The sequence below is a fragment of the Trifolium pratense genome, linkage group LG7 (assembly GCF_020283565.1).
Source record: "Trifolium pratense cultivar HEN17-A07 linkage group LG7, ARS_RC_1.1, whole genome shotgun sequence".
Classification (NCBI taxonomy): domain Eukaryota; kingdom Viridiplantae; phylum Streptophyta; class Magnoliopsida; order Fabales; family Fabaceae; genus Trifolium; species Trifolium pratense.
The window spans coordinates 39033151-39165323 of record NC_060065.1 but is presented as its reverse complement, the minus strand read 5'-3'; the positions used below and the strand labels follow the sequence as shown (position 1 = coordinate 39165323).

The window sequence follows — 132173 nt, the reverse complement described above, 5'->3', positions numbered from 1 at the left end:
GCTTCTTACTCCAACATCCGGTACAACATCCAATCCCCTTGGATGACAACTTACTTCAAAATCATCACCTCTCAAGAATCCTAATCACTTCCACTTCTACATATTCAACTTCTTCTAATCGAATAGGTACTTCAACTTCGCTCCACACAAACCATATATCCATACTTCTAGTGTAACACACGATCCTTGATCGTCCCGAATGCTCTTCATCTTACTTAACCAATCTCACTAACGCCCCACGGCGAAACACTTGGCCCGACAACTTCTCTTCTAGTAGTTTCTCACAACTTGTTGCTCCCATTCATTCCACTTCAAACAACGTCACCTATTCCTGAATATTCCGCTTCAAGAACATCTCTACTCATCTCATCTTCTCACGATCGAAACATCTCGGAGGGATATAACCTTCTCCCCCACTTATCTCAAACCCACCTACACTCTTCCACTAGAACTTCTGGTGCTCACACCTAACGGTTCTATCGTCTCTAAACATATTATTCCTAAGAAGAAACTAGTATCGACATCGTTTATACGCATGTCGCATACAGGGGACAAAACTTAACCCACGATACCTAAACACTAACACAAATTCATGCAAGCATTCAAGTGACCTATACTTCCCTCACTTCTCAAAGTTAGGAAATCAAAACAACACAAGAAAAATGAACATTGCATAGCAATAATTCATACTCACATTCAATCAACTCAGAACAAGACGTCAACAAAATAAATTTCTTGTCTGGCTCCCTCGCTTAGCAAAAGCTAGCGAGCTCCCGGCGAGACAAGTCAAAAACATTCACAGGATTTAGCAAGACTTAGCGAGACTCAGCGAGGTTCATTCTTCGCCTAGCGAGCACATCCAAAAATCTGGGTGCTCTGCTACGGTTTTGAACTTACGCTCACTAAACTCTCGTTTTCTCGACTCACTAATCCACAAAATCCAAAACATCAAGCATATAACATCATTATAGACTTGAAAGCACAATTAGAATCATGCATCAACAATCACAACATAGAATTATGAGATCTTCATGTTTTTACTCATAAAACGCATAGCAATTCAAATGCCTAGTAATCATCTAGCACATGTTATAAACAAACATATAACAAACACATATCAGGACACATTAATATCCTACTCTTCTCACCATTTTGAAAATTAATTTTCACTCACCCAAAAGAAAATAACTCTATATTTTCATCAAAATCTTCAAGAAATAATATTAGTTTTTAAAATTATTTCAAATCATTACCACATGCAGTTTTATATCATGCCGGATCGTCACATGCAGTTTTACATCATGCCGGATCATCAACAATTAGCAATAAGCATCAATCCATCAAGTTTAAACTACAAAAAGGTTAAACTCTACGCATATACAACTATTATAAACATAGGAGTATAGCACTCACACCATTACTCAACAAAACAATGGATCTATTAATCCAATTCACACCACTCATAGTTCCTAAATAAACAACATGAATGATTTCACAAAACAAACACAACAATATTGTTAGACAAACACGACTGACACACAACACTCACTTGGTCTGACTGCACAGACCTGCTCTGATCGACACATAACCCACACAGTCCGAAGACAACGGGGCTCTGATACCAATTGTAACACCCAAACCCATTATTTATATATTTCTACCTTAGTAAAATCTTTTTCAAAATACGCAACGGAAAATCACATTTAATTTATTGAATGTCGGTTCGAGTATTACACTCCTCTACCAAAATAATACTAATGTAGTTAATTAGTAAAAATACTTGTTTATACAAATGTTAAATCAACTAATGTATTTATTAGCTATACAAAACAACCTAGATAAGGAGACTCTATATACATATAAAACCCCTTTTCCCGTGTCACAATCAGAGCAGAGCTTCACCGACGACTCGACATCGAATACCACAAAACCTGTAAATCTGGACCCCCAACGGTCCAGCACATAACACATAAAAGAGAGTTAGATAACATACTCAAAATATACAAGTGTAAGTAAATGGTACTTAAACACTTCTTCATAAAAACATGCATAATCATACATTATACATATACATCACCATCATTCATGCATATTCATATATCATGCATATACTTCATTTATCACCTAATCAATCATCCACAAAATACACCAAACATATAGTTTCACGTCGTCTCGGACAATACCAAAACATCAACAAATACATTGTTCAGATTATGGTCATGACGGACCCTGCGTTGTTCATTTTATAGTCATGACGGACTCTGCTCCTCACATACGGATTAACAATCAACATTTACCAAGTATGTGTCAAACATCATTTATTATAAAATGCACACATAATCCCTAATGCAATCTAATGCTTCACATTCATGTTATGTCCTCTAGACACCTCTAATGCATGTGGTACCATCGTCTTTATCAGAGTATTTCACCTCCGATATCCGTCTTTATCAAACAAATATAGTTCGATATCCTTCTTTATTGGACAAGCCAATATCCCTAAATATTCATGATGCATGCACTCAAACTCATGAATATATTCATCAACAATTTTGGCATATATCCCGTCAACAATAACGTGGAACACTATCCAACGTCCGTCTTTATTAAGATAATCAATACCTTAATATCCGTCTTTATTAGAATAACATAATTCTAATATCCTTCTTTATTAAGTTGATTAACACCTTAATATACTTCATTTATACTTCATACATGATTAACAATCGTTATAAGCATCAACAAGCATCAACAATCATGTAAGAATAAGACACTGATTGAAAATACATGCAAAGGAAGATAACAGATGAAAAATTGGTGAAATCTGCAGCATTTCCGCCTGGGGCGGAAATTTTTACGTTTGAGGCGGAAGTTTACGCCTGAGGCGCAAAAATTTACGTTTGAGGCGCAGAAACATCTGAAAGGTTGGCTGCTCACTGCTCTTCCGTTTCAGGCGGAAATTATTGTGCCTGAGGCGGAAAAACATGCGTTTTCTACACAAAAACGCCCAAAAATCCCATTTTTCATGTTATAAATCCCAAAAGAGTTTGTATTCAAGTGCTACAAACATATCTAAACACAAAAGGACGGTTCATTTCACCGATCTACCATTTTTACTACGAAAAAGTAGAGATTTAACACTTTTACTCAAAACTCTCAAGAACACAAAGTTCTTGAGTTTAATCTTTCATAAACTCGTTTTTTAATCATTAAATCCGTTCATTAATCATGTTAAAAGCATGTTAAACATATTAAGAACCTTAGGAACGATTTTCATCAAGAAAATCCGTTCTAAGCTAAAACGAAAATGGGGTGGAGGAAGTTCGGGTGAGGAGAAATCGACATTCTCCCCTTCCTCGAGTCACCCACGAATATGAAATCTACTCTCTTACCTGGATTCGAAGAAAACACGACGAAGATCTCGAATCCCTAGCTCTCCCCTTGCTCTAGCTCCCAAGCTCTCCTCTTCTTCCTCTCTTTCTCACAAGAATATGAGAAAAATGAAATGTTTCTCCCTTCCCCTAGGCCATATGGGCGCCCCTCACACACACAAGGCCCATTGGGCCTCAAGCCCAATTGGCTTGGCCCAATAACACGTTAACTCTCCCTCTACTCGCTTAATAACTAAAGTACTCGATAAATAACTCTAGTTATTAACTTAATTAAAATTCCACGTTAAATAAAATATTTTAACACATAAAAATAATAATATGAAAATTGGGTCGTTACACTTTTTTTAATAAAGACACAAAATACCCTTGAAAATGATTATGTGTCAAAAAATGAAATAGGGGCAAATTGGTGATTTCATATGTATCTTCTTCTAATATATTGTAGATATATTGTAGATGGTTCCAAAAATATAACAAATTAATTCATATGGCTTAGTGATAAATATAATAAGGAGTGTAACTAAAAGGTTAAGGGCAAATTGGTGACTTCATATGTATCTTCTTTTTTCCTTCAAAAAAAAAAGTATCTTCTTTTCATATATTGTAGATGTGTCATTATATTCATTCATCGGTCATAATTATTAATTTTATGCAGATTTCTATATGTTATTTATTTTATTTTTTTTAAGGTAAAGAAACGTTTTAAATTGAGTAAGCAAAACAAAATTAATACTGCATATATTAATTCGCCTATATAGTAGATTGTATCGGATTTATCGATGCCCAGTTAATTGATATGTATCTTCTTTTTTTCCTTCAAAAAAAATATGTATCTTCTTTTCATATATCGTAGATGTGTCATTATATTCATTCATCGGTCATAATTATTAATTTTTTGTGGATTTCTATATGTTATTTATTTTATTTTTTAAGGTAAAGAAACATTTTAAATTGAGTAAGTAAAAGAAAATTAATACCGCATATATTAATTCGCCTATATAGTAGATTGTATAGGATTTATCGATGCCCAGTTAATTGATTTTTGTTTAATAAAAAAATTGAATTTGTATAAAATGAGGTAATTTGAATTTGGGTTACATACAAAAAATTGGAGTTTTAGATAAAAAAAAAATCATGGGAGAAGTAACAAATAAAGTGGAGTTTTATGGTTATAATTGGGTATTTAACTCATATTGGTTCCAAAAATATAACAAATTAATTCATATGGCTTAGTAGTAAATATAATAAGAAGTGTAACTAAAAGGTTAAGGGTTCAAATCCTGTTGAGAAATGTTAGAAATGTTTTAGCATTTTTCTACTAACTTTTTTTAATAAAGACACAAAATACCCTTGAAAATGATTACGTGTCAAAAAATGAAATAGGGGAAAATTGGTGATTTCATATGTATCTTCTTTTAATATATTGTAGATGGTTCCAAAAATATAACAAATTAATTCATATGGCTTAGTGGTAAATATAATAAGGAGTGTAACTAAAAGGTTAAGGGCTCAAATTCTGCTGAGAAATGTCAGAAATTTTTTAGCATTTTTCTACTAACTTTTTTTAATAAAGACACAAAATACCCTTGAAAATGATTATGTGTCAAAAAATGAAATAGGGGCAAATTGGTGATTTCATATGTATCTTCTTTTAATATATTGTAGATTATTATTGGTTAGTAGTAAACTTTGTATTAATATTGTTTATGTTTCGTTTATAAAATAAATTTGTTTGTTTCTTTTTTTGTTTATAAAAATATTGTTATGTTGCTTTTTTTATATAGAGTATTGTTTTTATTTTATTATTATTTTTATATTCCTATTTTTATGTGGTTTTTTATTATTTTTTCTATATTTTTTTTCTTGACTAAACTTTCTATAATTTTTTTATTGTTTTTTTCCTATTTTTATGTATAGATTGTTCTATTTTGTTCTATCTATACTATATTTTTTTTCGTATTTTTAAGCATATCATCTTTCTATATTTATTTATTTTTATATTTTTTTGGTGATATTACAATGAAGGATATAAAACTTGCAACATAACTAAAAATAATAAAGATAAATTAGTAATTTTTGTGGTAATCAATTTTAATATAATAGATTAGTAATAGATGTGTCGCTCATTAAGTCATTATATATGTGTCACTTGTTATTGTTAGATTAACATATAGATGTTTTCTCTTTCGACCCCGTGTTTCTTTTATTCCTCTGAATTTCCAATTTTGCACTTGAAAAAAACTTCGGTTTCTAGAAACCGAATTGTTTTTTGCCTTGAAAAAAAATTTCGGTTTCTAAAAACCAAAATTTACTCTGAATTTTCACTAGAAAAAATTCGGTTTCTGCGAACCGAATTTTTCTACAAGGCAAAATTAAAATATTAGGGGTATAAAAGAATCGCCTGGGTCGAAAGAGAAAACATTTAACATATAATATACGTCACATCACAAGGGTCGAAAGAGAAAACATTTAACATATAATATACGTCACATCACAAAGAGGATCATGTATACACTATTGCTAATATTAGTGTTGTAGCCAATGTTGTACAGAACCACCGGAGTTACCCGTTTACCTCATGTGTAATATATATATATATATATATATATATATATATATATATATATATATATATATATATATATATAGGGGCTGCTAACTTAGACCCAGTTGGGTCTAAGTTAGCAAGGTGCACCTTTTCAGTTTGACAAAAATACCCATTCTTTTTAATTAATTAACCAAATTACCATCAATGGACGCGGATCAAGTGTCGCGCGCGTACCGCAGGACCATGGTTACAAACCGTTGATTTCCATCAGACAGCTAAGATCTGATCTCATCAAGACTGTCTGATCAATCAGACAGCCCAGATCATCCGAATCCATCAGATTCCAGCGCGTGCACCACACTGGATTACACCCTGGAGAGAGAAGAATCTACTTTTTAAAAGCAGGACACGTGTCGCTGTCTGATCGGCTGGGCGTTATTTTTTTCCATTTAATACTTTGAACTCAATTATTTCGTTGTAAATTAATTTATTTTTTTTATACCAAAATTCATAATTTTTTTCTCTCTACAAATAGAGACTTGGTTCGTTTCATTTGGACACAGAAAAAAAAACCCAATTTTTCACTACCTTAATCTCATTTTTCACTACCTTAATCTCATTTTTCACTACCTTACATCAACTCACTGAAACCATTCTACCAGCAAAATGGTTTCAGATTACAACTCTCTGAAACCATTGTACCAGATAAATGGTTTCAGAAGCAAACACAATTAATAAATTACTCACTGAAACCATTCTACCAGTAAAATGGTTTCAGAATACAACTATGTGCAACCATTCTACAAGCTAAATGGTTTCAGAAGCAAATAACTAATAATCAACTTACTGAAACCATTCTACCAGCAAAATGGTTTCAGATTACAACTCTCTGAAACCATTGTACCAGATAAATGGTTTCAGAAGCAAACACAATTAATAAATTACTCATTGAAACCATTCTACCAGTAAAATGGTTTCAGAATACAACTATGTGCAACCATTCTACCAGTAAAATGGTTTCAGAAGCAAACACTAGTTTTTAATTACCGTTTTATCTCATTTAATTAACTAAAAATAGTTTCAGGTCTCCAAAAATTTCATAAAATATACCAAAAGTTCCAGAATATTATCTACTATTTTCCTGGTATAATGGTTTCAGTGAGTTGGTTGAGTGGTGCGTGTTAAATTATAACACACAAGTAACGTATTTAGTAGACAAAAAATGAGATTAAGGTAGTGAAAAATTGCATTTTTTTCTCGGTGTCCAAATCAAACGAACCAAGTCTCTATTTGTAGAAAAAAAAATTATGAATTTTGGTATAAAAAATAAAAAATAAAAAATTAATTTACAACGAAATAATTGAGTTCAAAGTATTAAATGAACAAAAATCACGTCCAGCCAACCATTGTGTGACACGTGTCCTACTTTTAAAAAGCAAATTTTTCTCTCTCCAGGGTGTAATCCAGTGTGGCGCACGCGATGGAATCTGATGGATCAGGATGATCTGGGCTGTCGGATTGATCAGACAGTCTTGATGAGATTAGATCTTGGCTGTCTGATGGAAATCAACGGTCTGTAACCATGGTCCTTCGGTACGTGCGCGACACTGGATCCGCGTCCATTGATGGGTATTTTGGTTAATTAATTAAAAAGAATGGGTATTTTGGTCCAATTGAAAAGGTGCACCTTGCTAACTTAGACCTAACTAGGGTCTAAGTTAGAAAACCCCTATATATATATATATATATATATATATATATATATATATATATATATATATATATATATATATATATATATATATATATATATATATATATGGGTCTAAGTTAGCAAGGTGCACCTTTTCAGTTGGACCAAAATACCCATTCTTTTTAATTAATTAACCAAATTACCATCAATGGACGCGGATCCAGTGTCGCGCGCGTACCGCAGTACCATGGTTACAGGCCGTTGATTTCCATCAGACAGCCAAGATCTGATCTCATCAAGACTGTCTGATCAATCAGACAGTCCAGATCATCCGAATCCATCAGATTCCAGCGCGTGCACCACACTGGATTACAGCCTGGAGAGAGAAGAATCTACTTTTTAAAAGCAGGACACGTGTCGCTGTCTGATTGGCTGAGCGTGATTTTTTTCCATTTAATACTTTGAACTCAATTATTTCGTTGTAAATTAATTTTTTATTTATTTTTTTTATACCAAAATTCATAATTTTTTTTTCTCTACAAATAGAGACTTGGTTCGTTTGATTTGAACACAGAAAAAAAAACCCAATTTTTCACTACCTTAATCTCATTTTTCACTACCTTACATCAACTCACTGAAACCATTCTACCAGCAAAATGGTTTCAGATTACAACTCTCTGAAACCGTTGTACCAGATAAATGGTTTCAGAAGCAAACACAATTAATAAATTACTCACTGAAACCATTCTACCAGTAAAATGGTTTCAGAATACAACTATGTGCAACCATTCTACAAGCTAAATGGTTTCAGAAGCAAATAACTAATAATCAACTTACTGAAACCATTCTACCAGCAAAATGGTTTCAGATTACAACTCTCTGAAACCATTGTACCAAATAAATGGTTTCAGAAGCAAACACAATTAATAAATTACTCATTGAAACCATTCTACCAGTAAAATGGTTTCAGAATACAACTATGTGCAACCATTCTACCAGTAAAATGGTTTCAGAAGCAAACACTAGTTTTTAATTACCGTTTTATCTCATTTAATTAACTAAAAATAGTTTCAGGTCTCCAAAAATTTCATAAAATATACCAAAAGTTCCAGAATATTATCTACTATTTTCCTGGTATAATGGTTTCAGTGAGTTGGTTGAGTGGTGCGTGTTAAATTATAACACACAAGTAACGTATTTAGTAGACAAAAAATGAGATTAAGGTAGTGAAAAATTGCATTTTTTTCTCGGTGTCCAAATCAAACGAACCAAGTCTCTATTTGTAGAAAAAAAAATTATGAATTTTGGTATAAAAAATAAAAAATAAAAAATTAATTTACAACGAAATAATTGAGTTCAAAGTATTAAATGAACAAAAATCACGTCCAGCCAACCATTGTGTGACACGTGTCCTACTTTTAAAAAGCAAATTTTTCTCTCTCCAGGGTGTAATCCAGTGTGGCGCACGCGATGGAATCTGATGGATCAGGATGATCTGGGCTGTCGGATTGATCAGACAGTCTTGATGAGATTAGATCTTGGCTGTCTGATGGAAATCAACGGTCTGTAACCATGGTCCTTCGGTACGTGCGCGACACTGGATCCGCGTCCATTGATGGGTATTTTGGTTAATTAATTAAAAAGAATGGGTATTTTGGTCCAATTGAAAAGGTGCACCTTGCTAACTTAGACCTAACTAGGGTCTAAGTTAGAAAACCCCTATATATATATATATATATATATATATATATATATATATATATATATATATATATATATATATATATATATGGGTCTAAGTTAGCAAGGTGCACCTTTTCAGTTGGACCAAAATACCCATTCTTTTTAATTAATTAACCAAATTACCATCAATGGACGCGGATCCAGTGTCGCGCGCGTACCGCAGTACCATGGTTACAGGCCGTTGATTTCCATCAGACAGCCAAGATCTGATCTCATCAAGACTGTCTGATCAATCAGACAGTCCAGATCATCCGAATCCATCAGATTCCAGCGCGTGCACCACACTGGATTACAGCCTGGAGAGAGAAGAATCTACTTTTTAAAAGCAGGACACGTGTCGCTGTCTGATTGGCTGAGCGTGATTTTTTTCCATTTAATACTTTGAACTCAATTATTTCGTTGTAAATTAATTTTTTATTTATTTTTTTTATACCAAAATTCATAATTTTTTTTTCTCTACAAATAGAGACTTGGTTCGTTTGATTTGAACACAGAAAAAAAAACCCAATTTTTCACTACCTTAATCTCATTTTTCACTACCTTACATCAACTCACTGAAACCATTCTACCAGCAAAATGGTTTCAGATTACAACTCTCTGAAACCATTGTACCAGATAAATGGTTTCAGAAGCAAACACAATTAATAAATTACTCACTGAAACCATTCTACCAGTAAAATGGTTTCAGAATACAACTATGTGCAACCATTCTACAAGCTAAATGGTTTCAGAAGCAAATAACTAATAATCAACTTACTGAAACCATTCTACCAGCAAAATGGTTTCAGATTACAACTCTCTGAAACCATTGTACCAGATAAATGGTTTCAGAAGCAAACACAATTAATAAATTACTCATTGAAACCATTCTACCAGTAAAATGGTTTCAGAATACAACTATGTGCAACCATTCTACCAGTAAAATGGTTTCAGAAGCAAACACTAGTTTTTAATTACCGTTTTATCTCATTTAATTAACTAAAAATAGTTTCAGGTCTCCAAAAATTTCATAAAATATACCAAAAGTTCCAGAATATTATCTACTATTTTCCTGGTATAATGGTTTCAGTGAGTTGGTTGAGTGGTGCGTGTTAAATTATAACACACAAGTAACGTATTTAGTAGACAAAAAATGAGATTAAGGTAGTGAAAAATTGCATTTTTTTCTCGGTGTCCAAATCAAACGAACCAAGTCTCTATTTGTACAAAAAAAAATTATGAATTTTGGTATAAAAAATAAAAAATTAATTTACAACGAAATAATTGAGTTCAAAGTATTAAATGAACAAAAATCACGCCCAGCCAACCATTGTGTGACACGTGTCCTACTTTTAAAAAGCAAATTTTTCTCTCTCCAGGTTGTAATCCAGTGTGGCGCAGGCGCTGGAATCTGATGGATCAGGATGATCTGGGCTGTCTGACTGATCAGACAGTCTTGATGAGATCAGATCTTGGCTGTCTGATGGAAATCAACGGACTGTAACCATGGTCCTGCGGTACGCGCGTGACACTGGATCTGCGTCTACTAATGGGTATTTTGGTTAATTAATTAAAAAGAATGGGTATTTTGGTCCAATTGAAAAGGTGCACCTTGCTAACTTAGACCTAACTAGGGTCTAAGTTAGAAAACCCCATATATATATATATATATATATATATATATATATAATATAATTAGAGCTAAAAATGAAACTCAAACTTTAAACATTCAGTTCGACTCATTTACACTCCTCTATTAGATTGAGTAACGATATTACTCGTATCAATGCTCTCCTTTGTTCCTACTATATATACCTGTTGTTAAAATAAAGATCGAAAAATCATGACAGAACAATTTTATGAAGCTTGTAGAGAGAATTAAGACGAAGCTGGAACAAAAGAGAGGTATAAGAATCACTTTCCTTTAAAATAATTCACAAGAATAGAACTTATTGTTTTATAAGGACACAAGGATCCTTAATGTTCTTAGTCAAAAAATCATATGGCAGGTATTTACATTATCTTCTGAACAAGAAAATTGGTATCGGAGCACATGGCCGGTTTAACATTTGAAGCTTGCAACAGATCCAATTCTCAACAGACAATTTAGCAGCAAAAGTTTCAACAGCCTCTAATTCTTCACTGCATAAATTTAAAAACATTATTATTGGATGCATATCAAATTTAACAACTTAATAAAGCATGTAAATCAATGTCAAAAATGAGTTATTTAAAATCAATATAACCATAGGAAAGTTTCTCTATTTTATGATACTAGTACAATTTCATTGGCATTTACCAAAATTGATTTGGCTCCTCTGAAGCGAGAGACGCAATTTAGAAGATAAAAGTCATGTTTCAGTAGATGACTAAATTAAGCGCTTATCCTCTAAGTGCTTTTTGTAAGCTTATTATTTATATAAAAAAAAGAAAGATAAAATAATGTCGAATAGTTTTCATACAAGTTATAAGTTGTTTTCATAAGCTATCCTTGAGAGATTATAAAAATAAGCTGAAAACACAGCTTATGGATATGTCATAAAATTATAACTCCATGAAATCTAGCCAAATAGTGTTACAAATACTTATGTAGTAGATAAGTTCAAATAAGTCATTCCGGACAAACCCTAAATCTAAAATTAAAACTGTTAATTGGAAAACTCACAATTGGTATTTTAACAATTGTACAGTTTGCCATACATTCGTATGTCTTATTAAACTACTGATTTTCGACCAATGGTCTGAATCCAAGACATGCATATTCCCAAATAAATCGTAAGAAAAAGTAAGTTCAACTGATTAATTGAAATCTGCATCTTTTGTAAAGTTGAACCAAAAAATATTATCAAAGGAATTAAAGAAACAACATTGGCCAAACCCAGATGACATATATAGGATACATGGATTCGGAGTCTCTCATCTAAGAGAATCATACATAAACACAGTAGACACTCTCGACCGTTAATTTTAGATTGGACAGTCAAGATTAAAAACTGTGACGCAGTTAATGTAGCGAATCCATTTCCACAAAAACAGAGCTTAAATTACATCAATATATCTTAATCTATGAAGCACGGACACTCCTTAGATTAGGCGTGTCCTGGTGTCGTACATCGACACACACGGACTTATGATTACATTGAATTATGTCATTTTCTCAAATTATTATCGGTGTCCGTGTCTTGTCCGGTGTCTGTGTCCGTGCTTCATAGATCTTATAATCAACCAGATTGACATGCTCAAATTTCATTGAAGCCGGTGAAACTTGGAATAATCATCATATATAATTCAAAATATAGATAGAAAATCAGGACCTTTAGCAATACAAAGATGTAACATTTCGAAAAGATAGAGAATCAGAAATATCACCTTCCACCGGGGTGGCCGATATATACCACAATACTAATGAGCCCTCCTGGTATTAGAATTCTCTTTGCAGCTTCTAATGCCAGTAATGTTGTTTCTGATCTTGTTATTAGTTCTTTGTCGCCTCCCGGAAGGTAACCTAAGTTGAATGCAACAAGCCTAAAAGTATGCAGCTAATTAAGATAGATCTCAGACTTAGATTTGCATGAAATTGCGTCAATAGTAACGGTGACAATTTTTTTTGAGCCAATAATACATAAATGGAATCAATACCTAGATTACAGCTACCAATCTTCATGACCAACTTGGTTTCAATTGCATGAATCATGTAAAGAGTGAAGCATTTTGTATGAATATTGAAACTGGAAGTTAGTGATTTTGAGTGGTTTTTTGGATTACCACTTAACTTTTCTTGTTTTTATCTACCTTGTTCTTGTGCAAACCTTGTGCCAATGTCGAGGTAAAAGAAAAGAGAAAAAAAAAACCAAGTTGAAATTATAGCTTTTTGTTCCAGAAATCTATTCAACAAAGAATGCCAAAGATATCACTGAGTACAATTAAATCAAGTACGTCTCTTATTTTCAACCATTAATTTCTATACACAAAATAAGAACAAGGAGATGATGCACATGTTACGAGAAAGTGAGTACCTAACAGAGGCATTCCTTTGAACAACTTCCTCCATTTTACTATGGCAAATATTGAAGAGCTTCACATGTTGTTTCTGCATTTAATTTTGAAATTATTGCTGGTGACATAAAAGGTCTTAAATTGTTGACAATTTCACAGCACAATCATTAAAAGGCTCAAGCCTAGTTCTAAAATTCAATACTAAAATAGTATACCCAAAATGATGAAAATATGCATACAGAAAATGATCAAACATATTTTAGAACAGAAAATATATATATTCACAAGTTTTTCAATTTTAGAACAGAAAATAAAATACAAACAAATTGCAAATTTTGTGAAAAACATTTTTCTGAATAAAACAGAACCCAAAATTCTTCACCAAATCAAGGTTGAAACCTTCACTCCTTTATAGGCCTTACCTCATTGGAATTAAGTGATTCCTCTAGTAACAATGAAGTCTTATCTAAAGCATCTTTCTGAATGTCCAATGCATACACATAACCATTATGTGAATCATCAGCAACCAAATTGAGCAATGCTAAGGTGTCAAAACCATTACCACACGTGGCATCAATGACCGTGTCTCCTTTCTGGACAACATGTTTCCACACCCTGCTAGGAACAAAAGCAATAGACCATATCAAGGTTAAAGCCTTATTTAAATGAGGGTTTTGGAGAAAAGAGAAGGGGTAAAATTTCATTTCAAGAATAGAGTGATAGCTAATCATGAAATATAATGTCCTCGTCTCTTATTCCGTTTCATTAACAATATTTCTCTAAAATTAAAAAGAAACATTTAACAGTCAATTCCCCTTCTCGCTATAACCCTTCATTCAAACATACCATAAGTTAAAAAAAGTATAACCTTATTAGAATATGGATTGAGTCTAACTCAACACCAAAATCTAGCTCATGGCGCGTGAGGGTTGTCCCCTATCACTGTCCAACGTGAGACTCTCAACATTGTTCATCTTAATCATGACTTAGGTGACTACAAATGGAGCTAACATAATAGGTTTAGCTTTGTATGCAATCATGAGAAATAAAAACGCAGCTTACAAAAGTTTGAGAATTTAACTACCCCCTTCCATAGAAGAATCAATAACAGCTCAAAATGGAACACTTTCAAAGGGTCAGGTCATGCATAGCAATGTTATATCTCCTAGGTCTATGAATGTAGTTTTTAAGAGGATTGGTTTTGCCATCCAGAAAGGGTTAGCCACACTTTTTGTTGTCCGTTTGTCTTTCATTCATGTGTAATTATCTTGAATATGGGTCCGTTTGGAATAGCTTATTTTTGAGCTTATGCAAAACAACAACTTATGCAAATAAATAAGTTTTTATGTATTATTATAAGTTGGTCAAGGTAGTTTATGAAAAAATATCTTATAAAAATACAATTTTCGTAAGTAGGAAATTGATAAATTAATGTAAAACTTATTTATTTGCATAAGCTAAAAAATATGCTATATATAAAGTTAATAGTAATATCTCTCAAAAAAAAAAAAAATACAGTATAACCAATGTTAGTGCATTTCAATAACCAAAACATTGAACCACTGAGGATCAAGAACATAAAAACACAGAAAATCAAGCAGAAACATTAATAAATAAATAAAAAAAGCATTTTATTAAAATATATATATAACATGATTGAGGAAGCAATTAAGTAAATTGACATACATGTGTGCAACATCCGTTGCCCTTTTCTTTCCAATGAGGAAGCTCACAAAAACATCCTCTAATCCTGAAAAAAATGAACATTAAAAAAGATAAGTTATACAAAATTATTATGCAAAAGGGTAAGTGTGATTGTTACAAAGACACCATTTTGATGAAGGTAACACTATAGGGTAACAAAAGGGTACCTGAAAAAGGAGAAACTTTGGAGAAAGAAGAAGAAGATTGAAGGTTATTATTGGGTATAGAAAAGAACCCATTATTTTGTTTAATGGGTTTGAGAGAGAAGCAACAGTGTGATTGAGAAGGAAGAAGAGACAAGAGTCTGTAAGAAGGAGAATGTGTAAAGGGGTTGTGAGTTGCGAAAGATGAGATACGAAAGCTCGACGATAACATCACTTTTTTGCAAGCTCATGGATTCAAACCTCATATGATAATTTCATAATTTTCAGGGCGTTTAACTTTCACAAAATTGCGATTTTGATCCCTAACTTAAAAAATAGTACAGTAGTTTTAACCTCTAATTTTAACCACTTTTGCAAAACCTCAATTTTAATTAAGTCAACACATATGTGGCAATTCGTTTTGCTGACTAAGATGCCATGTGTATAAGTTTTTTATATTTTAAAATAAAAAGCCACATAATTATAAATGAAATAAAATAATCGGAAATGAAAATGGAAAAGTAAAGCCACTGGTATACTTCCATCCTCGAATGTTGGAACTCAACCAGAGCTTAAAGCCGTATCCTTGTCTTCAAAATCATACCCGAAGCCCAAATGACAAACATGTAAATGTGAATATGAATATCATGAACATATTAAAACTAGGGGACAATGACATAGTGAACATTGGTATACCAGGATTTGAGCTTCAGGTACTTCTCGATCAATTCTTCGTAGGTGTGTTGATGATTCATGAACTGAACCATTTATACGGTTCAGTTCGGTAACTGAAACTATTTTTTTTATAGCAATCAGTTTATTTCTAAAATTAGTTACAGTTCGGTTTAGAACTAGGTTACAACTTTAAATCGGTTTAGTTTCAGATAATTGATTTAAAACTGGTTTTAAACCCTTTTTTTTGTAACTTTTTCCCCCGAAAAAATCGAAAACTTTTTTTTCCGGAAAAAAAAAAATCGGAATTTTCTTTTCCAGAAAATATTTGAAACTTTTTTTCCGCATAAAATATCAAAACTTTTTTTTTTCGAAAAAAGATCGGAAACTTTTTTCCAGAAAAAACTTGGGAATTGTTTTTATCTAAAACCAAAACTTTTTTCCCCAAAAAATCGGGAACTTCTTTCCAAAAAAATATCGAAAACATTTTCCCGAAAAAAGATCGGAAACTTTTTTCCGGAAAAATCAGGAACTTTTTTTCCGAAAAGAAAAATCGAAAATTTTTCCTGAAAAAAGATGGGAAACGTTGTTTCAGAAAAAATATCGAAAAGTTTTCCTGAAAAAAGATCCGAAACTTTTTTCCGAAAAAATTGGGAATTTTTTTTCCGAAAAAAAAAATCCAAAATTTTTCCCGAAAAAATATCCAAAACTTTTTCTTCCGAAAAATATCGGGAAATTTCTTTTGATTAAAATATCGGAACTATCGACAACTTTTATTCCGAAAAAAACTCGGAATTGTTATTTTCTAAATTTGAAACTTTTTTCCGGAAAAAATCGAGAACTTTTTTTTCCGAAAAAAATGAGTAACTTTTTTTCCGGAAAATATTGATGTATTCTATTTTTTTTTTAATAAAAACCAGTTAATAAATTCAAACTGATTCTGAACCAGTTTTATACTGAATTGTAACAGTTTTTTGAAAGTGGTTAAGTTCAAAACTGAATTAAATGGTTTAGTTAAAAATATGGTTTAGTGCAGTTCGAACTACAGTTTGGTTCAATTAACTAAATTTTTCAACGATCATTTCTCTCCCGACCCCGCGCATTTCTTTTCTACCCCCTGAATTTCTGTTTTTACCCTTGGGGGTACTGCGCTTTATACGAACCGAATTTTTTTGTCATGCTAAAAAATTTCAGTTTATATAAACCGAAATATTGTGTTCCAATTTTTTTTTCCAGATTTCCTGCATAAATTCTGCATGAGACCCTCAACTTCCACAATTTATTTGAAATACTAAACGATGTCCGATTTGAGTAAACGATCACTCGTTGGAAAGATTAGGGTGTCAAGAATACAAATATAATTTTTGTTTTGAGGGTTAACTATCCAATTGGTTCAGTTTAACCAAATAATGGGTACTGATACAGAAACAGAGCAGAAACTTTTCTCAAACTTGCAGGTAGATTTTCTCATACTATATTTAATGTCAATCTTGTAGTAAATTTTGTCTTATTTACACTAGATTAAAAATCATTAGCATACGACTTATATTCAGAGAGATATGATAAATTTACCACATATATCTCTATAACATTTTGCAGAAATATTTCTCAAAACTTGTAGGTATCATTTCATATTGCCATTTCCGCATTGCACTTTCACATCATCAATACTAGGAGTTAAAAATTGGCAAGGGGGCCAAAATTGCTTACATTAAAAAAAAGCAAATGTTAAAAAGTGCTCCAAGGAAAGTATTCAAATTTAGAAGTTTTTGTTTGACGCATTTAGAAAGCTTTTATTGGAAATTGTATAGTCAACATAATAAAAATTAAAATTTTGATATTTTTAATGCATAACTTTTATTTTATTTTTCTTTTTAATTCTTTAACTAGTACTCAGAGAAATTAGTTAGCAAGATCCATTAAAAAAAATAGGGAGATTAAAATTACAAATTTAAAAATAAGGGAATCAAAATTGTGAAAACTTGAAAATAAGAGGACTAAAATTACATTTAAGCCATTTTAAAATATATCACTTTCTGTCCCTGTGAGCTTAGCTCAGTTGGCAGAGACATCGCACTATATGTACAGGAGCCCGGGTTCGAACCTGAGACACTTCACTTATTCACCTTTAAGGTTGCTAGGCTTATAAAAAAAAACCTTTAAAGTTTCTAGCCACTAGGCTACTTGACAAAAAAAATCACTTTCTAAATTCAAAATAAGGTATTTTGGTGATTAATTGGAAAATGAGTTGTTTAGATTTTATTAAAAGGATATTGAAAATATTGTAAAAATTTGAATCAAGTTGTATTTTTTATTTTATTTTTTGAAATCAAGTGATTTTCTCCTAATTATATTAGACAAATATATTTAAAAAATAATGAACCTAAATGTGAAAGTTTTCTTAAAGATTTTTTAATAGTGGTTTGTCAAATTGTAATCATTATTATATTGATTAAGTAGTTTAGTGATTAGAATTTTACATTTTTTGATGAATAAGCGAATTGAACCCATATATTACATGCAATGCCTTTGCGAAGATGAATTGGATTATTAATAACGTAGATAGTATTAGTAATAACCATTTTGTTTGTTAAAAAAATAAAAAATAGCCATTTTATATCGTTGCAAGTGAAATTTGAATAACCCATTGAGATGATAAAGTCAAAACTCTTATGCTAACATACAGAAGAAATTGGAAACGATAGTCAAAACTTTAAACAATTTTTTGTTATGTTTAGTCTCTTTGAATTCCCTTATTGTTGTGAGCTGTGAGAACCACCATTTTCAGTTTTTTCCTCTCCACTCTTCAAACACTACAAGAAAAATTGAAGACGGCGACAATCAATTTGAGGCAGTAGGAAGACAACCGTCGCCGCTCATTTCAATAGTGACGTTTATTGCGGCGTCCAATCAACCGCCGTGGGTGTGTGTAAATCTCGGCAGTTCTAGTGGCAAAGTGGCGACAGTTTTATTGTGTACAGTGACGGCTTAGATTAGGAATGAGAAATGAAAATTGACACAACGAAAACTAACAAAATAGAACTGATAAAATTGATCATACGATATAACTTTAGTAACCGAAATTCAAATAAAAACTAAATAAACATAACATGTCAAATTAAAAAAGCATAACCTTATAAAGATTAAGAATAAATTAATTCTTAGCACAATTACTAGGAACAAAAGAAAGTTTTTTCCCTTCAAGATCATACTCCACTTGAAAATCAACTTGTGCCACATTTCCAAGGATGGAAATTCCTTGAATATTTGAAGGTACTACTGCCAAACATACCAAGTTATTCTCATACAACAAAAGCATGTTCTTAGGCTCTAAGGAAAGGTTAGCTCCTGTAAAATGCAACACAATATAAGGAAAACCGACATCCGGATGATATGTAAAACAATAGTGGAACGGAGACGGAGTATCTTCCCTTTCTTCAAGACCAATAACTTCCTTCACCGAAGTAACAAAATCATCGAAAAATGATTGTTCAAGATACGTCAGTGTTGTCCCTGAATCAATGATCATGTTACCGTTGGTTTGACCTGTTTGAATCGTCTTTTGTCCAACACTGATACCTTCAAGATTGAGATAGTAAAAAGTAGGTTCAGAAGGTTTGATTATAAGTGGAGTAGACACAACTCCATCACCCGATATAATTGCTTCGTTACCGAATTTCAATTTACTAGATGAATTTGAAGTAAAAGAAACCAAACAATAAGAAAATTTGTGACCAATAGAATCACCTAGTTGTGAAACTAGTGACAATGGACCAGCTCCTAGACCAACAAGTCCAGCTGTTCTAACACTATTATCAGCTGTAAAAACATTGTAATATCCACATCCAAAAATAGACTTAGGAAATGATATATTATTAACATTATCATTAACACCTTGAACCACACTATTAGAACCAAAACTAATAGAATCAACACCTAATTGACCAATGGTATATGATTTGTCACCATAATGATATGAGTATAAACACTCATTAAATTTTCCACAAAATTGTTGTTTTTTAGGAAGTAATGTACAAGATTGTGTGTCACATGAAACATTTGAGAAAGTGGAAGATTTTGTTCTATCATAAAAAGGTGTATCTTGAGTGAAACAATTGACACAAGGTGCACATTGTACCCAAGTAAGATCACTACCTGTGTCAACAATAACAAGTTTTTCTATAGGTGGTGTACCTATAAAAATTCTCATAAGATAATCACCATTATTTGGTAATATAATTGATTCGGGTGATTCATTTTTTTCATCATTTGATAAAAGAGAAATGGATAATTTATTTAGTATAGAATTTGAGCGCAAATATGCATTTCTTATGAGATCTAAATGGGACAATGAAGGGTTGTAAAAAGGTGACTTAGGTGAATCACGATGTATAAGATCAATGGTAAAGCCATTTTGGATTTTACTTGATTCAATAAATGATGTAGAAGAAAGTGAACATAGTGCTAGAATGAAAAATACTAATGAATCCATGTTTTAGGAAATTCAAGGAAGCAAGTTATCTATTTATGCATGTTTTATTGTCAATTAAATATTACTCTTTCCGTTCTAAAATGAGTGATCCATTTTGATCATTTGCACTATTCACATATCTTATTTTAATCATATTAGTCTTTTTTTTTGGGTACAATTTTAACCATATTATTCTACTAATAATTAATAAATAAAAATAAATATTAGCATATAAGATGTTATTTGATTAATTTGTTTCAATATATAGTTTCAAAATATCAATTTTTTTTATTTATAATTCTATTATATAATTAAATATATTAATGGTCAATGTTATATATTGACACGCATGAATGAGTTAACTTGATCACTCATTGTGGAATCAAATTGGATTTGCTGATGTAAAAGAAGCACATAGTAACACACTATTTTTTATTTGAACCGTCCGATTTGATTTTAACGGCCGAGAATAATTTAACTAGAAAAACCCAATTTTTAATCTAAACCGTCCGATTTAAATTTAACGGATGAGATTACAAACTACATATAACTGTGTGAAAATGCAACTGTAGCAAATCCGGGTCCTTGTGGAATGGAGGGAGTAGATTCATAGTCCCACAAATTTAAGGAAACATAATTGGTAACTACTACGGACATTTCTGAAAGAGTTGGGATTCGAACTCGAAATTTTTTACGTCTCTATATTTATAGTGTGCGAGTCTAACAATGTTTTAAACAAAAACATATTTTAGATCCATATAATATTATTCCTTCTGCTTACCTTATGATGTTTACTTGAAATATTTATTAAGCAAAACGGCCAAATAAAATTTGTGTACCAACAAATTATAAAAAAGGTAAACTATATATTGTATATAATAATATTATTTGGAATATCAAGTCACTTCAAATATTGAACATAAAAATCATTTCCAAAAGGCAGGTCCTTAAGTATAAGTCAAAAGTCATAGAAAATAAGAAAATAATATAACACATTAGAAAGCAAGAAGAGTCACATAAGGGGGGAAACAAAATTCCTTAACGAATATGTATTTTTTATGTAAAAAAGTTTTACACTGACCAACGGTAAAAAAAGCTCACTATATATTGTCAGTAGAGGTGGAAATAGATTCTATTGAATCAAACTTTGCATGGTTTTAAAATAGAAATTTCAAATGTTTTACATGCTGTAAATCTGTGTTTTGTTCTATGGTTGTGAGAATCGAGCAAACTTGATAGAGTTGAGTTTGAGAGAATTTGACTTTGATGAAAAGTGAGTTGAATATAAATTGATTTGTGATTGGATACATGTACTTAAAATCTCATCATTTAATAAAAGTACTATCAAACATTTAATTTAATAAAAGTAACAATTTATCTAATTGCGTTTTCAAGTGTGTAGGTATGAGAATTATTTGTAAAAGTACTATCAAGAAAATTCTTATGATCCTCTATACTATAGGATTTTGGATAATCCTCTAGACTAGAAGAAAAAGAAGTTTAAGTCGAGAAGATGTACATCTCCCGACACTATACTAAGACTTCAACAAAAAGACAAAGAACATAGATGATCCATCATGATCCTCTGTGATACAAATGAAAACAAGCAGTTAAAGTCTGCACTGTTGTTTTATTAATAGAATCCTTGTGCTATAGTTATAGGTTAGACTTTCGGTTTGAGAAAACAAAAGAGCACTCCATTGTTTCTAACCTCTGACTGCTTGGCTAGTATCGGGAACCAGAGGAGAACCGTTCGTGCGAACAAGTAAAGGTTTTGCTACATTGCTCACCTTGTGATCAAAATTCGAAACTCCTTTCGGCACTTCAAGAGGTAATCATTCAATCACTAATTCTTGTTACATCCGTAATGATCCAAGGAAAGGAAATCGAAAATTTTAAATTTCGCTGCCCTTTGATAACTCGGTTTCCCTTCAGTTTATTCAACCGAGTTATTCGGTTTTATCCGATTTAGTCATACGGTTCAAACAGTGACCCAATGGTTCTATTAATGAACGAATGATTCAGTACCCTCACTGGTTCGATGACTAGTCTGATTTTAAACATTGCTCATACGCTCCATGATCACAAGAGAGAGAGAGAGAGAGAGAGAGAGAGACGTCACATCTCTCCACCAAAAATCATAAGGCATTAGGTATATGGATCACCCAAGTGTGAGTTATAGGTGCTGCAATTAATACCAGGATCCACTCCAAGACAGCGCTAGGAGAAACAACGAGTCAATGCTTCAATATCACAAAAGAGGGAGAGACACTACATATCCACCTAAAATCTTACGGCATTAGGTATTAGGTCACCTCTATTATACTCCTATATCTTAAATTTTATCTATTTATTTATAGTAAAACTTAATCTCTCACACTTTAAACCAAATAGCAACTTCCATGCATCATCAGCAAAGGTTCAACCCGTACCTCAAATGAAACTAAAATTTTGGGTACTCAAATACTAACTAGCTGTTTATAATCAGTTCCACGATCAAGGGGCCAATCATTTTGTACAATGCATGGTGACTTTCATAAGTCTTCATTGATTAGTGGAAGAAACAAAAAAATATTTGTACGTTTGTGGTATATATGGTTAATTATGTCCAAGTCTAGTGGAATTTTCCACCGCTAACTCTACCCCTTCTTACGGGCACAACATGCATGGAAGAATAGTAATTGTTTTAATGAAAATATCTTAGAGTTCTAATAAACATCTTTTATGTGAGAGTCTCACATAAATGCCAACCAATAAGAATGTGCGTTATCATGAATATTAATGAAAAGAAAATATTGTTAGTACTATTCCTATTTTCATATGGGAGTTTCTATGCTGCAGTTCCATTTTTGGACTGTTTTGGTGCAGTCCTTTTTTTTAACCAATAGAATTCAATTTAATTTCCACATTAGCGCAAGTTCATGGTGAGTCATTTTTTTTAAACAAACTTTTATTTATTGTATATGAGTCATCCATCAAATAAATATTCATGTACAAATTACAAACAAAAAAACAAATTTTATTTCAATTCAAGATAATATAATTTATGATGTTTTTTATTTGATCAAATTAAAAATGAAAATGAAAACCCTAAATCCCAAATTCCACCGGAGAAGGTGATTGATGATATTAAGCTGCTGTCTTGGAGATGGGGTTTGAGCCGGCACAAAATCCCGACTTGCCTCTTTTATGAATGGTGTTGGGATCCGGGGCTTTGCCTTAGGCGTTGGTGGCCTGGGGTGTCTAGCTGCCTCCTTTGCGTTGGGGGTGGTGCTGGTTTTTCCAGGTCTTGGTTTGCTTTAATGGTTTGGGATGTGTTGCTGGTGCACTGTGATTTAAAAAAAGGAGAATGTTAACATGTGCATATATGGCACATGTTAAGGTAGTAAAAATATAAATTATACCTTAGAATTTGTGCATTTTAACTTTTCAAGCATTAAATGTCTTGTATTATTAAATGTTAAATTTCTATATTAAGTTACTTTATCATATGCCCTATATGCACATGTTAACAAGACCCTTTAAAAAATTATAAATCAGTTTTTTTAAAAAAAATAATTAAAAAATCAGTTTTTAATGTTTTTAGTTTTTCAAAAGTTTAGTATTTTAATTTTTTTTCTATAATAAATATTAGTTTCTTTTGTATTTAAAAATCAGATTTTTTAATTTTAAAAATTACTCTTTTTTTAAATAATAAAAAATATTTTTAAAACAATATAAAAAATAAGTTTTCGGCTAAGTAAAAAGTAATTTGGGTTTAGAAAAAAAACTTTGTGGGTTGATTATAAACCAATTCAATCATAAAATTAATGAAAAATTATGTTTTTAAAATAATTAATAAATCTATTTTTTTTAATCAACTAATAAAAAAAATTAATTTAAGTAAAAAACCTATTTAAAATTGGATCATGTAAATAACCTAAATTTTATTACAAACCGATTATAAATTGGTTTCGATCCGGTTAATAACCAAATCCAAATTAGTTTTAAAAAATAATCGGTTTGTCATTGAAATGGTTTTGGTTTAGAACCAAAATCATCAATTATGTGTGGTGTGGTTTCCAAACCATGCACACCCCTATTTGACGCAGGATTTGGATAGCACATGTCCCTTTTGTGTGCCTGTTTGTTCTTCTAGTTTAGGGGCTTCTTTTTCTGTATTTGCTTGTAGTAATCTTTAAATGCCTCAATCCATCAAATTCTTCACCGTCTGTGTTTCGTCTCAAATTCCGATCCCAATTTAATTACAACTTTTTATTCGTTTCTTTTATATGTTGACATTGTGTTATTGATTCATTCACCTTTCATTTGAATTGTGAAATTAGACTTTGATTTTGTGACTTTGTTGTTTTTTTGTTTCAATTTTAGTTATAATTTTGTTTTAATTGATTTACAATCACAGTTTAAATTAAAAACAATTTAAACATTGTGGTAATTTTGTAACTTTTAATATGGTAGGGACTTAGTTGAAATATTAATAGATATAAAGATACATGGTAAGTACAATATAAGTGGTTTGTACCATATAATTAAAAGTGAGTCAACACTGAATCCTCATTGGCCAGATTAAAACTGCACCAAAACAGTCCAAATAAGGGCTGCACCATATAATTTTCCTTTTCATATTGATCATCATAAAAAAATAATAAGGTGTAAATCATTTTGCAAAAGATACAATGCGCATGGCGACTTTCACAAGTCTTCATGGATGTTATTTAAACAAATATTTGTGTGTTTGTGATATATATGGTTGATTATGTCCAAGTCAAGTGGAATTTTCCATAGCTAACCCTATCCCCTCTTACGAGCACCACATACATACGGAAGAATTTGTTTGTGAGTTTGGAAGAATAAAAGGGAATAGAGACTTTTGAAAGAAAACAAGAAAATAAAGGAACAAAGTGGAAAAAATAGAAGATATATATTGGGTGGAAAGAGTTTTGAGAGATTCATATTTCTTTTTTCTCTTAATATATACAAAATTCTTTTAATTTGGAGGAACTCAAAAATTGTATTAGAAAAATTTAAAAATTGTAATGATTTTGGAGGGTTTATATAAACTTTTCAAATTTAATATATATGTTGTTATAATATTCATAAAATCAAAAATATATTAATCAATTATTTATCATTCATCCCTACAAAAACTCTCTCATAAAATGTGGAAGATTTTTTTCTCTCTCTTTCCCCAACCCTCCTTTTCCCATTCAGTGCAAACTTGCACACAAAGTTTCGGAGTCCAATTTATTTGATCTCAAATATATGAAAAAGTTACGGTGAGATCTACATAAGTAAATTTGCATGTGATACTTATGACTAACTTGTAACCAAGTTTTATTTCACGTGCATATGTCCTATTCTTATTGGTTGATGAGTAAATATTTTCAAATTATGAAGAGATAGTTTTCCAAACTTATGTACAGTTCCATATACACAGTTGTTACTGTGCTAGATACATGGGGAAGTTATTTTTATATAAAAACAATTTTCTTTTTTTTTAATTAAAAAATATAAATAACTACCTTTTTGTGAAAGGAACAGAAAAAACTGCATCTAAAGAAATGCATATAAGTTTTGTAATTTTGAAAAAACCAAAAAGTAGTGGTTCTTCCTTGTTCAAAAAGAAAATAGTGGTTCTTCAATATTAAGTGGTTTTAAATATAAATAAGTTTAAATTATTTTTATTTTATTTAATTGATGTTTTTTTGTCAAATTGTTTAGTAGTCATATTTACTTTACCCCTTAAAATAGTAAGTGAAAAATCTCAAATTTAAACTCTATGATATCTACATATTACACTTTCTTTGCCAACAAAACAATATTCATCGCAACAATAATATATATAGAGAGAGAGAGGCTTATGAGATATCTATTTTTTTAAATCGTCAACGTTATTAATTAATTTTTATTATTTTTCACATTTTTCTGAACTTGAACTCTGAACCCTTAATTCATTTAACCCTTAACTCAAATCTCGGTTGAGCTACCGATTTCATCTCCACTACTAGAAAGTTCTAAATACTGACAAAAATTAATAACAGGCAAATTTGTTCCAATGTCGGATTGAGATTTGAGATGGCCCTCTCTTCGCTCAACTCCTTTTCTCTAAGGTGAATTTTTCGGTAAACATATTATGTGGACTTGTACCGGTATATTTGTTGAGGTCGATAATTCTAATTGGTTACCAAATATTATTTATTGGTTTTTCTATATTAAATCATATTTGTGGATCAATCACAATCATTCACCTAAGCCGTGTACCGGTACATATCCACATAGTATGTGTAGCGAGGGTTCATCTTTTTCTAATATCTTTTTTGTTGCAACTAGGTACAAACCCGTGCGTACGCACGGGACGCGCCTTCGGCGCGTTATATTGCGTCGGGGCGTTAGGTCGTAAGGGGTCTTCGGCGCGTTGCACGCGCCTTCGGCGCGTTAAAAAGTTGGTTTCAACGAAATTAATTTTATAAATAGAAAGAATTAGTTGATTTAAATTGTTGTGTTATAATTAATTGACACAACGATCAATTTAATTACTTTATTAAAAAGCGTATCACTGAAACAAAAATTCAAAATATTGTTGCTTTACTGATAAATATGATCATTTTAAATTTTTTTAATAGTTAAAATTGTTAATTTCTTTATCGTTAAACATGAAAGAGAAGGGGTGCGATGTGTTTTTTTATAAGCAAAAAGGAGTGCGATGTTACCAATTTTGTTTCTTCTTGTTGCAAGAGAGAGGAGTGAGACTTTAACCGCAACAACTCACGTCATGTGAGAAATTTTAATCTTATAATAAAAAGTCATATTTTGATTATATATGTCATCATAATTCAATTCTAGTTTATAATAATACATTTATATATATATATATATATATATATATATATATATATATATATATATATATATATATATATATATATATATATATATATATATATATATATATATATGTGTGAAAAACTTATGTAGATTAATAAACTTAAACTACCGAAAAAGTTAATAAATTTATAATTTAATCAAAATACAAATTTTAATATATAAATAATTATAGTAATAAAACTATTATTCATATTAACTTAAATAGGCCGGCCTAGTAGGTTAAATGTTTTTTTAATGGCCTGCAGGCTGAGCTATTTAACTAAGTAGACTTATAAAAATATCTTGGTCTGAGCCTTTGCTAGGCCATAGGCCCATGCAGGTATATTAAGGGTTAATATTAATTACGACATCGGCATATTGTCAAATTTCTTTTTATATTATCAAATAACTTTTTATAAAATAATTCTTTCTTTTTATATTATTAACTTATGTGTATATTAGTTTTTTTAAAAATTGTTTTATCAAGAACAAATTTTCTGTGTGTGATAAATATTTTAATTTTTTTAATAGTTAAAATTGTTAATTTCTTTATCGTTAAGCATGAAGGAGAATGAGTGCAATGTGTTTTTTTTAAGCAAGAAGTAGTGCGATGTTACCAGTTTTGTTTCTTCCTGTTGCGGAAGAGAGTAGTAGTAGCTACTGCAAAAGTGTTTTAGAGTGACACTTGAACCGCAACAACTCACATCATGTGACAAATTTTTATCTTATCATAAAAGTCATATTTTTACTATATATGACATCATATTTCGATTTCAATTTATAATAATACATTTATATATGTGAAAAACTTATGTAGATTAATAAACTTAAACTAATGAAAAAGTTAATAAATTTATAATTATATTAGTAGAAATATTATTCATATTAACTTAAATAGGTCCGCCTAGTAGGCTAAAAGTCTTTTTTAATGGTCTATAGTCTGACCTATTTAACTAAACAGACTTATAAAAATATCTTGGTCTGAGCCTATGTTAGGCCATAGGCCCATGTACGGCTAATAGTGATGTATCTGTAAAATGAATATTTTCTTATATTTAAGACCAAAGGAATTATGTACTTATTAGTTGGTATGATTTGATTGAAGCCCAATATTTTACAATTCCTCTACCACTGTTGCTCAAAAATCGGTGTAAAAGTACCACCAAGCTCAATAAAACTGACTTTTGCAACTCTATACCCTGCATAAGTTAAAATGAGCTGTATTGATGTCACTTTATTGAATTAAAGCAACAAATTAGTGCAATAAAATATTTTAGTCCCTCAAGTGACTAACATAGTGCCGTTCAAAAAGAAAAAGTGACTAACATAGTAGGAGTATTCCATCCGGTCTTTTGTTCTTCTAAATTTCATTCGATTTTATTTATAAGCAAAAGTTAAGAAAAAGTTTTGTGCTTAAATATAAGTAAAAGTCACCATATTCAACCCTATTTAATGTTATTGTTCCAAAAATATCCCCCATTAATTGTTCTGTTTTTTAAAATGGATGTATATAGACTATAATATACTCATCTAAATACATTCATAGTACAATGAACCTAAAAAATCAAACTTTTATTTATAAGATCAAAGGGAGTAGTAAATGTAACAATTTTCTTAATAAGTGTGAAACAATAGAATCTGGCTTATAAATAAGGTCGGAGAGTATTTGTTTATAACAATTATTATAATTTGAATGACTAAAAAGTGACGACCTGGGATTTTATTATAAAAAAGACAGGCTTCAAAGCTGCTTCAAACAAAGTGCATGTTTAAGAGTGAGATTTTTTTTCGAGTGTATATTTGTTAATAATAGTGTTTAAATAATTTACAATTGTAAATATTTTTAAAAATTTCATAGTCAACAATTCTTGTAAAATAATTGACCATCTAATTTAAAAGTTTAATTTGACAATCTCCCCGTAGCCTAATTTAAAAGTCAACAATTTTTAATGGCCTGCGGCCTGATCTATTTAACTAAATAGACTTATAAAAATATCTTGGCCTGAGCTATGCTAAGCCATAGGCCCATGTAAATATATTGAGAGCTTATATTAATTACGACATCGACATATTGCCAAATTTCTTTTTATATTATCAAATAACTTTTTATTAAATAATTCTTTCTTTTTATGTTATTAACTTATGTGTGTATTCATTTTTTTTTAATTGTTTTATCAAGAACAAATTTTCTGTGTATGATAAATATTTTAATTTTTTTTAATAGTTAATTTCTTTATCGTTAAGCATGAAGGAGAAGGAGTGCACTGTGTTTTTCTTAAGCAATAAGAAGTGCGATGTTATCAGTTTTGTTTCTTCCTGTTGCAGGAGAGAGGAGGAGTAGTAGCTATTGCAAAAGTGTTTTAGAGTGAGATTTTAACCGCAACAACTCACATCATGTGAGAAATTTTAATCTTATCATAAAAGTCATATTTTTACTATATATGTCATCATATTTCAATTATAGTTTATAATAATACATTTATATATGTGAAAAACTTATGTAGATTAATAAACTTAAACTACTAAAAAAGTTAATAAATTTATAATTTAATCAAAGTACAAATTTTAAAATATAAATTAAATAATTATAGTAGTAAAAATATTATTCATATTAACTTAAATAGGCTGGCCTAGTAGGCTAAAAGACTTTTTTAATGGCCTGCAATTTGACCTATTTAACTAAATAGACTTATAAAAATATTTTGGCCTGAGCCTATGCTAGGCCATAGGCCCATGTAGGTACATTGATGGCTTATATTATTTACGACATTGGTATATTGTCAAATCTGGAAAGAAGAGATGTAGAGAATGAATATAGAGATTGTCTTTTCCCACCCTACTCCTTTTCTCGTGCGCCCTATGAATTTATAAAAATACTCATGTCCGTTGTTTAGGTAGCGGATACACCCCAAAAAATTTCATGTTCATATTTTTTTTTATAACGTCCGCTACTTAAGTAGCGACGACATTTTTCAAATAAATTTCATTTTTACAACATCCACTATTTAAATAGCAGAAGAGTAAAAATAGAAACATGTAGGGCGCGTGAGAAGCCGATAGAACGGCAAAAAGAAATCTTGCAATTATGCGAAAATGAATCAAGTTGGCTGAAAGCCTGCCTGGAAATTTGAACCTAAGTGTATCACCATGTTGATATTTTTCAATTTGGCACAACTCTTTCCATCAACTTTCAATTTTTGTGATAATTTTAGAAAGGACCATTCATGCTTATAAGCTTGGACAACATCAACATGTTCATTACATAGTAGTACATTTAAATATTAAAATGTGACATAATAATGTACGTTTTTTTTACTTATACCATACTTTGCTCCATGAGAATTTTGTTGAAACACAAAAATATATATCTTTTTCAATATATGAAGCCTTTGTAATATATTAAATGAGCAATAATCATTGATTCAGAAATTTAATAAAGTTGCTAATTCATATTGCATATAAAAGCATAGATCACCATTACGTTTGCTAAAGGTGGGAACTTAAACAAAAGCCATGACGGGAACACCATATGTATTTCACAAAGTAGGAAGTGGTTAATAACAAATTAAAGAGCAAAAGCATATAGTAGAAAAGTCTTAATGCAAATAAGAAATTTTCAGATTAGATCTTCTACTTCTTAATGAGCTTGTCAGATCTGGGTGATGAGAAGTTCTCATTGAGAACTGCGACTCAAGGTGGGTATTCTCAAGTGGTTGATGCTTTCCAACACTCCTTTTGGCTGGTGCTTTGTGAGAAGCAGGAGATATGTCATAGATGATAAAAAGTAAGATAAGAACATATAGATTAGCGATAACAATGTCAAAGCAAGCATAGATAAGTTATAATTTGAGATATTAAAACAAAAATTGAAACTTGAAACAAAGTTATCGCGAGATGTTTCTTATCTTTTGCTAGTAATCTTCTCTCATAAACACCAAGTATGAGATGCTAGGACTATTTGCTACAAAAATCGAAACCAACATAGATATGTAAGTCTTGCCAATTGAAACAACACTAAATATAATGATAGAAAACAAAGGAGGGGAAAAAAGCATCAAATAGAAATGACTGAAACATAGGAGATGGTGTTAGAAGAAAATAGAAAGGTCGTGACATAGTTAAAATTAACAAAATAGTGTTGAGAAACTATGTAAAAACATTAATTAAGTATCAACCTTGAAGTAGTTGTTAGGAAAAATGTCAAGTTTCTCCCATGGATCTTCTTCCATGTTCCTTTTACTGCAATGACAAACACCACCAGACCATCACCAATGCTATGATTAACTCCACCTACCAAGATTCACACGATATACATAAACATAAAGGAGGGATAAATTCAAATATCATAGAAATTTATTGTAGTAAAAAAAGTGAATGAAGTAAGTAGCTGACAATCAAAATTAACTAAACTAAGAAGATTTTGAAGTAGAAGAAATCACAAAATTTCACACAGAGAGAGAGATGATTTTATAGAAGAAAATCACTGACCCATGTAGTTCTTCTTCCGTCCATGTATTCTATAAGCATTTTCATTTTATCAACTTTTGATCTTTCGACTCTTGTGTAGACCTACCAAGTTTCAACTGTTAAAAAAAAAAATTAAAACCTGCGTTAATGCACGAAACGCTAAATCGAGAAAATATGAAACATTTGTTTAGGTTTTGCAAAAATGAGGTCTAACATTAATACAAACTGAATTATAAATAGAGTACAGGTTAAACTTCAAGGCAGAGTCATTGATATCGCAAAATTCTATTGAAGGTACCTGATGATAACCAAAAGATGTCAGAATTGTGGTTCTTCAACAAAAAAACTATTCATAGAAACAGACTGAAATTTGATTAATTGTGGTTCTCCTTCTTAATGATCCTGATTGAAGAGAGTTGTGATTTGAGGAGGTCATATGGCATCTGCTCAGTGGTAGACATCTTAGAAGGAGTAGTGTTTGATCGACGATCCAGCTCATGCTCAGATGAAGCAGACAAATCCTGCTATATATAGTTAGAAGATACGAAATTTAACACCGTTAGTAAATAAATGAAGAGTGGGAGGAAATTATATGAGTGTTGTTGGAAACTAAAAGAAATTTAGGGGTAATGTAAACAATATGTCTTACAGTGGGATAAGCAAGAGAATCTACAATGTCAGTGATATGGTCGTTCAATTTAGAGACCTGGTCATTATCTGAAGCATGGGCTGAAGTAGTATATCTCCACTTGCTTTCAACATAAGTAAACCCCGTAAGTAACGGATTGGTCATTAATAAAGAATTTAAACTGAACTGCGGTGATAGACAAATAAATATAACATGGGAACCTCAGCATTTAGGTCCATAGGGAAATGTCCTTGGATAGAATCACCCAACGCTTTCTTATCTTTGGATCCCAACATTGAGCATTGATCCCAATATTTTTGCCGTTTAACACAGAAGGCCAACTTTCTATTCATAAGCTCCTCAAACAAATTGGGATGTGAGTAGTAAATGTCATTTGTAACTCTTGAAAGTAAACATGAATGTGAAAAAACAAAATAAATGTGAATCCTCCAGCATAGTCTTCTTGAGATCTTTTGCTGTAATTCATAACAAATCATTGAGAGTATTATCCCAAAAAAACAAAATTGCATGTGTTTACCATGGTAGGCTTCCACATCAAGCCTATGCATGTTAATTAGTTAAACAGTGCAGATATTGGATTATGGTTTCGTGAATAAAATATGGTAATTAAACTATAATATTATGATTATGATATGAGGCAATATGGACCTGATAGCTGGATCAGCAGTGCTATGAACATCTTTACACTCAAATGTCAGTGCACCCAATAAAGAACCACCCATTTGCAGATGCTCTGGCATGTGATGTAGTGGCAACGATCAAATAAATTTGGGCCTACATAATATAGTTTGTTAGATGGGATTACAAAGAACAAATAATGTATCAGAGTTAGTATAAAGATAATGAGCTGAACTGGTATAACCTTTTTAAGCTTAACGATCTCAGAGAGTTGAAGGACTTCAGCACCTTGCATGAATCTTTGCTCAGAAGTAAGCTGAGGAGAAGTTGACCCCTGTGTAAACTTGTGAGAGGATCTGGAGATATTTTGCTTCTGAGTCCCAAAAATGTTGTCTGCAGGCAATCTGATGAAAAGTGCAGGAATAATAATTTGATGTATAAACTAATTATGTTTGAAATAATGGATAACACTTTGCATAAGTTGAATGAATAAACCCTTTCTTAAAGTCATTGATTTCTAGTATATGTCTTCATTGATAAGAAGTCTTGTACCATTCCATGCATTTGATACTTGTACAGGATAATTATCTAAATATGTCTTCATTGATAAGAAGTCTTGTACCATTCCATGCATTTGATACTTGTACAGGATAATTATCTAAATATCCAAATAAAAAGTGGTGAAAAAATATTACAATGCAGAGAAACGACTATGATACTTTTTTTTTATGCCGTTAGACACTTACCAACTGCTTGTGTCAAGCGTCCATTCTTGACGATGACAATGATGGGGCAAGAGTCAGTCCTATCCTTGCAAAATTCCATAAACTTTGTAGCCAAAGACTCTGACATCTTAACATCCGCTATGTTACCTCTACAAAAAAAGAAGAGGAATTATCAAATATTAAAATGTTTTATCACCTTAACAGTTCTTGATACGTAGAATAGTAGAATATAATTAGGTAAATAACAAATCAATACCTCATCAATGTCTTAGATGGTTAGAATAAATGTCTGCCATGGTTATAATAATGCATATTAAGTGGAATATGTGTTAGATTTATTATAAAAAAAAAAGCTTTGTACCTCTGCAGTACTTGTTCCAGCAGCAGAATCATCAATCATCTTTGAACACTACATTTACAACAAAATGAAAGTAAAACTGGATGACTAAAAATTTGGTAAATTATATTTTTTTTATGTTTCATTGATGTATTAGACTGTACCTGTCTAGTAATTGGAGGCATCAAGCATAGTGGAGATGAAATTCTCAATCTAAAAAGTGATCAAAGTTTAAATTTTTAGTTGTAAAAATATGAAATTAGATGAGTAGATTGCATATAAAAAACAATAATCTCATCATTATTGATCTGGTCTTTGATATGTTGAATTATTTCTGGATCATCCCTATAATTCAACAAATTAGCCATCTTAGCTTTTGATTGAATCTTAACTTTCAACGCTAATTCTCTTCCACGCATGTCGTCAAGGTAATTAAGCTGGGTATTTGCGCGGATCAAATTCACCTTCCTGAAATGAGAAACATGTGTATATAAGATATTAAGAGCCTAACAAACATCATTGTATCTAATTGCAGGAGATCTTCACGTCATTTTCCATAAAGTAGATCTTCACGTCATTTTCCGATTGATATCTCAATAAAGTCTTTAAACTTAGGCATTGGGTAAGGAATGTCATGTTGATTAACATCATCAACCCTAGTTGCTCCGTTCAACCTTAATTCAGTACAATAAAATAATCCAGACATGTAAACTAAAAAAAATGAAATTTTAGCGTTGATGATGCTACCAGAGAGTGATGTTGGTTGTTTTCCCTTCCATTTTCCCGTTAATCTGAAAGGAAGATAAGTAAAAATGGAAGGAAAGTGAGTTAAAGACAGGACTAAAAGGAAGAAGAAATGGAAATTTATCACATTTTGTTGAAGGTTCAAGCCTTCTTCTCTCTTTCCTTTGAATGCCAATGACTAAAAGAAATATGTTTCCTCAACACTCAGCTCAAAAGATAAATTAGAACTGCTCAAAAGATAAATTAACATGCTATAGATCTAAAGCTACCATTCAATGTCTGCACTGATAGCAGAACAAAAAATACACATACACTCTTTATAGTATCGTATATTTTAAGCATTAAAGGTATAAAAGATGGATTTTATTGGAAGCTTTAATGGTATAAAAATCATACCTTTTACCTTTGACAAAAGTGATGAAAGATTTTAAGCGTTTAAGGTTGAAAACATATATTTGAAGCGTTATGGCTAGAAAAATATGATTTTAATCGTCATAAAACATACCAAAAGATGAAAAATCAGACCTTTTTATCGTAAACGGCGACAATGAAAGATTGTAAGCGTGAAAACATAGATTTTAAGCGTTATACCTAGAAAACACAGATTTTAATCGTCGTAAAACTTACGAAAAGATTTAAAATCAGACCTTTTTACCGTAAACGACGGCAATGAAAGATTGTAAGCGTGAAAACATAGATTTTAATCCGGTGTCCATATCAGTGTCTATACTTATAATCAATATAGGGACATAACTAAACATTAAAAGGTAACATTTGAGTTAAAGATGTAGGTAAGAAAAATGGTAAAATCAATTTTGCAGATTTTTTTTCCAAAGATAGAATGAATGGTTAGGTAAATATACAATTAAAATGGTAAAATAAAATCATCTTTTTGGACTGTCTTTTTGCACCATAGCTTCTAATGTTGATGGAAAGCCACAACAACATTTAATCAAACACATGGTGTGCATATAGAAAATGAAAGTGATGAGTAAAATGAATAAACAAAACAGAAAAATAAAATAAATAAAGAAGAAGAACAACAACTAAATTATGTTTGATAACCCTTTTCTAAATTCTGATTGAAAAATTAAACAATAAAAAAGAAAGAAAAATCAAATATCTAGAATGAACATTTTGTCAAACACATTGTGTGCATGTATAAAATTGCAATAAAACAACATAAAGTTTACGAAAATTCACAACAACATTTTATCAAACACATGATGTGCAAATATAAAACTGAAGTAGAACAACAAAAAATTAAAAGAATTAAAAGAGGAGTAAATCCAACGCGGAAAAGAAACAAAACAAATTAATAAGAGAAAATCAAATACCCATGTAGTTCTTCTTCTTCTTTCTCTCATGTAGAACAAAGCTTTGATTTCTTCAACACAAAATAACGCACGAAAAAATTGAAACAACAAATCATCAAACAAACTTAGTTTTATAACAAAAAACAAACAAAAATAATGAAAAAAATGAAGAAATACCAGTGCATACGAAAATTTGAAAACGTAACCGCTTCGTACATGGATCTTTTTTCTACCGTCTCCCGCAGCCATGTTTTCTTTCTCCATAACAAATCTGGCTATGCAAGAGATGAAGAATGAGAAGTGAGAAGAATGAGAACAAAGAGAGAGATGTTTACTGTAAAGAGAGATAAGAGATAGATTTGCGTTTTTTTTCTTTGATGAAGAGAGAGATTTGAGTTAAAATTCAAATTAAAGTGCTTTGGACAGTGTGTAGATATCATGTGAAATTCCAAAATTGCTCAAACTCTTGCCCTTGAACCAAAAAAATGTTAGTGTAATTAGTGAAGGGCAATCAGGTCAATTAACGCAAAAGTTTGGCTTAGATGAATGAGAGAACTTTCATCAAAATAATACCATTTTACCCCCAATTGAAGGAGCAAACAAAAACAAAAAAAAATTAGACTTAAGGGTAAAAAGGGTTTTTAACGATCATCTTACTTTCTTAGATTACTAGTAGACATCTCCATCCTTTATTTTCTGTCTTTACAAGTAGTTTCCTTAAGGCTTAATCAGTAAAATGGTCCATTAAAGACATTTTTTGTTTCACAATTATCCTTAAAAAAGATTTAATATAAATTGTTTTTTATCAAGAATAAAAAATGTTTATTTTTTAAAGTCATTAAAACGTGACTTGCTTGTAGCATTATAGTGTTAGCGAAGAAATTAAGGGCCCGTTTGGTGCGCAGGATAGCATAGTGACAGGATATGATATAAAACAGGATAAGGATAGGATAGGATAACAGCAGGATAACAATTATACTCAGTTATCATATCCTATGTTTGGTGCACACAGGATAACAAACATGATAACTATTATATTTTGTTTTTAATACATACTTGCTCATAATAATATGATAAGATATATAACATATTTAATTGACAAAATTACTCTTGTAAAACAATTGTTATTTTTTTAAAATTATTTTGTAATACTTTGAATTTTATAAATAAAAAATATAAATAAGTAATCAAATAACTTTATATAATTTAAAATAAAAATCATGAGAAAATAATCAAGTTTAATTTTTTATATGAATCATGATCAAATAAATAACTCAATAATATATACATGTTAGATAAGCCAAATAAATATATGATATATCTCATACGTAAATAATAAAACTATTATTGCAAAAGAATTATATTTAATTTTTTATAAAATTTAAATTAATATCCCTATTTGTCAATTTTTTAATAATCATTTTACTTTAAAATATTGTAATTTTAGTAAAATTTTGATTTTTTAGAATATATAAATTACAAAATTACCCCTGTGAGAAAATCACATATATATTTAAAAATTAATTATTTAATTATTTATATTTTATTAATTTTATTTTATGTATTTTAAATATATTTTATAAAATAAATCAGTAATTTTTGTTTCTTCTTATCCTATCCTGCTGGTAACCCAGCTCAAATTTAGGATAAGAATTATAACTAGAGAGACAAGATAAGATAAGCTTCAGGATTAACTTATCATATCCTGATGTATCACCAAACAGTGGATTGCGGCAGGATATGATACAGTTATCCTATCTTGTCTCTTATCCTGTGCACCAAACGGGCCCATTCACATTAGAAAAGTCTTATTAATCCGAACTAAAAAATCTATAAATAGAAGCTCTATGACCACAAGTCATTCATTCCTTTCTCCACAACATTGCACACTAGCAATATCCTTTGATACACTTCTCAAATATGCATGCTTTTATATTTTTATTTTTAGCCCTCAATTCTCTTTATACTCCATCCTTTGTTGAAGCCACTAAAAGCTTCAGCATCGAACTTATTCATCATGATTCACCATTGTCACCCTTTTACAACTCTTCCCTAACTCCATCGGAGTTAATCACAAACGCGGCCTTGCGCTCTATTTCACGATCAAAACGAGTTACCCTTTCTCAAAATAACGAGATTAACGAATCTCCTGAATCAATTGTAATTCCAAATGGTGGTGATTACCTCATGAAAATCTATATAGGCACACCACCTATCGAACGGTTTGCGGTTGCAGACACGGGGAGTGATCTTATTTGGGTACAATGTTCCCCTTGTAAACAATGTTTCCAACAAGACACTCCCTATTATGATCCAAGCAAATCTTCCACATTCATAGGTTTGTCATGTGACTCAAAACCTTGTTCATTACTCCCACAAGGCCAACATAGATGTGAAAATCCAAATAAGTGTGAGTACTTATATGTTTATGGTGATAACTCTTACACCATTGGTGAATTGGGTACCGATTCTATTAACTTTGGTCAAAAAGATGTTACATTTCCTAAATCAATTTTTGGTTGTGGACACAATAATGATGTCACATTCAAAAGAAGTCGTAAAGCCACAGGTCTTGTTGGTCTAGGAGCAGGACCATTGTCACTAGTTTCACAACTAGGTGATTCTATTGGTCACAAATTCTCCTATTGTTTGGCTCCTAACACAACTAGTAAATTGAAATTTGGGGATGAAGCAAATATAAATGGCAATGGTGTTGTGTCTACTCCCCTCATACTCAAATCTTCTCAGCCTAGTTTTTACTATCTCAATCTCGAAGGCATCACTGTTGGACAAAAGACGATTCATACAACTGATGGAAACATAATCATTGATTCGGGGACAACACTTACATTTCTTGAAACAAGTTTTTACAATAATTTGGTAGCTTCTGTTAAGGAAGTTATTGGTGTTGAGGAAGTACAAAATCCTCCATCCGGATATAACTTTTGTTTCACCTCCGGAGATCAAACGAAATTCCCGGAGTTTGTGTTTCATTTTACGGGAGCTGACGTTACCCTCAAACCTGAGTACTTATTTGTTGCCTTCACCAACAACTTTTTTTGCTTATCGGTCATACCAGACGACCAGACTTTCATCTTTGGAAATAGAGCTCAAATTGATTTTATAGTAGAGTACGATCTCAAAGGAAAAAAAGTTTCTTTTGCTCCAACTGATTGTTCCAAAAATTAACTTTTGTTAAATAATATCAAAATAAAGGATTTTTAAATATGGTTTATCAATGATGATTGTTATGATTATGATTTCAAAAAATAGACCATATCAAAAGTCTTATGTGTACTTTCCTACTTGTAACATATATAGTGTGTAATGCATGCAATGTACGGCTTATTTCTGATCGATTGTTAGTTGTAATGTAAGAAAAAATATATATAATAAATGTTATTGAATATTATAGCAATGATGTTATATTCGACTTTTCATTTAGTTTATCCAAAAAAAAAAAATTTGATTTAGTCGATTTTAGTTAAAATATGTCTCTTCTTACTCAATATATATAAATTAAATTCTCTGCAATGAGCTTAGAACATATATATAATACAATATCATGAACAACAACTTCTAATATATAAATCCATAATTGTGTTAACATAAACATAAATACAATTGGACTTGATACATTAGCGATAGCTCCTCTAGACATAATATTAGTCAAGGGTGTGATTGCTGGGGATTAAGGTATGATTGGAGGAGTCGGAGATTAGTCAAGGGTGTGTGAAGATACATTATGATAGTCAGTGTCATTCATCTAGAAAATCATCAAGTGTATTATGAAAGGACAAAACACGTTGACATTCAATTGCACTAATATGAAGTCAAACCACCTTCCATAAATCACGGCTGTTGGAACAAAATTGGCTCTAAAGCCTTAAGTAAAATTATAAGTTTTGATGATAACAATAAGTATTAAAATGTGCAATTGGTAGTACTGACGTTTAATCCAAGTATGCAGGATCTTATAAGCAAATTCTGATATTCCTAAGTTCTTGAGTAATGAAACAAGTTCCGAACGGATTCAAAAGCAAAGATGAACAAGAGGCTCTTGCCCATCAGAAGACATTGAAGCAAGAAGCTATCAGAGGCAAGCTTTAGTCAGAAGTATCTGACCTTCAGAGGCAAGAAGCTATCAGAAGCTGGTCAGTGCATATGGAGTTGATAAGTATCAATCATGCCAGAAATTTCAGAGAACGTTGGGAGTAAGTCAAAAGGATCTTTCTCTATTTTGGCATGAGGAATCTTAAAAGGACAATCAAGCTTATCAACATTATTCCAAGTTTGGAGGAGTGTGGAAGTCAAACTGTGATAGTTTCCCTATTTGGTATAAACTTCTTCCTAAGACACAAAGTATGGTAAACTCATTACCTCTTTGGTATGATAAGTCACTTTCACTGCTCAGTCCAATTCAGCTGGCTACAACGTCTTTGCACAACGATCATCTATGCATGGAGCGTGCTATACAACTATAAAAACAACACTCCATCGTGAAGATCATTGATGAATATGTTTTCTATCCATTGCACACACATTTTGATACTACAAGCACTTAGCTCTAAACCTTTGAATTTCATTCACATCAAAAATACTTTGAAGTCTATATCAACTCATTGTATTTTAGCTCTAAGGTTTCATTAGTGTTTTATATTATCACAACAATCTTTATTTATTCCTTAGATTGAGAAGTCTCTTGCTTGTGTGATTATAGTGGAAATCCTTTGGAAGTGCAAGGGGACTGGACTACTCTCGTTTTGTGAGAGGAACCAGTATAAAATTGCTTGTGTTCGTCTTCTCTCCTCTGACCTCTTTACACTTGCGTTTGTTTTGTGTTTATCCGCTGCTGTTAAGCTTAAACTTGAAAAAGTTTTAGTTTGTCTTAAAACACAATTAAACTCTCCTTCTTGTGTTTTCACACCTTCAACGACATCATAATGAAGCCAAACCATGCCGCATATAACCTTCTCCAATAAAAAAAATTAGAAAACAAAGGAATCATATCTAAAATCGTAATAAATCAAACCACGGGGTTGTTGGTTCGGTCAAACACCTCCACTTCCATTTAATCAATAATGCTAAATTGGATAACTCTAAATTTTTAATTTCCAAACCTCATTTTTCTTTTTGCAAGCAAATTATTTTCCAGCTTACCCAACACAACTTCTTACTCTTCACTCCTTCACCCCACAAAAAACATTCTTCAAATACTCACCAAGTCTATTAAATATTAACACACAAACCGGCGCCTTATAAAAAGAGAAAAAATATAAAGGCAAGCTAGATAGAACCGAGTTAATAAGAGTAACTCTCCCCACTATGGATAAATTGCGACCATTCCAACTACAAAGACGCTTCCTCATAGAATCCACAAAAGGTTGCCGAGTTATTTTTCTTCTTGGATTATCCCAAATCGGGATTCCTAAAAAACGAAAAGGTAAAGAATCCACACCACAGTGAAAAAATGATGATGTCGCGGATAAAAAGCTATCATCCAAGTAATTCCATAAATTTTGCTCTTGTAAAAATTGTCCTTCAAACCAGAATCAAGTTCAAAGCTCCTCAACACATTTTTAATAGTCAACAAAATATTCCAATAATAGTATATATCATCAGCAAATTGGGAAAGAGTTTGAGATGAAGGACTGGGAAAGATCAAATTATGTCTTGGATTACAAATTGAGCATTTGAATAATAGATTTTTTTGTGCATCAAGAAGCATATATTGCAAAAGTGTTAAAACGTTTCTACATGGACAAATCTCATTTATTGTCTACTCCAATGATTGTCCGATCACTATATGTGAAGAAAGATCCTTTCAGACCTCGAGAAGAGGATGAAGAAAATACTTGATCCTGAAGTATCTTATCTAAGTGTAATTGGAGCACTAATTTACCTTGTTAATTATACACGTCCTGATATTTCATTTTCTGTCAATCTATTAGCAAGATATAATTCTTCACCTACACGAAGACACGGAGATAAGCATATACTTTGTTACCTTAGAGGTACAATGGATATGAGTTTGTTTTATTCAAAACTACCAAAATTAGAATTAACAGGTTATGCAGATGTAGGTTTGTCGAATCCTCATAATGGTAGATCACAAGCAGGTTACTCATTTACATGTGGAGATACAACCATTTCGTGGAGATCTGTGAAACAAACCACAACAGCAACATCATCAGATTATACATAACTCTTAGCATTGCATGAGATAATATTGCATGCATTGTTCAGTTGAAAGAGGGCTACATCGAAAGAGATCGAACAACATATTTCTCCTAAATTCTTTTTCACTCATGATCTTCTGAGGAATCTTGATATAAGCATTCAGCAAATTCGTTTATGTGATAATCTAGCATATTTTTTCATAGAGATCATTGTATGGTTGAGGGGGAGAAATAAATATATGTAAAATGATGTTGTACTCTATTTCCTTCATTAGAGTTTTTTCCCGTAGAGATTTTTTCTAATAAGGTTTTAATAAGGCATATCCTCGATGAACATTCAAGGATGAGTGTTATGAATAATTAAGTTGTTGCATGTCCATCGTTGTTGTTCTATATCTTATAACTCCCATTAGTGAGTGACTGCTTGGGTGGCCTTTAATTACTTTTGATCTTTCACTTGTTTATTTGTCTCTTATAAATATGACTCATGTTATAATGTAAAGACACACATATGTGAAGAGAATAATACAAAATTTTCATATTCTTTATCTCTATTCTGTAACTCTAGAAGTTTATTTCTAACAAAGAAGATCGAGTGCAATAGTTTTCTTTTGAAATTGCCATCTTTGTCCTATAACTACAATTAACTTGATGGCCGTAAGAATATTGATATACAGATGCCTGACTTCGAACCAATTTTTAATTTTTATATTAAAAAAATATGTGAATCCGACGATCACTAGACTATTTGATAAAAAAAAAAATGACATTTTGGATTCTCTTTGAAATTCCTTTCCATACACTACGAACAAAACATTATTATGAGAGAACGATATTCCCCCCATCTGTGTAACACAAATTCACATATTTTTAATTTTTGGTTCACATACTTTTTAATTTTCTCGCGGCACCTGCAACCTAATGACGTTGTGATCCTTGAAAAAAGGGGATATATATCATACAAGATTAGAATTGTTCTCTTTTGATCCTTGTCATTTTGGTGCCGTAGGGTTTAATTTCAAGTTTAAATTTAAAAAATTTCATTTCTCCAACATTTACAATATACCGTGAGTTTAACGTCAAACTATTTTTAAAAAAATAAAGAAAAACGAAAATAAATTGACCATATTGTCTCCACACGAAAGTAGCTAGTCCAGAATCAAGTGACAGATACAAAAGATCCAAGATGACTTTGATAAGTATGAGAGATAAATTTGATTCAGTCAATATTGGATTTTGTGAGTGAGTCTTTCAATCGCAATTTTTGTAGAAGAAAAGACACCGAAATTTCCACGAACTAGTATGCCTAGAGGAATATTCCACAGTTATGGTACCGGTATCCGGTACCGGTACTGGTACATGGTACAATATTTAAAAAACAATTAAGATATGGGTATGTCCGTATATATATTTTTAAAACAATGAATTTTTTTTTACATTGGAATATGATATGCATCATTTTCTTTGAGAAGCTTGTCGTCCCTTTCTTAAGGGCAGCGATGTATATGCATATATGAATTAGAGTTATTCTCCCATAAATTAATAGTTACAAATTGATGAAAAATAAATCACAATATAATGCTAGAATGTTACATTTTATTTATTTATTTTTCCTAAATACACACTAGTATGTTACACATGCTAGTATTCTCTAGTACGAGACTCAAAAATTTTATTTTCAATTCACACATCAATGTGAACTTTGTTCCAACAATCTCCCACTTGAATTTAAAAGAAAATTTCAAAATATCGTAGGACGCTTCTATAAGATTGTGCATAAGCAAAGATGTCTATGACTTAATTAAACATTTACATAGCAAGTAAGAGTCTGACTTAGCAAGAGTGACACTTGTCTTGAACTCTATCTCAGAGTTTTCTCAAACCCGCACACAATCTTTTCTTAAGGTGTATCTTTATAGTCCGTGCTTTAATGACCCTGCATGTGTATCCCAGTTTCATGAACGTTCTAGGAATTCGCCTCTAAATTCCATAGGAACTGACCTCAGTTCCACATTCATATAGGTGAGTTTATCAAGAGTACTCCTGAAGCTCGGTGCTCCATTCATACAAATTATAGATCTCATTAAGAGTTTTATTATCTCATCCTTTCGCTTTCATGAATCATGGTTTTCTTATTTTTACTTGCATGGTCATCATTAACTCCACACGACTTGTTATTATCCATTGAACCTAATTCTTGGATCTCCAATCTTTTAGGTTGGGTTTCCATCATGAGAAATTCATATAGACATTAGTATTTAGTCCCATCTTTTTAGATGTTTTATGGACTTCCTCTTTAGTTATTCTTTTCGTCAAAGGATCTGCTAAATTTTCATAAGAGTGTATATGACTCATTCTTACAGCTTCTTTGAAGTTCAAGACAAGTGTCACTCTTGCTAGTTTATAAATGCAAGTTTATAGATGAAACTTAGGAGAACTAGTATCCGGACCCGTGTCAAGCACGGGTAAAAATTATATTTATAAAAGAGTTAAAGAAATATTTGATCTCTATAAATATTTTAAATTTTATTTTTAGTCTCTATGATTTTTTTTTAGCATATTTTAATCCTTCAAATATTTTTTTGTCACAATATTTAGTTCTTACTTTTAAGTCAACTTAAGTGCACTCTTTATATTTTTGAAAGAGTTTTTGTATTCATATTTATATTGTTATAAGAATCTTTCCTATCGAAATTTATAATTTTTAACAAAAGATGTATTTTTAAATGCCAAAATTGTTTTTTCACAAATTAAGCGTCACAAACTTAAAAATTTATATTTAACTCATCCAATGTTAAAAAAAATTAAAATTTTGCAAAATAGATATATATATACACTATATATAAAGAGGATACATGAGTTTTGGTGTGGACTTTTCATAATACCAACAATACCCTTTTTTTTAATAGCAAAAAAAATCTTTTATTAATAAATTCAGCATAACATAAGTCATATTTTTTTTTGGACATAAGTTAGACACAGGCAGGCGCGGAACACGTCTGCCTGGCCCGCTAATATCTATATCTATACTATATATAAAGAGGATATATACATGAGTTTTGGTGTAAACTTTTCATAATACCAACAATACCCTTTTTTTTAATAGCAAAAAAAAAAATTATTAACAAACTCAGCATAACATAAGTCATATTTTTTTTGGACATAAGTTAGACACAGGCAGGCGCGGAACACGCCTTCCTGGCCCGCTAATATCTATTCTATACTATATATAAAGAGGATACATGAGTTTTGGTGTGGACTTTTCATAATACCAACAATACCCTTTTTTTTAATAGCAAAATAAAATCTTTTATTAACAAACTCAACATAACATAAGTCATATTTTTTTTTGACATGAGTTAGACACAGGCAGGCGCGGAACACGTCTGCCTGGCCCGCTAATATCTATATATATACTATATATAAAGAGGATACATGAGTTTTGGTGTGAACTTTTCATAATACCAACAATACCTTTTTTTTAATATAGCAAAAAAAATCTTTTATTAACAAACTCAGCATAACATAAGTCATATTTTTTTTTGGACATAAGTTAGACACAGGCAGGCGCGGAACACCCCTGCCTGGCCCGCTAATATCTATACTATATATAAAGAGGATACATGAGTTTTGGTGTGAACTTTTCATAATACCAACAATACCCTTTTTTTTAATAGCAAAAAAATCTTTTATTAACAAACTCAGCATAACATAAGTCATATTTTTTTTTTGGACATAAGTTAGACACAGGCAGGCGCGGAACACGCCTGCCTGGCCCGCTAATTAATATTTAATAAATATGACCGTGGAAAAAATTCAAAATTTTGAATAAGACACATGAGTTGACTTAAAAGCAGAGATTAAAAGTCGTTATGAAAAATATTTGAGAACCAAAACTTGTTATCTTTTATATAGAGATTATAAAAACGAAATTTGAGATATTTATAAGGATGAAAAACTTATTTAACCATTTATGGTTAAATACTTTTCAAATCCGAACCCGAGTCTAACCCCTAATTCATGGTATATATACCCCTAGGTATATGGGAGAATGATTATCAGTGAATATCTCTAATTCTGGTAAGTCTCATACCAATCTACTCGAATAACTCCAATTTTTTCGTGATTCTGGTGTCACTGGCCTAGCTAGACATTAGTTGCGTTTGCACGAGTCAAAAATTATAGATCAATTATATTATATCTCTTTGGACTAATGAACAAAGTAATTCATAGAATATTACATGAGGAATGAGGACCACCTTTGTATGATGAGATTAATGAAGGATAGCTGAATACTATGAGGTGTCATAATGAGAGATTGACCATAACTTTGGGCTCATGAAATCAAGATCAATTCTAGAGTCAGTAGAGTGTGAAATCAAGAACAATACTATGTCTTTGGGTTTGGGGAGTTTGTGATACTCTTGCTATACCATTAACTTTGCTTTAAGAATTTATGGAATGTATTAAATTTAACTGAGTACATATATTACAATTTTATGATTTAATATTTATGTTTTAAATTTTATATCAATGATAATACGTAATTACGGTAATTACTAATTGAAGTTAAATTGTTCAAATCGTCTGACCCAGCGTCTTGGACACGCCGCTTACAAAATATTGTATTGCAGATGCAATTAAAGATCAGCAAAATTTTCAAATGCCCCTCTAATTCCATTCCTGCATGAACATCAATTTGGATTAAATATGTGTCACGTGATGGAACTCCTATAATAAAAAAGTTAAGGTATCGTATTACTAGTCTATAAAACTCTCTTAGATACTCATATTGGAGATGCTCTAAACATGTTAATATTTCATTTGTTCTGTTATTTTATTTTTGTGTTAACCATCCGATTTTTGAGAAGTTCTAGTATTCGGAGTTCAATCGCAAAGTAAGAAAAAAATCTGGCTAAGAAATTATTTCACCGAATAATCGAACTCTAATTTTTTGGTTCAGTTGTATTTGAAGCAGTATGATCACATCTATTATGCTTCTATTCTTTTGTTTGGATAATTTTTCCACGTGCATGTTTCATCTTTGTTCTTTATACGTAATAAATATTCTGACTTCTAACAAAAACTTATAAAATAATAATATAAACAAATTAAAATATAAAATTAACAAGGGATTTTCTAACCTTTGCACAGGATAAGGAATATTTAATGCCCCACTTTTTATGGTTTTTCTAAATTTAATCGATCATCATCTTCTCTCTCTTAATTCCAACCAGCTTTCTTTTTTCTCTCTCTTTCTCAACTACAGCATCACCGTCAACGGCATGTTCCTAACCGTGTTGGAAATCGCTCAAGCTTCTGTTAACAGTAGCACATCAATACATAGCGGTGGAATATTATAATACAAACTCAGATATGTACGGTGCTTTTGATTCGTATATGGCCTATTTAGATTCATGCACCGACATCACAAGTGACTCCTCGAAGCTACAATGACAAAATATTGGTATAAATTGAAGGCTGATTTGGAAGTGCAATTAATGTTTTCCTTTATTGAAAATGAAAAAGAACCACATCATTTGTCCGCAACCTTAAAAAAAATTGGTTAAGTTGTTGTATGTTGTTTATTTTTTATATTATGTCATTTTTTTATGTTTTATGTTTGTGTAATTTTATTAATGATGTAATCCTAAATTTACCAATTTTTATTTTATTTTTTGATTTCGTATGAGTGTGGAAAATAATATGTGTGTTTTGTTGCGAAATTTAAAATATAATATTAATATATTGATATTGATAATAAACACGTACAAAATAAATTACATAAAAAATAAAATAAACTACGGTTAATCAGAGTGTCCGCCTGCATTAGGACATTCTGGATAGTTATAACCCGGCTTCCGACATAAGCCACAGCGGTACTCACTTTTTTCGAATCGTCCATTTCAACGAGGATGAAGAATTATTTGGACTTGGAATTCGTCCTCGTAATCGTCCCCCTTGTGGCACCGGTGGACACATGTAGTTTTAGTGTGTATTATTAATTATTATTATTTTAAAAAAAATAAAAAAAATGCCATTTTTGGCCAAAAAATGTTAAAAAAAAAACAAAAAAAAATTATGTTGTTGTCGTCTCCAACAGGCCAGAATGCACGGAAAACAAGGCAGTCAATGGCGTGACTGCAATTTCTGCCATCTCCTGCACATGGCGTGACTGGCATTTCTGCCATCCTGTTGTGCATGGCGTGATGCTCAGTTCCGCCATGTACAGACACCTGAGCAGCATCATTTTTTGTCCAGAACAGGGGTATTATGATAATTTTTTAAAAAACAGAGGTATTATGAAAATAAAGGAAAAAAATGGGGTACAGGGAGAAAAAAATCGAATTTGTATCCGAAAAAAGAATAGAGTGGACTACTGGACTTTTAGGCCGTTGAGGTCATGCAGTAAAGCCCAAATTACGTATACAAACCCTAAACCCTAAATTGAAGATACAAACATTTGTTAAATAACATGCTGCGGCAGCCACTTCTGTCTAAAAGCTTGCTTCTTCTAGATTCTGCTTTTTGCATATCATGCTGCAGTTTTCTTTTTATTGTCAATCTCCGTTCAAAAATTGCTCAATCACCTGATAAATTATTGGTATTCTTTTCTTTTCATTGGCAACTGATTTAATGAACAGAAAAAGGATTTATCAGGTGATTGGACAATTTTTTGACGTAGATTTATATTCTCTTGAACATTTGGTATTCTATTTCATTTCCTTCTTATTCTAGGGTATACATATTACATATATTTCTAATGTCAATTTCCAATCACTAATTTGTTTTTCTAATTTACACTTTCTTCTTCTACATTCTGCTTTCTAATTGATAAATTGTTGTTCTGACAGGCCGAAGAAGTTGTGAAGAAGTTGTGAAGATAATGTTCTCCTTCACTTCAAAAAATTTACTTGCAATTTAAGATTTTGATTATGTTGCAGTTTAGATTAGCTTTTTTTTTGACACATGTTTAGATCAGCTTTTAAATTATATAGGTTTCTTAATTAAAACTAGTTTATGATTGTTCATTTATTTTTAAAATGCTTAAACTTGTAGATATTCATAAAGATATCAAATGAAAGAGCTTCTAAAATAAATAAAATTAAGATGCAAAAAGTGTTGATTGATACAAATTATAAGCAATAAATATTTGTTACTTTTTTTTTTCCTGATTACATTTGAAATGTTTATACTCTATATATCATGTTGGGTTATTATTGATTGGCATTGTAGTACATATACAGGTCTATTTATTCGTTTCTCTCCAGAGGATTGTTGGTTGCGTGGTTGCAGAACCGATCAATGAAGCATTCAGAATTGTGTCTTGCTCGGTTGTTGAGGATTCTGCAAGAAAAAGGGAAAAGAAGCCTTGTCCAACCACTCTACAGTTTGGGGATATTGTAAGCTGTGAATGTGAGTAATTCTGAGGATATTGTTGAGGAATGTGAGTCACTGTGAAAGCAATCCTGTTGCTGCTGTTTGTGGCATTATAGCCATTTGGGTCACTCCCTCCAACAGAAGAAAACACATTGCTAGCCAGATACTGGATGCTGTGAGGTAAATTAATCATGCTTTGTCCAACCACTCTACATCATGCAACCAGATGACCCTGCGAATATAGAATATAGATTCAACTAGTACAAAGATAATGGAGAGTCGCATTGTGCAATATCACATATTTTAGGCATATGTTGCACGGACACTCCTTGGATTAGGCGTCTCCCGGTGTCGGACACGCGTTGGTACCGACACGACGCCCACACTTATAATCATTTTCTCATATTATTATCGGTGTCGACGTGTCTGTGTCCATGCTTCTTACTAGCTATGTTGATTTAGCGTTAATTGGTTTATTATTCTTCAATCAATTTCCGCCTTGTTGATTCGTTTTCTTTTCTACACTTTTGTGGCAGGAAAAGTTTCTGCAACCGGCATGGAGTTTGAACATGCACAGCTAGCATTCTCTGTACCAACCTCAGTTGGTAAGGCCTTTGCACATAGTTACACTAGTACTGGATCATTCTTGGTGTATAAAGAAGCGCAACCGGGAAGTAGAAACAGTTGTGGAATTAGTGAGTCTTGTGTCATAGAAATGTAGATAGCATACTCTTCTCTTTCTGTCAGAAAATGTTTAGGAAAAACATTTGCCGCCGGTGGTGTAATGGTTGTTGAGTGAGAGATTTCATTAGGCCTACCACCTTTAACGAGCACCGCAGAATTATAGGGATGATTGATTTTCTTTTGAAGAATACATACAAAGCTTAATTCTTGTAGGTTGTACACAGCATAAATGACAAGTTTAGTGTCTAAAATAATAGTGGTTAACAATTTGATAAAATTTTAAAATAACATCTGAAATTAAGTGTGTTCAACCAAATTACAATTTGAGACAATTTCAGAGATGATACAAACATAATACATTGATTTTAATGGATGTTTTTTTCTAATTCTGACATGGTAGTTCTGTGGTGTATTGGTTCAGTGTGTATAGCTTTAACCTTTGTCAAGATAATAGCTATGCTGTTACAGTCCTTATCTAGCTATGAAGTACTTGTGAGCTGGGATTAAGCATGTTAATATTCATGTGTCACATTTGTTCAGTTATTTTATTTTTGTGTTAACCATCCGATTCCTAGGAGAAGGGATTCTAGTAATTTGAAGTTCAATTGCAAAGTAAGAAAAAATTTGGCTAAGAAATTGTTTCACCCATAATCGCACTCTGTTTTTTGGTTCCGTTGTATTTGCTGCAGTATGATCACTTATATTATGCTTCTATTTTTGTTTGGATAATTTTTCCACAACTTGTGCATGTTTCATCTTTGTTCTTTATAATAAACTAGCATGCCAGGCAGGCGACTTATTTCCAAAAAAATATGTCTTATGTTATGGTGAGTTTGTTAATGTCCAAAAAAAAAATATGTCTTATGTTATGCGCGAGAACTAGTGCGTGGATCTCTGTATGTCTGGGGGGAGAGTGTTTGTGGATGAAGATTGTTTCTTGGAATATAAGAGGGTTGGGTGGGTTAGAGAAGTGGAAGGAAGTTGGCAAATTGGTGGGGATCTGAAACCCTTTATTCTCTGCCTGCAGGAGACGAAATTACAAAACTGTGATGCTTTCCTTTGTTCTAATCTTTGGGGTAGCTCTTCTCATGGGTTTTCCTTTCGTCCGTCGGTGGGGGCTTCAGGTGGATTCTTCTGAGGTGGAGATGTGGTGGACAGAGAGTCGTGAACATGTCTTGTGGTGTTATGGCCGTTTTACTAAGTCCGGAGAGGAGTTTTGTGTGGCGAACATTTATGCCCCTTGTGATGATATGGCTAAACAACGGTTGTGGGAGACTATTTCGGAGCGGCTTCACTCATTAGCGGGGAAGAGAGTGTGTGTGTGGGGGGATTTTAATGCCGTGAAACATGTGGATGAACGACGATCGGTTCGGGGTGGTCATCGTTCCTTGGATCACGTTCCTTTTAGCCGGTTCATAGAAGATAACACCTTGGTTGATCTTCCCTTGATTGGTCGCAAGTTTACTTGGTTTAAAGGGGATGGGTTATCAATGAGCCGCCTTGATAGATTTCTCCTCTCTGAGGAATGGTGTTTGGTCTGGCCAAACTATAGGCAAGTAGCTAGGTTGAGAGGGTTATCTGACCACTGTCCCCTGGTCTTATCTATGAATGAGGAAGAGTGGGGACCTCATCCGTCTAGGATGCTTAAGTGTTGGAGGGATGTGCCTGGCTATCACGTGTTCGTAAGAGAGCAGTGGAATTCGCTCCAGGTTGATGGTTGGGGTGGTTATGTGCTTAAAGAAAAACTTAAGTTGATTAAGGCAGGGCTGAAAGAGTGGCATAAGGTTCACTCTCAAAACCTTCCTAGTCGAATTGACAGTTTGAAAGCTAGGCTTTCGGCCCTTGATGAGAAGGGTGAGGAAGAGGCTCTCTCTGAGGAGGAGTTAGTGGAATTTCGTGGGGTTTCGTTGGATATTCACCCGCTTTCGCGGTTGCATGCAAGCATCAGTTGGCAACAATCTCGTTCGTTGTGGCTTAAGGAGGGAGATGCTAATTCGAAGTATTTTCATTCGGTTTTGGCGAGTCGCCACTGAAGGAATGCTATGTCTGTTATTCAGGTGGATGAGGTTAATATTGAGGGTGTGGAACCGATAAGGCAGGCAGTGTTTTCGCATTTCAAATCTCACTTTAAAGCCGCTAATGTGGATCGGCCCGGGGTGGAGGATCTCCAGTTTAAAAGATTGAACCATGTGGAGAATGGAAGTTTAATTAAGCCTTTTACGGAGGCAGAAGTGAAATCTGCTGTGTGGGATTGTGATAGCTTTAAAAGTCCTGGTCCTGACGGGATTAATTTTGGTTTCATTAAAGATTTCTGGACTGAGTTGCGGGGTGACATTATGCGTTTCATCTCTGAATTCCATCGAAATGGAAAGCTTACTAAGGGTATAAATTCCACTTTCATAGCTCTGATTCCTAAAGTTGATAGTCCCCAAAGGTTGAATGATTTTCGGCCTATTTCGCTTGTGGGATGTCTTTATAAAATTCTGGCAAAAGTTTTAGCGAATAGGTTGCGTCTTGTAATTGAGAGTGTGATTTTTGAGGCTCAGACTGCATTCGTAAAGGATAGGCAAATCCTTGATGGCATTCTCGTTGCTAATGAGGTGGTGGATGAGGCTCGGAGGTCTAAAAAGGAACTTATGCTGTTCAAAGTAGATTTTGAGAAAGCTTATGATTCAGTGGACTGGGGATATCTGGATGCTGTTATGGGGAGGATGTCTTTTCCTGCATTGTGGAGGAAGTGGATTAGAGAGTGTGTTTGTACGGCTACGTCGTATGTTTTGGTCAACGGTAGCCCGACTGATGAATTCCCTCTTAGGCGTGGTCTTAGGCAAGGCAACCCGTTGTCTCCTTTTCTCTTTCTTTTGGCTGCTGAGGGTCTTAATGTGTTAATGGAGGCTATGGTAGCGCGATATTTGTTTACAGGGTACAACTTTAGTGCGCATGGTTCTATTTCGGTATCGCACCTTCAGTTTGCGGATGACACTCTCCTGTTAGGGGTCAAAAGTTGGGCAAATGTTCGGGCTTTGAGAGTTGTTCTTGTGTTGTTCGAGACTATGTCAGGTCTGAAAGTTAATTTCAATAAAAGCATGTTGGTTGGGGTTAATATTTCTGATTCCTGGTTGGGCGAAGCTGCGTCTGTCTTGTGCTGTAAGGTGGGAAAGATCCCTTTCCTTTATTTGGGTCTTCAGATTGGGGGTGATCCGAGGCGTCTGAGTTTTTGGGACCCGGTGTTGAATCGTATAAAGAGTAGATTGTCGGGGTGGAAGAGTCGCTTCCTGTCTTTTGGTGGTCGTCTGGTTCTGTTGAGATTTGTTTTGACCTCTCTACCTGTCTATGCCCTTTCCTTCTTCAAAGCTCCCTCAGGTATTATTTCCTCTATTGAATCTATTTTCATTAAAAAAAATTGGGGGGGGGTGTGAGGATTCTAGGAAAATTTCTTGGGTTGGTTGGAAATTTGTTAGCTTACCTAAGGAGAATGGAGGTTTGGGGGTCAGGCGGTTGCGGGAGTTTAACCAGGCCCTTTTGGGGAAGTGGTGTTGGAGGATGTTGGTGGACAGAGGGGGGTTCTGGTATAGAGTGTTGGCAGCTCGGTATGGGGTTGAGAGAGGTAGAGTTCGGGATGGAGGTCAGAGGGGGTCCCTGTGGTGGAGGGAGATAGTGCGTATTAGGGAGGGAGGTGGTTTAGGGAGCATGCTGTGAGGAGGGTGGGGGATGGGACAGAGACTTTTTTCTGGACCGATCCCTGGGTGGATGGTACTCCTTTGTATGAGCGGTTTGGGCGCCTGTTTGAGTTGTCGGCGAACAAATCTTGTACGGTGGCAGAGATGTTTGCGTTAGGGTGGGGTGCGGATGGAGAAGCGTGAGAGTGGCGGAGGCAGTTGAGGGCGTGGGAGGAGGAGTTGTTGGGGGAGTGTCAGTCTTTACTTTCTAACATTTCCTTGCAGGCTCTTTCCTTGGACAGGTGGCAGTGGTATCCTGATCTTGATATTGGTTATACTGTTAGGGGAGCTTACCAGCTCCTGATATCTGATGCTTTGGTTACTATGGATGTTGCGGAAAACCTCATTTGGCACTCTCAGGTTCCTTTGAAGGTTTTCATCCTTGCGTGGCGTTTATTGCGAGACAGGTTGCCCACGAGAGTGAATTTGGTCACTCGACGGGTTTTTATCTCCTACAGCTCATATGTGTGTTTTTGGATGTGGTGAGGCTGAGTCGGCCCATCATTTATTCATATCTTGTGGTTTCGTTGGCTCTCTCTGGGATTTAGTGCGTTCGTGGATTGACATTCCCTTGGTGGAGTTCGTTTCTTTGCGTGATCATTTTGTTCAGTTCACGTCTTCAGCAGGTGGATCTCGAGCACGTCGATCTTTTCTACAGCTCATTTGGCTAGCTTGTGTTTGGGTTGTTTGGACGGAGAGAAATCACTGATTGTTCAGAGGCTCAGCAGATATGCCCCATATTTTGTTGGACAAGATCAAGCTATTTTCATTTAGGTGGTTGAAGTCGACGAGTATTACGTTAGCTTTAAACTACCATAGCTGGTGGTCTAGTCCTTTACTTTATTTGGGCCCTGTATGATTTTTGTTATATTTTTATTGTTCTGACTCTTTTGTAAACTTTTGTAGTCTACCTCGGTACATCTTGTGCCAGGGTGACTGATTCAGTTAATATATTTCATTTTGGCTTGTTCAAAAAAAAAAAAAAGATTTTTGCGCTAAAAAAAATGTGTCTTATGTTTTGATGAGTTTGTTAATAAAATATTTTTTGTTACTAAAAAAATCAAGGGTATTGTTAGTATTATGAAAAGTCCACACCAAAATTCATTTATATTCTTTATATATACTTCCTCTATCCCAAATCTTTGGTCCTTTTACCTTTTTTGTTTTGTCTCAAATCTTTGGTCCTTTTAAGAAACCAATGCACAATTAGTGGTGTTTTACCATTTGTACCCTTACTAAAGTTGAAACATTAATTAAATATATTTAGCTTAAATGCAGTTTTGCCCCCCTGTTTTGATTAAATCGGAATTTTACCCCGTTTTAAAATGCGGACTTTTACCCCTTTATTTTATAATTTTTTGGATTTTGCCCCCCCCACCAAAATTCTGCACAAAATCTGCTTTCGAGTCTCAGCTTCAAAGTTTCGCACAAATTTAAATTTGGATTCATAATTCACTAAACTGGTACCGAAATTACCACAATCGAGTTAATTTTCCACAGAATCAAACTTCACTAAATTTGAAGTTACACAGAGAGATTAATTATCATTTTACTGAAGGTCTGTCCAAATTAATTATTGTATGGAACTACTCCTGGTATTTTTGTCATGTCTCTCACCCTGTAGCTCATTTTTTAATAGTATTTAAATGTCTGGAAAGCTAACAAAATTACTCTTGTTGTCATTTCAATTTTGTCGAATTTGAAGTTACGATGTGTTTGGTAGACGGTGTTGAATTTGAAGGTCAGAAGTAGATTTCTACAAAATTAGTAATTGGACAAACCTTCACTAAAACGGTAATTAATCTCTCTTTGTAACTCCAAATTTAGTGGGGTTTGATTATGTGGAAATCTATCTCGATTACGGTCATTTCGGTATCCTTTTGGTGAAGTGTTGATCCAAATTGAGTTGTGTGCGAATCATTGAAGTTGTGACTCGAAAGCAGATTTTGTGCAGAATTTTAGGTGACATACCTTCCCTAAAATGGTAATTAATCTCTTTTGTAACTCCAAATTTAGTGTGGTTTGATTCTGTGTAAAGCTAACTCGTTTACGGTTATTTCGGTATCCGTTTGATGAATTATTGATCCAAATTGAGTTGTGTGCGAAACTTTGAAGTTGTTACTCGAGAGCATATTTTGAGCAGAATTTTGGAAGACATACCTTCACTAAAACGGTAATTAATCTCTCTCTGTAACTCCAAATTTAGTGGGGTTTGATTATGTAGAAATCTAATTCGATTACGGTCATTTCGGTATCAGTTTGGTAAATTATTGATCTAAATTAAGTTTTGTGCGAAACTTTGAAGTTTAGACTCGAAAGCAGAATTTTAGGAGGGGCAAAATTCAAAAAATTATAAATCAGGGGGTAAAAGTCCGCATTTTAAAACAGAGGGGGTAAAATTCTGATTTAATTAAAACAGGGGGCAAAACTGCATTTAAGCCAATATATTTTCTCTTTCTTAATAAAGTAACGGTAAAAATGATTTTCTTATTAATTTTTATCATTTCTTAATCTTCGTGCAAAACTCTAAAAAGACTAAAGTTTTTGGACGGATAGATTTTCTGACTTCTTACAAAAACTTATAAAATAATAATACAAACAAATTAAAATATAAAATTAACAATAGCCAAACAATAAATAATTTAATGATAATGAAATCAAGACCAATACCAAACGTGATACTAGCCCACCAACTTATATTCAAATTGATAAAAGGGTCAGCTACCTTCTGAGTTACGTAAGACAAAATCTGGCAATTTTACTCTAGAAAGTTGTACTAGCTACTAATTATACCTTTATTTCAAAACTATTTATATATTCTTTATTTCTTTTTTATGGTATAATGTTTTATTTAAAAAACACAATTTTAAAAAATAGTAGTAATCTTTTATTTAAAAAATAAATAATATCAATAACATAAAAAATAGTCATATTCTAATAAATAGGAGTAATAATAAAATACATGTTCGATATCATTAAAATGAGTTGACTCTACTTTTGTCAAAGAAAAAAAAAATCACTTCCATTTTTTTTTTTCTTTTTATAAGTTCAAACTTTTTTTAAAAAAATATAAGTTTGAACTTGGAATCAGTTCTTATTAAATACGTTCATTCTTAAATCTTCAATCTATTTTTTTTTTTTTTTTTTATATATATAATCCTCAATCTATAAACGAAAATATAAAAGATAAAAAAATAGAGCCTAGGTGAAGATAATATAAATTATTTTTTGCATAATGGACGGATCCTCAAATGAATGGCACATGCTAATGTATTTCCAACACAAGTGACAGTATTATATATTTGCTTTTGACTCTTTACTTAAGAAAATAGCTATAAAGTAAGTAATCAATCAAGGTACATACAAATTCATTATTAACATTTGTATATAATAAAATATAATATAATTCTTCAATCCCTAAAAATTTTACTTACTAGATATATATTTTTTGTCAACTATAAATTTTTATTATTATTATTATTATTATTTTTGGTCCTAACATCACCAACCTTCCACCACCTCAGAATTCAGCGACATGAGAACCACCACGGCTTCCAATCGGCGACAAGCAAAACCTAAACTCTCTGCTCTAAAAATGAAGAGTTCTCAAAGCTAACCCACAACCACCACAGCGACATTGGTGGTGCCGGTTGAACCAAATCTGAACTAGAGAGTGACGAATCCAGGAACCTCTAATACGTACACACCGTTGTTACAGATAAGGACAAGTGTGATGCGGAGGGCCAACGCCACTCCTCGCACCACCGGCGCCGGATGTCTACATCATCGACTGAAACATTTGGATGTGGGGAAAGTTGAGGAAGGCGATGGTTTGGTTTTGTGTTTAGAGAGAGGACAGAGCTTTTCATTTTTTAGACAGAGAGGAAAAAATGACTTCATTTTTTAAGTTAAACTTTCTAAATAAAATAACTTTTAAAAAATAAAAATAAGCTTTAATGGGATATACCTGTCCACCGAAAATATTCACTCTTCAAAGTGCTTATAAGTTGCAACATGAAAACATTCAAAAAGTGATAGGAACCGAAAAGTATTTGATTTTGAAAGGATGTGTATCAAGTCCAAATGTTTATGTGGAGTGTGGCTCATGAACACGTTTTCTCATGTTTCCTATATTATAACTGAAATTGATTCCAAACTCCGATTGATATGGTTACTCGGAGCTGTAAGCTTAATGAAAACACCCATATATTAGTCTGGTGTATCTGGGATCTTGCTAATTTTCAATCACACATGATTTTCGAGCACACCTGGTGTGAAGGAAATAGATGCTCAAAATGATTAGCTAATAATTGAGTTAATCAAAGTTCATATGTTGTTAAAATCATGGATGTTCCTGCTAGGAAACTTTGTAATATCCTCTTTGATGATTTGTCCGAAACCTGCATACCTAAAAATGTTAGTGTAGTCTTGTAATTCTCTTTTGCCCGAGCTTTGTAACTTTGTCCAAATAAAAAGGGGGGAAAAATACAAGATTCTTTCATTCATAACTTTTTTAATGGGTTATGCTAACAGATTTGGATCCTCTACAATTATTCTCTCTGTTTTCTTTCCTTTTGTTAATCGAGAAAGTTTCTCATTTGTCAACCATTAGATTAACAAAAGGAAAGAAAGCAGTAGAGAATAATTGTAGATGATCCAAATCCTATGCTAACTAGTGCCATAGGCCTAGGGGACTAGTTAAGAATACAAAAACAATAACTTTTGTGTTGAAAACAATACTTTTTATATTTTACAAACATTGACTACGCAAATTCCAATGTAATATTTTTTTTAACAAGCAAAAATGAAATATATTAATACCAACTGAGAATCCTAACTAGCACAAATTGTGTGAGAGAACCTCAAAAATTTACGGTCCACATAAACAAATATGCTAAAACCAAAAAGCTTAATTGATACTCATACAAACAAAAGGTTCGACTACCAAATGTGAAACTTTAAACCAATATTTACATTATAGACTTTCAACCATCAAAGCGAATGTAAAATAACTTAATCTAACCTTTGGTGAATTGTAGTCTCCTTAACCTTGAAAACTCTATTGTTCCGCTCACTCTACATAACCCAAATGCAACATAACCATATAAGCCGCAAGGAGGGGCAGCGAGCTCGCAGTCCGCCAGAAGAATGAATGAACCGGAAAACAAAAGGTCATGTAACAAATCTGGGTCAGCTGAGGAATCCACTGTCAGGCTTCCCCTTCTTCCTTCCACCCTAGCTCACACATGTCTGCAACCGAACTCGTCTTGTTATTAGACAAGTCAAAGAGACGGCTATATCTCACACTAAGGGGGACGCCCCCTAACCACAGGTTGGTCAAAAAAAGCGTGTCGACTCCATTGACAACCCTCCTCGCAATGCTCTCCTTGAACCACCCCACCCCCTTCAACACCTCACCATCTAGAATTTTCGAAACCTCCCGCCACCACGAGGAACCGCATCGGCCCCTGACCACCAACTTCCCAACCGCCTCACCGAAACGAGACAAGACCGTGTCCCAAAACGACAGACGCCGAGGTTCACCCCTAATAGGAATGAATGCCTAAATAATGGAAAAACACCTTGCCCCAATAGGAATTGCAATATAATTTTATTATATTGAATTTACTTAACTAGTGTCTCGAAAGCGGTTGTTATTTTTTAATCTATATAAACAAATCAAACAACACACTTGTTTAGAATTAGAATTAGAATTAGAATGGACTATTTCATCATTCCCTTATTATTATACAACAATCCAATAAAAGTAGTTGATATAATAAATTTGTCAAAAAACCCCGTTAATTTTACATATTTATTCATGCAATTATTTATATTATAAGAGAGATAAATTTTTTTTATTTATATTTTTCACGTAATATTTTAAATAAATGTATTTTTATAAAGAAATTATTAATGTATTATGAATTTTGTAAAGAGTTTTACATTAAAGGACAAATAAAAAATGGAAAATAATCTAATAATTAGAGAAGGGGAGGATGAAATTTGGTACAAAAGTTAAATAAAATATTATTATTTTGGTCTCAAATAATAGCAAAAATTTAAGAAACATTAATATATTTAATCTAAAATTTGAACCGAAATACATCGTTTCCTAAACTTTTATAATCAAAGGTGAATGAGTGAAAATATTATAGGATTCAAACTCCGGTCTTTATATATTAAATGCAATATTTCTATCAACTGAGTCATATTTCACGAAACAATTTTATTTATAGGGTCATGCTAATCGGTGCCCCGGCGCCCCCTGGGCACTGGTTAAGGAAACAAAAAAAAAGTTTCGAAAAGAAAAGAACATTTTAAAAACTTTTGAGGACTTGACTGCACAAGCTTCAATGCCAAATTACTATTTTTGCATCTTTAATCAGTGCCCCGGGGGCACTGGGCACTGTTTAGCATTTTCTTTATTTATATTTATGACTCATTTGAATTGCAAAAAGCAATTACTAGACACAATATAGTACTACTTTCGTCCCTAATTATACGACCCTATTTGACAAAAATGTACTATTAATTTATCTTGTTTTGACCGTATTTTTTAAATAATATATAAATGTAAATATTAACATATAAGATCAATTTGTTTTGATGAGTATTTTTAAAATATTAAATTATTATAATTTTTACTAATATACAATTAAAGATATTAGTGATCAAAATTATGCATTTGCGTACATACAATGGTCAAACATGGTCTTATAATTAGGTACATATGTAGTATAAGAAAGAAGATCACAAGACAAATATTTAAGGTATTGTTGAATAAATTTTATCTTGTACAATATTTAATGGACAAATTATTATTTTAATATTTTTTTAAAAAAATTATAACATAATTTAGTAAAATACAATAATTTCAATTTTTAACCAAACTCTTAATCACAGTACAATAAAATTGTCTATTTTAATCACCATCCTTTGAATTAAAATTTGTGTCTTTGGTCACTCTTGGATTTGGATGACTTCATGACTCGTTGCCCATTACTTAATAAAGAGCTAAATTGATATTTTCTCGTTTGACTAAATATAGAAATAAAGATTATCAAAAAAAAAAAAAAATATAGAAATAAATAAAAAGTGAATAAAATAACTTTCGGTAGCAACAAAAACTAGAAAGGACGGTGGGTGCAAGTGCAACTGGTAGAGAGAGAAAGGAGCGTCTTTTTCTTCATACAAGAGTTTAACAACAACTTCAACTACACAACTTGATTCACACACACAACGTTAATGCTTAATCTCCAAACAATGACAACCTAATAAAACAACTTGGGTCCATTTTTTTTTTTGTTGGACTAGGAAAAAAGTGTTTTTTTTTTCCAACCATTGTTGAATCACAGCTGCATCTTTTGAAGTTTGAGCAAATGGGTATGTGAAAGTTTTGTTTTTTTATCATTTTTTTTCTTCATTGGGTAGCTAGATTTAGTTTTATATTCTGTTTGTTTTTGCTAATTTTGTTATTATCTTTATTTGTAAGTTGTTACTTTATTTTTGTTTGCTTCATTTGATGTCAAGTTCAAGTACAATAGGAAGAACCCTAAATTGACAATCTTGGGTTTAGATTCTAGATGGATGAGTTCTGATTTTGTTTCTAGAGGTGTTTCTAGTTTGACCATATTTGTTAACTTAAGTTGTTGTTTTTTGTTCCAATGGTGTTGTGTTTCATGTTTGAGATTGGTAATGCTCTTTTGCTAATTTGCTTAACTGCTATTTGTAGTTAGTTTGTAATTTTGTGATTTACCGGGGAATAGATTCGGCTTGTTAAGTTTGGTTTTAAGATTATGGAAAGCTAATAGTTTGGTTAATTCAATACACGGAAACATCTTTGTGTATGTTTGGTTCCACTTTTGAAGGTACAATTGATTCTATGTGTATAATTAATTTTGGCATGTTTGGATAGTGTCAAGTAGAATTGATTCTAACTTGAAGCTATAATTTGGAGCTTTTGTCTGATTTTTAGCTTCAAATTTATTGTTCAACTCCCTTTTACATGAGTGTATCTACACATAAATCACTTTAAGTTCAACTTATTTTTAGCCGGAATCAATTTTAAAAAATCAATTCAGTTAAAATCAATTTTTTTAACGAGAGAACCAAACACAGTTTTAGACAAATTGAAGAGCTTACAAGTTTCCATAATAGTGACAGGAGATGTGTAATTTATTTGAAATTGAAACCATTCTCCCTTAAGCTTGCATGATCTCATATTGTTTTCTGCATAGTCCTATCTATCCGATGTGGGACTAAATCCCACCGAGTGTTGGCCGCTAACACACCCCCTCACGCTTCAGCCCAGCCCAATGGGCCTGAAGCGTGAACGATGTCGGAAGCCCAACGATAGACCCGATAGGCTCTGATACCATATCACGAATATCGAGGCCTAACTCATCCTTACAAAACCGGCTTGTAAGGTGAGGATTGCCTCCTCTTTATAAACTCTTCTCAAGAGTCCTATCTATCCGATGTGAGACTAAATCCCACCGAGTGTTGGCCGCTAACACTTATTACATGTTAATTTGTTGCTAAAAGTTGTCTTGATTCCATTCTGTTTACAGGGAAGTTTCTTTATGCTTAAATAGCATTTTGGGCGAAAAAGGTATACAACAGTTCTTAAGAGTTCCAAGATTGTGAATGCTGCTTCAAATTTCGATATAGTGACTTCACTGGTCAGTTACTAAAGTTTAAAACTTTTTTTTGACTCAAACTTTTAATATTTTCTTCGTCTATAAATAAAAAAATGATGGTTTGATGCAACAAACTCTAGAAAACGTTTCTATACGAAAGCATGGATCCTAGAAATGAATACCAGCCGGGATTGCCGTCAGTAATGCCTGATCACATGGATGACATTTATACGAGTAGAAGACCGCATGACCTCAATACAACAGAAGTTAAACCGGTACAACATTACTCGATACAAACGGGCGAGGAATTCGCTCTTGAGTTTATGAGAGATAGAGCAAATCTTGGTAAGCCTGTATTTCCGAATGTCGGTGATCCGAATTATGCAACTGGTTATATGGAACTGAAAGGTATTTTAGGTCTCAGTCACGCAGGATCTGAAACTGGATCAGACATTTCTATGCTATCAATGATGGAGAAATATCCTAAAGAGTTTGATAGAAGCCAATATGGATCAATTCAATCAATACCAAGATCTTCACTGAATCAGGACAACAGACAGTTTGTGCATGGATATAGCTCTTCCGAAAGTTATGATAACTCATCAATCATGATGAAGTTCCTTTGCAGCTTCGGTGGTAGAATATTGCCACGGCCACGTGATGGAAAGCTAAGGTATGTTGGAGGCCAAACACGTATTCTCCGTATAAGAAAGGACATATCTTATCACGAGCTCATTCAGAAAGCATTGGTGATCTATAACCAGGTTCATACAATTAAGTATCAGCTTCCTGGTGAAGATCTCGATGCTTTGGTATCTGTGTCATCTGACGAGGATATACAGAATATGATGGAAGAATATAATCATCAAGAAGATAGAGAAGGATCACAAAAACTTAGGATGTTTTTGTTCTCGATCAGTGATTTGGAGGATGCTCAGTTTGGTCTCGGCTGCACAAGTGACGATTCTGAAATCCAATATGTTATTGCTGTTAATGGCATGGACTTGGAATCAAGAAAAAACTCAACCATGGTCGGTTTCAGCTATTCTGCAAACGATATAAATGAATTGGACAGGCAAAATATTGACGGTGAGGCTAATGGCAATGCTCCCCTGACACACAATTTTGACCCGACATTGGGTACTCATTTTTCACAACCAGTGCTACCAACTTCCTCAAATTCATACGAAATGTATCCAATGTTTTATGGCGATCAAATGATGCGTCATGGTGAACCTAATGGTCATGATCAATATCTTATGCATCATGGTGTTGTTAATCCTTCTTATAAACCTCTTTTTGAAGAGACTCCTATTAATATGCTTCCTCATATGCCAAATATTCAACGAGGGGTTATAAATGAAGGCTATCTGCCTAGCGGATTACAGGTACAAAATGCAGAAATACCAGAAACTTTGGTGAGAATGATGGCCGATACTTCAATTCAACAAGAAACACTATCTCCGTCTCCTTCCCAACTGTTTGACGGTTACTCAAAAAATGATAATCCCGAAGCAGCGGCTGCAGTTACTGCCGCAGAGGGATATCCATTGCCTCCAACAAGAACGAACCAGTTCCAGGATTATGACGAGGCTTCTTCTACTTCCAGCAGTGCATTTGGTGCTGGTCCTTATGTTGATTCCCGCTCCAATGCAGTTGACTTGAGTAGTCTTCACCCTCCCCCTCTTCCTAAAAGAGTTTATTATTCAGAAAGAATTCCAAGGGAGCAAGTAGAGTCGCTGAACCGTTCCTCAAAGTCGGATGATGCGCACAATTCTCAGTTTCACGTTACAGATTTACTCTCTGGTGTCAACTCACAGAATTCAGCTGTAGACTCTGGTACCAACTTGCACGATGGTAATATGTCTAATCTTGCCGAGGAATCGAGCATCACAGCGAAGCCCTTGCATGCAGATGGCGAAGGAAACAAAGATATCTTAAACAAGGACAATGCTGTTATGTTGGAAACGGAAAATTATCGTGATGATAACCATGAAAAATCCCCGCTTGAAGGTAAATCAGACATCCCTTTGAAAGAATCAAACAGTGATTCAAACAATGATTTTAAAGTGCAAGCACTACCTGTTCCTTTGACTGCGAAAGTTGATTCAGACGCACCAGGTGACATTCTTATTGATATTAATGATCGATTCCCTCGTGAATTGCTTAATGATATGTTTTCGAAAGCAATACTAGAAGAAGATTCCTCTAGTCAACATCCATTAGCTTCAGATGGAGTGGGTTTAAGTATTAACATGGAAAATCATGAACCTAAAAGTTGGTCATATTTTCAAAAATTGGCGCAAGATGGGATCGGTAATGCGTCTCTTATTGACCAGGATCATCTTGGTTTTTCACCTGCTATAGTTGGAGATAATAGAGCTCAACATGTTACACCTTTAACAACTGATGAAGTTCCTCTAAACCGAGCAGAATTCCATCTCAATTTTGGCGAAGAAATGCAGAAAGACTTGCACGGAGAAAATGCAACTGAAACTACTGTTCTGCAATCAAATTATGATCAGTCACAAATTAATGACACTGAAAGTATGCAATTTGATGCTATGTTGGACAACCTAAGAGCACAAGATTCAGAATATGAGGTACTATTTTAGTTTTTTTTTTCCTCGAGAATCTTACAAATATGCGTATATTCTTGCTGACATAAGTTCTTATTGCTTTAACTTTAGGATGGGAAGTTTGAAAAGAAAAATAACAGTCTACCTCCTCTTGATCCTTCTTTAGAAGAATTTGATATGAGTACCTTGCAGGTAAGATATTAATTTTTGAACATGCAATCTTTCTTCTGTGCTGTGGTTTTTATTTGGGGGAGAGATTTAGATATTGTTTTGTAAAAGAAAGGTCATTTCTGGTTATCTGTCTTTTTTGTAAATGAATTGTTGTCTTATCTTATGCGTAAATAATTGCTAATAAGTTCAGGTTTATTGGCATGATATTCTGCTCTATTCATAATATTTAATTTATAATTGAAGTTTTATTAAGTTGACTGCAAAAGCTTAAAATGGTAAGTAGTAAATTTGGATGCTTGCATTTTAGTGATGAACATAACGTTGTCGCATCAATCTATTCCCACTCACTTATTTTCATATAAAGCAAATAAATGTTGCATTGGTTGCTTCAACAGGAAATAAAACCACTCAATGTACATTGTTTTGATTCTACCGGTTGGAATATATAAAATATCTCAGGATCAACTTCTAATCTTAGAGTATCTTTTCTCTTAGGATTAGTTTTCATATTACTTGGCTATTATCATGATTTATTTCCAGATTTCACTATTTATTTAGGATTAAGTGTTTTGTGTCTCTGTATATAGAGGTCAGTCATCAAGGCTAAAAGAGAAAATGACATAAGGTTTAGCCTTTTATATCAAGTCATTGAAAACCTTGATAGTAGGTTAATATTTTTTGGCATTCCTCGGAATAAAAGGTATATAAGGTGAATTTTGGAAATCAATGGATATTATCATTTGGTTGCCTCTATTTCCCTTTCTCTTATTCATTTGATATTAAAATTAAGGGTGTACTTTATACTATAATACCAAAAAAACCAAATACTTTCTTAACTCTTATTCTTTCTGCTGTCACAAATATTCCCCAAGTTTTTTTAGACAAACTGTGTCTTCTGGAAATGGATAAGACTAAATGAGTGTGTATGTACGCTTCAATAATATCAATAATAGTCGAGACAAAATGAGCTTATTAAATTTCAATAATATCAACAATGCATCTATGTTTATGTGTGTCAGCTAGTGGAATCCTATTTAGTATGGTGTTAGGAAATAGAAATTATGAAGCTATTGATGGCCTATTTGCAGCTACTATAATTCTTTGATCAAGTGTTTCCTTGACGTGTTGTTTATCTCTAACATGTAGATTAACAATGTGTTTTATGGACAGTTGAATTCAATCAAGTTCTTGGTCATCATACGCGTCTTGAACATTTTTGTGAAACATTTTTGTGCTCATCTAGTTGTTTATACATATCTTCAAAAATATTCAGTTCAGTTGTTTCATTGTTCTGATGCAAATTTAGGTAATAATGAATGAAGATCTTGAAGAGCTGAAGGAACTAGGTTCTGGTACCTTTGGGACTGTATATCATGGAAAATGGCGAGGAACAGATGTTGCCATTAAGAGAATAAAGAAAACATGCTTTACTGGTCGATCATCTGAGCAAGAGAGACTGGTAAGGATAATCTTATGGCTTTTTCTTGAAAGTATGCTTCCATGATAACTAATAATCTTTGAGATGAAATTGTATCTGTTTCTTTTCAGACTGTTGAGTTCTGGCGGGAAGCTGACATTCTTTCCAAGCTTCATCATCCAAATGTTGTGGCATTTTATGGTGTGGTGCAAAATGGACCAGGAGGAACAATGGCAACCATTACGGAGTATATGGTGGATGGTTCTCTTAGGCATGTATTGCTACGTAATGATAGGTAATGCTTACCTAGATAGATCTTTTTAATTTCTTATGTTTAGTTGTAGGTTGTCAATAGTGGTAAGTAGCACCGCTATCCCAGGGGTGTGGAGCGGGTGGTTGATGACGCTACTGTGCATCCTGGTGCATCGCGTATGGATGGTGGGGAAGGAGCAGCCACTTTTGTGAGCCAAAATCGCGGCAATAGCACGCTATTGGGCCGCACCGGAAAAAGGGGGAAGCAATATCTGATAAAATGGAAAATCTGGATTTTTTTTTCCACCGTTTCTGTTGGGATTCCTTCCTCCCAAGCCCACTCCACAACAATACCTATCGGGATGATATCAAATTTTCTATTTATTCTTACAGAATATTCTATCCCTATTTACAAAATATGATACAATATGTCTATCATATACAATAAATACATGGATCCTAATCTTATTTTCAATAGTTCTATTTCTTTGTTTTTATAATTTTGTAGCTCCTTAAGTTGAGGTACTAGTATCATTTATCAAGTAATGAAGTGTATCACGATGAATCTCTCATCTCTCATGTTTTACAAAATGGATTTAACTCTAAGAATCATTGCATAATTTTTCATTGCAGGTATCTTGATCGTCGCAAGAGGCTGATAATTGCAATGGATGCAGCTTTTGGAATGGAATATTTGCACTCCAAAAATATTGTGCATTTCGACTTGAAATGTGACAATTTACTTGTAAACTTAAAAGATCCTTTACGGCCAATATGCAAGGTATCAAAGCTGGGATCTTTTCTCCTATTTTTTTTTTTTTTTTTATGAACTTGAAATGTTGTACATTTAATATAAATGTTGACAAGACTAATAAAATACATTTTCCAGGTTGGTGATTTTGGTTTGTCAAAAATTAAACGAAATACCTTGGTTTCTGGTGGAGTGCGAGGCACTCTACCTTGGATGGCACCAGAGCTGCTCAACGGTAGCAGCAGCAAGGTCTCAGAAAAGGTAGAATTTTGAATTTTCTAAATTAATTTCTTTTTCTTCTATGAAGAACTTCTGCCCATCATAGCTGTTCCGAGCAAATACATATTTTCCTATTTATTTATTTTTCTCTCGTTTTCATCCTCGGTATTTTAATGGAAGAGATTTAAATATTAATCATGTCGTTTTATATTTATGAGTTAGTTCAATCAATTAGTTTATTCGCTATTGGCTAGCATATTCTCTTTCTGTAATAAAACCATCCTCCCTCTATCAGCAAGCTTATCTGTTATTCGCCTTTTTTTTACGAAACATAGCTTCTGTATCTTCTTTTATTCACTTTATTGTTGCTTGGAATTTTTGGTTTTTGATATTGAATTTCAATTTGTAGGTGGATGTGTTCTCATTTGGCATAGTACTATGGGAGATTCTTACTGGTGAGGAGCCATATGCCAATATGCACTATGGTGCAATCATAGGTGTGTGATATTTTTCTTATGCTTTTGCTTATGTTTACATTGTCGGTAGCAGAGCCTGAACTAAATTCTTGTCGTATATTTTTGAAAAAGGTTCCTAATTTTTATATATATAAATAGGTGATAGTAAAATTTAATAGGAATGCTTCATTTGTCGTCTTTTTGAACAATGATCATACCAACTCAAGTTGTGATGTATAAGGTGGGGGTACTTGGGAGCTTTCAAAAGAACTGACATGTCTCAGATGAAAATGTGGTTAATGAATCCGATTATGTTAGGGTTTACTCCGTACATGTGTTAAGAAACTATTCCTATGGTTTGTATTAACTGGTTAAAAGATATACACATGATCGAAGTTTTTCATTAATTGCTTGTGTTGGTCTGTTCCCTTTTTTATGATAAGAACTTATAGTTGTTTATCCAAAGAGGACCTTATTAAAGTTTGTATGCAATCAACTTGCCATATGTCATATGTGCATCATAAAGGATATTCTGAATTTCTATATTCAATACAGGTGGAATTGTTAACAACACACTAAGACCAACAATCCCAAATTATTGTGATATTGAATGGAGAACACTTATGGAGCAATGTTGGGCACCAAATCCTGCAGTTAGGCCATCCTTCAGCGAAATAGCGAGTCGATTGCGCATTATGTCTACGGCAGCTAGCCAGACCAAATCACCAGGACACAAGGCATCCAAATGATCGAAACAAATACTGATGCTAACTAGTTTTTCCTATCTTATACCAATATATTATTGGCATGGAAGTATTTGATGTCAAGAGTCACTGCAATTTTTTATGTCATAAGTCTCTTGTATTTTGTTGTATCACTATTTTTTATGATTGAAGTATTGTTATACACCAAACTGCATTCACAGAAGTTCGGAATATTTTTTTCTGTTTAATTAGCATTTTTTTTAGTTCCCCCCTTGTTTATGGTGATATTTGGTTAAATGTGTGCTCTGCATTGGAAGTCATAGTTATGATGGTTATCCTTCCTGAGTTTAAATGGTGTTTAGCCCTGATAAGCCAAGGGCTGACGAACACCTGCTAGTGTAGTCGGTCTATTGGCTTTACCAACCTTGTTTGGTTGTCGCGTTTGCTGATTTGTCGTCGACTACATTTTCTTCAAATCATGCCGATGCTTGTTGAATATTGTATCAACCATCACTTCTTTTACCTTTCAACCTTTGCTTAACACATCTTTGATTTACCCTAATAAGTAGAGCTGTCAAATGGGCCGGCCCAACCTGGTGGGCCAATCAAAATAACTGGGCTAGATTGGCCCGGCCCGATTATTATTGGGCTAATATTTATCAAGCCCGGCCCTTGTGGGCCAACTGGGCTAATGGACCAGCCCAACCCATTTCATTTTACTTTTTTTTTCCTTTTTATTCAATATTTTTTATAGGCAAAATTACACCGGAGGTTATTTATCTTATTTATTTGTAACACTTTAGTTCTTTATATTTTTTTTTGTTCCGTTTAGGTCCTTTATCTTATCCATTTGTAACATTTCGGTCTTTTTTCTCATTTTTTATTCTAAAAAGACTGTCATGGCATGCCACATCATATACTTTTAATTTTTCCTCTGCTATAATTATTTACAGTTTCTGTTTTTAAGTTTTTTTTATAGGATTAAGGGTTCTTTAATTTTTTTTCTTCCAGAAATCAAGCTACAAGAACTACTCAACCTCATGTCTTCTTCTAGCAACAACGACGATTCAAGAGTCAGTTGGATTCGATATGTAAACACGAACTGCTTGTGTCAAAAAGTTTCAGAGATTAAAGTTTCGATGACTTATCAGAACCCAAATCGACTGTTTTACAGATGTAAGCAAAATAAGTGCAAGTGGTTTTGGTGGTGTGACCCAATTCCAGATGACATTGACATGAATATCCAAAATACACTAGAAAGCAATGTATTTTATGCAGATGCAAGGGTGGCTAGTTAGTATTGAGAAGAAATTAACAACATGAAAGAACATATTGGAATGGTATGTGAATCGATGAAGGGAATAGAGGATGAAGTTTGTACTCTAAAAGTTGAATTTGAGAATGCTATATATATATGTGCAGTGATGAAAGAAGTTGCTATAGTGAAAAAACTTTAGTAAGACAAAACCAAATAGTGGATACAGCTGTATAGTGAGGGAGCAAAAATGGTAGTTTTAATAACTTGATTGTTTTTTAGTCCAAAAAACGAAAAGAAAAAGTTGAATGATGAAACCGCAATCCAACAAAGACTTTTGTTCCACGTTGATTTTGAAAACAATTAATTAAAATAAAAAATAAAAAACTTCCGACCTACCGGATTCGAACCAGTGACCTAAGGATGTCTGTTATCACCAACTACAGTCCTCCGCTCTACCAACTGAGCTAAGGTCGGTTGTTGAAATACAATGAAAAGATAAGGTTATAATACTTAAACTATCGCAGAGACAATAAGATGAAATGAATATTTTCTGCAATTGTTGAGACACAAATATGGTAGAGGCAACAATATTATCACTGGTTGCATTGAGACAGAAAGATGGCAGATGTAAAAATACTCTCATTTGTTCCTTGTAGGGATAGCAAAAACATATGTATTTATGAATAAAATTCGTCACAGACATAACGAATATGTCCAGTAAACATATATTTCAACTACCGTTAATTAATGGATATGGAGATAGATGTATGATATTTGTACTTGCAGATTTACGTTTCTTTTAGTAAATTAGTAAAATTACAAAAATAAATAAATAAAGTTATATTACCTAAACATAAATAATATACATACATGAAAGAACCCTAATCTAATATTCTAATTTGTATTTATTGTTTGATTAATAATTTTTTTTGTTGTAAAAGCGAGTTGCAGTTTATCACTATTTTTATGTGTTAATACTATTATTTTTGTTGTTTAAAAAACAAAGAAAACATAATTATTTTAAATGTTATATAATTTACATAAATATGCATATTTTTGAAATAATTGATATCCGTGGATACTTCAAAAATTGATATTTGTACAGTCATGAACTAAACGCGAAAATCAACTCTAGGTTCCACAACATTTGGTTCTTTGCTCAGCTTCGCATCACCCTTAGGTTCTTTGCTCGACTTCTCATCAACCTTCGATGTCTTCTCATTAAACTTCGGTTGTTTGCTTTACTTTACACCAACCCTAGTTCTTTGATTGGTTTAGGATCAACCATATCTTAGACAATTCAAAACAATAAAACAACTTTAGTATCAGTGTAGTTCACTACTTAACCTACAAATAGGGTTCACTACTTAAGTAGTGAACCTGACCAATACAACTTTGCTTGACGTGATTCAAACGAAATGTAATGAGGAAAGTTTTTGTTGAGATCTATCAAGTGTGAGTTAAGCCCCACATTCGTTGGAAAAGTAGAGATTGAACACTTTATAAGTGTGAGGACCCATAAACCTAATGTCTTAGGGTGTGTTTGGTAAATACATTCATTGGTTTCTGTGTTTTTCTCTCTGCCCTATTTTTTTCTCTTAAATCAAACATACCATTAAAATTTGAGGTAAAAGTGTGATGTTAGAGTCACTTATAAAGTTGTTCATTGCCCAATATGTTGATCCAATCCAACGAGACTCCCTCTAAACGGTTCAACGCTGGTATAAGATCCCAATTGGGAGAGTAATAAGTGAGGGATGGTGAGGAAGGGTGAAGGAATGGAAGTACAAAACAATGAGATTTCCACACGTCCGCATGTTAAGTAGTGAATTGTTCTCGCATGTTAAGTTGCGAAAGGAGTATTTTGGCAAATTCAAAAGGTGCAAAAAGAAAAACTGGCTTTGTTGCTTTTGAACTGAAGTTCTACACTAACCTAATTTTTTCAGCCCATTGGTTCACAAAGTCTAAGGGAGTATTTATGCACACCCTACTATTGCTGCAATACACCCGGAAAAGATTACTTTTGAAGTTATATTTCTAAACCAAGCTAAAGTTAATATTTTATCTCGCCAATGTCGAAGAGTACTTCTAATCCAATGTATTTTTAAGAAGAAAAAAAATTAAGTAAAGGATCTTTATTAGCAATTAGGGGCTGTGCAAAGCATCTCTCAATATTGTTGTCTTTCTTTTGTCATCATCACTTAGACCTTAATTATAATATTTCTTTTCGTACACTAGCAATAAGCTAAGGTGCTTGCAGTCCAAATCATGGGTGTAGTTATGGTGCATAAGCCTAAACTTATGCACCATGCATAAACTTGCTTCCTACACCCACTATATTTGCTTCCTACACCAAAAGTCAACCAAAGGTCAGCTCAAGCCCAAAATTAGGCAATCCATTACTCGCGCGCCCCCCATATACTATCCCATTACTTGCGCGCCCCCTTTTGCTTAGCGCACCCCCCAGTTTTTTTTTTTCCTTTTTCTCCTAGATTTCTTGTGAGCCCCCCAATTTTTTTTCCCTCCCCTAGATTTCTAGCGCGCCCCCAATTTTTTTCCCTCCTCCAAACTTCTAGCGCACCCCTCCCCCAAATTTCTAGCGCGCCCCCCGTTTCCAATTAAATAATAATTTTTGTTCCTTTGAAGTATATATTATAAAAATCTATTTTAAATTAATTTTCGTCATACACCCCCTCGAAGCCCAACATAATAACGAATGATTCATGTATATATAAAGCATACTTGTCAAACATACAATTTAATTTTAAGTTTTATCAATCATAATCACAATATAAATAAAATTTCATACATTAATTTTATATATATCGATTTTTCTTTACAATAAAAAAATGATCGAATCCAATATCTCATGCATACTATCCAAATTTTTTTCAACTAAACTAACCCTAATTGCTTTATATGATTTTTTGCTTTATGTAGCATGGTTTTGTAAAATGGTTATGTGATGTTTTACTTAATAACAATGGTTTCAGTGTATAACATCTTGGCACTAATGCCCATATGAAACCATTTAACTAAAATAATGGTTTCAGTGTATAACGCTATGAAACCATTTAACTAGACTAATGGTTTCAGTGTATAACATCTTGAAACCAAATAACAAGACTAATGGTTTCAGTGTATAACGCTATGAAACCATTTAACTAGAATAATAATGGTTTCAGTGTATAACAGTATCAAACCATTTAACTAGACAAATGGTTTCAGTGTATAACATCTTGAAACCAATTGACAAGACTAATTGTTTCAGTGTATAACATCTTGACACTAATGCTCATATAAAACCATTTAACTATAATAATGGTTTCGGTGTATAATGCCATGAAACCATTTAACTAGACTAATGATTTCAGTGTATAACGGTATGAAACCATTTTTGCTGTGGAATGGTTTCAAAGAGCTGTTCTCCAAAAACATATTTAACCCTTAATAAAAATTGTGAAATAAATTTAAATTTTTAAGACGATATAAAACCGAAGAGAGTGAGGTATCCCCAATCGTTCCAAATAATTCAAAATACCCTAAATAAAATTTTGGGAAAATTTTATTAATATCTTATATTTATAAAAGCATATTTACCTCATTTAATTAACTAGAAATAGTTCCAGGTCTCGGAAAAATACCAAACTGGTCCCAAAATTCTCAGAAAATTATTTACTATTTTTATGTAAAAATAATAAAAAAATTTGGAGTCTCCTTGGCACCGCACGCACCCCCACGCGCCGCCAGTGAGAGTGGGCGTGGACGCGCGTCACTGTTCATCATCTTCCTCACCCATTTTCTGCAGAAACGGGTCACGACGACCCGGTTCGTCGACCCGGTTCGTTCTCCCTCAATAATCAACGAAACTCGACGTTCTTTATACCGTTTTGATCGTCGTTCGATTTTATGAATGTTTCCGGTATTAGTTTTCGAAATCGGAGATCGAATCGCATGTAAAATGTGGCCGAAATTGAGCAAGCAAAAATAGAAAGTTCTTCAGTTATGATTATTACATGTGTAAAATTATCTGATGGCTGTGAATGACTTATGCACCATACATAAGAAAAGGCTTATGCATATTAACTTTTGCCCCAAATCATATATAGTGGAATTAAAAATAATCAATTTAACTTGTACCAAAAAAAAAATTATCATTTTAACTAAAAATCAAATAATTTTATAAAACTTCCTGGCCCAATAATTTAATAGAATACAATGATTAAATTAAAAAAAGGCAGTTGACTGGAAGCCGCCCTGCATAGGAGAAAATTCAAAAACCATTAAGAAAAATTGATAAACAAAAATGAGACGGTTATTAAAAATGGGATTAAATGGATGGTTTAAAATATTTTGGTTCCTTTATTACATCCTATTGGGGCATATATATTTTTTTATCTAATAAAAGAAAAAAAATCATATCATTAGAGATGTGATCATTGTTGAAAATGAATAGTAGAAATAGAACTAAGGAAGCATTGATTCCATACTATTTGAAGATGAGAATGTTAGTTAGCTTTGTGTTTTAGTGAGTGTTACCCAATAGTTTACTCTAGTATAAACATGTGTTTTGATTTGTATTCACCGTTCAGTATCATCAATAAGCAATTCAATAATTATCAAAAAAAAAAAAAAACCAATTCAATAATACAAAATTTATAATCTCCTTAGTTCAGTTGATGGAGATATCATCATATCACATATATTATGTAGGAGTTGAGGTTCACTTTTAAGGACACTCCACTTATTCATTTTTAAGGTAAAATTTCTAACCACCAAACTCTAAACAAAAAATAAAATACAAAATTTATAAATTTTCCTTTTCTCCGTGAGTATCAAATAAACAATTCAATAATACAAAATTTGTAAATTTCGTTTTTCTCGGTGAGTATCAAAATGTGAGTGCTTTATCATCATTCTTATCACATCAAAATATCCTGATCTACCGATATGGCATCTCTCTAACAATTTGAGCTCCTAAAATTGTTTAAAATATTCCAAAATTATCCGTGAATAGTTTTTTTTTTTATAACAATTATCCATGAATAGTTGGAAACAGTTATTAAAAATAAAACAAACTATAAAAAAAGATTTAGTCTAATAAAAGAGATTATACTAAGGGCGGACAGACGCATAAATTATTAGTGGGCTAATATTTTTGTCCAAGATTTAAATTATATTAAATTTATTAAAAAATTATACTAAAAATAGTCGTAGTTACTAAATTTACAAAAAAAATAGTTTATCATCTATTTGTTAAAAATGAATTAAGGGAGGTGTATTGGATTGAGATTTCAAAAGACTATTTTGACAAAAAAAATCTTGAGGATTTTAAAAGACTTTGTGAGATTGTATTGATTTTGTGAGACTTTTTTGAAAGACTTTTACAATCAAAATTCTTAACACAAGAATTCGTGAGATTTTATAACACAGACTCTTGAGATTTCGAGGTACTATATAGACTTTTAAGATTTTAATGACTCAATAAATTCGATACAAATTTCTTCTAAATAATGAATCAATCAATAATTAATAATCAATGAAAATGAATTATTCCTTAAAAAAATCAATGAATCAAACAAAACAAAAAAGGAAAAAAAAACTATGAATGATAAAAAAAAAAAACAGCGATGATGAAATTGCAAAAAGAAGGTTGTATCGAATTATCAGAAATTGCAATATACCAAAATCAACGAATCAATATACGATGAAAAAAAACAACGAAGACTTTTCTTTTTTATGAGAAATTCGTATCAAATTATTCTTTTGGTTGCAAAAAGTTGCAAATTATGTTACAGAAATTTTCCACAAGCATAGATTGAAATGAACCATATATAGTTTGGTTGTTTATTCTTGCGTATGGATGTATACGATGACGGATTTTAAACTGGAATCATATATAATAGCCATTCAACAAGACGGTTGAAAAGTATAGGAGGCTGTAAAAGAAAGAAGGTGAACTCCAATTTTGTGGGCAGAAAAAAGTCTATAGAAGAAAAGAAAAGTCTTGAGGGTTTGAGTGGGATTGTAGGATGACAAAAGTATTTATATTCTCAACAAAAAAGTCTTTCAAAATCCATTTCACAAAAAAAATCCATCAAAATCGGTAGACTTTTGAATACCGAGAGACTTTTTAAAAGTCATAAGAAATCTCAATTGAATACCTACTGATTTCGTTGCCCTGAAAAAAAAATCTTAATTGTCTTAATTGAATACCACAAGATTTATTTATATTTTATAAAAGTCTTGATTGAATACCACAAGATTCTTTTTCAACAAAAAAGTCTTTTAAAATCCTTTGAAATCTCAATCCAATACACCCTCCTAAGATTACCAATTGTTAGTTGGTTCACTGGTGATTGACGCTGAACTTAGTAGAGAGGACCACGATTCGATCCCCACAACTGCAATCGGGAGGAGACTGAAACCACTTGATGTCAGAACTGACCCCCGAAACAGATTAAGCTGGTGGTGAAAACAAAAACAAAAACTAAAATTACATTATTATTAACTATTCTAAAAACATATCTTTCAATGTTTCAAAACCAAAAATCAAATGAAGATTTTAAACCACCGTGAATGGAGATGCAGTTACTAATTTTTTGCTATAATTAGTAGGGATGACACCATTGTGATGAGAGGAGAAACGGGTTGACGGGAGTGTCCCACCAATAATTTTTTTAAAAAAATCAATAAACTCGCAAAAATATCATACAAATTTGTAACAAAAATAAAAATAAAATCCATTCAAGGAAATCAAAATATAAACTAACAAGGCGGCCAAAAAATAAAATTATCATTCAAAACTCCAAACATTCATAATTTATAAAATCAAAGAAAGTATTCGGTTTATATCCAAGGATAATGCTTATTCTTGTGAAGACTCCCATCACGAATAATGCTCCAAATGATGTGTACTACTTTATTTCCATATATTTGCATTATTTTAATTAAACGCAAAACCGTAGATTATGTTAATTGAGTTTTATTTTCTAATATGGGTCAAAAATAGAAGATTCATGAATAATGGACCGAAACTTTTTGTTCAAAAATAAAAATTAATTAGACCCGATAGGCCAACTCGCCCCACCCCACCTCGTAAGCATCAACTCAATTAACTTTGATTCGGATATGTTAATTCAAAGAATTGAATCCTCTCTATACTTTTATTTGTTTTCTCTTTTTAATTATTTATTTACTCTTATAAGTTACCAAATCATCATCAACTCACTTATCAAACAACAACAAATTAAACACACTTCAAACAAAAGATAAAAGTCCTATTACTACTTCACAACACAATTACTATCAACGAACAACGACTTAAAACAACACCGATATCCAACAATTATTAGCAACTTTGATTACAACACCAAATAAAACTTCATAACTCAATTAACCATTCAGTCCTCTCCAAAACAGCAGCCTATTACTCCTTTTTAACAGTACCCCTAACCCAAACCATCTTGATTTAGTTTACCGACGAAACGTACGAATTTTGAATCAATTTAATTAATAAATTCAAGTTATTAGGAAGACACAAAACCAGAGAGAATGAAGTACACCAGAAGATTCCAAAATATTCAAAATACTCTACATAAACTTTTGGGAAACTTTTATAAAATTATAATTTTTTTAATCACCTTTTTACTCCAAATAATTAATTAAAAATAGCTACGAGTGTCCAAAAATCCCCAAAGTGGTACCAAAATTTCAAGAAAATAATTTACTATTCAACTGTAAAAACAATTTTTAAAACCGGATCCTCCTTGGCTTCGCACGCGCCAGATGCGCAACTGGGCGTGGTTACGCGCTTTTGTTCAACGTCTCTTATAGCCGTTGTATGCAGAACGGGTCGTGTGACCCGGTTACCCGACCCGGCCATATCTCCCTCAATACTCAAGGCAACTCGACATTCTTTATGCCGTTTGATCGTCATTCAATTTTAGAAAGATGTCCGGTTTTAGTTTTTACAATCGGCGATCGAATCGTACGCAAAAAGAAAGAAGTAGAGTTGGTTCTAACTTTCAAGTTTTGCTATCGGTTTCTTGTTTAAAATTCAAAGGGGACGATCCTAACTGATTCCCAAAAGTTTAAAAGCTTTGCAGACACGTTCACAAATCGATTAGGACATTTAAATCCATATAAAGACTCAACTTGTGAATTAACAACTCAAAATTCATATTTCAAATAAAGTTGTTATTTTTCTTTTTATAACTTAACAAAACACCATGGATGAACTCAACAAAACTCACTCAGAATCAGTAACAAATAAGACACGATTTTATCCAAGTAACAAAGCACATCATCATCGTCATCATAGTAAAATTCGAATTTTAAATTCAAGTAAATTCAAACAACAACAACATCACATGCATAAGAGCAACAACTTAAACACACACATAATAAATACATCAAGTATTCCTATTGAATTTAGAATTTCAAAAGTATAAAACTCTCTTACTTGGATTGCAGTGAACTCCCTAAATTGAGGTTAAAATTTTTCTTCTTTTGCTTCTCTTCACTCTCCCATGAGCTCTTTCTCTTTTCTCCCACCCAGTAGCACTATTTTTTATGTTTGTTTTCTTTTGTTTGTATCAGTATGCTAACTCTTCTCAACTTCACCACCCTTTAAACCATTTAATTTCAAGGGACAATAGCATTATTATTTTTTAAAATGATTTAATGGGAATTAAAATTGTGTTTCTTCTTCTTTATTCCTTTCTCTACCATTTTCCTATCTACACTCCATCTATGCTCCCAACACCTCTTTATTTTATTTTCTACTTATTTTTTTTAATATTTATTTTCTAATTAGCAACATCGTTATCTTTATTTATCAACCATTTAATTATTCGTCACACAAAATAATTAAATAAACATCGTCAATCAACAACACAATAACTAAATAATTAAATAAAATGAATTCTAATTTTTGGGGCGTTACACTCTCTGCCCAAAAATATAACGGAAAATTGGTCAAACAAAGTTCATGTATTTAGTCCAAATTTAAACTAAATACATCAATTTTCTTTGATAAAATTTTCCTTATATTTTGGAGCGGAAGAAGTATTACTCAAACCCTTCACCACTAGATCGAACATAGTGACTTAAGGTGACAAATTAATCTTCAAATCTTAGCTTAAAAAAATATTTATATTTAGTATTCAACTTGCTTTAAATAGAATTATATCTTGCGAAAGAAATATATGAAAATAAAATAAAAACAACATTATAAGCTACCAAATTGATGTGACAAATTTTGTAAAAAAAACAAATAAAATAAAAATTGTTGTGACAAAGATGAAAGAAGAGCGCTTATAAAAAGATGACAAGTGGAATTAGCATCAACAGACTTACTTTTCTCAAATTAATAAAAAAATAAAAAATTAATAAAAAAATAGATTAATAAAGGGTCTTGCTAACGAGTGTCCCAGAGCCTCATTCTATTAGGTGAATAGCTATATATAGAAGAACAAACTTTACGATTATGTGTTCCAAGTTTGGCTAAATAGTCTACACATGTGTTGTCCTCTCTAAAAATAAATTTTTTATTCAAAACATTAAACACTACAATTTGCAATGCATTGACTTTACTATTTTCATAAAAATTCTATAAAAACGTACTCCCTACGGCCTCATATGTAAGTAAAAGTAGCCTTTTTAGATTCATTGGAAAACAGATGTATTAATTCTAAAATATAGACCAAATACATCACTTTTCAAATAAATCTAAAAAAATGTATTTTTGCTTACACATGAGGTCAAAGAGAGTAATATTTAAGGTCTTGAAGAGTATCCTGAGGCACTAGTTAGCATTTGACATAAATAAATATTAAATATTCTCTCCCCCACTGTCTCTTTTTTATTTTATTTTATTTTTTGTTGTTTATGGTATAAGGAGGGAAAAAAAAAGGAGAAAACAAACAACAAACTATCTAGAAAATAAAGTCCCACTAGCATCGGCTAGTAAAATGAAACTCATTCCATTAGGTGGAATAACTATAGAAGAATAAACTATGTGTTCCAAGTTTGACTAAATAGTCTACACATGTATTGCCCTCTCAAAGATATGAATAACTCTAACCCTTCAATACTTATCAAAGAGATTCTTGATATTATAAATAATAGCTACATCCAAACATTATCCAAAAGCTCTTTGATATCCAACTACCAAGATAAGACTAGACGATGATAAATTGCCAATAATTCAGTGTGAAAATATTCGAGAATTCTATATTACCAAATGAATACTCTCTTTAATTTGTAATAATAAACAAAACAGTTAAAATTCTATGATTTAAAATACAAACAAATTTCAATTAATTTCTACGGCATATAATTTGGTTTTATTTTATTTTGCCAAATAATATAGTAATTAGAATTTCATCTTTAAAATGAATAAGTGAAATATTTGGTAGAGAGGACAGTAGTTCGATCCTCCGCAACTACGATCGGGAGGGAGACTGAAATCACTTGATGCCAGAACTAATCCCCGAACCAGATTCAACTGATGATGAAAATAAATTCTTTTTATTTATTTTTATTTTTATCAATTAACGAGTAATAAGAAATACTGTACTCGGAAGAATAATACTAATAATTGAGTAAAAATAAAATAATGCTACTACTAATAATAATAATTTATAAAAGAGGAACATATGTCTTTGTATTCTCCCGTTTTTGACAATTTTACTGACACAATACAACAAGCCAACAAGGCAACAATTATTTTCTCATCCCACCAGTACACTACTTTAAAATTAGTTAAAATATGGATATGCCGAAGACAAAATTTAATATTATACCGTATATGTTAATTTTTTAATTTACAGCTAATGATCGAATCCAAAATCTCTATCATATTAGTTCATCGTTCCAATTTGATTGACACAATTGACTGTTTCACGTATGCCGATGCATAACTTTGACGATTAATATTTTTAATTGTATAATAGTAAAAATTATAAAAATTTGATATTTTGAAAACATTCATCGAGACGAATTAAACAACATCTTTTATGTTAATATTTATTTTTATTTATTAGTAAAAAAATAAGATCAAAACAACATGTGTGAATAATACATAACAGTGTCAATCAAATTGGGATAAAGAGAGTATTAAAATCTCATACCATTAGATCAAATTTAATACTTACTATATCATGTTAATTTATTTTAAAATTAAATTTAAATACTATTTTTTATTTTTTTTACAGAATACCCAATCAAAATTTTCTTTTGGCTTCTTAAAAAAAAATCTAATAATTTACTTTATTTTATTATTCCACAACAAAACACAAACATTAGCTTCAAGTTCAACAATCCACAACAGATATATAGAGAGAGAGAAACAAAAGTGTTTGTCTCTGTGACTGTGTGTGACAGACAGAAGAGAGAGAGAAAGTATCTGTGTGCGTGTATTGTGCTGTGCTGTCATTTTGTTCCAAAAGTATCATTCAATTACAAGTAGATTCATATTATTTGCAACTTCAAAGAAAAAAAAAGATAAAAAACATGGGATAGACAAACAAAGTTTGATTCCTTTTTGTTTCCTTTTTCAGATATTTACACTCTTTTTTTTCTTGCTTTTTTTCAAGATACTAATCCATGGCTGTTACTCTGAAACCTTCTTGAATTACATCATCAATCAGGTATATATATATAATAATTCTGTTAAATTTTCTGCTTGATCTAGCTTTTATTTGATCTTTTGTGATTTTAATCTAATTTTGTTAGTTAAATCATGTTTGATTTATGAAATTATGATAATATGTACTGTGTTTTGATTGGGAAAGGTTTGAAGTTAGGACCCTTTAGTTTGGTGAATTTTGGATTCCATAATTCTGATGAGAGTTGACCAGAATTGATATTTTTATTTATGGATCCTTTAGTTAGGTGGTTAAGTTATGACTTAAATTATTTGTTGAATTATTATATTTCGTATTTTCTGCATGTGATTTGGTTTTTCTTATTTTTTTGATAGACAAACGTTTAGTAAGTTGTTATGTTAGTTATCAGGGTTCGAATTCTGGTCCTCATGCTTAAATTTTTTCTGTGTCTCTTAGCTCACCAATCGAGTTAACCTACTTGGTAAACTCGTGATTTGGTTTGGTGTAAGAATGATGTGTAATATCTTCTCTCCCCTTATATTTTTCTGGTTGATCTAGTGTTTTGCTTCACTGCAAATGGTTTTGTAAATTACCAATTATTTTGGTTGATGCCAATTTCTTTTTTGAAGACTCGGTATCTGGTTCAAATACCGACTAATTTGAGAAACACCGATCTCACTGTCCACTAGCGGGAGGGGCCATTTAAAGCCAGAGTTTTTGCTTTGTATGGACCGGCCCAACACATAAAGTGGCAACGGGAGAATTCAAACTCGAGACCTGAATGATGCCAATTATATGATGAAATTTTGATATTTTAGAACACTGATCCATTTTATAAATCCTTTTCTTATTCTTAGTACTTTAGGCAATGGTTCTAAATAGTGGTTGTGGTAATATTGCGGCCGCATCCCGATCCTTGATATTTTAAAGAATTGTGGGAAAATGCGATTAGTGCAGTATCAATTGCAGTCGCGTTGCAGTTTTGGCAACATTAAAAATTGTTATGTCGTGGCGTAGATCACGGTCACAGACCTTTATTTAAAACCCTGATTTAGAGTATGAAGTTAAAAGTACTTATGCAATGAACCAGGGGTTGAAAGAAATATGTACTTTAGTGTCTGATTACTAACTAAATGAAGATCATGAAGGAATAATCTCATATCCAAAGCATCCTCAACCTTAAAAGTTTGAGAGAAATTTATGAGATTTTGTATACTTCAAGCAATTATAAGAGATTAAGACTATATTTTTCTTTACATTTAATCGCAAGGTAAATGAATTTGTTGATCGTATGTTGGTGTATTTGGGATTTTAGTTCCAAATAGCTCGATCGTTGATGATAAATTTTTCTAATCGATTATATCATTTATTGTTCTAGTAATCTGTTCTATTTTGTATCTCATTCTAAAGTTTCTAAATTTCATCATTCTTACAGGGTGACATTTTGATGATAATTTGATCATCAAATCAAGTACTTAGTCTTGAGAGTTCCGAGGATTGTGGAAGCTTCTTCATGCATTGATTTTGGTGACATAAAAGCTTCTCTCCAACTCATTGCTATGGATAAAAAGCTGAAAATTTTTGACTTTTAAAAAAAATTAGTAATCTTATCAAAGGGATTTGGAAATTGAATTGGTAGTAATAGTTTCGTTAGGATGGTTAATGTCTTCTCAGTACTGTGGCATTGTAGTAAACTCCTGCATTCAACATTACAAATGATGCTTTGATTATACAATCAAGAATGCAGAAACATCAATACAATTCCATGGAACCTCGAAACGAGGAATACCATTCTGCACCGCAACCGGTCCTGCAAGATCATTTGGAGGGAATGCATACCAATACAAGGCCTCCTCCTTCCTTCAACATGCCAGAAAATAAACCTGTACATAATTTCTCCATACAGACCGGTGAGGAATTCGCTCTTGAGTTTATGAGGGATAGGGTGAATGTCAAGAAGCCTTCATTTCCAAATGTTGTCGGCGAACCTAATTATGCGACAGGGTCTATGGACTTGAAAGGAATTTTAGGTCATCCAGGATCTGAAAGTGGTTCTGATATTTCTATGCTCGCAAATATTGAAAATGTTCCGAAAGAGTTTGACAGAAGGAATTCTGTTTTACATCAGGAAAGAAGTAATTATGGCTCGGCTCGATCAATTCCTAGATCGTCGTCTAATCAAGACAATAACCGAGTCCTTCATGGTATTTCCTCTTCTGGAGGTTCTGACAGCTTATCATTGAAGATGAAGATTCTATGCAGCTTTGGTGGCAGAATATTACCACGGCCAAGTGACGGAAAGCTTAGATATGTCGGTGGTGAAACACGGATTATTAGTATAAGAAAGGACATAAGTTGGCCGGAACTTTTGCAGAAAATATCATCAATCTATAATGATACTCATGCAATAAAGTATCAGCTCCCTGGAGAAGATCTTGACGCCCTAGTTTCAGTATCGTCCGATGAGGATCTTCGGAATATGATGGAGGAATGTCATGACCTACAAAGAAGTCGAGGATCCTTGAAGCTTAGGATGTTCCTGTTCTCGATAAATGATTTGGACGAGAGTCAGTTTGGTCTAGGTAGCATGGATGGTGGAGATTCTGAAATCCAATATGTAGTTGCTATTAATGGCATGGGCATGGAATCAAGAAGCAACTCTATCCTTCGATGTGCCGGAAGTTCTAATAGTATACAGGAGCTAGACAGACAAAATATTGACAAGGAGACTAAAAGAGCCGTGGTAGAATCATATGGTGTCGGCAGTTCTTCCTTGACTCGCAGTGTTAACTCGGTATTGACAAATCAGTCTTCCCAACCAGTGCTACCAACATCCTCAAATGCTTATGAAGCCTATCCGTTCTTTTATGAGGATCCGATCATTCAACAAGGTGGAACTAGTCAATATCCAATACACAATGGCCCTTTTCCTTCTAGCAGTTCGGCTCGCAATCTAGGAGAGGTTCCGGTTTCTTTGCCTACTCATGGTCTTGTGAACCAAGGAACGGTGAGCGAAGGACAAGCATCCAGTGAGTTGAAAGTACAAAGAAAAGGTGATAATGTCATTCATACAGCGAATGATCGAGTAAAAGTTTTATCAACAGAAGCACCATATTCTCTTCCTTCACATCCATTTGAGGGAAGTTTGCAAGGTAACTTATCAGAGGCACCAATTCCAGCTGCTGTATCAGAAGCACTCCATCCTGCGCTGCCATTAGAAAACAAGATTCCAGCTGCTGTATCAGAAGCTCTGAATCCACAAATTTCAAGACCGGGTGAAGATGACTTCTATACTGCATCGGCAGATGCATTCAGTCGTGCTCTTGTTGATGCCGAGTCCAATGTAATTGATTTCAGTTGCCTTGAACCACCTCCACTTCCTAATAGAGTCTATTATTCAGAGAGAATTTTTCCTAGGGAGCAAGCAGATTTGCTGAACCGGTCCGCAAAGTCAGATGATGCATATGGTTCTCACTTACTCATGTCAGATTTACTTTCTGATTTGAACCACATGAATTCAGTTAATGAATCCAACGACATGTTGCACAACGAGAATCTGTCAAATCTGAATACAGCATCAAACTCATCAGCAAAGCCCTTGCGTGCGGATAGCCATATCATCAACAAACATTTGCCTGATACAACAAGTCAGGCAAACTCAAAGTTATATCAGCTTGTGGATTCTGATTTGAAGCGGGTATTATCAGATAACAAAATTTCTGAAAATGAGACAAATGTCTCCAAAGGTAGTCCTAAAGTTCTTCAAGTTGATGAAACCAAGGGCAGTGAGCGTCTTGCATTTCGCCGAGTTCCTTCTGTTGAACAAAATGTGAATCTAGCATCTAAACTTCAAGATAACAATTTGTCTGATGTTCCTACAAGGGAACCTCTTGATGCTAAATCCAAACCTTCTCAGGGTGACATTCTGATCGACATTGAAGACAGGTTTCCGCGTGATTTCCTTTATGATATGTTCTCGAAAGCAGCTCATTCTGAAGATTCCGCAAACATTAGTCCATTACCAGCTGATAGAGCCGGTTTGAGCTTAAAAATGGACAATCATGAGCCTAAAAGTTGGTCATATTTTCAGAAGTTGGCTCATGAGGGGTTCGATAATAATGTTTCTCTAATTGATCAGGATAATCTCGGTTTTTCATCTCCTGTAAGTAAAGTAAAAGAAGGGGATAGTATGTTACAGCATTCTGCTCCTCTACCAGCCGAGAGTGTTATTCTGACAGGACCCAAGGAATCCCATTCCCACCTAAATTTTGGAGATGAAAATCAGAAAATTTTACCTGCAACCACTAAAACCGAGGCTGTTGTTTTTAAACCAGAAAATAACCCTTCTGAACTTAAGGGAAACGGAAATAAGAACGTCAGCACAACAGTGGAAAACATAAGACCAACGGAGTATGAATATCAGGTATGTTTTTAAAGGTTCTTTATCTTATGAAACTGCACATATATTTTTTGTTTTGCTGACAAATCCTTTGATGGACTGAGTGTAGGATGACAATAGTGAGACAAGGGATGTGGTTGTCGCTCCAGATACTATTTTTGGGGAGTTTGATATTAGTACTTTGCAGGTAAAATCATACTTTGATGTATCGTAGTTCTTCAGTGCTGATGCATTATGAGTATCGATCTTCTCCATTTCTGAAAAGAAATGCATAGCTCAATTACTATATTTTTATGTATAAATGATATAAAATCACACATTTTCACAATTGGTGACATTTTTTGAGTATTTATTCATCCAAAACTATAGTAATGAAGCCTTTCATTCTCTTGAGAAATGGAGAAAATCTCTCATGCATTATATGTGCCTTTTCTACAAAATCTACTAATTTTTCAAAAAAGTTAGTATCACTCTTCAGAAGCATAACTATGGCATTTTCTGTACAAATTAGTTCCGACAATGATGGTTTCAAGAATATCTGTACTAGATGATGGCTTGGGGGCTTAACGGCCTTTTTTTCTGTAACATTATAAAATTGAAGTTAATATTTTCTAATACTTATTACATTACATATAATATTTATGATGCAAATGACAGATCATAATGAATGCGGATCTTGAAGAGCTGAGAGAACTCGGTTCTGGTACCTTTGGGACTGTGTATCATGGAAAATGGCGGGGATCAGATGTTGCAATTAAAAGAATAAAGAAAAGTTGTTTCTCCGGTCGGTCTTCAGAACAAGAAAGACTGGTAACTTGCCTATAAATCACATGGAGTGACTTTTGTTCCTTTTTCTTTTACATGTCATGCTAATCATTTATTAAAATCACTTATATGGATGAAATTCATGTCCACTTTTAGACCATAGAGTTTTGGCGGGAAGCGGACATACTTTCCAAGCTTCATCATCCTAATGTGGTGGCATTTTATGGGGTAGTTCAAGATGGACCAGGAGGAACAATGGCCACTGTTACTGAGTTCATGGTCGATGGTTCTCTTCGGCATGTTTTGCTACGTAAGGATAGGTAATGCATCCATCCTACTAAGTTATAGCATTTCTATTAAGTAGCTTATCATTCGATGAAGAGTTTAATTTTGATACGCAGTCAATGTAAAAAGTTTAGAACAGTAGGTAAATCACAATCAATCATGTCTGACTTTAAAAGTAGTTATGATCAAAGTCGAATGTTTTCTAATGATCTAACGATTATGATTGACTGACAATGGAAAAAATATTTACACTGGCGGTGTATATGTATTAAACCCTTCAATTAAAGCTGTAACATTTACTAAGTGTTGTAATCTTTAGATATCATTAACTATTTTATCATCAAGAAAATTGTTGAAGGGATGTTTGCATGATCTTATCATGGTTTTATACAGGTATCTTGATCGCCGCAAGAGGCTGATAATTGCCATGGATGCAGCTTTCGGAATGGAGTATTTACATGCAAAAAATATTGTTCATTTTGACTTGAAATGTGACAATTTGCTTGTGAACATGAAGGATCCTTTACGGCCAATATGCAAGGTATTTATTCATGTGTTGGTGATTATTGATTCTATTAAACTCTGTCGTCGATATTTTGACAATATTGATGAAACTTTATTTTCATCAGGTTGGTGATTTTGGCCTGTCAAAAATTAAGCGGAATACCCTGGTGACTGGTGGTGTGCGTGGAACTCTACCTTGGATGGCACCAGAGCTGCTGAATGGGAGCAGCAATAAGGTTTCAGAAAAGGTAAAGTTTAACATCATCGGTTGAAATTTAGAATCACTATTAGTAACAATGAAGGAGCGTTGGTAGCTCAACTAGTTTGAGCTAAGAGTTGAAAGAGTTAAACATATTGTTGTTCAAATCTCAGTGTAGGAGAAAATACAAACATAACTAATATACTACCAATTCCGGATAAAGAAATACTATTAGTAACGACAATCAATGAAATTGCCAACAAGTTAATTCAAGTTTACTTAATTGGCACCAGCCTAAGCATCGAATAAAATAAAAATGATAACCATAATTTACAGTGCTGTTTGGTTGATTATTGTCCTTTGATGTCCCTCCCTCCTTATCTCATTCATAAATGACATTTTCATACACATTTTTGTCAACAAATTTCGATAATTTGGATGATTAACACATTTTAAATATGTGTTAACCATCCAATTGTTGTCGAGAGATTCCACATTTTGTGTCAAAACAGCATAGGTCTATCTCATTAATTGTGATTTATGAAGCCTTGGTGACTAATGCTATCTTGCCAAATGTTTAGGTTGATGTATTCTCCTTTGGCATTGTATTATGGGAGATTCTTACTGGGGAGGAGCCATATGCTAATATGCACTATGGTGCAATCATAGGTACTGTTCTCTTTGACAACCTCTTTAAATAACTTTGATTCTAGTTGTGTTGAATCTTCTAAATACTAGGTTGCATCAATTGTACTTTCATAGCATTGATAGATGTTCGATGTCAAACATGTTCATTATCCAACACTGGCACAACACCGACACATGTGGTTACATTCAAATATTTTACTTTCTCAAATAATTATCGGTGTCAACACATGTCAGGGTCGTGTCCGTGCTTCATAGCTTTTTCCATATTTGTTTCTATTCAAATTCTTTACTTTCACTCATTCTCTCGCTCACTCTCATACAGGAGGTATTGTGAACAACACATTAAGACCAACAATCCCAGGTTATTGCGATCTAGAATGGAGAACACTAATGGAGCAGTGTTGGGCACCTAATCCTGCAGTCAGGCCATCTTTTACAGAAATTGCACGCCGCTTGCGTGTGATGTCTGCGGCGGCTATTCCGACCAAAGGACCTAAAGCATCTAAATGATAATCAACAGATTTGATGAGATGCAAACATATCTTTATGTATTAAACTAAATACATTCAATTGAGCTATAAAATTGTATATGTGTTATACAACTATATGAGGGACATTAGTATCTGTTTGTATTGAAATTTCCTGGTTTGTCCACCAGTTGATTCTATTGTTGATTGTATAGAGTATATATATGTCAATATGTGTGAAACCATATATTATAGGATTGTTCAACAACATTTGTACTTATAATATCAATTCCACAGTGTGTTTTTGTACTGCAGGTTTCCTCATTTTACTTTCTTAGGATAGGTTGTTTTGACTTTTGATATCACCTAGATAGCACAGACGCTCCTCGGATTAGGCGTGTCCCGGTGTCGGACATGCATCAGTGTCAGACACCGACACTTATAATTACATTGAATTGTGTCATTTTCTCAAATTATTATCAGTGTCGACATTAGTGTCCGGGTTGTGTCCAGTCTATCTGCCAGTATCAATGAAATCATCCTAATTATAGATAAGGTATATTTGTTTTTTTTTTTTTGTTTTTTTTTTCTTTTTCTGTTTTTTGTTTCACTCAAATCAATGAAATCATCCTAATTATAGAAGCTCAACTAACTATCCCTATAACTTTTGCCACAAGCAACTAATCTTGCGTAGCTTGAGTAACACCATTTGTATTGCACTTAATCCATCTTGCAAAGATGGGGTTGCAAATCAACTTGTTTGAAAGTGAGAGCTTTACAAGTATGAATTGAGATTGAGAAAATTTTAAGCAAAGAAAAGTCTTAACAAACAATTGAGTGTTTCTTTGACAAATTTACAGGTGGGGAGGAAATCGCATTAATTATTTAGGATATACTCCTTTCCTTCGGTCCCATTTTATAAGAGCTATTTTGACTAATTGATACTATTCACTTATCTTGCTTTGACCATATTTTTTTTAATAATATATAAATACAAATATTAGCATATAAGATATTGTTTGATTTGTTTTGATAAATATTTTCAAAATATCAAGTTTTTATAATTTTTACTAATAGAAAATTAAACATATTAGTAATCAAAGTTGTGTGTTGGCATACGTGCAGAGGTCAAACTAATTCTTATATTTTGGGACGGAGGGAGTAGTAGAAACGAACTCTCATGGTCTGTGAAGCCCCGATACTCCAAAAATGGCAAAGTATCGTGTCCGATTCGTACTCGATACTGATACTCGTCCGATACCTTCCAATACACGTATCGGAGAAGTATCGTATCAGAGAAGTATCGACAATTAATATTATTTTTTAAAATAAAATATAACCAATACTTGTCGGATATTTCTCGATACGCGTATCAATCGAAAAAGTATCGGTCAATTAATGCTCTCTGATGATGGAAATGTAGGAGAGGAGACCGTTACAATTCGTATTTTCTCTTAAGTATTGAATGTTAGAGTATGATGTTACCAACTATGTCTTTATTAGTTTTTCTCGTTGTCATGACTTGAACATTGGACCTCCAACTCCTTAACCCTTAGTTCAACTAACTTAACCAATTAAGCTACCCATATCACCCCCTATTGGGTAGTACTTAACTTAATATTTGTAATTGTCACTTGTTTTCTTATTTTGAGTAATTTTAATTTTTATCATTATTGATTTTAGTTATGTTTATATATTGTGCATTTATATATTTAATTTTAAATTTAATTTTTAAATAACGTATCCCGGACGTATCGTATTGGAAATTTTAAAAATTTTCCCATATCGTCGTATTGGTATTGTATCACGTATCAAAGCTTCATAGCTCATGGTGGAAACTTAGGAACCTTAAAACCTGTGACGGATCCGACAATGCTGTCCTATGTTTGACTATTTTAAAGTACTTAAATCCTAAACCACATACTGTAAGTCCATAATTAAAGAAGTTAACGAAGGGTTAAAAGTGGGGATCACACAGAAATACTTAAAAACGAGACTGGACCAGCCATGTCAGTGCTACCTTACATATTCTGTTGTGAATTTTGAACCTCTTATTCAATCCAACAATAATAAGAGTTGAGCAAAAGTTCATTGGCAACCAATACTAAGCAATCCAATCCATGATACTTCTAACAACCTAGGGTCTGTTTGGTTCAACTGAGTGGAGGGGAGGGAATGAATTTTAATGAAGGGGAGGGAAAAGAAGGGGAGGGAAGGGAATGTATTTTAATTAAATGTATGTTTGGTTCACTAATTAAATGTATGTTTTATAACTATTTTACCTTTTTATCATTGTTTAAAAAAAAAGTACTAATATATAAATTTAAAATATATTATCTTTTATCAAAACATTAAAATTTTATAGCTTATTAAATTATCTCCTTATTCACCAAAATAATAATAATAATAATAATAATAATAATAATAATAAAATATAAAACAACCAAAACGTAAACTCTCTTTTCATTCTTTTTCATTTTCATTTTCACTCACTAATAAAAATTAGGATTGGATTTTTTATTAATTTTGATTTGCATTTATTATAGTCTTGACCTGACACTAGTATAAAATGGGTAAAATATTCATTTTTGGCTAATCGGTTTGGTTGTATGATAAACATACAGATACAGCACCCCAGAATTGTCAATTGTTACTAGCACGTAACATAATTTTTAATTTTTATCTAGAGTGCAAAACACTGAAAAAGAAAAGATACAATAAAAGTGCTTAGGGCATAAGGAGTTTCAGTTGAGGAAGAACCACACACCAACGGGTGTTCGCCATCCGGTTCTCGTTCTTTGTATTTCAGGAATACCATTAGTTTATCTCATGGATTCGTCTATCCAGATATTCATAATCATATAATTCTTGATAAATCAACATGTCGTAGATCTGTTTTATATACATGCTCATATATTTATTTGGCTTCCGCACTAAAATTATAAGATTATGAATTTAATCTTTGTTATTAAGAGTATGTAAATTATTAATAGTAAATTAATTCCAACATAATCCAATCAAGCAAATAACAAGAAATGACAGAGAGGAACAAAACATACGAGACATTTGTTATCCAGTTCGGTCAAACAATGACCTACGTCCGCGGAAGAGAGCAACTCTCCTATTCACTATTCCAACAATGTTTACAAGAGATCAAATGGGTTGCAAAAAATTAGCTCCACAAATTCACCAAGAACTATCATAATCTCTACCAATTTCTCAATCTCTTCCCTTAAATAAGAGATTCAACGAAAGGTACCAAGAAAATGCTTACAGTTGCGCTCCAAGAACAATACCCATTTTCTCTACTTTTCTCACTTCACTCAAAAACAAAGATGAACAGTGAATCTCATTCCCAAAGTGTTTCCAATGTGTCACCCAATCTTATATCTTCCCCAAATAGCTCTCAATAATTAGGTCTTGAACTCCTAATGATTCTCTCTCTAAGTTTTTCTCAAATCCTAAGGGTGCGTTTGATTCGTATAACAACAAGAACTTGACAGAACAGTACAGGACAGAACAAGATAATACATGACAAAACAAAACTATACCGGAGAGATATAGGGCGCTAATATTTTTATATTCGAAAATCAAATGAGTATTTTCGTATTTTTTATAGTTGTACTGTGGACAAAAAGTTGTCATGTGATTTAGTGAGGGATAAAAAAATTTGTTTTTGTCCCGTCACTTGCTGCCTAATTTGTCCAGTTCCATAATCTGTTTCAAATCAAACAGTATACAACAAAAATTGTCCAGTTCAATCTCCTATTTTTTAGCAGATCAAACGCACCATAAGACAAAAACTACAAAACATGTCAAATTCGCAGGCTTTTATAATAGATGGATCCATGCGACCTGCGCATGACCTCATGCTCCCCAGGCATGAGGCAGATTCTAAATCAAGAAATCCTGTTCCATTTCTTCAAATTCCTTTCTTTTGACCGATCATGGAACTTTCAAAGTTTAATTTCCAAAATTAAGTTTCCAATGATACACAAAAAAAGTGTTAACAATAAATTCATCAAAGAAATAGTGAATTAATTATCGAAAAGAGAGATTTATTTTGAATGAGAAAGTAAATGGTGGATTAAAATAAGAATAGAATAAGAAAAAAAACCTAATAATCCACTATCTTAATTGAAGAGTTTCATATTAACACCTTAAAAAAGAACGGAAGGATTAATTAGCATTTTCCAGAAAAACAAAAGTGGGTTTCCTACCAAATAGAGGTGCGAAATGGCTAAATTAGACTAGTATGAGTAAATAGACCTTTTGCTGTCCTACAAGTTTTTCGCGCACGTTATTTTTACTCCTCTACTTAATTAGTGGATGAGTCCAAATAAAAAATTTGAGGAAAAAACACTATCATTTATTAAGTAGCGGATAATGTTTGGAAAAAATAATAGAGCGGCAAAAGAAGGTCTCATGAGTAAATGGATCCTGTTCAACCAACTCACTCATCAGATGATTTCTCTTCCGACTCCCAGACTTTCTTTTAAACCCCATAAAATCCCATTTTGCCCTTCAAAATTCACAAAAATTGGAACAAAAAATTTTGGTTTTTATGAACCAAAAAAATTAGAACACAAAATATTTCGGTTTACATTAAGCGAAGTTAGGAAAATTTAGCGCATCATCTCTATTCATCATCCTCTGTCAAGTTTTCCCAAAACTGCAACTATTTTGTCGCGGTTGTTCTACCGTCGTTCGCTATCATCCTCTGTTAATTTCGCAAATCATCCTATGTTCAACATCCTCCGTTAATTTTTTTCCCATCCTTTGCTTTCGTTCGTCGTCATTGTTCGCCGTCGTTGTTCCTTTTCCTTCCTTAATCGATTTGGGCAGTGTATTTGTTTGGGCGCAGCCCAGCGTATTTGCTTGGTGGGGTGTTGGTTTTGTCTCTTTGTTTTGGGTGTCTGGTTCCCTGTTTTCATAGGAGTTTTTAGGTGTTGGTTTTGTTCCCTTTGTTTTGTCTCTTTTTGCTCTTGTTTTTTTGCTGCTTATGTTGCTCCCTAAATTGGCATGTGTTATGCCATGTTTTGAGCACTGAATTCGGTTTGCTTGAATCCATAGCTTTGTAGAGACGTGAAAACGTGAAAACATAGATGTGAAAACAAATTTCGGTTTCTATTAACCGAATCTTTTAAACAATGAAAAAAATCGGTTCGTATAAATCGAAGTACTCCAAGAACAAAATTAAAAATTTAGGGACATAAAAGAAAAACGAGGTCGGAAGAGAAATCAACCGCTCACCACTACTACTACCAGGCTGAAGATTATGTAGCCCAGTCTCAACAATTCCCTTCTACCACTAAATTTCCAAAAACATCCTCCACACAACGTCAACAATTTATTATTTTATTACAGTATTTGCAAAGAAACCCCTGATGCCCTGTCATCCCGTTGAAACGTCACTGTCGTTTACACCGGCGCTGCCATACCAGTACTATGTCGACACGTGGACGCCAAAAATATCATCACAATTGTCAAAACTTTCTTCAAACACCACGTGTCGATCTTTTGTAGATGCTAATTCAAAACCCAAAAAAGAAATGAAAAACCAATTTTTGGTAAGTAGTACTAGTGTTTTTTTATTAATTATTTTGGTCTTCAAATTTGTTTTTAGTTAATTAATTTAGTTTTAAAATAGTATGTTTTTTATTAAAAAAAAGAATACTATTTCTTTCGGACATAAATATAAGTAAAAATGTACTTTGTAACACCACAAATTTTTATTTTTTTTAGATTCATTGAATAATAAATGTATCTGATATGATCTGTATCATAGTCCTAATACATCAGTTATTCAATAAATTTAAGAATGTAATTTTACTTATAATTATGTTCGGATGAGTACTTATTTACAATTTTAATATCGAAATCAACATGACAACACTTTAATAAATTAAAATGGTGATTTATCCAAAAAGAAATTAAAAATGCTTTTTCATTTCAATTTCAAAGTCACACATAGTGTATGTTTGGTTTCAATTCTGGGGTAGACAGAATTGATTCTAGACGTTTAGAATTGATTCTGGCTTGTTTGGTTTCTCAAAAGTAGAATTGATTCTGTTTCCATAATTGATTTTACTTGAAGCTAGAAATTGTAGCTTCTGATTCTAGAATTGATTTTTACACTCAAATTCTTTGTTCAACTCACTTTTGTATGAATATATCCAAACATAAATCAATTGTATCAAACTCAATTCTATCAAAATCAATTCTATCAAACTCAATTGTGTCAAAATCAATTATGTCAACCGCAGAACTAAACACATACATACTCTTGAGTCTTGACTCTTCTTCATTCACTTCACTGTCCCTCCCACTTTTATTTTTAAAAAAAAAGCGCTTTCTATCTCTTTAATAATTTTTCTCTTCCTTCTCCAGAATTCTTCCAACAAAAGGTCAAGCTCAATTTCCATTTCCATGGGTAACTAACAATTCCTTTCTGTCCTGCTTCTTTTGTTTTTTTTTTTGCTTATTACTTCAAAATGCTGGCAAAATTTTAAGTATTTTTGTGTGTTTTTATTTAATCATTTTCTTGTTAATTTCGTTGCTTCATGATTTTCACTGCTTTTCATTATTATGTTGAAATCATGTTCTGTTAGGGAAAATTTCCTTTGATTTCAAATTAGTTATTAGTACTAGAATTGTAATTTGTATGGTGTAAATTTTGTTAGGAATCAGTTATCATGTTTATACTTTGGCCATGCATGAAAGTGTTTATTTTGTTGCATGTTCATGAAATTGAGTGTAAGAAATGAAGTTATGTGGAGAGGGAGCGAGGGAGATTGTATGATACTACCTTGGACTAGTTAATATTACCTTCGGTCCTTAATATACGAGAAAATTTACTTTTAGATACATCAATTAACTAATGTATCTAGTCTATATTATAGGTCAGATATTCAATGTATCTAAAAAGTAAGTTTTCTCTTATATTCAGAACTAGAGAGAGTAGTAATTTATTTTGAGAAATGTCAAGAAAATGAGAAGAATTCCTGTTGAATTTGATTTGATTTATTTTCTATTTCTATTTTTTATTCAACTTAATCCGGGTGAATGGTAAAGATGATTGGTATGTTTTTGAAATTTTGGTGCTTTTCCACAGACCAGGCTTCTAAATCCTGCTTTTGGTTTCAGCTTTAGTTTGGTGAATTGAGGTGAAAAGTAAATTATATCATAAGTTTGTTTTCAACTCGGCATGCATGATGATTTGTGATCTATATCAGCTATTAGAGTCATCCATACAATTTTTTTTTTTTTTTCTGTCTTCAATAGTAAAATGTGAAACACTGAATTTGGCACAATAGTGACTTGTTATCTATTTATTCTTTAATCATTTCAACTTCTATCTCCTTTTGTACTTGGCTATGTAGTAGTTACTTGTGGCTGTAGCGCCCCCATTTGCGGTGCATAGCTAAGGAAGGGCACAATGAATTTGTAAAAATTGTGTTGCGTTTTATGGTTACAGCCCTATAGCGTGCCAAATTGCGGCCAGAATGTGGAAAATTGTGACAGCCCTTCCCTTTGTGACATCCCTTCCCTTTATTTGGTTTGAAAGTTATTACGATGAACTTCGATTGTTAGTTATGAATGTGTTGCATTGGTTTAGTCTTCTGTTTTTGAGCTCTTAAATGTGTATGGTATAAATTGCTTGTATTGTTTTCCTAAGCTTTGGCGTAGCAGCCATATACCTCCACCCCTTCACCGCAATAGCATTTTGAGGGTTGGTCGCAATGATCAGCAATCCGCCACCGACTATGTTTGTACATGGCATATTTTGTACTAGAAACCAAAGATTAAAAGATTGTATTTCCATTTACCATTGGTGATCAATGACATAGATAAAGAATTTTCGTCGGTGTACCCGACTGATCTGTTCACTAAACCTGATATGTTGTAAATGAATGTACAAAACCACATGTTATGGTGGTCGGTAAGTTGAAATTTGCGTGTCATTTTTTGAAAATAGGAAAATATTGATTCCATAAAAACTTGATCTCATCTTCTAGATGACTATTATTGCTTTTTACAGAATCCGTGCTTTCGATAATTTGTGTAGCCTCTTTAAAAATTTAGTATCTTGAGGTTTGAAATATTATATGACATGAGGTTTTCTGCGACCTTCTTACAGATCTGTAGGGAAAGAACAGTTAGAAGATAAAATCTTATAGCAGTAACTAGTCATGGACAATTCAGAGCAGAATCAACAGCAGCAACATGTGATGGGAGTTGCGCCAAACGATAGCCAAATGACCTATTCTTCTCACTACCAGACTGTTCCCATGATGGCTTCTGGCACACCTGCTGGCGCTATTCCTACCGCAACACATCCTCCCGCAACCTTCTCTAATTCCGCCCACCAGTTCGCATACCAGCAAGCACAACATTTCCACCATCAACAGCAGAATCAACAACAACAGCAGCTTCAAATGTTTTGGGCAAACCAAATGCAAGAGATTGAGCAAACATTTGACTTTAAAAATCATACTCTCCCACTTGCCCGTATAAAGAAAATAATGAAAGCTGACGAAGATGTCAGGATGATTTCGGCAGAAGCTCCAGTTGTATTTGCTAAAGCATGTGAAATGTTCATATTAGAATTGACTTTGCGATCTTGGATCCACACAGAAGAGAACAAGAGGAGAACACTACAAAAGAATGATGTAGCGGCTGCTATTGCAAGAAATGATGTTTTTGATTTCTTGGTTGATATCATTCCAAGAGATGAATTGAAAGAAGAGGGGCTTGGAATCGCAAAGGGTACTATTCCAATAATCGGCGCTCCAGCTGATATGCCATATTATTATGTCCCACCACAGCATCATTTAGGCCCTACAGGGATGATCATGGGAAACCCAGTTGATCAAGCAGCACTGTATTCTAACCAGCAGCCTCGACCTCCTATGGCTTTCATGCCCTGGCCAAATGCACACCCTCAGAAACAGCAACCACCGCAACAAACAGACTCTTAACGAATATGGCGATTCAATTCAATAAGGTTGCAAAGTACAGTGCTTATTTTGATTTTTAAAATATTTTTCCCTTGAATGTGTTATTGTAGGCATTTGTGATTGTAGTGTTGTTTACTTTTCAGGTATTGCTGTGTAAGTTAAATTCGTTTGCCGTTGTCCATAAGTCCATAACTAGCTAGTTACCAATGATTAGGAACTTTGAAATGATGAAAATGTTTGTACTGCTATCAAATTGAATTTAGTTTTTGTACTTCCACAATTCTAACAGCGCCGAAACCCACTAGCCCGCCAATCGGTTCAATATATAAGCTTCAAGCTCATAGTATTTCTTGATGGTAGTAAACCTGCTGAATATCTCATGACCTGTTCTACTATAGGGAATCATCAAAATGAAACAAACCTTTGTTCTTCAGAATCTCAAATATTTTCATGAAAGTTTCAAGTTTGTTAAGATAGAAGGTTTCACTCAACTTATGTGTTCCAAATGCGACGTCAAATGCTCTCACATCTCCACCTAGATACTGTCCATAGATACAAGATATTTATAAATCAAATGCTTTTTCAAAAACTAGAAACCAAATGTTCTTTATTATGTCCATTAAATCTGCATAGGCAAAGAAACCACCCACAAGAATGGGGTAACAGAGTCAGTACAAAAGAACAACAAGGCACACCAAGTGCATCGCCACACAAATACAAAACAACAATTTATTTTGTCCATTAAATCTGGATAGCAAAATGAAACCCGGATTCAATAACTATTATCTGGATAGCAAAGTGAAATCATTTTTCATTCCCAAATACTTGGGTATAAACGCCATCATAATGTATGATAAATATAAAATATTCCTGATGTGATATGATGGGTCTGCTGCATGGCGAATTTTCACGGCGGTTATGTGCAAAAAATCGAACTGTTTTGGTGATCGCTATGGAGCGTGATTCACAAACGGCGCTCTGGACGTATGATAATATTGATTTGGTTCCATGAGACTTGCGTAATCGTTGGTCAAATTGCTTTAGCTTGGTATTAAACTTACAATGGTCACACATTTATCGCGAGGGAAACTTGTGCGAATAAATTTGCTAGCCTTTGGCATGCTTATGCTAATTTGAGGTGGTGGAGTTCATTGCCTCCCACCCTCCAAGATGTTTTTTTAAGTGATAAGTTGGAACATCCTCAATACTGTACTATTTGATTGTTTGTTTTATTTTGTACCTTTGGGTTAAGGCCTAGTTCCCGGTAATTAGCTTATTTCCTCTATTTTTAAGAATAAACCTTTGAGATTGAGATATAGATAGAGGAAATGAAAGAATAGGAATACCAACATAATTGAGATGTCTGTTCTTATATAAAATACTATTCAAACCTGTCCATTTTATAAGTAATACTTTTAGTTTTCTTTTTTGTCATTTATATATGAAAGACATTTCATGCAGGGTTAAATAAATTTTAGTTTTTGATCTTTCTAAACAGTTTCACCAGGTTTAGACCCACAAATATTTTCCGTTACAACTTTTGCTTCATACTTTTAAGTTAATTATTTTTTTTAATGAGTTTTTGGTATTTATATTTTATAATATTATAAGAATTTCTCCCCCAAATATTTATTTATTTATTTTTAATAAAAGATGAATTAAATATGAGTTTTATATACCAAAAATTTAAAATTTCTTATTTAATTCATCTGTTGTTGAAAAATTCTAAACTTTTGCAAAAAAAAAAAAAAAAAAGCTCAAAATTAAATTGTAATAAACATGACTGCAAAAAATAATTCAAAAATTTAGAAAGATACACGTGAGTTAACTTAAAAGTCAGACATAAAATATTTGAGGAACCAATTTTTTTTGAAATTTTTGCACAAAAACTAATTAAAAATGAAATTTGGGATATTTATAGGAAAAAAAATTATATAACCCTTTTATATATTAATCAAGTGGTTGAAGTCAAGTAGTTTATAAAATTATTTTGTTGGGTTTGATGGGACTTTTTTGCACGTGCACAAAATCGCTACCAAGTAATAAAGTGATAAGTTATCGTTTTCACAGGGATTGTGCCAAAATTACTAATTTCGCTTAGGAATTTAAAAAAATAAAGTACTTTGCATTCACTTTGTTGGTTTGAGAGAGTTTGACTGACAAAAATAAATAACAATAAAAATATAAGACGGAAAAGTAAAAGACAATTAAAATAAAAGGGTGTGTGTGTAGCCACACGAGGTGGTAAAGTGTTTCGAATCCCTCCCTTATTCCTGTTTGGTAACTGACGTTATACTTTTCTTCATTACTAGTTATAATCTACCAGATTAATTTTCATTAAAATAAGCCTAGTATTACTATTCTTATTTCTATTGCAATCTGACTTAGGACTAATCAATGTATCATCACCTTTAATGGTACAACCTCTAAAGAGTGCGTCCTAACCTTTAGAAGTTCAATGTTTGACAAGTTCTCTACTTCTGATTGATTTTTCCCAATCATTGCAGAATTTAACTACGTGTGATTCTTAATCCTCCCCCTTCCTCCGATACTGAATTTAATGGTCTCATGTTTGGTCGAATGAATTGTCTTTAGTTTCGTGCATGTAGTCTGTTGCCAGGGATCAACTAAGTCCTATGGGTTTGTTCTATAACGTGATCAAGATTACGAACAAATAATTAAATCAAGAGAATTATAGAAAATAATTGAATAACAATCGAATATAAACTTTTTCGAACCATAATTACATGTCTCAAGCATTCATAAGAGAGTTCATCTACTCGACCTAACCTACGAAAAATAAAATTACAAAGACAATAAAAGAAAGGAACCTTATTGCCTCGGAGTTTCTTGGCCTTCCTTGCCTTCTCCTTAGAGTTCTCCTAACTCTCTCTCTTTGAATATCACTATTATTGAGTGATTTTTGAATGAATAACTGTGAAGGAGGAAAACTCTATTTATATTTTTTCATGTGGATTTGGATTTTTCTGCGCACCCATCGTATCCATCCTGGCCACGATGGCGTTCAAATTCGCCTCATCGTGGCTACGATGGGTCATATCGTGGCACAATGAAAGATTTACTCGAGATTTTCTGTTTTTTTTTCACCGCCTCCATCGTACCACGTACGCTGGATCTCATCGTGGCTATGATGGTACGTGCAGTTTTTGACGTTTTTGCCCATTGTTTTATGCTTTTTACACTTTTTTTGCTTCTTGGCCAAATAACTTCACTTTTTCAGGTATTTGCTTGCTTTTGGGCTTCAGTTGCTATTAAAACTACCCTAAAATGATACTAAAAATATCATATAATTGACTGTCATCAGAATTTTACTTTTACCTATACTTCTGGTTGAACTCCAAATTATTAAGACTCCTTTCAATTATTGATAAAAAAGATAGAGAAATTTTATTTATTAATTGATTTTTGACACGTAATTAATATTTTTGACTGCTAATAAAATTGCTCCAAAGTACTTCACCAAAAACAAAAAATTGCTCCAAAGTACTATAGTTTAGGGAAATTGGAGGCCATATGCCCCGTTATAGGATTAATTCTCGGGTCTTCAAGAATAATATTCAATTAGTAATCGTTAGTTGATATAGTGATGATTAATGTTGGACTTGATAGAGATCAAAGGGCAACGATTCGATCTCTCATAACTGTGATGAGAGAGAGATTGAAATCACTTGATTACATAACTGACCATCAAAGCAGATTAAACAGTATAGTTGTCCGAATACGGGTGTTAAAAATAAAATAAAATCAAACTCGACTATTTATATTCGGTGAGAGTCATTTGCTAACTCTCCTCCTAACCCCAAGTTTGTATTACCTTTATTTTCCTCCGTTAGACAAAACACCACTTGATCAACTCATACAATATTTAATTCTATTGTATTACCACCTCTTCAATACATTATTTCTACAATTCTTACAATGATTTCTTACTCTATTATTTCTATTTTGAAATTTTCCTATATTTATCACGAAAGGATAAAAAGAAATAAATTGTACATAAGTTTAGTAAAAACTTAATGACCTTTAATAATCATCAACATTTTTTAAGTAGGTATTCTACTCATACCAAGTGATCAATTAAGTGAGTTGTAAAGATAATGTTGGAATTAATTTAATACTAATCATATATGCTCAATTAAACTAAATGATTAAAGCCATAATCTTATTTTAGTGCGGAAGTCAAAAATAAACTCAAGAGCATATGTATAAAATAGGATCTAAGACATGTTGATTTATTAACCAAGACTCCTTATGATCTAAAACAGAATCGGATGACGAGCACCCGTTGGCATGTGGTTCTTCCTCAATCAGACACCTTATGCCCTAAGCGCTCTTTAGATGGGGAGAAGAGACGATATGCTCTGTGTCCAGTATATTGGGAACCATATCATATATATAGTGTGATGATCAATTATGGTCCTGACATCCACTCATATTGAATCAATATCCAATTAATTAATTAATTTCTAAATAGAAAACTAATTAGTCTTTTAACTTTATTTGATCACTTAATTAATTAAAGATCTTAATTAATAAATAGCTAATATAATTATATATAAAGATATTTGCCCACTTAATTAATATTATTGAAATATAATAAAATATTCCAATGGAGATAAAAATAAAAGATTATTGTACCTAAAAGACATTTACTAATATATTATTATATATATGAAATGGTTTCCGGAAAACAAAGCATGCCGTATTTTACTTATAAAAAGTGATCAAATAATGGTTTGTTTGTTACATACAAATTAAAGAAAGAAAATATGGTTAAGATTCTAAAAATAGTTTATGCTTTGATCATCTTGGTTTCCCTAATTCTTGTTGTAACCAGCCATAGTAAGTCCTTTTTAATACACATTTTATTGTTTCTTCTTTATTATTATATATAAACTCTTATATCCTCTTTTAGCAATTAACATCCATTTATTCTTATATGACATATAGGTTTTGTCCCCTGCGTGACCAACGATGATTGTACAGATGATCCTTGTATCGATCCTAAAAAGCCACAATGTTATATGGAAATGTGTCACTGCATGCCCTTAAGTGAAAATAAGAATCCTTTCCATTTTTAAAAAGAAGTAGAGAGTTCTATTACTATATAGCTAGTTTGGTGTGTATTATAACACATTTTTATAAAACCATGTAACATTTATGTGATTTATACACACAAAACTATAGTACTAGAGCTCCTAATTTATTTTTTAAAAAAATGGAAGGATCCTAACCTTATGTGTAACAATAAAGCTAAAAATAATTCTATGTTACTTCTACGTACTTCTGTGTTATTTTTAATTAGTTTAAATTTTGATTTGTATGTGACAATGTTTCTACTATATTATAAAAAAATGTACATCACAATGTTGTTATATGCAAGTCTTGTTATTTTATTTTATTGAATCTCTGGTTATAAGAGAAATGAAATTTAGTAATCCAAAGTTCGGTAGCCAGATAAGTAAGTTTGGCCAAAATTTATTTTTACGAAGAATTGAATTTGGATTTTTCCGAACAATTAATCTTAGAAGGAACTCATTAACTACTTGAACTCAATATCTTGATTAGTTTTGTTATCTTTGTTTGCTAGCTCGCAGTAGATATAAAGAACACCAACTTCATTAAATAATTGAGATTAGCTAATTTAATGAAAAATATAAAATAGGGTAAATAGGGTTTTACCCCCTGCAAAATAAGCCAATTTTGCATTACCCCCTGCAAAAAAAAAACTTGGGATTACCCCCCTGCAATATTAAGATTCTCTCTTTTTACCCTCTGCTTGACAACTTGGCATATAATCTTTATTTTTTATGGCTTGTTCAAAAAAAATCTTTATTTTTTATGAGGTGGCATGCATATGTGGCATTTAATTTTTTTTTAATTTTTATTAATTTGCACATGTCATTTTTATTATTAAATAAACTAAAAATTAAAAAAATAATAATAAATTCTTTTCTAATTTCTCTTTCATCCCTACCACGATAACTTTCATCATTCAACAAGAACAACAACATCAACACCACCAAGAACAACAACAACATCAACAAAATCATCAACACCACCAAGAACAACAATCCAAAAAGAACCGAATTTTTTTTCTTCCAAAAATCAATCTCGGTAAACCCAGAAACATAATCATAAATTTCTTTTGTTCTTCTATTCTTCATCCCTTTGCAACAACCCAATTTCTTCCTAACCCAAAAACATAATTCTTCTTCCCAATTCTTCATCCCATCAATTCAATCCCTAACCCATAAATTCAAAAACTCAGTTTCTGCCTTTATAGGAAATCCGGTTCCTAGTTCCTGCCTTTGTTCTTCATCAATCATTTGTTTCGACGAATTTGGCGGATTTCTAGGTTTTATTTTAGAGAAAAAGAATTATGGGATTCTGAGTTTGTGTTAGAGAAAAAATAATTTTGGGTTTTGAGAAGAAGAATGAGAAGGAGAAAGATTTGTGTTATGTTACAGGAAAAGATTGTGAGTTTTTTTTTTTCATTAGAAACAATGGATTAACATATCTTTTTGAATTAACATATTTTATTTTTAATAATTTTTTTTTGACACAATATTTTTTAATTTTTAAAAAACTAATTAAGTGGAATTTTTTAAATATTTGTCACCAATTTATTTAATAATAAAAATGACATGTGCAAATTAAAAAAAAAAGTGAAATAAATGCCACATATGCATGTCACCTCATAAAAAATAAAGATTTTATGCCAAGTTGTCAAACAGGGGATAAAAAGAGAGAATTTTCATATTGCAGGGGGTAATCCCAAGTTTTTTTTTGCAGGGGGTAATGCAAAATTAGCTTATTTTGCAAGGGGGTAAAACCCTATTTACCCTATAAAATATGATTCAGTAGAAAAATTATATATTGCTCTTTTAAATTTAGTATTCTTTAGGCAATAAAAATGACAGAGACCGACATCTTAAAATTACCGAGAGCTTTTTTTTTTTTTTGCACTTTATGTATTTTCAAAATTTTACATATTTGTCACTTAAGTAGCGGATTCAATCCCCTACTTAAATAGCATATAAAGGTATTTTGATAATTTTGGCGTGCAAGTGAGAAAATTGGTACTCCCTCCGTCCCAAATTATAAGAGAAAATAAAAAAATCACACTTATTAAGAAAAAGTAAAACATGAGAATTTGAAGTATGTTTTTGTGGGTTTTCCTTGGAATAAGTTGCATATGAAGATGTAAAAACAATTTTTATTGGTTGTTGTTTATTGAGAAAATGAGAGAGAGAAGAAATTAAATGCAATTTGCATTTAATTTTATGAAAATAAGGAAAAAAACATTCTTGAAAATGATTTTTCTCTTATAATTTGGGACAAAAAAAAATGGGCTTTTTTCCCTTATAATTTGGGACGGAGGGAGTAGCTGCCAAAAGAAATTCTCAAAAATACCACCACGAGCAACACGATTCAAGCTACCATGGGATGCTCCATAAGTGTTGCACTACTTGATCCAGTTGTACTTCGGAGAATGCCACAAAACTTTCTTGAACTTCATGAAAAACTTCAAGATTTGGAACTCTAAAATAGAAGAAAAAGCATGAAATAGTGTAGTTTAGGGAAACATTGACACCGGCCAATAATGATTTTATCTTGAAACCTATCTTGGTTTCTAAAAACCAAATAGTATCAATAATCAATATCTTGGTGCGACGAGGAAGAGTCAGTCCTCCGCATCACGGTGCCCGACTCTGATCTGTTTTCCGGATCTATTCTTGTTTTTTCTTCTGGCTCTATTTTTGTTTTTGTTGTTTTTTTTTTCTTTTTCGGTTCTGTTCTCGTTCACCTTCTGGTCGAGCTCCTCCATGTGACGGTGTTCTATTTCCTCTTCTTGGAATTCGGCATGGTCGTCCTGTTTCTGCGTTTATGTTCCTCCATGTTTTGTTGTTTTTTTATTTCACGCGTTTCTGCGTGATTTTATTTTATTTTATGAATCTGATATGGCGGTGGTGATGGCGGTTGCAACTGTTTTGAGTCGGTGGTGATGTGGATGTGTGGTGGCTACAAGCTTGGTGGTTTTGTTTTGTTGTGGTGGTATTTGGAGCAAGCTGCGACAAGCGGCTTTCTTCCGTTGCTCTCGGTTCACCTGCATTTATGGTGTTCCTTCTATTGTCGGCGGTTTCGAAGGTTGTAGCTTGTTTCGAAGGTTTGCTTATAAATAAAGCCGGAGGAAGTAATTAAAATTCTGAGTGCTCTTTAGGACAGATCTTAAGATGCATAACACATTAATGGCTTATGGGTATCGGTGCGTTTGTTAAATCTATTATGTTTTCAATAAATAAATAAATAAAATATTCTCATTCAATTATCAATATTTTGTTGAAAGACGGTCAACACATTTGACTTTTTTTCTTTCTTTCATCTAACAAGATTTTTTGGTGTAAACTGTGTATCCTATACTTGCAACTGACTAATCTTTTCAATTTTGTGGGACTCAAATGGATGACAAATTCTCTCTAAGAGTTTTAACAGTGTTGCATGCCCAAACCAATGATCGAATACAGGACCTTGATTAAGTTAGAAGAGACTTACGACACCAGGAATCCAACCCATGACCTTGATTAAACTAACAAGATACTCATCTAAGTGCTCTTGGGTGATCTCATCTAACAAGATACTCTAAAAAATTATTGAATATCAAAATTACTAATTTTGTTTTTAATCCTTAACAACAACACCACAGGTTTACTCTTTTCCCTTCAGCCATACTCATATTTTTCATCACTATTTTCAACATTATTATGATCATCATAAATTAATAATCATCATCACTGATCATCACTGTTGTAGTAGTAAATAAAAAATACTCTCAAATTAACTAGGCACAATTCACATCATCAAAACAATAACAATAATAATAAAAGAGTTAATTTAAGAATTCAATATCACAAAAGCGGGTTCAAACAAGAAATACTCTGAGGCATATTCAAACTAATAGTCCATACTAATAAACCAAATAAGATAAGATAAAAAATTAAATTTCTAATTTCTTAAGTAAATAAAACCCTAATAAAAATAACTCTAGATCTTTTTCTTTTTTTTTTAACTCAAAAAATAAAAAACCCTTATCTGTTTCAAAAGCTACTCAAGCAGCTTAATCTTTATCAACACCCTCAAAAGCCCACTTATATTCCTTGCGGAGCTTGGCTTCTTCCTCAGGCGAATGATCGTTTTCGATATTAAAAACCTTGCGCACATACTCCGGGCTCTTATTCTCAATCCGTTTGGCAATGGCCTTGCATAGACATTCCTGAAGACCGCTTATATTGAGATAATTTGCAGCAAGGAGTAGTAACTGCAAGTCATCCATATTCCATTGCTTCTCGAATTCGGCATCATATTCTTCGTTGGTTTTCTTGATGTACTCGATTACTATAGCAAGATGCTTGCCCAATACGTTAGGTATAGGAATTGTTTCAATATCTTCGCAGTCATCAATGTATGCTTGCACAGTTTTCATCTCTTTTGCGATGTTAAGTTCAACCTCGAAAAGAACACCATCAGATGCTTTCAGCGTGAGCATCTTTGATGATGATGCTTGTGATTTTTCTTCTGCCATAGTTATCAAAGAGAGAAAAACAAAAGTGTGATGAGATATTGAGATGGGAAAATTGTTGAGCGAGAGAAAATAAAGTTTATGAGTTTATGGTTGTGAAGAACTCTTCTATATATATAGGAAACGGTTAACCCTAAAAAGATGTTTATTTTTTATTTTGTAACAAATAAAAATATAATCTTTTTTAAGATCTTTAGGATTGAGTAGTTTTTTTTTTGTTCTTTAGGATTTAAAAATATTCCCTTGTTGAGATGGCTTACATGGATTGTTATTTGACAAACTTATCTTTTAAGATCTTTTATTTTTATTTTTATAAATTCGAAATTGTCTTTAAATTAAATTAAATTAGATTTGTTTTATTTTTTTTGGTTACATAAGAGAAAAAATAGAAAAAAAATAAAGAAAAAGCCAATAAGGGATCACTCCCTAATAAACTCTACACCCCAAGCATCATCCCAGAGTGGCTTAACCAAGTCTCTAGGAGGAGTAGGAACATTCACCAATGGCGAGTCAGAGTTAGCACCTAATTTAGCCAACACATCAGCACACGCATTTCCCTCACGAAGAGTACGAGTAAGAATCACTTCCCAATCATTAGCTAGCAGCTTTCGAATACAACAAATCTCATTCGCTAAACGATGATGTGCTGTAACCCCTTCCTTAATTAAATTAGATTTGTTTGTTAATAGAGATGTAAGGTCTGTTTGTATTGACTTATTTTTTAGTTTATATGAAACAATTTATACCAATAAATATGCTTTTATGTATTATTATGAGATTGAATTGTCAGAAAAATGTATTATTATAAGTTTTTCAAACCGTCGAAAAAAAATTATAAGTTTTTCAAGGTATAGTTAACAAGAAAACAACTTATAAAGATACAATTTTTGTTAGTAACTAGTTTAAATCCCCGTGCATTCGCACGGATTTAGTGACTTTTATTCGGAAAAAAAATTATAAGTTTTTCGAGGTATAGTTAACGAGAAAACAATTTATAAAGATACAATTTTTGTTAGTAACTAGTTTAGCACCCCGTGCATTCGCAGGGATTTATTGACTTTTATTCGATATTTGAGTTTGTCAGTATATTAAAATTTATTTAAAATTAAATATTTAAAATTTTGTTATAAATATTGTTAAAATATAAGTGGAATTATTGTGTTAATTATTTCTTGTAAACTTATTTATTCAATTTTTATGTTTAAGTGATAAATAATGGTCCCGTGTATATTTTTAATCAAAAATTAAATTTTATTAGGAATATTTAGGATAATTTAGTAAACTTTGTAGTAATATTGTTTATGTTTCGTTTATAAAATAAAAAAATTGTGTATTGTTTTTTTTTTAATTCTATATTTCTATTTTTATGCGATTTCTTTTTATTTTTTCTATAAAAATTTTTATTGATTAATTTATTTTTATGTATAGATTGTTCTGATTTTTTTCTTATCTATAATCAATTTTTGATTGTTTGTGATGTTTGAATTCGGAACTTATATTCCAAACTGAGCAGGTTTTCTGATATTTTGTGTTTGTATTGGTTGATATATATAGGTAGGTGTTGGGATGAATCCGGTATTGTTCAACCTAATGTTGTTGAACCTGACATTGCTCAACCAAATGTTGTGGAAAACTAAAGAATGGTTTTCATAATTCCAGCATATATAGCACACAATTTGTGAGCCTAGAAAAAACTCAAAAATTCATAAACAGTTTGTCAAGCATTTTGTTATAGAAAGATTGTGAAACATTTTGCCAAGCATTTTGTTGCAGAAAGATTATGCACATAAAAAGCATTTTGTCAAACATAATAAGCATTTTGTCAAACAGTTTGTGCTCATAAACATTTTGTTGATTACATGTTATAAAGATTAAGAACACAAACATATACACTAAAATCAAATCAAATTCCAAAACACGATAAAGAACATAAACATAAACTAAATCAAACATGAAATCATGAAAATGAGAAGTTAGAGAGAAATCTTACTTGTAGTGTTAGGAATTCGGAGTTTGCCTTCCAAATACTCCTTTCTTTGAATGACAAAGACAAAATCTTTTGATGAATATTGATAATTGATAAAGAATCAAAATAGCCCCTTTTTTAAACCCTAAATTGCCCCACAACTCTATTTTTCGAAAACTGATGAAGCTTCTGGGTTTGTAGCTATAAAACACCCGTTTGGAACTTACGAAACGAAGCTGGGCGAATTCGGATCGTACGTAACGAAGCAAGGCATTTTCGAAACGTAGCTCCGAAATAATGCTTATTCTAGGTTTTTGCAACAAAGATTTGTTTCAAAACTAAGCGTTACTCCATGTTTTAGCCGTAAAACACCACTTCGGATCCTACGAAACAAAAGATAGCATTTTTGGATCCTACAATACGAATAAAATGTTGATTTCGGATTGTAGAATCCAAACTGAATTGTGACCTAAATTAGGGTCATTTTGGGATTTTTGGTGGTCTGGAAGCAACTGGGGGCCTAAAAAGCAAGATTTTAATCTTTGTGAACATCATATGAATGTTGTCGTGCCCATATTAAGGTATCTAAAATATGCTCATTGGAAAGGGATATTGTTCACTATAAATGGAAACCATTAAGAAGTAGATGTAAATACAAAAGCTAATCGGGCTAGAGGGTTGGATGATAGAAGATCAACATCATGTTACTGACTCGCTAGTCAAAATAAAAAATACAAAGAATAAATATTTGATCAATCTACGTCAAAGCAATTATAGCACAGTTAAACACAAATTGTGTACCATTAGGGAAAAGATCGCATATTTAATTCATAAATTCAAAGATAACACTGAGAATTATGTACCTTATTCATAATCTACTAATACATGATAATCATAATTATTATTAATTCACTACTCATCTTCTTTGATCCCCCTAAAAGACCAGGCACGCTCTTCTCGGAGCTTGGATTCTTCCTCGGGTGTAAAATCATTTTCGACACCAAAATACTTACGCACATACTCTACGCTCTTACTCTCGAGTCGATCTGCAATGTTTTGACTTAGAAATTCGAAAAGTTTATTCGCATCCAAGTAGTTTGCTGCAAGGAAAAGGACCTTGACCTCGTCGTCGTTGAGATCTTTTACAAACTCAGCTTCAAAATCCTTGGTGATCTCTCCAGTGATGTCCTTCTTGTAGTACTCGATTATCTTAGGGAGTTCCTTGCTGAAAACATTGTGCAGAGGAATTGTGATATCATCCCCCAAATCGTCAATTAGACGCTGCACAGTTTTCATCTGCTTTGCTGCAGAAGCTTCTATCTCAAATATTTCACCGTCACCAGTTTTCAATGAGATCGTCTTTGACGATGTTGAAGATGATGCTTCTTGCGCCATTATTGCAAGGGAGAGAATGCAAGAGAGTTTTTTTTTTTTTTTTTGTTTATAATGAGTTGTGGATCGAACTCAGGACCTATAGCATACTACCCAAACTCCTCACCACTAGACCAAACCTAGTGGCTTGAATGCAAGAGAGATTGAAAGAGAAAAACGAGTATTGCGAGAGAGAAACAATAAATAAAAATAAAGAGAGTAATAAATTTAGATTGATTATGGTGGTGAAGCGTTGCTTTTACAAATGGCTTAAATTTAGATTGATTTTGGCCTTTACGTTTATTCTGTGTTTTAATTTGGTGACTTACATTTAAAAAGTACTTCTTCCGTAACACTCTATAAGCAAAAATGCACTTTCTAAATTCATTATATATTTAATGTATTTGATCTATATAGAAAGTGCATTTTTGTTTATAAAGCGTTACAGAGGGAGTATCGATTTGGTCCCTTACATTTTCCGTGTTTGCATTAGTTAGTCTTTTCTGTCAATTTGTTGACTAACTTTGTTTGTAATGTCCTTGTGGCTAACGGAAATTCACACGTGGACACAGTCATCCTATGTTGTACATTTAGGCGCCACATGTAAACACTTAATTAATTACATCCTTTTCAAGGTATAGTTAACGAGAAAACAGATAAACAGGTTAGGAATGGACACATAGTCAACCATTGGAATTGTCTCTTCCATCCTTTTTCTTTTGGGGGTTCAGAATTGCTTATGAGAAACTTGTTCATGAGAAACTTTTGCTTTCCATTCATGTACTTCTTCAAGATCATCCATAAGAACCTCTAAATTTAGTTTTGACGATAAGATAACAAGATGTAAGAACAATTTTATCCTCTAATGTTTAAATACTCTAATATAATTTTATGCTTTGGAAAACCGCGTGAATGTTGAGAATAATATGCCTAAATATCTTCTGAAGATCTTAAATTTAAACATTATTTAGATTTATATTTAAAATATGATAATATTAGGTTTTATGATTTATATTTCTATTTAGAATATTTAAGATTTGTTTAGAATTTATTATAGGATTAGTTTTGTTTTAAAAATATATGATTTGTTTTTTATGTAGCTCTATACATAGAGCCATAAGCATAATGAATAAAACAAGAACTTTAGTATTCTTCATATAACCCTATATTTGAGGAGAGTTTTCTCCCTAAATTTATATCTCACCAAATTCCGCAATACAAAAACACAAAAAACCATATCAGTGGCATCCGAGCCAACGTTCATAAGGACCTGTGAAGATGGATTTTTCAAAGGTTGCTCCTCCGACCTTTGATGGAGAAGACTATGATCTTTGGGCGGCGAGAATGGAGGCATTCTTAGATGCTCTAGATCTATCGGAAACTGTGGAGGATGATTACGATGTTTCTTCGTTACCAAAAGATCCCACAGCAGAACAGATGAAAACTCATAAAGAAAGAAAAACCAAGAGGGCAAAGGCAAAGACTTGTTTGTTTGCAAGTGTCTCACAAACCGTCTTTATTAAAATCATGACTCTCAAAACACCAAAAGAAATTTGGGATTACCTAAAAGAAGAATATAAAGGAGATGAAAGGATTCGAAGCATGCAAGTTATGAATTTATTGAGAGAGAGTTCGAGTTGCAAAGAATGAAGGAGGATGAAACAATCAAGACATACGCTGATAAATTATTGGGTATTGCTAATAAGGTACGATTACTAGGCACTCAATTTTCTGATTCCAGAATTGTGGAAAAACTCCTTGTAACGGTACCTGAAAGATATGAAGTCTCTATAGCCGCCTTGGAGAACACAAAAGATTTGAGTAAAATCACTCTGCCAGAAGTGTTACATGCATTGCATGCACAAGAACAGAGAAGACTTATGAGGGAAGAAATAACTATAGATGGTATATGTCTAGCAAAAGGTTTTGGAAAGAAATACCAACACAGACCATGTCCTCATTGCAAAAAGGATAATCACTCACCAAAGAATTGTTGGTGGAGGCCTGATGCCAAATGTGAAAAATGTGGTAAATTAGGTCATATGATGAAGGTATGCACATCACAACAACAACAAGGAGATGTTAACATTGCTCATGAACAATATGAAGAAGACCAGGAACTACTACTTGCAATCTCAGGTTTTACAACCAACAAACCGTCAAAAGAATGGCTCATTGACAGTGGTTGCACAAACCATATGACTTATGATCGAGATCTTTTCAAAGAGCTCAATAAAACTTCTATTTCCAAAGTCAGAATTGGGAATGGAGAACAAATTGCAGTAGAAGGCATTGGAACAATTTCAATTAAAACTCATGCAGGTATGAAACAAATTTCCAATGTTTTATATGTTCCTGAAATTAATCAGAATCTTTTAAGTGTTGCTCAGTTGTTGGAGAAAAATTATAAAGTGATATTTGAACATAAAAGTTGTGTGATTAAGGATCAAAACAATAAGGATGTGATCACATCTCAGATTAAAGGCAAAAGATTTGTTTTAGATTTAATGAAGAATGATCATATTATTGAAGAGAAAAAAGAACTTAAATTCAAAGAAGATCGCGAAGATTCAGGTATTTTGAAGAAATTTCAAGTTAAGGAGGAGAATAAATATGCTTGTGAAAAATCACCTAAAAGTCATAACAAATGCAATGTTTCTACCATGAAGTCCACAAGGCACAAAGATGCTAAAGCTTGCGATAAGAAGAAGAATCAAAACAAGAAGCTCAGATTGGATACGCACAAAAGATATTCAGTCAAGGAGGAGTGTTGAGAATAATATGCCTAAATATCTTCTGAAGATCTTAGATTTAAATATTATTTAGATTTATATTTAAAATATGATAATATTAGATTTTATGATTTATATTTCTATTTAGAATATTTAAGATTTGTTTAGAATTTATTATAGGATTAGTTTTGTTTTAAAAATATATGATTTGTTTTTTATGTAGCTCTATATATAGAGCCATAAGCATAATGAATAAAACAAGAACTTTAGTATTCTTCATATAACCCTATATTTGAGGAGAGTTTTCTCCCTAAATTTATATCTCACCAAATTCCGCAATACAAAAACACAAAAAACCATATCAGAAATCATGCACTAAAAGGAACGAGCGAAGCAACGTCTAGATCTGTGATCTCACAAATAACTCTAGCAAAGCATCGTTTCGTTGTACCGCTGTTATCCCATATTTTAGTCGAGCTAAAATATGCATTTTATCTTTTGTTTAAAAATATGTTGACTCTATTCAAAAGTCCATTGACTTTGACTTTCATAAAGGATGACATAAATGTTTTCAAGAACAAGAAAGATTATATTTAACCTTCTCATTTATGAAGATAAAGGGTAATGTCTTTAAGAATAAGAGAGTTCTAATGGAAAGTATTTGAAAGTATGAATTCCTTGTCATACTTTGAAGTCAAAGAGGCAAAAGATGAAGAAATAACTTAGTTTCTTTTGTTATAAGCAAATAATGCCTTTTGATCATTTTTCCTTTCGATTACAGTTACTAAATCGAAATATTAATGATTATGGCCTTAGAATATTTTCTCATTTCAGAATGCAGTTCGATTTCGACGGTTGCAGCGCTTCGAGTAACGGTTCATTTCAAACGAATGAGGACGCGTGGCAGAAGATTAGTAGCATAACGTTAGGCAACAGTTACTTATTTGTGTCTATAAATACTAGTTTTTTAGTCGAAATCATGGTCACAATTCGCATACACAAACTCTCATAAACTCAAAGTACCCATGCTAAAGCGAGAAACGAGTGCAACGAGAAACATGTATGAATCTGTGAACCATTATCTTTTATTTGTAAACATTTACAATTCAATGCAAAGTTAATTTTCTGCAAAGTCTTTACTTTCAAACTTACGTTCTTGCATTTTAATGGTTCTCTCATTCGAGTGAACTTCCTTTCATTTACATTTAACTTGCAATTTACATGTTTTTCTTGTAAACTTTATCTTTCAAACCTTTTTACAATCATTTGTAATTAAACCTTTTTTGCATTAAATCATTCTTTATAACAAGTAAACGTTGTATTCAATGACGAACTTTCAAAACTCTTTTAATCCAACGCATAAACACTTTTCCCGAAATTTACTAGTTGATCTCTCCAGTAATTAATTTAAACTAGCGTTTGTTTACCAAAAATCAGCGTAAACATCCGCCTATAGACAATCATTTATCATCTGCCTCTAGTCAACTATACATTATCTTTCAGTAGCTCAATATCACACATTAGTATATAAAAGTTTACTAAAGCATCCTATGTGAAATTTTTGAAATGTAACAAAAACACTAAAAATAGAACACTTTGATTTGAATATTTAAGCTGACAAGTTTGCAGCAATTTGTCGTGTTAATGCAGGAATTGCAACTTTGTAGATTTTGACACAACTCATTTGTAAAAAACAACACTATGAATGGCTACAAAACCGAATATGCATTGGTAAGAGATATTAAACAATGGAAAGCCTTTTTACCAGAAGAACAAAGAAATGAATTAGGGGTCAAAACTCTTAACAATCGATATTTCTTAATCAACTCAACTTTACAATGTTATATAACAAGCTACAAATTAAAATTTTTAATATAATGTAAATCTCATTTTTCAATCAGTAGCATTACATGTAATCATGGATCCTATTCCTAACAGTAGGTGTTCACTAGCCAGTGATTCTTGGAAGCCCCTAGTTTTGTAACCTTCTGCTGCATTTCAATCTTAAATAAACATCATAGGTCAAGAAAATAAAGAGAGAATGAGAATGCATAAATCAAAAACCTGCAAAATAACAAAAAACAGCTACAAAATTCCAATTGGATCACTACTTTTTCTAATCTAATTCAAGAAATAATGCCCTTTTGCTCAAGTGTCATGATGCAACAAGTTACAGCTTAATCAAGACAAGAATCTCAATCAAGAGACATTACTCAATTTCACAATTCTGCCAATTTTGTTTTCATCGATGATGTCATTTCAATAAACATTAAGTAGAACCTACACAGGTTGTACCTGTAACCAATACCAATAGCTCGCAAGGTTTAGCACAAAAAGTTAGATCTATGGTTTTAAATTATGGCCACAGTTACACTACATGCATTGTCGTAAAATGCAGAAAAATAGGGTTAATGCAGTGGTGATACAGTTGCAGAGACTTCAAACTCCATAATATTACAGCCACAACTGAAATTGTGGTGTGGCACAATTTAAACAATGGTTCTATCTAATGGCAAGCTATAGCTTAAAAACTTTTTCGTCGAAAATCACTCCGGCAAGAAAATAGTTTGCTGGTATGTCTCTCCAATATGTACCACTCAAAAAGGCGTTTTCTACTATGAAGCACCAACACAGCACGGGATTAGGCATGTCCCAGCGTCGGACACACAAAACTGACACTTATGAAGAATATATTGAATTATGTTATTTTCTGATATTATGTTTTCTTAGTGGTCCTACAATTGAAGAAATAGCTAAACAATGATGAATTGGTAATTCAAGAATCCAAAATCAAGAAAATTAGGTTTGATTTGTAACAGTATAATCAACAAATATGAACCAACAAAAGACTTGTAACAAAAACAAACTCAAACTGTATATTATTATTATTATTAGGGCAAAAATTACATCTATAATTTCAATTGATAACAATTTGAACAACAAAAACACTCAATTCTCATCTTCATCTTCGTCAACACCTGTAAAAGTCCAAGCAAGCTCTTCCCGAAGCTTAGCCTCTTCCTCCGGCGAAAAATCATTCTCAATCCCAAAATACTTTCTCACATACTCCACACTCTTATTCGCAATTCGATCAGCAATAACCTGACTCAGAAAATCAAGAAGTTTCGTGATATTCAAGTAATTAGCAGCAAGGAAAAGATCTTTGACCTGTTCATTGTTCAGATTTTTCACGAATTGAGTTTCGAATTCCTTCGTGATCTTTCCAGCAATGTTCTTCTCACAGTAATCGATGATTAAAGGAAGATCATGACTGAATACATTGGGAAGAGGAATCGTTGTGATTTTTCCGTCGGTTTCTTCGATGAACGATTGAACCGTTTCCATATCTTTTGCGATTGCTGGTTCGATTTTGAAAACGACCTCGTCGGCGGTTACGAGTGAGATTTTAGTTTCGGAGAGAGAGAGTTTGTTAATCTCTGATGAAATTTGTTCTTCTGCCATGGTTTCTCAGAGATAGGGAAAAAACAGAGAGAAAGAAAATAGAGAGAAAGAAAATAGGTCAATGGAATTTGGGGGTGAAGAATGTTGATTTTATAGAGAAAATGGGTACGCGATACGATTGTGAATTGGGATCTTCACTTAATTGGAAAGAATCCTAATTTTCTAACCCTAAAATTGAAAACGGGCATGCTACTACTACTATGGGTATGGTAAATAATCTAAACTTTATTTTTATTCTTGACCAAAAAGAAATATTTTTCTTCATAAATAGGGTGATTTTCCATTTAAAGAATATATCTTAGTGAGTAAGTATTCACAGGCAAAATAATTAAATAAATTTTTTTTTTTTGACATAAGCAAAATAATTAAATAATTAAATAACGAATATTTGCGTCAAAAAAAAAATTAAATAAGGAATATGCACTCTCTTTTGGTACAAGATGAAGAAAAAAAAAAGACAAAAAGAAAATTATCTAGAAAAAATAGTCTCACTAGCATCAGCTAGCAGGAGAAGACTCATTCCATCCGGCGGAACAGCTATAGGAGAATAAGCTTCAGGGTTACGAGCTTCAAACTTAGCTAAGAAATTTGCACAAATATTCCCATCTCGAAGAGTATGCAATCTCTTATCATGTTGCCATATGTTTATTATTTAATTATACGGTAGAATTTAATTTATATCAAAGACAAAATAAATTGTAAATTAACGGGTAATATACTCTTCTAAATATTTCAAATTTTATTTTGGTCATTCTACTAATTTTTTTGAACTTTAGTCTATGCTTTTTTAACAAAAGTTCACATAATATGTTATAAATAATTTTTTTTTTTTTGTCTTTAATCTGGTTCGGGCCTTAATTCTGACATAAAGTAAAGTGGTTCCAACCTCATCTCTATCGCAGTTGCGGAGATCGAATCTGGTCCTTCCTATCAAGCACAACGTCAATCACCACCGAACCAACTAACGATCGGTTATTATAAATAATTTTTTTATAACATGTCATTATTTTTTTTGGTACATATAACATGTCATTATTATAACCATAAATTACTACTTCTCCCTCCGCTTTTTCCATAGTATCTTTTTAGAAATTTTTTGATAAAGGGGAAAATAAAAAGACAACAACACAAACTAACGAGGACGCTGCCTCAAGACACCCGTTGCATCCGCAACCAGCACATGCGCTATTTGCGGAGGCGGAGAAGTCCATAACTTAATATTAACATCTGACTGAGCACCATAGTATCTTTTTAGAATAGTAACACCAAACTAGCAAAGTGTATTTTTGCACATTATCTTCATAATATTTCATCATTTTAATTCACCAAATTTTTTTTACACACACACTTTCTCTCTCCAATAAGTGTAATATGTTATGTACCAAAAAAAATTAATATGTAATTTTGTTTTGTACCAAAAAATATTTAAGAAAAATAAACTTTTAGTTTTTCAAATATATAGAATTAATTACTTATATTAAAAAAGATAAGAGTAATTGACAAATCGTACATTTAAAATATCAAAATGACAGTTAAATATTAACGTTAAATCCTCCTATGGATTTTATTATAAAACAATATTGTGATATTAAATCAAAACTTTTATAAAATCTAAAAAAATCTTAGATATTCAATCAGAACAATTACAACTTCTCGATCAACTTTACCAAATTATTTCCATTAAATCACAATCTCGCAGAAAATATATAGAATTAATTACTTATATTAAAAAAATATAAGAGTAATTGACAAATCGTACACTTAAAATATCAAAATGACAGTTAAATATTAACGTTAAATCCGCCTATTTCAAAGGATTTTACTATAAAACAATATTGTGATATTAAATCAAAACTTTTATAAAATCTAAAAAAAAAATCTTAGATATTCAATCAGAACAATTACAAGTTCTCGATCAACTTTACCAAATTATTTCCATTAAATCACAATCTCGCAAAAAATGATCAATAGTGGCATCAGGTTTACTCTCCAAAAGCACGACAATAGAATGATTTCCAAACTCCAAAGGAAGCAGATTCTCTCCGTGAAAATGTGGTCTAGTGAAATCTGGTTCATTAATTTTTTTTATATGTTGACAAATAAAATATTAAAAATTCAATTAATGGCATAGATTGGTACTGCAGGCCTCCCGTGGAATCTCACGGAAGAGGATCTTTTATTTCTGCAGTCTGATTTTATAGGATCTAATTTGACTAAATGCACTATTCATATGTTTTGTTTTAACCGTATTTTTTTAAAAGTATATAAATGTAAATATTATTATATAAGATCTTGTTTAATTTGTTTCGATGAATATTTTTTAAATATCAAATTTCTATTATTTTTACTAATAGACAATTAGAAATATTCGTAATCAAAATTATCTATTGACATATTGACATTCGTGTATTGGTTAACAAGTTTTTATATTTTGCTATGGAGCTGCCATGAGATGTGACAATAGGTAATACTCATCGGATGACACATCCAAAGAATTAGCAATACACCAGAAAGCATTACACCAATAAGAACTTTGTTTTTACGCGAATACCTATAAGAACATATGGCTCATACATTCTTTGTTTATACTTCATCCGTCTCAAAATATAAGTAAAAATTGGTCAATGAAAGTTGATGTATTTGGTTTAAAATTTAGTCCAGATACATTTACTTTTGTTGACCTCCTTTTGCTTATATTTTGAGACGGAGTAGTATTTTTCTTTGGTTTTCAACCTCGCTTTGTTTTCATGGCAACAATCAAAAAGAAAAATATAAGCAAACAAGAAATCTGAAGAAAATAAACAAAATTGTAGTGAGCGATATTAAAATAAAGGTGACACTTATTTTAGCTCTTGATAATTTGTTTGAAATTGATTAAAAAATATCACTTTTGTAACTTCTTTATTTTTTTTGTTTGAAATTGATTAATCTTTTAAAATCTTAAAAATTCATAAAATATTGTGAAATCTTAAAAAATTAGTATATTAGAATTCGATTAGAATCTTCAGTTAAGAATCATGCGGTTGAAAAAGTCATTTAAAAAAAATTCTTTTAAAATCCCACAAAATCAATAAAATTTTACAAATTCTTTTAAAATCTTCAAGATTTTTTTTTTGTCAAAATAATCTTTCAAAATCTTAAAACCTGACTTTTTTAAAATCTTATTAGTTAAAAATTTAAACTATATTAATCTTTATTTTAACGATTTCATTTATAATTTGAAGTTATAGATAAATTAATAAAGATTAAATAGTAAAGTTATTAAACTAATAAGATTTTAAAGTCTTATCAATGACATGTTATAAAAAAAAGTCGGTTGGAACATGCGATGTAAATTTTTATAAAAATAAAAGGGTAGAGACTAAACTTGAAAATAAAAAATTTTGAGAACCGATATTCGGAGTAAAAGTTTTGAGAGACTACAAATGAAAGATAGTATATTTAGAGGGATTAAAAATATATTTAACAACAAATTACTTTATATCTATAACAATATATAAAGGGGATAAGGGAGTTTGGGCTGGATTTTTTTTGTCCATTTTGCCCTTAACTTCCTTTATGGTTTTTTAATTATTCCATAATTGCCCTTAACTTCCTCTCTTTTTTTTTATGGTTTTTTCATCTATATCTATTCTATACCCTTAACTTCCTCTCTTTTTTTTATGGTTTTTTCATCTATATCTATTCTATACTATAATATATAAAAAGAATACATGAGTTTTGGGGTAGAATTTTCATAATACCAACATTACCCTTGCTTTTTTTTAGTAGCAACAAAAATCTTTTATTAACAAACTCACCATAACATAAGGCGTATCTTTTTTTTTTGGGTACATAAGTTAGACACAGGCAGGCTGGCCCGCTAGTCAAAGATAATGTAAAGATTTGTTATACTTATGTTCTTGGGAAAGCTCCGCAAGAGAGTTGGTTTTGTCTCAATGTAGATTGAACTGCTAAGATTTTTTCCGAGTGTGCATATTGTGGTGGAGTAATTAAAGATGATAGAACAAGATGGATTAGTGGTTATTCTATTGCAACTTATAATATGGCAGAGCTATGAGCTTATATGAAGGTTTAGGCGTGGCTAAGTAGTGTGATATCAAAAAGTTGGTAGACCGCTTTTGAAGATGATTAAAGCTTTGTTAGAGTCAAATTGGGAGATTAATATTTTGCATGTGTATCGTGAGGTAAATATATAGGAGCGTTGATATTCTCAGTAATTTGGAATGTACTCATGGTTCTGATATCTTAATTTATAATCAACCATTGATGGAAGTGGATGATGATGTTGGATAGCGATGTTCAAATTCAAACCGATCCAAAAAAGTTGAAAGTTGCAAGTATAAAACCAATTTTTTATGTCAATTTGTGAAAATCATTGGATCGAATCAAATTTTAATTTGATCAACTTTTCAAAATCAAACTAAACCGCATACACATTTTTTAATACTTTTTTATCTTTTTAATTGTATATTTTTTCTATAAGAAATGTTAATGTTAAGGACTTTCTATAAAAAAAAAAATCAATAAACAAAATGAAAAATAACATGAGATTTATACAAAAAAAAATATATAAATAGAAACTTAATATACTTACCAATAGAAAAAATTAATATATTAGATTAAAAAAATTATCAAATACCGTAGAAGAAATAAAACACGCAAAGAAGAAAAACGCAATTTTTGTTCATCTTCTTCAAATCGCAGAGTTCTTCTTCGCGAGTTCTTCTACTGTTATCAGTCGTTTCGGAATAATCTTCCTTGATTCTCGTTCGTCTTGTCCTTGTACATCACCATGGGTATTTGACACCCACACACAGGAAGCTTTTCTGCAACAAAAACTGAAGAAGACGAACCACCTTTGCTACCACCTTTGGCTACTCGACATCTTCTTTCTCCTTTGCGTGATTTGTCCTTCAGTCGCAGACTCGCAACTTTGATTCAGGAACCCTAATTTTTGCCTCTTTCTTCTCTGCGTTTTTCTTCTTTGCGTGAATTTTTTCTTCTATTTGATAATTTTTTTTTTATTCTTTAAATCTAATATATTAATTTTTTTTTAAGTATATTAAGTTTCTATTTCTATTTTTCAATTTTTACTTTTATATTTTTAAAATCTGACATGTTATGTCATTTTCTCACTGACACGACACCAACACTAATGATTACATTGAATTATGTCATTTTCTCAGATTATTATCGGTGTCGATGTGTCAAAGCTCGTATCTTATCCGGTGTCTATATTTGTGCTTAATAGGTCAACTTCATCAACTTTTTCATTTTTATTGCATATTTTTCTGTACCTCTTGAGCTTCTTTACTTTGTTAGCTATTCCAACCTTCTATTCATTGTTGTGTGTGGTTTGACCCATTTGCTCAATGGCTCTCTATACTTATTAGTTACTATGGCCTTCATTCATTTCACTTGTTTTTATCTCTCACTGTCACTGTTGCTAAATTCTTCACTTCCCTTGTTTAATGTGCCACTGCAATTACTTTTCCCACCTTGATTACTCTTTTTTTTTTCTTTCTTTTTTTTACAATTGAGTACTCTTCTTTTGGATGATACAATACAGGACAAAACACTCGTAACCACTATGCTCCTTCTACCTAAACACAAACACAAAAATTAAACTAAAATAGAATATTACAAGCATCTATGTCTGCTAAACACAAACACAAAAATTAAACTAAAACAGAATATTACAAGCATCTATGTCTGCATCTATAATAACAGAACAACAAATTGAATTATCAAATTTCAATGTAAAACTCCATTCTAATTTAAGTCTCTTTTTTGAAACTTGATAGTTTAAATTTTTGGATGATGCATTTTTATTGTGTTAAGTGCGTATTAAATAAGGTTTAAATAATTCATTGTGAAGCATAGCGTGAGTATTGGCCGAAGGCTAAGGTGTGGAAAGGAAGGGAGAAAGGAATGAAAGGATGCTAACGTGGCTACTTAGTGCATGAACTTCATGGGATAATTACTATATAATAGGAATAGGAAGGAGGGAGAGAAAATAAACTAGCTAAGAATTCTGTTAGGAAATTGTGTGATACTAGCTAAGGGACAATCCATTAGAGATACTCTAAAGAGCTATATTAGTCGATACTTCTAAGTTCAACCACAATAACAAGCAAATTCATATTCATCAAGGAGACCATCATGGATCATTTTTAAATCATCTGTTAGAAATTGAATCCCCAATTGTGAATAGCATATTTACTATAGTCTTGGTTCACTGTAGTCACTCAGAGATCGAATGATTGTCTCTGATGCTTGAGCTTATATCAAACTTTACTCACCAGGCCTTGCTTTTAAGCATTAAAACATTCCTCCCAAACTTGTCAATTATCGTGTGTAGAATGAACTATAACAGATTTTATTTTGTATTATAATACTAATCATGTACTCTATACACAGTGGCTGTAGTGTAATCACCAAAACTAACAAAAACAATTGCAATCACCAACACTGATAACTCTGTTGTAGTGTACAGAGATGCATTCATGTAGAAAACTGTTTGCCAAGAACTGGATCAATAGGTTCATAAAATAGACTGCAAAACTAGATTGTTAACTGCACATTGGTAGAACTGCTCAAATAGTATTTCAGGAGTTGGAATCTGCTCCTTCAGTTTAAGTCCTTTCAATGGGTCCTACATTGCCCTAAATATCAAATGCTCCCCCAATAAAATAGAAGCCATATGTAATATTACAATCAAATCAACTTAAAAAAATGAAACATCATAGTATAAGTTTAAATTGGTACAGCTTATCTCCAGTTGACTAAGTTAGTAGTATCTTGATAGCCAAAATTGCACATCATTTGCATAAGCCATTTCAGGGATTAGTCTCAGGATTACTCCAAATCAAAATCTACCACCCTCATAAATGTGACACAAATTGTGTGAAAAACTACTATGATTCGCTCCTGTTTGTCCACTTCTTTCTTTGTCTTTGATTTTTCCTCTTAATAAGCAACATTCTTCAAAAACCCTTTCAGTGTTTAGAGAAAATATCATTTACTTTCTCTTCTTACTCTTTTTTTTTGGAGATTCTATATTTGATAATGCATCTACTTCCACTTTTTCCTGTTTATTTCTTTTCTCTGCAAATTCTTTATTTCTTTTTCTCTTACTTCTTTGCTTTAATAATCCTTTCTCTTCTAGCATTTTCAGTTTCTGTTTTTTCCGCTCTTTAGCTTTCTCTTCAAAGCCGTCATCCATCATTTTCATGTTTGCAACATTCTTAGCACTGAAAACCTACAATACATCAAAAGTAAAGAAATCATAAAAAAGAAGCCTTACATAGCTCATAATTTTAAAATAGCTACAAATCAGAGACAATAAAACAAAATCAGATATACAATACAAATGTGAGACCAAAAAAAGCTACACCAATAAAAACGTACCTTTTTCATTAATGAAAGCACCTCATTTTCTTTGTATTCAATCATTTCAAGTTGCCTTTCAATAAGGGCCTCTATTTCACGAATGAGATCAACATCATTCTGCCAACATCAAAGTTATACGGTGACGAGGAAATCAATGCAAAACAAATATCAAAATCCTTAAAAAAAATGATCTCATATAATATAAGAAACACCATCATCACAATTGAAACAGTCCAAACAACGCCTCTGCAAACAGCAAGACCACATGAAAATATATGGATGCCTTTATGTTACAATGCCCTATTGATAATACTATGCTTATATCTAGAACACGCATTCTGTACCGATAAGTGTTGGGTATAATAATGTATAATTTTATATGACCTTATTAAAAAAAATGGGTGGGGCAAAGGGAGTCGTTGGGATACTGTTTTTGCAGAAATTAACCCAAAACTACATTTTTATGGAAGTTGTATTCTCCAAAGCATCTACGGGTGTCTTCACCATTTAGATCAGAACTTAATGCCTTTCAACGGGTGAATTTTGAGAATGAGACATTGAAATTCTTGATGTTGCCACTCTTTTTCTTGATACATCGGTGAAGGTTGTTTCTTTTCATTAATTATGTACAACAAAATGAATGAGATTAATAATGTTGGTTTTAAACTGTGATATCCATAGCTATTATATTATAGTTACTTAGTGTGAGATATTTTTTGTCATGTTGAACAATTTAATCAGTTTTTTTTTTTTTTGGTGCTATAATCAGTTTTTATTTTATGATAATTTGTGTTTTAATCCCTTATGCAAACTGGTCAATTTAAATAGACTTAATTTTTTTTAACATGCATATCTTTAAATTCTATACCATTCAATATCACCAATTCTGCAATCTGTGTGACCATTCAATTTAAACTTATGCACATGGTGTGAACTGTCAATGGTGAGTGGAATAGTCACATGGATTGCAGAATTGTGAAACTGAATGGTGTTTCTCAGTGGAGACCCTTATGAAGGACAATAAAAAAAAATCAAATATACGATACAAATGTTAGACCAAAAAGCATCATCCCATCATGTTTTAACCATATGTATTAGGCTGGTCCTTCCACAACGCCATTATGTAGTTATTATACTTCAAGAAACCAGAATAGTTCATGACAAAATATAATATCCAAATATTAGTATTAAAAATATAAAGTAGCTACAAGGACTCAACATCATCATTACATCTAGATGTTAAAATTTCAATCTATAATAAGCTTGAAGACAGGAAAGATGTCAGCAACTAGGAAGGGATTAGTAGTGATTAGTGAATGCTATCGATCATTTCTAGGAGACATAATTTTAGGTTATGAAGGGCGAATACATGAAATTTAAGACCTTATAACCGTAGATATTTACGTGTGTCCTTAACGTACTGTATCCTAATTATTTTAAGAAATGGCGCATCGCCATATCCGATATGTAACGTATCTAAAGCCTAAAATTTCAAATTTTAATCATTTTGTTTTAGTCATTGTTGTCAATTGAGAATCGAATCACGAAAAAAATAGCGGTTAGTTCAAATTCTGCTATTGTACCGCTATTTCACAAGATTTGTTTTAATATATTTATTTATGGGTTGAGCAATGCTACTTGGTGCGACAAACGTGGCATACGAAATATAAGAATGCTTATATGGGATTGTTTTACTGGTTGAATTCACTAAACTTCCGTATTTGGTGGAAATCATGCTAGTCTTGGGTTAAAAATTGATGGCTTAGATTCATTCATGTTTTTCGTTTCGTACACACCAGCATTAATCTTATGGGTTAGGATCAAATGACACCAAGGTGTCAAAATTTATTTGACACAAATCTTATCCACTAATTTCATTTAATCCAAAGGTTTAAAAACTATCACCAAAATAATTAATGTACACCAATATCACCTAATTAAAAACAAATCTTTATCATAATAAATTTTGCACATTAATTAGGTGATATCTGTGGAAGATGAACAGTGATATGTGCAGGGAAGAAGAGAGAAAAGTTTCCTTGTTCTGTTTTTTTAATCTGGACCATTGAAATGTTTTTTTGCCACATGTCACTATCTGAGCAATAGACTGGAGGAAAAGGAGGATACCCCAATGGAGCTGATCTCAACTCGATAAGGATTTGTTTTAATTAGGTGATAGTTGTGCATATTAATTATTTTGGTGATAGTATTAACCTTTGGATTAAATGAAATGAGTGGATGAGATTTGGTGTCAAAATTTATTTGACACTTTGGTGTCATTTTATCCTAACCCTTTATTTATACATTTGAAAATTAACTTGTAATGTTTATGAATTTTTCATCTCACCACTACTTAAAATTTTAGTTGATCCACAAATGCCCTCAACAAAAACAGAAATACAATAGAATAATCAGAAATGAAGCACCATGACATCTAATTTCTAATTTTCTTGGCTTTTGGTTCTGTTATCTATTTATCTAAGGTGGAAAGAGAAAGCAATGTTCAAGATACATATGGTGCAGACATAGAATTACAAGAAATAATCAATTTCAAACTCAATTTAAAACATTTTCTCTCAGTAAATGGACCATTACAAATCTCTTTCTATTGTTTTAGGGTCCATTTTCAATCTGTTTTCTTTTTTCACTGTCTCTTTCAGTGTTATCTGTACAAATCTACTCAAAAAAGGAAACAGATTGAAAACAATGTGGCAGTCTTGTAATTAAAAGTGAAAACCGAAAATAAAAACAAAAATGTTTGCTCTAATCCCTAAAATAAAATGTATTTACCTGAGTGACTAGGCTCAAAGCGAGTCCCCCTCTTCCTGCTCTTGCAGTACGACCAACACGGTGGATATAATCTCGTGGAAACCTGCAGGTGAGTAGTTGACTTCCATTACATCAAATGCTTCAAAAGAGTACAAATAAAATAGCAAAATTGGAAAGGAAAAAAAATTAACCTTGGAACATCATAATTGATAACAAGGTCAACCGTAGGAATATCCAAACCGCGACCAGCAACATCAGTTGCTAATAATATAGGAACCTTTCCAGATTTAAATTCTTGAAGTGCTTCAAGCCTCTGAGCCTGTGATCTGAATGAATATAGAGCTGCAGCTTCTTGATCAAGCACTTCCAACATTAAATTTAAACGATGACAATCTCTGCAATTTGGGAACTGTTAGAGTATTTACAAAATACGATATCTTTCTGCTTAGGATGATCTATTAGTATGGGGATAATTGTCATAAACATTTCCACTACTAGACCTCAACTTGCACCCTAAGTGTAAGCATGGATAACCCAGAACGACTATACTCCTATATTATTTGTATTTAATTTTCCAATGTGCAAGAATAATGGTTCAGTTATTGATGGCAAGGAAAAGAATAAAAAGCACACATAGGTTCGTACTGCATAAGCAAACAACCTCCGTATTCCAACCTATAACTCATTACATTTTTTTGGCTTAACAATTTAATTTTCCCTCTTGAAATATGATTCAAAATTGTCGTAGAATACAAGTAAATGAAACTCATTTTTATATTAGCTACAGAACAGATAGTAGGCAGAGTTATTTAATCAATGTAAGATCTGAAAGTGGCAACATAATACAGTAAGAAGTAAAAATGGCAGACCCTAATAGCATAAAATAATATAGACAGCAAAACTTGGTTATGATGAAAAATTAAAACAAATCATCATCTAGAGAAATACCTGCAAGTAGAGACGAAGACAATTGCAGAACGAATGCCCATATCTTTCATTTTAGACAAGATATGCAACAAATATACATCCTTCACCTTTTTAGGGATGAATACAGCTTGTTGAGTGAGTTTTTCAACTGTCTTAAACCCTTCATAAGCCTCGAAGGCATACAGCTTATCTTGATAACGCTCACGCAACTTTTGCAGATTACTAGTCGTGGTTGCAGAAAAGAATAGGTTTTGGCGGTTTTCGGGTAAGCACTGAAAGATAAATTTCAATTCCTCCTGAAACCCAACATCCAGGACTCTATCTGCTTCATCCAAGACAAGAAACTGAAAAAGCAAGTGTCAAGTACAGCATAATCATAATATTGCTAAATCTGTTTATGATGTTTTAAAAACAGAGCAATGCATAAATATTTATAATATTTAATCATACAATTACAGTATCCAATTTTGATTACTAACACGTAAAAGAAATTCTAATCATTGATAGCTTTGCACTCACTCAAGTCTGTGGCTGTTTGGATTAAGCTTATTTAAGTTAAGCACTCGTGGAACTATTTGAAAGAGCTTATAGAAACATAGATGCCCATAAGCACTTTTCAGTTTATTTCTATAAGCTTCATGATAACCTATTAAACCATCTTATAGTTTATATGAAAATTGTATGACTTTTTTCTTCTAATATTTTCTTATAGAAATAGTTATGCTATAAGAGCTTATTACTAAGTTGTTTATGCAAAAACAAATCTAAAATCAATTGCATTAGCACATCAAAACAAGAGCAACAACACAATAATGGCGTTCGTAATGGCGTTTCTTCGCTCTTCGCGGCAGTATCGGCGTTTTGGCATTACTTATTTTATTTCTTTTACTATATAAAAACGGTGGAGAACAGAAATGGCAGCTACCTATACCGTTTTGTCTCGGCCCTTTTCATGGACGGTTTTTTAAAACCATAAATAGATTATGCATAAGTGCTTATACTATCAGAGCTTATTAATAAGTTGTCTATCCAAAAACAGTCTAAATTAGCACATCAAATACGAGCAACAACACAATCAATCAACTAAAAATACAAAATATTCACCAAATTCATCATGATCATTATTAATTACCTTAGTCCTAGCGAAAACAGGAGCAATTTCAGGATTATCCTTAAGCAAAACCTTAATCCTCCCAGGAGTAGCAATAACAAGATGAGGTCTAGCAACCAACTCCTTCGTCTGTGTAAGCATATCCATACCACCAACAACCACCGCAGTTCGGAGACGAACCGATGATCCAAGAGCACGAAACTGGTCCGCCAACTGAAACGCAAGCTCACGAGTCGGCGTCACCACAAGAGCAAACACACCAAACGGATGCTCCGCGAGTCGCTGAAGAATAGGTAGCGCAAACGCCGCAGTTTTACCGCTACCAGTCTCATCAATTCCAATTACATGACGGCCTTCTAGAATCTTTGGGATACAGTACTGTTGGACGCGGCGTGGAAACTTCATTCCGAGCTCTTTGCATGTCTTGACCGCCCATTCGGAGAGGCCGAGATCGGAGAATGTGGTGGTGGCGGTGTTTTCGGGGTTGGAGGTTGGGTTTTCATGCGTAACGACGTCGTTTTGAGGGGTTTGGGTTTGGGAATTGGAAGTGGAGAGTGAAGGGTTTGTTGAGGGTTTGCGTGATGGTTTGAAGAGTGGGAAGTTTTGTTCTACTAAGTGTTGTGGTTGCTCCATTTATGAATGTCAAAGAACAAAACAAAGAAAATGTGGGTTAATTGAAGAATGGTGCTGATGAATAATGAATGAGGAAGGAGGCAACAGATACAGTGAAAGAAAAAAGGAGCTGCAAATTTAGGGTTTTTAAGTAGTGAGTTTGGATTAGGCTCTTTAACAAAACATAAAACATGAAATATGTTGAGCTGAAAAAAAGGAGTTAAATGTTAGCGTAGGAAAAAAAAATTCAATAATACAAAGGCGACACATATGTTGAGGCATTAAATAATTAACGTGACACGTTATGTCTTTTAATACTATACATGAGGAGTGCTAGGGACACACTCTCTAACACACTCCTCTAACACACTACAATTAAACTTTGCCACATCACCAACTTCTTTTAATCAGTTACCTGTTAACTGGCTGTACAAGTTAACACAATACATCCTAAAAAAAATAATTTTAACAACACATCAACGGATTTCGCCTGCCATTTTCACAGTCCAACTCCCAAGCACTTCTCACTTGTGCTTGTTTCTGAAAATTTATTTTTCACAAGTTTTATTGTCTATTTCTTGAATACTATCATCTTTCTCGCGAGGTTCAATTTGACCCATTATCATGCTATGTCTTTCTCGCAAGATTCAATTTTTGTTACAGGTTTTTCCAGATCTAAATCATTTTTAATTAGGTTTTAAATCTGGGTATATTGAATCTGAGTTTGTATTGTTTAATCGGTTTAAATTAGTGGACAGGAACTACCATGAACAAAATACAACAATCAATGAAAAGAGAAAACTGGACGACAACAACAACAACAGGTCGATCGGAGAAGAATCAAAATAAAAGATTTTAGTGTGATTCAATGGACAACCACAACAACACGTCGACGGATTCTCATTTCAATTATTTTGTTCTCCGCATATCCCTATCCAAATAAAAGAAAGATTTTAGTGTGAAATATGTTTTCAATGGATTTTTGGTTTGGGTTATTGTGATTTTTTTTGCAGGTTTGGATTGTGAAATATGATAGAGAAGAAGATTAAACGTATTAACATCTAAATAAAAATATTAAAAAATAAAATAAAATAAATGGATACACTTGAAACCGGTAACAAGTTACATAGAGAAAGTGAGTGGATGATGTGGCAAGATTTAATTGGTGTGTGTTAGAGGAGTGTGTTAGAGAGTGTGTCCCTAGCACTCCTCTACTATACATTATTACGTGATATGTTAACATATTATTCGATATATTACACTAAAAATATAGCGGCATGAATAACTAGTGTTCTAGGCACTAGTTAAAGAAAGAAAAAAAAAAAATCTGAAATTTGTTCTCATCCCCTACTCAAGCAAGTTGGCTACTAGTGTACTTTAACAACATATATAAGGAAACTCACCACATTTCCCCTCATTATGTCAATTTGGGAAAAAAATAAAACTACTTGAAAAACATTCCAAAACTTGAAACCAAATTCACCGTGTGAATTGTTATTTGTGGTTGAAATTTACTCAATAGCCCCTAAATTTTCTCGCGTGTTTTGTTAACTTATCAAAATACACCTGTTTGTTACTAAAGCAACATACATATTCCGCTACATAAGTAGCGCATCGGTATAAATATTTCAATCGAACAATGTTTTAAGATTTCACACCCTAGGGACCCCCTTGAAATTTTTTCTCATCCCCTACTCGAGTAGTGAAACACGTTTGCTACTTAGCATACTATACCAACGTATATAAGGAAAGTCACCACATTCCCCTCATTCTACCGATTTGAAAAAAAAAAATCAAAATTCAAAATACTCCAAAAACATTCCAAAACCCCAAAACTTGAAACCAAATCCACCATTTGAACCGTCATTTGTGGTCGAAATTCACTCAACAACACCTTCAAACTGTTAGATTTTGGGT

The 132173-nt window shown here is 32.4% G+C and overlaps 11 protein-coding genes, 2 long non-coding RNA genes and 1 other non-coding gene across 33 annotated transcripts; 6 read left to right on the top strand and 8 right to left on the bottom strand.

Annotated features, from left to right (window-relative positions):
* Window positions 1-11247: 11247 nt before the first annotated feature.
* On the bottom strand, window positions 11248-15464 carry LOC123893926 (putative rRNA methylase YtqB). The gene is made up of 6 exons (XM_045943765.1): window positions 15223-15464; window positions 15038-15101; window positions 13774-13966; window positions 13372-13445; window positions 12725-12880; window positions 11248-11497 (listed from the first exon to the last, which is right to left on the bottom strand). The coding sequence occupies exons 1-6, from the start codon at window positions 15428-15430 to the stop codon at window positions 11374-11376; spliced, it is 819 nt and encodes a 272-aa protein (XP_045799721.1). The 5' UTR covers window positions 15431-15464; the 3' UTR covers window positions 11248-11373.
* Window positions 15465-18899: 3435 nt separating this feature from the next.
* LOC123893924 (aspartic proteinase CDR1-like) lies at window positions 18900-20423 on the bottom strand. Its single transcript, XM_045943753.1, has one exon. It carries the CDS (start codon window positions 20360-20362, stop codon window positions 19025-19027), a length of 1338 nt encoding a protein of 445 aa, XP_045799709.1. The 5' UTR covers window positions 20363-20423; the 3' UTR covers window positions 18900-19024.
* Window positions 20424-30634: 10211 nt separating this feature from the next.
* LOC123893922 lies at window positions 30635-36740 on the bottom strand. Of its 18 annotated transcripts, XR_006803594.1 has the most exons (15): window positions 36239-36438; window positions 36083-36132; window positions 34749-34792; window positions 34166-34469; window positions 34026-34073; window positions 33686-33813; window positions 33492-33597; window positions 33184-33343; window positions 32970-33095; window positions 32522-32776; window positions 32322-32424; window positions 31971-32196; window positions 31694-31788; window positions 31381-31495; window positions 30635-31166 (listed from the first exon to the last, which is right to left on the bottom strand). It is a non-coding gene; the product is annotated as an uncharacterized LOC123893922 (long non-coding RNA). The 18 variants fall into 18 exon arrangements; XR_006803592.1 differs by having other exon boundaries at window positions 33184-33597; XR_006803597.1 differs by adding an exon at window positions 36719-36740 and having other exon boundaries at window positions 32322-33095; window positions 33184-33597; window positions 36239-36332.
* A 1191-nt stretch (window positions 36741-37931) lies between these two features.
* Window positions 37932-39487, top strand: LOC123893921 (aspartic proteinase CDR1-like). The gene has a single exon (XM_045943751.1). The coding sequence runs from the start codon at window positions 37982-37984 to the stop codon at window positions 39248-39250; it is 1269 nt and encodes a 422-aa protein (XP_045799707.1). The 5' UTR covers window positions 37932-37981; the 3' UTR covers window positions 39251-39487.
* A 9155-nt stretch (window positions 39488-48642) lies between these two features.
* LOC123893920 lies at window positions 48643-50902 on the top strand. The gene is made up of 3 exons (XR_006803585.1): window positions 48643-48900; window positions 49095-49800; window positions 50157-50902. It is a non-coding gene; the product is annotated as an uncharacterized LOC123893920 (long non-coding RNA).
* Window positions 50903-51353: 451 nt separating this feature from the next.
* On the top strand, window positions 51354-52337 carry LOC123896398. The gene has a single exon (XM_045946790.1). The coding sequence runs from the start codon at window positions 51354-51356 to the stop codon at window positions 52335-52337; it is 984 nt and encodes a 327-aa protein (XP_045802746.1).
* Window positions 52338-61099: 8762 nt separating this feature from the next.
* On the top strand, window positions 61100-69481 carry LOC123893919 (probable serine/threonine-protein kinase DDB_G0267686). 3 transcript variants are annotated; one of them, XM_045943749.1, is made up of 10 exons: window positions 61100-61409; window positions 62597-62707; window positions 62806-65268; window positions 65356-65436; window positions 66722-66874; window positions 66964-67127; window positions 67718-67865; window positions 67974-68096; window positions 68464-68551; window positions 69065-69481. In XM_045943749.1, the coding sequence occupies exons 3-10, from the start codon at window positions 62827-62829 to the stop codon at window positions 69256-69258; spliced, it is 3393 nt and encodes a 1130-aa protein (XP_045799705.1). In that variant the 5' UTR covers window positions 61100-61409; window positions 62597-62707; window positions 62806-62826; the 3' UTR covers window positions 69259-69481. The 3 variants fall into 3 exon arrangements, with proteins under 3 accessions (XP_045799705.1, XP_045799706.1, XP_045799704.1); XM_045943748.1 differs by lacking the exon at window positions 61100-61409 and adding an exon at window positions 61509-61894; XM_045943750.1 differs by lacking the exon at window positions 61100-61409 and adding an exon at window positions 61425-61894 and having other exon boundaries at window positions 62597-65268.
* Window positions 69482-70857: 1376 nt separating this feature from the next.
* TRNAY-GUA lies at window positions 70858-70945 on the bottom strand. Its single transcript is given in 2 exon segments — window positions 70858-70893; window positions 70909-70945. It is a non-coding gene; the product is annotated as a tRNA-Tyr (tRNA).
* Window positions 70946-81737: 10792 nt separating this feature from the next.
* Window positions 81738-89659, top strand: LOC123893918. The gene is made up of 9 exons (XM_045943747.1): window positions 81738-82125; window positions 83519-86506; window positions 86592-86669; window positions 87140-87292; window positions 87404-87567; window positions 87926-88073; window positions 88162-88284; window positions 88817-88904; window positions 89206-89659. Exons 2-9 carry the CDS (start codon window positions 83825-83827, stop codon window positions 89391-89393), a joined length of 3624 nt encoding a protein of 1207 aa, XP_045799703.1. The 5' UTR covers window positions 81738-82125; window positions 83519-83824; the 3' UTR covers window positions 89394-89659.
* A 5969-nt stretch (window positions 89660-95628) lies between these two features.
* Window positions 95629-98581, top strand: LOC123893917 (nuclear transcription factor Y subunit C-2). Its single transcript, XM_045943746.1, has 2 exons — window positions 95629-95783; window positions 97491-98581. The coding sequence occupies exon 2, from the start codon at window positions 97543-97545 to the stop codon at window positions 98329-98331; it is 789 nt and encodes a 262-aa protein (XP_045799702.1). The 5' UTR covers window positions 95629-95783; window positions 97491-97542; the 3' UTR covers window positions 98332-98581.
* Window positions 98582-107449: 8868 nt separating this feature from the next.
* Window positions 107450-107914, bottom strand: LOC123896397 (SKP1-like protein 14). Its single transcript, XM_045946789.1, has one exon. It carries the CDS (start codon window positions 107912-107914, stop codon window positions 107450-107452), a length of 465 nt encoding a protein of 154 aa, XP_045802745.1.
* Window positions 107915-110789: 2875 nt separating this feature from the next.
* Window positions 110790-111272, bottom strand: LOC123896396 (SKP1-like protein 14). Its single transcript, XM_045946788.1, has one exon. It carries the CDS (start codon window positions 111270-111272, stop codon window positions 110790-110792), a length of 483 nt encoding a protein of 160 aa, XP_045802744.1.
* Window positions 111273-116833: 5561 nt separating this feature from the next.
* LOC123893916 (SKP1-like protein 14) lies at window positions 116834-117675 on the bottom strand. Its single transcript, XM_045943745.1, has one exon. The coding sequence runs from the start codon at window positions 117440-117442 to the stop codon at window positions 116930-116932; it is 513 nt and encodes a 170-aa protein (XP_045799701.1). The 5' UTR covers window positions 117443-117675; the 3' UTR covers window positions 116834-116929.
* A 6353-nt stretch (window positions 117676-124028) lies between these two features.
* LOC123893915 (DEAD-box ATP-dependent RNA helicase 36) lies at window positions 124029-131280 on the bottom strand. The gene is made up of 6 exons (XM_045943744.1): window positions 129666-131280; window positions 128555-128877; window positions 127798-128001; window positions 127628-127709; window positions 124856-124954; window positions 124029-124706 (listed from the first exon to the last, which is right to left on the bottom strand). Exons 1-6 carry the CDS (start codon window positions 130275-130277, stop codon window positions 124467-124469), a joined length of 1560 nt encoding a protein of 519 aa, XP_045799700.1. The 5' UTR covers window positions 130278-131280; the 3' UTR covers window positions 124029-124466.
* Between the last annotated feature and the right edge of the window lie 893 nt (window positions 131281-132173).

Bases quoted from the DNA above. Each gene is read 5' to 3' on its own strand.
- LOC123893926 (XM_045943765.1), bottom strand. From the start codon at position 15,430: ATGTTATCGTCGAGCTTTCGTATCTCATCTTTCGCAACTCACAACCCC. The intron at 15,102-15,222 runs GTACCCTTTTGT...CATTTTTTTCAG, and splicing joins CAAAGTTTCTCCTTTTTCAG to GATTAGAGGATGTTTTTGTG. The intron at 12,881-13,371 runs GTACTCACTTTC...GCATACTTTTAG, and splicing joins CAAAGGAATGCCTCTGTTAG to GCTTGTTGCATTCAACTTAG.
- LOC123893924 (XM_045943753.1), bottom strand. From the start codon at position 20,362: ATGGATTCATTAGTATTTTTCATTCTAGCACTATGTTCACTTTCTTCT.
- LOC123893921 (XM_045943751.1), top strand. From the start codon at position 37,982: ATGCATGCTTTTATATTTTTATTTTTAGCCCTCAATTCTCTTTATACT.
- LOC123896398 (XM_045946790.1), top strand. From the start codon at position 51,354: ATGCTTTCCTTTGTTCTAATCTTTGGGGTAGCTCTTCTCATGGGTTTT.
- LOC123893919 (XM_045943749.1), top strand. From the start codon at position 62,827: ATGGATCCTAGAAATGAATACCAGCCGGGATTGCCGTCAGTAATGCCT. The intron at 68,097-68,463 runs GTAGAATTTTGA...TTCAATTTGTAG, and splicing joins GCAGCAAGGTCTCAGAAAAG to GTGGATGTGTTCTCATTTGG. The intron at 68,552-69,064 runs GTGTGTGATATT...TATTCAATACAG, and splicing joins GCACTATGGTGCAATCATAG to GTGGAATTGTTAACAACACA.
- LOC123893918 (XM_045943747.1), top strand. From the start codon at position 83,825: ATGCAGAAACATCAATACAATTCCATGGAACCTCGAAACGAGGAATAC. The intron at 86,507-86,591 runs GTATGTTTTTAA...GACTGAGTGTAG, and splicing joins CAACGGAGTATGAATATCAG to GATGACAATAGTGAGACAAG. The intron at 88,905-89,205 runs GTACTGTTCTCT...ACTCTCATACAG, and splicing joins GCACTATGGTGCAATCATAG to GAGGTATTGTGAACAACACA.
- LOC123893917 (XM_045943746.1), top strand. From the start codon at position 97,543: ATGGACAATTCAGAGCAGAATCAACAGCAGCAACATGTGATGGGAGTT.
- LOC123896397 (XM_045946789.1), bottom strand. From the start codon at position 107,914: ATGGCAGAAGAAAAATCACAAGCATCATCATCAAAGATGCTCACGCTG.
- LOC123896396 (XM_045946788.1), bottom strand. From the start codon at position 111,272: ATGGCGCAAGAAGCATCATCTTCAACATCGTCAAAGACGATCTCATTG.
- LOC123893916 (XM_045943745.1), bottom strand. From the start codon at position 117,442: ATGGCAGAAGAACAAATTTCATCAGAGATTAACAAACTCTCTCTCTCC.
- LOC123893915 (XM_045943744.1), bottom strand. From the start codon at position 130,277: ATGGAGCAACCACAACACTTAGTAGAACAAAACTTCCCACTCTTCAAA. The intron at 128,002-128,554 runs GTATTTCTCTAG...CCCAAATTGCAG, and splicing joins GTCTTCGTCTCTACTTGCAG to AGATTGTCATCGTTTAAATT. The intron at 124,955-127,627 runs GTAAATACATTT...TGATGTTGGCAG, and splicing joins CTTTGAGCCTAGTCACTCAG to AATGATGTTGATCTCATTCG.